At 36.6% G+C, this 144179-nt stretch overlaps 5 protein-coding genes across 5 annotated transcripts; 3 read left to right on the top strand and 2 right to left on the bottom strand.

Annotated features, from left to right (window-relative positions):
- Positions 1-46110: 46110 nt before the first annotated feature.
- Positions 46111-56815, top strand: rnf32 (ring finger protein 32). The gene is made up of 8 exons (XM_065288871.1): positions 46111-46146; positions 48058-48313; positions 48392-48534; positions 50480-50512; positions 50622-50746; positions 50845-50953; positions 52433-52600; positions 56261-56815. Exons 1-8 carry the CDS (start codon positions 46111-46113, stop codon positions 56459-56461), a joined length of 1071 nt encoding a protein of 356 aa, XP_065144943.1. The 3' UTR covers positions 56462-56815.
- Positions 56816-57596: 781 nt separating this feature from the next.
- lmbr1 (limb development membrane protein 1) lies at positions 57597-90287 on the bottom strand. The gene is made up of 17 exons (XM_065289386.2): positions 90048-90287; positions 87860-87932; positions 86212-86251; positions 85723-85862; positions 84845-84948; positions 78154-78280; positions 77976-78044; positions 76487-76551; positions 76333-76405; positions 72681-72767; positions 71798-71874; positions 71614-71691; positions 66377-66444; positions 66156-66246; positions 65986-66052; positions 61767-61928; positions 57597-61475 (listed from the first exon to the last, which is right to left on the bottom strand). The coding sequence occupies exons 1-17, from the start codon at positions 90108-90110 to the stop codon at positions 61390-61392; spliced, it is 1470 nt and encodes a 489-aa protein (XP_065145458.1). The 5' UTR covers positions 90111-90287; the 3' UTR covers positions 57597-61389.
- A 365-nt stretch (positions 90288-90652) lies between these two features.
- Positions 90653-97452, top strand: nom1 (nucleolar protein with MIF4G domain 1). Its single transcript, XM_065289385.2, has 12 exons — positions 90653-91819; positions 91945-92057; positions 92165-92302; positions 92464-92521; positions 93291-93617; positions 93974-94084; positions 95177-95347; positions 95457-95578; positions 95983-96115; positions 96426-96557; positions 96674-96783; positions 97101-97452. Exons 1-12 carry the CDS (start codon positions 90866-90868, stop codon positions 97276-97278), a joined length of 2547 nt encoding a protein of 848 aa, XP_065145457.1. The 5' UTR covers positions 90653-90865; the 3' UTR covers positions 97279-97452.
- A 3319-nt stretch (positions 97453-100771) lies between these two features.
- mnx1 (motor neuron and pancreas homeobox 1) lies at positions 100772-104415 on the bottom strand. The gene is made up of 3 exons (XM_065289591.2): positions 103323-104415; positions 102355-102515; positions 100772-102137 (listed from the first exon to the last, which is right to left on the bottom strand). Exons 1-3 carry the CDS (start codon positions 103798-103800, stop codon positions 101853-101855), a joined length of 924 nt encoding a protein of 307 aa, XP_065145663.1. The 5' UTR covers positions 103801-104415; the 3' UTR covers positions 100772-101852.
- A 3774-nt stretch (positions 104416-108189) lies between these two features.
- ube3c (ubiquitin protein ligase E3C) lies at positions 108190-139458 on the top strand. Its single transcript, XM_065289387.1, has 24 exons — positions 108190-108316; positions 109398-109529; positions 109819-109872; positions 110209-110283; positions 110402-110548; positions 110736-110851; positions 111005-111162; positions 111257-111410; positions 112535-112755; positions 112863-113014; positions 113097-113284; positions 120193-120279; positions 120392-120549; positions 120731-120957; positions 123013-123117; positions 123391-123478; positions 124923-125020; positions 125200-125332; positions 126994-127241; positions 131783-131995; positions 132626-132814; positions 133033-133099; positions 134512-134642; positions 137543-139458. The coding sequence occupies exons 2-24, from the start codon at positions 109464-109466 to the stop codon at positions 137711-137713; spliced, it is 3246 nt and encodes a 1081-aa protein (XP_065145459.1). The 5' UTR covers positions 108190-108316; positions 109398-109463; the 3' UTR covers positions 137714-139458.
- Positions 139459-144179: the final 4721 nt, after the last annotated feature.

Genomic DNA, 144179 nt, shown 5'->3' with positions numbered 1-144179 from the left:
AAACAGCTTCCATTCACATCATCAAATCAAACGGTTTGCACTTCTGTTCTCATTCATTTGTTATTGCCGGACTGTTTGAGGAGAGGCAAGCACATTTAAACATACGAAAAATTTTATCATTATACATAACACACAAAAGCACTCATGTCATGTTATGCTAAAACGTACATGTATATTCTCTTCATTACAACATTATGAATTAGAACAGCTTTAAATCTGTCAACTTCAAAGAAATGTATTCTATCGAGTTATACATGAATTTATCTGACATTTCATCACGGCTGGACTGTACTGCTATACTGCGTGATGTGGGCGTAACCATACGTTTCTGCACAATTAAAGAGCAATAAGATCGCAGGAGGAGCCAGGATTAAACGGTACGCTCCCACCACACCTCCTGAAACCCAGACTAAACAACATGCGCTGATTGACACGTCTTAAGTTTGCTAGGCCTTCCCTTTCTTAGCCTGCTGCCAATGAGACATCCCAGTTATTAGCAGACTAATTTCGATGTATGGCGGACTTTTAAATAAGCACAAAAGTGTTAAACCCATTCACAAAGATAAATGGTCTTTAGTAATACACAATGTAATGCATAGTGAACTTCTCCTTGCCAAGTGCCCCAGGTCATAGTTTTTTTGAACCATCTGAGTAATTATGCACTTTATTCTTGGGCCATAAAACTTAAAACTTTTGCGCAGGTTGACTTGTGCTGCGTTGATGAATGGGCTTTGAAATGAACAGTATGCTTAGCCGGGCTAGTTAAAGCATGCGCATCGCACATAAACAGGAAGCAAGTCCAGGGCCCCGGCTGCCACAGCTGTTGTGAAGGGTTGGCCTTGTGCTTTGTGATCGGATACATATACATATTTCATTTCTATTCAGCTCTAATCTCCCAACCCTGAGATGGATTTTGTTTGGAAAGCTAGAGCAAACAGTACAAAACAAAAACGAGCAGCGATAATGGTCGCGACTTCTGAAACTTTGCGAAACCAATGAGGTTGCTGTTTTTTTAAAGGCTTGTCTGAATCAAACCTTTTGGCTGCTTTTTGTGTGAGAAAGATAGTGAGAGCATAAAGGCCAACGAGGACGATGAGAGCAGTAGGTTAAAAAGTCAGACGCACCCTTGGCTGAGCGGGTTTGAGGGACTGACACCTGGGCAAACACTGCCAAAAAGACTCATCTGTCATCGACTCCGAGAGCGAGTTAGAAACTCAGCCGCTTTTGTCAAGCCACAACAAAGGAGAACATATGAATTAATTTAACACTTTGCATTCAGCGCTCTCGGAGGTTGAGCTCTCTTTACAGCCAATAGTATGGGTTCATTTGCATCGTAAATTGCTGTACATTACGATGAGTCAGACATCTGTGTGTGAGCGTCTACACTCAAAAAAAAAATATGGTGCTAAATAGTACTAAAAGCTCGTAATCATAGGGGCACTTATGGTTCACCAATGCACAAACTGGTTCTGTTTAGCACTAAAAATGGTTCCCATATGATTAGGAGTCACTTGCAATTTAGCAAAATGTTTAGCGTGTATATCCGGTCCGCAAGTGGAAATAAGCTGGATTGGATTCGCTTTATTGATGCCTTATTACTGCATGGCATACAAAGTGATTAAGTCAGATGAAACATTTCAGGGTATTTTGAATTTGAGATTAAGTAAGGCACAGTAGGAGATTACGAAAACGTCTGAATCTGTGACATGTTTGTGTTCTTTGTGCTTTACTCTTTTGTGACGCATACTTGGGGGCTGAGAAAAAACTCTTGTGTGGCTGGGAATGCTAAGCCACTAAGGCCCAGATTCCATAGTGAGCTCAGAGCCGTGCACGCTGCTGGTGTCACAATTAGAAAAATCAGAGTATTAGCGGACACACACTAACACCCCTTAGCCTTATTCAGTCTGAATACTTTACATTCAGCCTGCTGACAAAAGGGTTATTATATGGAGACATATATTTCATTAGATAACCCTTTTGACTGTCTAGGTACACCTGCAGATTTGAATAACATCACATGTAGCCAAACATTCCAAACATAAATCTAAATTATATTTGCAATCCCAATATCAATCACGGTCAAAGACCCATAAACCCAGTGGCTTGTAGCAAACGACACCAGCAACATCAGAATTTTGGGTTTGATTCTGAGGAAATGAGTGTAATGCTAAAACTGCACAGTATTTGTCGCGTTGAATAAAATCGTCTGCCAAATGCATAAACGTAAACCTTCGATAATCTACCGAGTGAGCTTCTGTGCGATATAAGCACCAATATGTTAGCTGCTGTTTGTGAACGTAAATCAGCTAAGCGCATCAGAGAATGAGCTTCATTTCCATGGCAACACGTGCATTGAAATCGCAGCGACTGATTGTTTGCTGTCAAAGGCCAGCTACATGGACAGAAAAACCTTGAGACACTACTAGTCGAGCACTGTGTGAAGGCTTTCATTTTTCAGCAGCTAAGATGAAGCACAGAACTCCGCTCGCTGTGCATGTAGAAAAGAAACTCTAAGCTGTTTAAGTCTGCCAGTAATCCAGCTATGAGTGCAATGTGACATGAGCACAGGGGACAATGAGGGCATGCTCATTCATTCATTATCCCGTCAGGCTCATATAATCTCAATGTTATCTAAATCTGCTCCCAGCAGAGCAATGCGCTTCTTAACATTGTTATTAATATGTTTGGACTAATCAGTGTCTTCATTACACCCTAAAGCTGCAGTAACAGGATTTGACTTATTTGTAAAATCCCTAAAAATCCTCTGAACGCCTGTCATGGATTAAGATGCTCCTCCGGAGCTATGTTTATAATTTCATAAACCTGAGCAACCAGACAACATGGCAAGCAAGAAAAAACCACACCCCGTATAGTCTCAAATTATTTTAATGAATAGCAATATTATTGTCAATTACCTATGTTGTTATAAATACAAAGAAGTTGATTAATTAATACATTTTGTGTTTAAATTGCTGTTTAAAACTAAGTACTGCACCTAATTTGAGATTGCCAGCCATCCAACTTCTATACCACTTATCTTATAGGACACATTTTATATTGAAACAGAGGTAGATCTTTACAATTACATGATGCTTCAGTAACCTTTTCATTTAAACTATCTGTATCTTTCAAAGGCAGCTTTGTTTGCTGAAGAAAAGTTCTTAAGGATTTTGTTCATCCTATCCTGTCAGTCATAAGGCAAGGCTACATAAACAGCTGCTTATTTTAATACTGTGACAGCAGCACGAGTCTGGTACATTAAAATAATGTAACGATTTACACATCCCCAATTGTGGTCAACCACTGAAAGCACTTGTTTAGTTAAGGAACGCTGAAAATGTTGAGTGGCACAAATGAAAAGCCTATCATTTTAGCCATGGTTACAGTAGGCTAGAGTTTAAAACAGATAAGGAAATATTTGCCTGAATTTCCAAATAACAAAAACGTGTCCACTCAAAAGTACAAAATATTTTAAGTGAAAATGATGACATGGTCCAACATGTAGCGAGAAAAAAAAGAATCACCAGCCCTTTAAAACGACAAAAGGTTATTATTATTGAATAAAACATTTATTCCAGTGCTGAGTCATTTTGGTGCAGCTTTGATTTGCAGTACAAGCACAAACAGGAGCAAGCTTTTAAAAAGTTAGCATGAGGATTAACACCCCTCCTATGGTACATCTCTGTACTGCATGCCTATAAATCACTCCACTTAATTTCATTACATTTCCCATTAATCCATAGCATTTCTGGCAGTAAAATTATTTCTCTCGTAATGGTTTCCATACAAATTAAAAGTTTTAAATCCTTAAGATAATTAGTGCATTTTATTCTGAATGTTTGATTAGAAGAATTGAACTCAAAACATTTCATAGAAGAACTATTTTTGGCTATATTGTTTCATAAAGAACCTTTAACATTCGAAAAACCGTTCTGTATAAAAAAAACTTTCTTTGTGATGAAAATGATCATATAGTCGGTTTCATCTGGGACACGCATGTTGCTGCAGTTACCAGACCTGCCAACCTTGGAAATGAGTTCAGTAGCATCGGCCGAAAGGACAGAACACGGGTTTTTAATATATAATTTAACACATGCACGCGCACATGCACGCACACACACCTCTTGGTAACTTTCAAGGTAACATGCTGCACATTGCACTTTTTTCCCCATCCTGCCATAATCTGCTTTAAAAATAATTATAAATGTGAATAAAATCATGTTTAACTAAATTTGCCTTACATGGTGATTAATAACATTATTAATGTTAAATACTGTATTCTCCAAAGTTTAGCATGTCTGCACAAACACTGTTAAAAGTGATATTACAGTTAAATAGTTGGGAGATGGTTAACCCACAAATGACATTCTGTTATCATTTACTCAACCTCATATTGTGTCTAACCTTCATGATTTCTTTCTTGAGTGAAACACACACACATTTTTTTTAGAAAAAAAAATTTAGTTTTTCCCTGACTAGCAAAAAATACAATGGAGTGGGGACCAGACACTGTGGTTATCAACACTCTTTAAAATAACTTGTGTATCACACAATAAAGAAACTCATAAAGGTTTGGATGGTCTGTTATGTAAACTATGACTGGATTACATGTTTTAAGTTAACTATCCCTTTAAGACAGTATTTTAGAGTTAACACTGCTTTAAATTCAACCATAACTGTGACAGTAGTGCTGTTAACTGTATGTCTGTCTGTAATTTATTGTAGCTTTGTTTACAGTGCAGTACAGTACGGCATAGGCACATATCACGTGGGCGCTCGAGACACGAGATATTCTCCATTTATAAAACTTTATTTGATGTGGTTTGTATATGACGTTTTATTTTATTGACAATTATCAAGAGCGCGTTATTTCAGAACGCATTTAATCCGCTTCACTCGGATGTCAGGTGGATTCCCTTCACTGAGAGTGAACTTTCCGTTTTTATTTGACTAAAACTGGATGCTCTCCCCATGGTAAAATCATTGTACTTTTTCATAAGTGCTCAATTATAAATGACGCTTATTTACAAATCAGAAGTACTGTTAGCGCATCTTGCGGTCACGTGCACTTTATGAAACGGAGCCCGCGCGACCGTCGACTTCAAAGGATTAAGCTAATGCATTATTTCATTATTTGCACATCCACCCTGACCAGTTTACCTTAGCGGGTCAGACGTCTCGACTCTCCTTTGAAAAAGATGGTCAGAAACTGTAGGTGGAGGAAGGAGATCACGCTGGATTTTGTGATTCCAACGATAGCAGACTCTTGTTACTGATTGGCCATACGACTTGTCAATCATCCCCACTTTCTATGTGGTGGATGAGCCCAGTGCTATGATTGGACATACTTTTCTTTTTTCTGTTGCTTCTTTTGAGTACTTCGCGCGGCAAAGGGCGTCATCAGGTTTTTGCGTAGTTTAGAGTGACAAATCGTACCACCGTACTTTGAGGTCAAAATGAGAACCTGCTACGCAAAATGCGTACAGGTTGGCAGGTCTGAGTTACACGTATGTCTTGAAGTTAACGTCCGGCTTATTTATCATTCTGGCTAGTGACTAAACTGACCTCTGGAAAATCTTGTGGAATTTTTTTTTTTCGGTTTCCAATATATGACAGGAGACAGTCAGTGAGCATGTATTTTACACCGTAACGTGAGCTCTGTGTAATGGTTAATATGCTTTTTAACTACAGTAATTTATAGGTTAGTTATTTTGCTTGTTATTAGAAATAATCTATTCTAGAAGGTTATTGACTCTATACCGGAAGTTTCATTTGGTCCACAATAGCCGTTTGCTCATGTTGCTGCCGTTGAAACCATCTATATGAATGTAAGAAAGAAATGGTTCTTAAAGAACCTTTGACTGAAAGGTAATTTGAAAAACCACACTGTAAAACATTTCTGTAGAAATTACAGTATTACAGGATATAACTGGCAACTAGCTGCCAGTAACTGACTGTAGATTTTACAATTATGTTATTTACTGGCAACAGTTTGTTCAAAGTTAAATGACCATGAAACATTTTCAGTCTTTATCTTCTACAGTAAGTTACTGGGAACCAGCTGCATAATTACAGCAAATTTTTACAGTGCAAAAAGGTTCTTGTACACTATGGCATCTTTCTAAAGAACCTTAAAAGCAATGGTTCTCAAACTGTGTCCCGTGAGATGGTGCCGGGGGACCCCAGTTTTATGACATTTCATAAAATGCATAAACTTATCATTCTGTGTAATTAAAACTAAGGCTTCTAACCAACAGCACTACATTGTATAATTTAATATGTTTGTTTAATTAAAACTGTAAGTTTTACAATGTTTTATGTCAAATATTTTCTTTGGCAGGGGGGCGCAAAGCAATGCAACTTATACAAGGGGGAAAAACACTGTTTTAAAGCACCTATGTGACTGAAGGTCTTTATGATCTCCTCAAATATACGGTTTCAGCAGCAATAGATCACTTAATGGCGAGTAATATGTTGATTGCCATTGCTGTCCACTCAGCTCCACCCACATTCCACCTATTTGGCCATTTTCAGTTATGCGGGAATGACACGCGGTGACACGTTTGCCAAGATGGCGATGGCCAGCTCCGCCCACTTTTGGCTTCAAAAACGCTCTTCAGAAACTTAGAAATGCTGATCATTTGTTGTTTGTGGGTGAGGTGACACAAGAAAGAGATCAAGAAAACAAGCAAGAGGGTAGACTTGAGGTACTTAGTTCCATTATTGCTCATGACAGGACAAAGCCAGGAGGTCACAGGATGATAACGACCCTGATAGGCTGTTCTAGAGGAGGTACACTCTTAACCCTGGAGAACCCAAGAACCCTTCTCTTAGCATCAATTAAAATTTATTTGACCTGTGGGTTCTCCAGGGTTAAAAAAAAGTGGTCAATGGCTGTATGGTATGGACCTTTCGGTTGTATAAAAGTATTTGTGCAAATAAGTTTCTAAAGACTGTAATAGGCAGAAATAAAAGTTACTTTTAAGAAACCTTGACTTAAAAGGTTCTTTGGTTAACCAAAAAATGGTTCTTCTATGTCAATGCTGTAAAAAAAAACCCTAAGGCTGGGTACACACCATAAGATTTTTTACATCTTATTAGATTTTAAAAATGTGATAGACCACAAACATGAGGATAAAAATCCTAGATTTAACTGTTTTGCTCCTCTAGTGTGTGGTATGCCATTATGTGTCAAAGACAGCACACCACACACAAACAGATTTTTAACCAGACTCTCGACTGTAAACACAGGAAATCCGACAAATTCTTGCGAGACTTCAGAATAAGCATGGCGGACGATATGCAGGAAGACATTTCAATGATAGTGCTTGGAATAATTTTTACAAGACACGTTCTATAAACATTCGTGCTGTTGCCACAAATCAACAAGCTCATCCTCCATCTCTGCTGTCCACATCAACTTCACTTTGGCCATTTCTCAATCCAAAGGCTGTAGCCTGCAGAGGTCGCATAAGCAGGCTGCATACGTCATGAAACCTGGTTTATTCAAGTTAACTGAGCATTACATTCGCAAGTCATAAGTGTATTACAACAATATACGATAAACTAGGAATAATAGTCAATTTTATAACTGTTAATATTCTGAAATAAGACAGTCTTGATGACATATATGCAGCCTGAATATGCGACGTACGGATTGAGAAGCGGCCTTTGTGCTACGCCATGACTGCTTCCGTCTTCCCTCATCTCGCTTTTTTGATTGGATATGGTTTCGTTTCACGTGATAATCTCAATAGCGTCCTCGTGTTTATCCTCGGGATTCCCGGGATTCCCCACACACATCAGAATATCTGATCATAAATATTTAACATGTTTAATATTTACCATTCGCGATCGGCGCGGCTTCGACGTTCTTCCAAGCAGGTTCGGACACTCTTAACACACCTCACACGAAGGGACAATCTGATACAATAATCTGTAGAACCATCGCGATACAGGGGACATAGCTAGGATTGTCGGAAGGGGGAAAATCTGCCCAAAATCAGCCCGATTATCTTTTGGTGTGTACCCAGCCTAACGCGATTTTCTTAAAGAGATTAAAATAAATATGTTTATGTGGTATTATCACTTTATATGCAGTATAAAAAGGTCTGAATTTGGCAATCACATAAGATCGATCGTGTTTCAGCCCTGTACTCTGTTCGATATTACTCTATTCCAAGGGTTCTGCACATTTCTTGACCTCTATGACTTAAATGATTTACATTGATAACCAATTAGATTTTAAATTCTGTTGTACCCTTTTAATAAACCCAATTAATAATACATTTGATGACTCAATAAAGATCAGAATAAATAAAGTATTACATTATATTTTACACATTGTTTGGTTTACTTTTCATTGTTCAGTGCCATTTCTTTCACAACCTCACAACCTCCTGCAGTTACATCATAAACCCGTATCATATCAGTATGGCATTTTGTGCAATAGAGGCAGATAAAATGTCACAAAAGGCCAACATGTGTTCAATAAAATCCTTTTCTTGGGCAGTAAAAGTAAAAAGGCGTGAAACGTGTTACAGGGCAATTCAATTACAATGTATTAAATTAACTCCTTGCTACAGCATTTATAATCTCATTAGGTATGTTTTTTTGGTTTACTTTTAAAACAGACTCTACTTTTAGTCAAGTTTAAGCAGACACATTGTGAGAAAATTATTCACACCCAATTCAGATGTCAATTTAATAATGAAATACTTTTTAATCTCAGGTCTGTGACTGCAATATAAACATTCAAAGCATAGAGTAGATACACCTTAGCATTAAGCATAAATATCCTTGTGTACTGCAATTTAAAGAAGACGGCAGGGATGAAAATCTTTTTTAATGGCTAGATGGGCATATCGTTGATTGGAGGTACTCCCGTCTCAAGCTGAAGAAAGCAGTCATAAAAGGATTGGCCTGCTCAAGATTTCATTCCCAAATAACAATTAACTCCCCTTTGGTCTCACAAACACAAGCAATAATTGACAATGTAGATATAAAGACTGAAAAGACATTTTACTATGTTCTTATGATGGATTAACATTTGAAACGCATCTAAACATGACATTATGTTAGCAATATTTTTTTTAAATGGAAGCTTCTAGGTGCCGTCATCCTATTGTTATATATACTATTAGCCTAAAATCACACAGTGCAGAACGTCCTTAAAGCACTGAAGGATTCGCTGTTATTTTAAAGTTATTAAAAAAATGTTTTGAGATCTATAGCCGTGTTCAAATCTTTCACATGGTTCAATTGATAATGTGACAAACATGATTAAGGGCATTTATGAGGGGCCACAATGATGCATTACAATGTTGAAACAATGATTCGCTATTCAGAGATGGGTACAGACCGGTCCTGCTCTCCTTCTGTGGTTTGTACATTTTATCATCTTCTCAGCAGATGTGTGTCACTGCAATGTTCTCAATCTGATCTGACAGACTGCTGGTGTTTTCAGTGATACAACATCTTAGCAAAGTGCTCCAAAGAAGGCGCCATGTTTTATTCATTTCCTCTTTATAAGCCATGAAAATAGACAGCGATGCAGCTTCGGCCCAGTCAAACATACTCCCTGGGTTTTGCAGAGATAAGTTTTCACACACACATATATATATATATATACATAGTTCTGCAGTGATACAGGTTAGTCATTAGGTCAGTATTATCAGGCATTCATCCGTGATACGCAGTTCTGCAACTCGAAAGTTCTCGGAAAATTATGGCTCACAAATAATCACAGTCTAACACGTATAATTAGGCGTCTCTTGAAGCGCAAATACACCGATCATAGTAATGATTCTTTACTGGTTCATCCCAAAGCTTTAATGGTCTCTAAATGTGAGTTATATCTGCTTCTAGCTGGATCTAAAAGCAGAGCTTTTGGTTTGAAATACATGAACTTAAAATCAAAGGTGTAATAGACAGACGTGCTACAGAATCAATTTTTTTTACTGTATTACTATGACAGATTTTTATTTGAATAGGGATATTTTTAGTGTAGCTCTAAGACAAAAAAAAATCCCATGTTGAACAGAATGCTCTGCACCAGTGGTTTACAATATTAGTGATGGTGTCCCGAAAGCGCTGTGATTACCTTGAATATTTTATAGCTGGTTCTCAAATAAAGTTGATGCTCTAGCAAATGCGCATTGAATTTCAATGAGGCCGATCACCACATACATTCATCCAGAGCAGAAATTTACACTATACAGTAGCTCTGGGCTACTGACCACAATCAATATTTTATCAGGCCCCAACCCTGACACATAATTATTTCATGTGACACTAAACATAAGCTGCTTTGGAGATGGAGGATTCTAGACATGTTAGAGAAACTGCATTCTTTTGTTCACATATAAAGAAATATTATAGTACAAACCTGTGGCAAGCTTGCAGAGAATTTATCACTTGTGCACACATATATTACCAATGTTACATACGTAATGTAGATTCATAAGAGATGAATGCTCACCTACAGTATGTATGACTCAATAATGTACAGGCACTTACATGAGGCCAAAACCTGTGGTAGAATCCATAAAATATGAATATTGCTACAAGGTTACAGTCATAACCTAATGAAAAAAGTGATTTAGTGAATGTGCACTGTCAGAAAGACTTCATATTAGTATGACAGAGGTACATATTGGTGCAAAGCGGGTGATTCTCACGAAATCCAGACTTAGAAGGTGTCCAGCATCACATTTTTAAAAAAGCCGTTGAAGCCTTACTTACTATAACCATTATTTTTGGAGGATTTAAAAAATATTTCCTATAGAATTATTTACATTTGATAGATTATCATTATAAAAAATTATCATTACCGCAACATGATATTACATTACATGTATGCATTTACAAACTCATGTTTCGATAATGAGAACTAAAACGTTGTCTAGGTACTATGACAAACTAAATTTCAACTTTTATCTGGAGAGAAAAAATAAGAACTGCTTACTTGGTAGCCATCTTAAGTGTCACAGTCAATTATGTCCCTTCCAACAATTGTTTTTGAAAATGTAAGTTCCTTGAGGGCTTAAACAATGATTGAAAATTGTTGCGGAAGATGAGAAAATTAGTCTTGGGACACATTTATATTGCTTATTATTGTCACTACATTTACCAATGAACACTACGGGCTCTATTTTAACGATCTGAAACGCAAGTGCGAAGCGCAGGTGACTTTGTGGGCGGATCTTGGGCGGTGTTGCTATTTTCCCGGCGGGAGAAATAACTCTTGCGCCAGGCGCAAATCAATAAGGGGTTGGTCTGAAGTAGGTTCATTATTCATTGGTGTGGTTTGGGCGTAACGTCAAATAAACCAATCAGAACGCTATCCAACATTCCCTTTAAACTCAAGTGCGCAAGTTCCATGGCGGGTTGCTATTATTATGACGGATTTACCAGGCGCACGCCAGGAGCGGTTCACAGCCGAGGAGACCGACGTTCTTGTAAGAGCAGTCAAAGACAGAGAAGTTGTTTTGTATGGGGATGGGAGAAACCCGCCCAAATCAGCGTCGGTTAAACAGGCGTGGGAGGAAATAGCCACAATTGTCTCATCAGCTGGCATCCCCCAAGCGCTACAATGATGTCAGGAGACGGGGAAATCCCAAGCTTGCCAGCATAAATCGGGCACGCCGTGTAACTGGAGGTGGATCTGCCTATACACAGACCCCAGCAGAGGACATCGCTGCGTCCAGCCTCACTGCTGAAAGCCAAGAAACGCAAGCAGTCCAACACCAAAGTACACTTAAGGTTTCTTATGAAAACATTTTAATTATTATTTACATAAAATAAACGTAATACAGCCACACAACAAACTTATGAAAATATTTTAATCGTTATTTGCATGCTAATTTTTAAGGCAGCCACACAAAATAAATAAAAACTATCACCACAATGATTTCCCTTATCTCATGTGTTAATTTTTTATTTTTTTTGCAAAAATAACTGATGCATCTGTGTAGATTAGATGCAAAGTGTATGCGCGTTGTGCACGCTATACATTATGGTCAATCATGCGCTCTTAAAATAGCATAATGAACAACGTGCCACTGACTTTAGACTATTTTTTTCTGGTCAGTGGCGCAATTGTTTTTTGAAACTGCAAAATAGCATCAGGTATGGTTTGCGCCGGAACACGCCTCCTTTTTTGCGCTGAACCGCCCAGGGAGCGCAAGTTCATTCCCTAGTTTGCCGACGTGCGTCTGTGGAGGGAAAAACCCGCTGTGCGCCGGTGCAAAATACGAATGTAAATTGTTTTGACTGTATGCTTCTTGTTTTGACAGCATTTACTTTTATTAACAAAATGTTTCATGACACCTCATAAGTCTAATTTCGCGAGAATCGCCCAAATGCATACATATGTACCATTTAGTACATATTAGGACTTTTTATACAGTACTGCCCCAGTGACAGCTTGAGTCCTTTTTTGACCATGTCTAAAAGTGTGGTTAAAGTTCTTGAAAAAATCTAGTTGACAATGCAGACATGACTGAAAGAGAAGCAATACCATACAGATGAGTAGTTAATGCGCATCACATTTGTTTTTGGAGGCTGCGGGGAATGTGGTGGAGTCTGGCCATGGCAGTTCCGCTAGAAACATTATTCATTAAAGCATCTCTTTGTAGAATCAAATGTAATTTTAAAGCTAACAAAGTGAGGACAGAAAACAGTGTTCACTGGACTGGGTGACCAATGCTGTGCCGATGAATATATCTCGTAACAATTACAGTCGGATAATAAGGAGGCGGATCAAGAACGATGGAGAGAAAAAAGAATGTTCTGTTTGCCCAACAGTGGTATTGGAATGGCAAGGATGAGAAAGGATTTGTGGAAAAAAGAGTTGGGGGGGGAGGCAAGGTGGACAAAAAAAGCACAAAAACTTTTCAATAACTCGACCGAGTGTTGAGGCCTCAGCCCTGGCCGTCTGTTGCCCCGGGTGCGTGTGAAATGCTTCCAGTGAACAAAGTAAGCCATGGGCGCATCCCAAAGGCCTTTGTGGCCAAAGCCTGGTGAAGAGGCTCTTCACAGCGCCAGCAAACACAGTCCACAGCCTCTCAGCACAATTCTGCAGATCCTCCCATTGTGTCCCGACACACATTACGCACTCGAGAGCGAAAGAGTAGAAACAAGGCAAAACTAATGAAAAGCTTTGAGTGGCTGCTCTTCTCTGTGCACGCCTGCTCTCTAAAGCCCAAGAACTGCCCCAGACACACACACTCACACATACCTTAATAATTAGTATTGAAACACTTATTTGCTGTTGTTTCCTGCACATCCTGCCGCATCAAATGGAAGGATTTTACCGCGATGTGACCTGTAGGCCAATTCTTTGTTACCATAGAGCACAGGCTGAAAACCTCTGTTTCCTACCCTGAAATAGTTCAACAGCAAGTTAAGTATTGTGTGTAAAAAATGTCAGAACAGGATCCTGTATATGAAAAACTTTACTGAGCAGATCAGTGCAGGATAAACCAGGCAAACAATGTGCATGCGATTATACATTTACTAAATTAAATGGAAGCACTGTTTCAGTAGTTTATAAGCCTATTACCTTTTTTGCATTCAAATGTTTTTCTCACCAGCTACATAACATTCTGCAAAAAAATGACACGGTTTTAGTTTTCTTTACTGATAATATCTGGATAATATTGGGGGCGGTTTACTGGACAGGTTTTAGATTAACCCAAGACTAATCATTAGTTATATTAGGACATTTAGTTTTTACAAAAATACCTTTCACAAAAACATTACTGGTGTGCATTTTGAGATAAAACAATGGCACTGAAATGTTCAGATGTGTTAGTACAAGATGCTTTTTAATTAAAGGTGCGATTTCCCGAAAAGAGCTTATCCTAGTCCCAGACTAAATTGCATATTTGAGCTGTCTTAAAGGATAGTTCACCCAAAAATCTGTCATCATTTTCTCATCCTCATGTTGTTCTAGACCTGTATGAATTTTTTTTTATGATGAACACAAAAGAAAGGTATTTTGATTAATGATGGTAAGTACACCCAGTACTTACAGTAATTGTAACCATCGACTTCCGTAGTAGAAAAACAAATATTATGGAAGTATTGTAATAAATTATAAAGAAGATATTTTGATAAATGATGGTAAGCACACAGTTGACGTACCCATTGAATTCCATCGTATTTGTTTTTCCTACAATGGAAGTCGATGGTCACAATCAGCTGTGTGCTTATTATCATTTCTTAAAATATATTATTTTGTGTTCATCAGAAAAAATACATTCATACATGAGGATGAAAAATTATGACAGAATTTTCATTTTTGGGAAAAATATCCCTTTATCCTCCTATCACATTTTTTTGTTGTTTGCACTATAATACTTAATTCTGTGTAACTGGAACCTGTTATACACAAACATGGAGAATAACACTGCTTATATATTATATTTATTGGTTCTTCCTAACCCCAAATAGCTGAAAGAAATCTAAAATGCAAGCCAAACCAAAGCTCGGGTCTTATGAGGTTAAGGCAGCTCAAACATGCATTTTAGTCATAAGCGCTGTCTGGGAAACCGCCTCATTGGGTCTTTAAGATGTCAACTGAATTAAAACTAATTCCAAAATGTAATTTGTTATAAATTATCATTAAGCTTCACAAAAGCTATATGCATTATTATTATTATTAATTTAATTGTTATTACATACTGTGCAATGTACTTACCAATAACAAACATGTAAGCTTTCTACAGGAAATGTTGGCCAAATACTTGAAAATGTACAAAGTACATGATGGTTGTTGGGGACCAGTGAATCTTTAACAGGTGTTTAACTTTAATTCTTAACATATAACATTAATAACACATTTGAAATAGTTTAACATGATAAATATTGATAAGCACAATTATTAAGTTAAAAGCAAAATGAAGCTATTAAAAGGAATCTTTAAATTCCTTTAAAACATTAAAAGATAATTTGCTCAAACCAAAAGAAGCACTTGGTAGAAAACCCTATATTTATTTTGGCCATTAATATTTCATGCATTATATAAAATGAAGGAAGGTCAGCAAGCCTGTCAGCAGTTAAGAACTTTAAAAATAAGCACAGTGCAGAAGGAGGCAGACATGCAGCCCTGAGTGCATTTTACTGTATTTCATAGAGAAAATATTCAATCTCTAAAAATAGGAGGGATGAAAACTGGATGGAGATGGGGAACTCTGAGGTAACACAGGGTTGCTGATTTGTACAGCTCAGCAGTATCACTGTAAAGACCATCGAGAGAGAGAGAGGGACATGGTAAGAGAGAGAAAAAAAATATGCTGCATAACTTACAGGCTATAGCAGATAGATGTTTTGTTATATGTTCCATGTCTTAACACCACTTTGAGTGTAAAAAGACAGAGAAGCTAAGATATCAGTTCAGAAGTGTTGCGCAGGCATACAAAAGACAATATGTTTTAGAACATTGAAATTAATGAGCATTTAAGAACTGTAAACAAGAAACATGAATCCTTGTTGGATTGAAAGAAGGATGTTTGACAGCTGTAATTATTTGTAGTTTCAATTCAGTTCATGCTCAATCCCTTAAGAATGAAACACAACATCTGACATAATTTCCACACATATTTTCTAAAACCACATAGCATTTTTACTCAGCTATCTGAAGCATGTCTCACCAACTCTCTATGTTTGGTCTTGTCACACGTAGGCTGGATATGCTTGTAAAAATATTCTCAAACTGCTAAAGAAAAACAACTTTGGTGAACTTCTTACTTCGGGATACTGCTCTGTAAATGTTGAGAACATTTCATTCTTTCTTTTGACAGACAACAAAAGAAGACATGGCGCCACTTTTTTCCTTTTAAACTTACTTTTTAACATAAACTTCACAACATATTTAAACTATAATACAATAAACTCTAAAAATGCTAGGTTGATTCAACACATAGTTTTGTCAAATATGGACAAACCCAACTTTAAGGTTATAATAAACCCTATGCTGGGTTGCTACCCAACTATAGGATGGTTTCACGGACAGGGATTAGCTTAAACCAGGACTAGGCCTCAGTTTAATTAGGAAATATAACTAGTTTTAACAAACATGCCTGATTAAAACATTACTTGTAGGGGTGTCACGATTCTCCAAATCCTCAATTCGAATACATTTTTCGCTTTTAAGGTCACGGTTCGATTCGATTCTTGATTTTTACATATTTTTTGAAAGACAAAAATCATATGCCATTATTTATTATTATTATTATATAGTTTAACATTAACATGCACATTGCACAACTTGCATGGGGGTTTGTGGGCTTCACTTAACACGAGAGCTTGTAGAGAGAGGATTCCTTCTTGCACGCACATGGACTTAATGTGCGCATCTTGGACTCCTGCGCGTCATAAGCAGCTGTGCTTCTCTCTGTCTCACGTGCATGCGCTCTCGCATCTTTCCGAAGTCTAAACATAAAGTAAAGTAGTAATCCTTACGTATTTGTTCAGTTTTATGCGTTTCATGCGAGCTGAGGCAAACTATCCCTTTTGTTTAAAATATAATCCGCTGCATCTTTGCGCCTCCCTCACTCTCGCGGATGTGCAGAGAGCTGCGCCCTGCCATAGTCAGATGATCAGATCACTAGGTAGTAGGGGTGGAACGGTACATGTATTCGTTTCGAACCGAATCGGTACGGGGGTCACTGTTCGGTGCATGAATTTAAACGAAGAATACACGGTATGAAAATAAAAAAAACTTGCGTGCAAAATAATTAATGTAATGTGGAACTACTGTTAGATACGCAGGTTCTTTAGGGACAGCTACTCTGTAGCCCCGCTTTAGCTCTGAAGCTCTGATTGGCGCCGATGCAGCAGAGCTCCGCCTATGTATGCGCTCTATCAGAGCCCATCTACATTCTCTGGCACTTTTGTCAGGTTGACGGTCTGAGAGAGAGAGTGACATAGCAGCGACAGCGAGTATGGCAAATGATGGTGAGGATCCGCCGGCCTCTTTAAGATCGCAAGTTTGGCAAAACTTCACTTTTCCAGTCAGTTACAGCAGTAAAGGCGAGAGAGAGGAGGAAAAGACGAGGACTGTGTGTCTGCGTTGTTCAGCAGTTGTTGGGTATGTGAGTGGAAATACATCTAATCAGGGCTCTCAAGTCTCACGCATTCACCATGAGACACACACACATGCCACACCTTGTATTTCTCACGCTGAGAAGTAGGAGATAAATTGTCCTGCTAATATACAATTACTGGACGAAGCGCAGGCATACGCAGGGCAGTTCTGTCGAGTTCAGCTGCTTTCAGTTTTTTAAGTGTGCTCAACTTTACGCAGTGCCATCGCTCTCGCGTTACTCTGACGTCATCCACTTGTCGTTTCTTGCAGTGCCTCATGAAGTCGTACACACCTATTAATGCATCTTACAAGCCTACATTTTTTTGTTCTTTAGTACATTTAATATGAAATAAATGTGCTAAAATGTGATTTAAAAATGTATTTAGGTAACTTGTAATACATTTGAAACCCATCTTTGTAGGAAAGATGAGTACAAGTTTATACATTTTTGTTATACGAGATGGTATGTTAAATGCATTTCAGTTCATATTCATGACATCTCAAAATAACACCGATAAGGACACCTATGTTTTTAAGATTATCTTAAGTACTAAAAAAAATTTGCATTCTGCATTTTTGTTTTGCTTTTCCCTCCATTGTACCGAAAGTGAACCGAACCGTGGCATCTGAACCGAGGTACGAACCGAACCGGGACTTCTGTGTACCGTTCCACCCCTACTAGGTAGTAATCCTGTTTATGATATGCATTTCAAGGAGTTGTAGCAATACATCCATCGTGTTTAAAATATGATCGCGTTCTGCTGGACCGATGTTTTTAAAGGCATCTCTAAGAGTTTTTTTCCCTCGCTTGGCAAGCCGACTGGATGTGACATGGGGCGTGGCAGCATCGACGATCCCATTTTTTAATTCTAAGTTCGAAGTTGTGACTTAATTTCGATCGATTTAGATTTAAAATCGAAATCGTGACACCCTTAATTACTTGTGTGCATTTTGAGGCAAAACAAAGGGTACTGATGTATTTTAAGATAATGTCAGTGCAATTTGTTTTTAGTTTGGACAGCTCTTACATTTATTTTAGTCTGGGAGTGATCTAATTTTTTAAAATCACGATTGTCAACAACACATTATTTGAGCATTTTTATGAAAAAACGTTTAGCTTTATTTTAATAAACATTATTTTGAGCATAATAAACATTAAACAAAACATGATTTATTATCTGGAAAACATGCTCTGTCAAGTTTTACAAGTAATAAAAAACTTTTAGCAAACATTGTAATACCTTGATGATCACACATTTATGTGTTGCAGTTTGTGGTGGAAAGGGGATTCCTGTATGGTAATGTTTAGCAAAGCTTCTGACAATCTTTGGAGCAATGTGGGAAACATGAGACAAAAGTTACTCAATGGCGCAGTATCCTAATACAACCACTTTTCTATAACAAAACGCAAAGTCACGGGGATTCATGCACAAACTGATCTCCGGAATATTATGGGAAATGTCCTTCTAATAAGCCTAGAAGATGATAATCTCGCAAATAAAATATGTCCGCCACTTGTTTATCATACTTAATATGCAGCAGCAGACCAGCTGTGTCCTTGTTCTGAAAGACACACATTGTTCCCCTCCTGAGAACAGATGCAAACAAGACAGCTTTGAAATGTGATTTATCTATCATCTGTGTCATCTTGGTTGCTTTTATACTTACATCAAGATGTTACTATTATGTTTAGGGACAAATTGCACTTAAACTTGACAGCACACGTACAATATTTAAATATAAAAGTATAAGTATAATACGAAAACATATCGGAATTAAATTGTTTCAACAGACAAAACGTACATCAAGATAACTTAAGGTCTCCCAGTAGTCAATACTTTTATCAATTAAAACTAATCTTTGAGCATCATAATAGCATATATAAAAGTTTTACCTGTCACAGTAATGTCTTTATGCTTTACAACCGCTTGAATATAACCCTACACCCTCATTTTGTATACGCAGATCTATGAATTTACAAATTAGTCCCCACCTCTACTCAATACCACAGCTCTGACCATAGATATGAATATGCAAATTAGTCCCCGCCTGCACTCTTTTGCCCCACCTTGGTCCATAGATATATATGTAAATAGATGCTATATTCTGCCGTTTCAGACACATAACTGCAAAGTTGGGTTTCGCGAACTGCGGGTTTGCAGGACTAAACCCGATGTTAACAGGTTAAAGCACTCACTCTGCACGTGTGAGCAGCATAGAAGCAGAGCTGAAGCAGCAGTTTGCAATCATTTCAGCAGGCACATGCAGAGGGGGCGGAGACTGCTTGAGCACCTGACCCTTTGCCCCTGGATGGCCACAGTGCCCTTTTGTCAAGGCCTGCCCAATCTAACTATTAGTAAAATGTATGAATAATTTAATTTAAATAAAATGAGTCACATTATGACCTATTGACCTTTCACCGGACAATCTCACCCGGGATGATCCCTCGCTCACCCAGCGCGGGCGCGCTTACACGCTCTTACTACTGCACAGTGCAGAGTACAGAGATGATACCCTTACGTCAGAACTGCGCCATTTTACAAGAACGATGTGAAGAGAGCATGCACAGCTTTTGTTTATATTGCTGTGTGTAAGGTAACTAGAACGTTATATGCAAGTAACGTTAGCTACAGCAGCTACATTAAACTTATACACACAGCATACAATAAACAATGATGCATGCATGTTCACTTGCTTCGTTCTTGCTGTCTGGGGGAGAAAATATTTACTGGCTTCAAGGGGTCTGGGATCTCATTTATAAAACTGTGCATATGATCCTTACTAAAAGTCTATGCACGCACAAAAGCCAAAAATGTTAAGACTTTAAAAACAAAGCAACGTTCTCTTTATAAACTACAGATCACCTGTAAGTGTGCATACATGAATCATCCTCAGATCCCACCCTACAAGCTCCCATCAAGTTTGTTTTGTTTAAAGATCACAATCTATGCGTGGGAACTGGCATACGCACGTTTCCAGCCCCGTTTTGTTCATACACATGCTTTATAAATGAGACCCCCTGGTCTTTATTTTATTTGACTAAACTTAAAACTATTTATACTTTAAATTACGATTATTGCAGGGTTTTTTTAAGTTGTAGAGTGCCAGAAAACTTTTTCACAACATCATATACAGACTCTAATCCTCTGAATTATCCTCATAATTGCTGTTTTTATTATTCAAATTAAATTGAGAACAGAATTAGAATAGAATAACAGTCACCTAAAGGATTATTAGCAACACCATACTAATACTGTGTTTGACCCCCTTTCGCATTCAGAACTGCCTTAATTCTACGTTCTGCCTTGATTCAACAAAGTGCTGAAAGCATTCTTTAGAAATGTTGGTCAATATTGATAGGATAGCATCTTGCAGTTGATGGAGATTTGTGGGATGTACATCCAGGGCACGAAGCTCCCGTTCCACCACATCCCAAAGATGCACTATTGGGATGATATCTGGTGACTGTGGGGGACATTTTACTTCAGTGAACTCACTGTCATGTTCAAGAAACCAATTTGAAATGATTCGAGCTTTATGGCATGGTGCATTATCCTGCTGGAAGTAGCATCAAAGGATGGGTACATGGTGGTCATAAAGGGATGGACATGGTCAGAAAAAATGCTGAGGTAGGCCATAGCATTTAAACGATGCCCAATTGGCACTAAGGGGCCTAAAGTGTGCCAAGAAAACATCCCCCGCACCATTAAACCACCACCACCAGCCTGCACAGTGGTAACAAGGCATGATGGATCCATGTTGTCATTCTGTTTAAACCAAATTTTGACTCTACCGTCTAAATGTCTCAACAGAAATTGAGACTCATCAGACCAGGCAACATTTTTCCAATCTTCAACTGTCCAATTTTGGTGAGCTTGTGCAAATTGTAGCCTCTTTTTCCTATGTGTAGTGGAGATGAGTGGTACCCAGTGGGGTCTTCTGCTGTTGTAGCCCATCCGCCTCAAGGTTGAGCATGTTGTGGCTTCACAAATGCTTTGCTGCATACCTTGGTTGTAATGAGTGGTTATTTCACTCAAAGTTGCTCTTCTATCAGCTTGAATCAGTCGGCCCATTCTCCTCTGACCTCAAGCATCAACAAGGCATTTTCGCCCACAGGAGTGCCGCATACTGGATGTTTTTCCCTTTTCACACCATTCTTTGTAAACCCTAAAAATGGTCGTGTGTAAAAATCCCATTAACTGAGCAGATGAAATACTCAGACTGGCCTGTCTGGCACCAACAACCATGCCACGCTCAAAATTGCTTGAATCACCTTTCTTTGCCATTTTGAAATTCAGTTTGGAGTTCAGGAGATTGTCTTGACCAGGACCACACCCCTAAATGCATTGAAGCAACTGCCATGTGATTGGTTGATTAGATAATTGCATTAATGAGAAATTGAACAGGTGTTCCTAATAATCCTTTAGGTGAGTGTATATTTTAAATATGACATAAAAATCCACAGTAGCCTGTAAACGTAATATCTTTTAGTCACAATTCAATATGATATCATTATCACTAAACTGCACACTGTACACACATACGTTAGAAACCACACACATCTATGCAGCATCTATGTGCATATATAATATCTATGACTCCAACTACTGATCCACGCATTCAGCTGATTGGTTACATGCTTGTGACGTTGGAAACCAAGGCGATTTTAAACCACATGAATGAGACATTGTTGGAGAATACTCAGCAATGGTGTTGAATGATGAATTTGCACATGGTTTGTCTTAAAGCATATTAGAAACACCACATGGACATAAACAACAATAAAAACTTGATTTTCATCACAGGGGGTATTTAAGACGCATTAAGAAGACCACAAGTAAGTATAGCAGTGTTTTCCAACCAATGTGCCGCGGCACACTAGTGCTTTGCAAAAATAACACGGCACAATGTTTGAAAAAGTGTTCGAAGGTAGTTGAGTTGGTCACAGCTGCATGTGTTACTCTCATCAATTCCAGCCAGGATAACATCTTTGTGTTCATCCAACAAGATCAAGTTTCACATTAAATGTGAGTACATTTATTACAGTATAATATTCCAGTTTAACAAGTCATTTAAGCATTGCAATACAGGTTTGTGCAGTTCTGTTAATGCTTATTGTGATAGTGGAGTGCCGTATGATTTGTTTTACTTATCAAAACTGTGCCGTGGCAGAAAAAAGTCGGGAAAACTGCAGTATAGGTCAGTATAATAATGTATTACTGTGATCTTTCAGATGATTATCAAATTACTTCAACACTATGGAAAATAATAGTCCTGGCATTTTGCAACATTTTACAGTTACATATAATAATTTAGCATAATGCTTTCATCCAATGCGGTGTACAGTAGAAATTAACATGTAACATCTCAGGTGAATTTCAAGTATTTGTTCAGCCCTAAATGAAAATGCTGTCATAATTTTCCCTCATGTCAATCAAAACCCATATAACTTTCTCTCCTCTGTAGAACAGGTAAAGTGATCAGTTTATAAATACTTTTAACCTGCTTTAATGTTAAATAAAATCCAAAAGTCCTATAAAAGTCCTAAAATAATATTTCAAATGTGCTTGATTAGAGCTGGAGCTAAACTCTGCAGGACATTGGCACTCCAGGACCGACGTTGCCTACCCCTGGCTTATACATTGCACTCGGTGTCACGAGGTGCTATGGCAGCCTATTCATTATATTATCACATTTTGTTAGTTTCTCTTGATAAAGTACTCTATATATTAAGCAACATTCTGTCTTCATATTAAAGCCTTCTTATTTGGAAAGAAGAAACACATGAATCTAAAATGTTTCTAGTGTCTGGTGACTGGTCCCAGGACAGTAATTCTCAATGACTACTGCATATAAAACAACCTCAGCATGAATAGCCATTACCTTTAAACAGTGATATGATCATGACTTTTATTGATATGATGCAACTCCTGCCATGCAGAGTAGGCTAAAAGTTTTCATTCATATATCCCTCTTCTAAATATTAAGCACCCGTCTCTTAAATGAAACGGCCCTCTACAGGTTTTAAAACACTGATACTGCATTTACAGCAAATTGCACCTTCACTTGTAAAAAAATTACAGTGTTCGGTGTGTATTTAAGTACAGTTGTGAACAGTTTGGAAAGCAATACGAGCAGACTCCATGACCACATAAAACACAGCTTAAAACTGACTTCAAAGGCGCAATGGAAGCGCAGCAGAAGCGAGCTCTGACGGTAAAAACAATAATTTAATCACATCATTATAAATATTACGCAAAATTCGGATTTCTCTCATCATCTTTAAAGTAGCTTTTTATTATGTTTACTTCATGTAATAAAGGGTTAGGATGATTAAGGTGTCTTGTGGGTGGAACCCACAGTTTCCCCCCAAATAACATCTAAACATATTGCGTCCATTTATCTCAATGATATCTGCAGACATAGATTGCTCACATTGCCTGCAGCAGGTGGATCTTATAGGTTAATCTCCAAGCTGATAATTAAATCTTTCATTTAATTAACTCCAATCTTTGAGATTGTGCCAATCACCTTGCATACAGACACACAGGTGTTCAAAACTTAAGCCACATCATAAATGGCATATATTTGGAAATATATTTGTGTCTAACAAGTCATAGGCAGCGTAATATGAGGATAGATAACATGAAACTTTACCGATAATAAGTTATGGATGTATGGATGACATCATTAGCAGTTAGTTGTTGTTTAGAAGACTTATATTTTGTTATAAGATCGGAGTCCGTTCAAAGGTTTTTTTTCTGTGTTGTTATGGCCACGCTCAATAAATAATGAATTGTCAGCTGATTATCTTGGATAGTGGAGGGTTGACAGAAAAGCGTTCGGTGGAGCGGAGCGGGATCGACAAAGGACTTTCAAAATCGGAATCGAACTCGGGTCGCCTTAAATGGCGGTATATGTTGGTGCACTAACCATGGGGCTATCGCTGCCGACAGTGTTTAGGCTTTAATGTTGTCTTCAAATATAACCTAAAATATCCTATAAGCAACCAATACCATTTATACCCGCAAAGCACAGAATTACATGTGCAAAATTGTTTGAGTAGACCCGTAATGTGCTCTTGGGAAATTTAAGGGAAGCTTAATCTATCCTGTGTAAACCAGGGAAATTCCTATTGTTGGCAGACAGGCCTCAGTCCTCAGGCATTTAATGTGCATGTCTTGGCTGCACACGACTGCCTGAAGAACACAGACAAAATACACAAGCGCAAAAAAGAAACAATCTGGTGGCTTGAAATTATAAACCATGATAGTGAGGCTGAACCGATGGAGATCCACCTGTGGTCATGTTTTTATGATCACGACAAAGGAAACTCATTACATATACGTAACGAAGAATAATAAACAGAGACAGACACTTGCATGCATTATAGTGTGTGAGCGAGGACTTTATAATGGCTAGCTCTGTTGTATGCTACAGACAGACCAGGCAAGTCTAGGCCTATGACTGTAAGCATTTAATAAATCTTGCTCAGAGGGAGGAAAGGCCTCCAAAGATTGATGAACTGCTGACAGCTTTATGGCAAAATTACTATTGTTGCACTGGGGGCACTCATCATTAGTAAAATCAATGATAAGGTATGATCATTTCTTTTCCGACCTCACTTCTCCCGCTACCATCAAGCCACAGTAATGTTTTTCCTGCCCTTAATTTTGTCACTAGTCTGTCAGCGTATCTCTTATAATGACATGCTGTATGTCAAATTGAACAGTTGCTGTAAGTTTGTCTCAGACATTTGTATACCGCTCATGCAATACTGCTTTGATCTTGAGTCGCAAATGCTATGGCGAACCGATTAAGAATAATCACTCGCTAACTATACTGCCTAATGCATGAGGACAGGCAAATTAATTTAAAATGATCTCATTCGATTTTAGTGCATGCACTGGGCGATTTGTCCAAAAACAAATGTGGCTTCTTTTAAATGTAACCGCAGTCTTTGGATGAAATTCAAAACAGCTGAATAATAGGTTAAGACAATAGATCATAGGTTTATTGACTCGAATCTACCTATTGGGATTATCTCAATTAAAATGTCAGACAGATTATTAAGCACTAGATGTGTTCAGTAGAGCTATTTGCATCTATCTACAGGTATATATGACTTGAGATGTACTTGATTGCTAATTGTGCAGAAACATCATAATATATTGAGATATGTCTAGTGAAACCTATGGTTCTGATGTGCCAGTGTTCACCCTTAGGGCATTACAATCATTTATCATCACATTCTGTACAACTGAAGTAGTCATAAAAGTAAACTGACACATTTAAAGAATTCAACAACTTGTAAATCTTTGATGTAACTTGTTCTGAATTGAATACTGTGATTTATATATTGAGCACAATTTTAATTCTTTTTGAAAAGTTTTAATTTATCCATAAATTAAAAACAGAGAGAGAGAGAGAGAGAGAGAGAGAGAGAGAGAGAGAGAGAGAGTGAGTTTTGGTTTTCAAAGTTTTATTATAAAATGGATTTTATTTAATTATTTATTCCACGAAATGCAATAAATCAAAAGCAAAAAAGTTTTTTTTTCAAAATGCTATGAATCTATTGAATCAATATATTAATGTGCATTCATCTTTGCCATGTTATATTCATTTAGTTGACTAGTGGTGTACACTGATTAAATAAAATAAACTTACTTTGTCATATTAAGAACACTGTCATTGCTGATGTTATACTTGGGACATCGTCTCTGAACTTTTTTGACAGTGATTAGCTTTAAAATGTTTTGGTCCTGCTCGATTTTCGTTGGCTTAAGCAAAATAATGTAAAGTTTTTCATAACATCCGCTGGGATCAATGTGTTAGCATGACAGAAGCTTGATGCTGTCATGTGAGAACAAGCAACAGCCGGCATTTTTCATTCTCCCGAGTGCCTCTCGCATAAATTATTCAATTTTGTATTCAAAAGTATTATTTTGTTTTGTTTGATCACGAAGTACAAAGTAAATGAGGAAAACTAGGATTCAACGGGCCCCCCATTGTTGTTTACAGTCCCTGGAATAGTGCGCTGTGATTTGCTGAGCAGATTTATTGCATTCTGCAGAAAAGGAGAAGTGTCGTTTATCGATTTTGTGGAAAAAGGGAGAAAAGATGACAGAATAATACGGCAGATATTGGATTTTGCGTAAAATAAGGAATTTACTTTTTAATATAATATCTAATATAAATGTTACACATCAGATATTTGTGTAACATATAACAGTTAACCAAACATTCACTTAAGACAGGCCCGGCTCCAGGATGAAATGACTGATGGGGCATGTGAAATTGTTGAGGGGGCTTAACTTTATACCATCAATGAATAATAGGCTACGCTACACACGGAGATCTCGCTTTGGAACTACAGATTTTTAAATGCAGCACTCTATAAAACAACTGCACAGGTAACCAGAAACATTAGCAAAATTTAAACAGCGTATGATAGATAATAAGATATTATTTGATAGACTAGTAAGTGTGGATAATGTTTAAAATCTCTAGCCTGGTGGTCAGGACATGAATGGATCAAATTAGCAGATTTGCAAAGGTTTATTTATCTATAAAATTAGCACTTTGTAGTGTATATCACATTATATATTTCCTATGTGATTTCCATATTATAGACGAGAGTATTCAACGGCAATAAACATCTCATATGGCAATAAATATCATAACAACATTATTATTTCTTAAAACTTTGACAAAAATTATTTCAATGGAACTGTATTCTTACAGTTATTCAAAGATGCACACATTATTTCGCATATGATTTGAATATTAGATGAGAGTATTCAACGGCAATCAACGTCTCATATGACAATAAATATCCACATAACTTAACATAATGAAATGAATAAACAGACAAGAAAGCAGGATTGACATGTAAATTGTATTATTATTACCGGAAAAATAGCAATATTACTGAACTCTGGAGTTAACGTTAAACGCGACAAACACGCTGTTAATTTAAATCTAAATAAGCAATAAAATCGGAAAAAACATTATATCTCTTATAACTTTGACAAAAATTATATTTAAAGGAAATGTATTCTTAAAAGATGCACAAATAATTCCATATATTATTTCCTGTTTAAGAGCACGTTCATCTCTTGCCTCACTCTGTTATGTAATAGCTGCTTGACAGGTGCGCATCCGTCTTTCAAACAGGTATCATTATAACCTTTCTAACAATAGAGTGAACTTTATAGTTACTTCCACTGCGTTTGTCTGATATGAATAACACACGTCGGCAAATCATTATTATTTGAAAATCATTTTTATTTCTTATTTGCAAATTAGGCTATTATCTTGTTTGAATAGATTTTGCTGCTTCCACAGACATCAGTGTGTATTTTACAAACTAAATGTAGGCTATTGTTTTACCAGTGCTTATGTGTATTAAATGTCTGAAATCTAAAATAAACATTAGGAGGTTGAAAACACTGCATTGATATATGACAGCGCTTGTCCGTCTGGCTCAGCGCCAACCAATGCGAAAGACGTTTGAATCTGGCAGTAATGTCACGTTACTGAACATTCTAAATACCATATGGGGATAAGTTTAAATTATTATTTAACTCAAAAGGTTATGTTGAATACAAAACTAAAACAAAGGGGGCACAAAGATCTGAGGGGGCAATGCCCACTTTTGCCCCCTCATGGCACCGGGCCTGACTTAAGACATAAAAGTTTTAAGTCTTGTTGCTCTTAATAATTATTTTAACATCAATAAGGTCCCGAACTTTATCTCTCTTATTAACTCTTTTAACATCAAGGAAGTCCTGAACTTTATTTTCTAAATCCTGCATGTTTTAAAACCAAAGCCAAAATGTCAGACACACATCCTTTGTATTAATTTCGGATAGTACACCTCTCAAAAAACGCACAAATAAAGATCATTTTAGATGTTTAAAGAGCTCCTAAGGTCCGATTGACGATTTTACATTTCCTTTGGTGTGTATGTATTAGTACATGTTAAAGATATGCAAAAGGTACCCCAAAGCAAACGATGACGTCTCTGACGTAAATCTCTTTTCTTGGACTACAACAAATACACGAACTGTAGGCAACAGTTTACTTCCTGGGATTGGTGATGTAGACAAGACCGACATTATCATAATTGCTCCTGCTTCAAACTCACAGCTAAGTTAACACATTGCATTGTGAGCAAATCTTTCAAACATGGTAAGGAGAGTCACATTTTCGGCTGACGTCAGAGGTATTCAGACCAATCACAACCTACAGATTAGCTGACCAATCAGGGACACAGAGCTTTTCAAATCGATGAGTTTTGTACAAAATCAGTGCGTTTCAGGAAGACAGTGATATCTGAAGCTACAAAAATGTACTGTATGTTGAAAATAATATTTTTTTTACCATATAAACCACACAAACACATTGTATTATACCAAATACACAAAATAACATTTTTCATCAATGTTTTTTATCAATGAAATAGGTGCTCTTTAATGACTATTTAGAGCATTGAGATATTTTTTATGAAAACCTCAATTTTGACCATAATCGGCATTTTTACTTTCTTTTGCTTGTAGCTCAAAATTAGACAATGGGCATTACGACTTATTTAGACAGCACGGGTCACATACATGACAAATATTTATGCAACAGTATGCAACAGTTTTTTAATGATATGTAATGTGAACCCTCCTCTTTGTTCAAAGCACACAATGTTCTAGAGATAAAGTCTTGTGGACTTGTGGACACACATCTGAACAGATGGGCTTAGAGTGGGCACAGATGCTCAAAGACGCTGGAATCCTTTGCAATTACAACGATGTGCTTTATGTCTTAAGCAAGAGCACAGAGGAAAAGACTTCATCGTTCCTTGATGCACACACTTACACACCATCCTCTAGTTTCATTCAGCTACAACAACAGTACATCCTTAATAGGAATTCTGCTGCTGATGAGAAGCTGGTCAAAGAAAGATCTCAGACCTACTGATAGACAGATAGACAACTAAAGAGACAATTCTGGACAGAAGGACACCACAAAGCATCCCCTCATTAGCGGTGTCCAAACACTTCAGGACAGGAACAGCTGTCCTTCAGAGAGCAAAGAGTGAGGGTCAAGAGAGGTCAATAAGACCAAAGTTCAGTAAGCGTCCTTTCACACATATAACAGAGTGAAAGTTTGTAAAAGAACTGAGAATGCAACATAAAATAACAATGGTGTATTTCCACTACATGCGGGATACACCATTACACAAAGTTTGTTTTTACCTTGAGGGAAATCTCAATGGTGTTTTCTTCTGTCAACAAAAGTTATTGCTGGATTTTAACCATTTCAAAGCAATGGAAAAAGCATCCTATGTTCATTTTACAACTCGTATAGAGTCCATAAGACCTTTTTCGCTTTCACAGTGAACGCTACAGACGTAATATACTGGTATTGTGCGCCAGTCGTAGAGACATTTTGCTCTTTGCCGTTGCAGGCTATAGTTCGAGATGAAACTCGAAGGCTAGAGGCAGGTCAATTTCTGTAGCACACAAGCTGATGGACAGAACCAATTTCAGCTCGCAAGACCTCCAGACTGATTATATAGCTGAAGAAGTGGCGTGAGGCTTTCCAGACAGAGGCAACCAATGAAATATCCGTGTTACAAAGTCGGTCTATGTGGGAAGTTCTATCCAATTATTTCTCAAAGTAGTAAGAAGTAAATGAGAAAAGTTTTCTTCCTCCCTCAGGGGTGAGACATTTCTATAAGCTCGCAAAATAACTATTTCACACTTCATAGCTCGGCAGAGTAAGTTGGATGTGACTAAAAACATTTTCTCATTAACACATGAAACTTCATTTCAATGATAAAACTTATGTCATCTGGGTATAATTAAATAATAATCACAGAGCCTCTAAGCAAAAAATATTCAAAAAGATCCAGGTTTATACTCTACTGTGAATTGTATTACTTTTTCAAGAATTATGAGATTTTGAAAATGCAAAATGAGCATAACATCAGACAAACACTTAAGTAAAAAAGCGTTGCTCATATACACTCAATAAAGTCACAGCCCTATCACTTGTCTATTTATTGCCAGTTATCCTGACTAATCGGCTTAAATTGATCAATAATAAAAAAAAATTGAACTGTCTCATCATGATGTCATCAAACAAGTTTACCTTAAAGTTGAGGAAAGCCAAGACTGTTAAACAATATTATTGCAGTTAGAGGAAGCGCTTGTTCCCCAAAAAGCTTTTGGTTCAAGATTAAGAACATTTTTCTGAACAACCTAAAAGGCTTTGCATTAAAACAACTTCACCTTAAATACTACCATACTATATATCTCATCTAAACCTGTATAAACATGCTGCTTATCACAGATTACCATGGCAGATGCGACGCTTGTTTGATCTTTGCATGTATGCGGTACATGTTTATGTGTGTGTGAATTCCTGTTTAGCATCCATGGTCCACGGATTCCTTTGCGAATGTAAGATTATCAAAGGAAAAATCTTTGAATGACCTCAGCTTTAGGTCACTCCAGTATGTTTTCAGCTCTAGCAGTTAGTAACTCCATCTTCTTTCTCAGAGAGGTGTGTCTATTTACTAAACGGCCCGAACGCAACCCTTACCCTGGCTGGCCTGCTACAAAGCTCCAGTGAAATGCTGAAAGATGAAAGCGAGACTGAGGCTGTCACTCACCCCATCTGAGCTACAAGCGTCGCCGCGTTCTCATCATCTGTCACTCAAACAGGTGTGCAAAAGAGAGACAAAGAGATACGGACTGAGAAAGGAATAAACAGGTCAGAGCGCAGACAAAGCTGGTCTGACGATTTAACGGTTTTATAAGTGTGTGTATGCATATGTGAGATGTTGGCTGTGTGCTTTGATATGTATCCTCATACTGAATGTACGTGTCAAGGTGATGAGCAGGAACTTGTTGGGCCCTTGATGGCTTGTTTATTAATCACGAGGCGTGTGGGATAAGTCTCTCATCACCCTAACAGGTATAATTAAGCATTAAAGGGCACGCAAAGCTTGATGTGTCTGAGTCTGGTTTTTTTTAGGTTTCATCCTTACCTCATCCCCACCTTTTGATGTAACAACAGCATGAGAGGGGTTTGCAACGGAGGACGTTTTGTAGGTGAGGGCTCTTTTATTAAGATCTTGTGATGTTTCTGCTTCTGCTCAACATACTGATATCAGCTGGTTGGGTTTATCAATGCATCTTCATACTGATCCTAAAATAGAAAGTGCATATGGTAAATGCTCTATGATGTTTACGGTATATTACGGTTTTGACTAACAAAATAATAATCACTGTCATATGGACAATTTAAAAAAAAATCTATATTTTCAATAAAAATCATGCAAAAAATAATGATCAGGTTTAAGTAATAGAAAAAATGCTCTCGCATTTGTAAGTTACCTTGGATGAAAGTGGATATTAAATAAAAATCTAAATATTTTGATGACCTTAATTCAATCACCATTAGTAAATAAATGTTTATTTCTCCCTTTGTTTTTTTTTAAATTATTATTTCAAAGCAACTACAAAGGCAATTGCTGCTTATAAAAGTCAGTGTATTCTAATATCACATTGTATTGCAGTAGAGATTAAGCATTCATTGATTTTCCTGCAAGGAAAAAATACAGACATGATAAAGCTCACAAAGTGTGTTCATCCTACAGAGGGGTTGTGTGAACTGAATCTTCACCTCCACATCTATCCATCCATCCTTTATTGATTCACGAAGCTGGATGAGAGACGTGGAGAGCGGGACATCAGAGAAAAATGTAAACACGCCACTTGCCTCTGCCCTTGATCTTCCATTTCCCTTGTCTGACACGTGGATAGGCCCGCTGATTCAACACTGTAATGTGAGACAAAACTATCAGCCAATCGAAACTGTCAGGGCCCAAGGCATTTTCTCCCCCCTCTGCCAATCTTGTTCATAATAATGCACCTTTTGACACTTGAACAGAACAGACAGACAGGTAAAGGTAAGTATGGGAAAATGCAGAATAAAAGAATGAGTAAACCAAAAACTATTTTAAAGCTGATATGCATGTTACCCTGAATGGCCATTTCTTTATTAAATTGGTTTGGCATTTTGTTATTTCATAGCACTACAAAACTGTTCCTCTTAAGTAGGGTGTCAAAAACTTGATCCCTTAGGGCCACGGTCCTGGAAGTGTTTAGCTCGCCTCTAACCCAAAAAAATCACACCTTAACCATCAAACTTGTGTGTTGAAGTTCTAAAACAACAGAAAATGACAGACTTTTTGCAGGATTTTGAAGAAAGGTGAACAGACCATTGTAGGGTTCATCCCTTAGAGCGCTAGGTGCCTGAGGTGAGAGGAATAGAGACATAGACATTGTGATTTAAGACATATGGAATATTTTTAATTTTCTGTTTTTCTCCCGTGCTAATGCTGTTGAACAGATACAGCTGAGGAGGTGTAAAGTGATGAGAGACGCACCTGTTTACCTCAGCACGTATGGCAGGGTCAGGCTGGCAGCCAACGGGCCGTCACCTCCTAAGCCCATCAACCAGTCATTACTATAAGTGGCATTTTGACATGCCACAGAGGGTGGAGGTGTGTGCACCATCTTTAGCAAAGAGCTTACTGAAATGTCTAGGTGCGTACCAAGTTCGTAACCTCTTGACTGCATCATAACATTTCAATGTGATTTGACAAGTCTTTTTTTCCCCAAGTAGAGATTTGCATATCATTAAAGACAATCTAAGGGGTGGATCACACTGAACGCATTTATGGCAGTGGCAGGCGCCTTTTTTGAATGGTTTTCTATGGGTAGTGAGCGTTATGCACGCTGTTTGTCGCCCTACCTTACCAAAAAAACAATACTGGTGTGCATCTTGAGACAAAACAATGGCACTGATATTTGTTAAAGTATGTCAGTGCAAGATGTTTTTAAAATGAAGGCAGCTCAAACATTTCAGTCTGCTACTAAGATAAGCCCTGTCCGGGAAATGGCCTCGTACGCATTACAAACTTTTGGGAGTGACAACTGCATTTAAATGCGGGAGTGAAACCCCATGTTCGTTACATGTCTTGTACGGAACAAGACTCAGTCATAAAAATGTGATGATTGACGCTGAGATAACCATAGCAACGTTCTGCCTTTTCGTGTGCTTGCTTATCACTCAAAGCTTTGACCAAAATAATTTAACAGCGTTTTGTTTTGCATTTAACCTCCGTCTTGGCGTTGTGCATTGTACGCATTGTTGAGGCTGCTTCACAACGGGCTGTCTGCAGTGTTGCCAGGTCCTCGTCTTTTTTTTTACATACATACCGTTTTGGCGCATAACCGTTAAGGCTTTTGGCTTATGAAGCGATCAAGTTTTTGGTGTTAATAAAATGTGAAGGTGCTGGTCCCAATATTTTGATCTTTGAGGTAAAACATTTGGATTTATTTTGGTTGATTATTGGATTTTTCTTGTTCGCAGTTTTTTACGTGCAAGATCTGGCAACACAAGTAAGCAAACCCTCGTGCCTCTGTCATTTTCTGCACCGCGCATGCAGAAGACTTTTTCCCCTTCTAGGCATTTATTTTTTCAGAAGAGAGACCTGTCGTGTCCATGATGCACGTTTTAACACTTTATTAACTACTAGTTGTTCAGTTCGCTTATGTACACACTATGCAGAGTTTCTGTAAACGCGGTTGTCACTACCTGCATTTTGCGGGAGTTAATTCGGTTGTAGAATGCAGTTGTCAGTCCCATAAATTACTGAATTGTGTGTGTACAGAACAGGATTAAGCACAGGTATGAAAACGGGTCAGGGGTGAAAAAGGTGAGAAGGGCCCTCGAGGGGCGATGTGGCCTCTGATGGGGCCGCGAGGTGGGGGGACCCCCCCCCAGAATAAATATTATGGCCACATTAGGGAACATGCTGTAACTTAACTTATTTATTCTTCAGGAATGTGATTGGCCAAGGACAAAAAAGAAGGAACTCAACATCTTTCCACGTGCGCAGAAACAAAATGCACACCATAACATCCGTAATAAATGTAAATATATTAGTTATTAGAATCTATGATTTAACATAAGCAAAAAATACAAATAAAACACTGCACAGTCCTCACTGTACGATTTTAAATGTGGAGCTGCAGAAGCTTGTACAGTTAAGATTAAGGAGTGATTTTAATTTTTGGTGTGTAATAAACATTTCTGACACAGAAAGCACCAGGTTACTGTCTGTCACTTTAGGACACAAGACAGCTTTAAAAAAGCTCTACTTTAATGTACTGATAAACATCCAGCTGTTTATGTTCACTTAGACAAGAAAGAAAACTTAAGTTTAGTGATCACGCGTGTGCTGACTGCTCTCTGTGTGCGCGCTTCATGAACCCTCGTGCCTGTAAATATACTTTCAAAGTGGTGCTGCGGCTGTGCGTGTGCAAGTAAGTATGCTGTACCTCTTTCGTCTGTTGTGTTCCGGGCTTTAATGAAACCCGCTTATAGTCTGATGAGGCGCTTGGCATTGTTTGTGATGCAAGACAAGAAACGGACGTATATACACCTTTCTTTAAGTCCAACATTACACATAAGGGAAATGTTTTCGCGCATTTCTGTCCTTTCATTTGCCGGTTAATGAATTATAATGGGTTTTAAAAATGACTGAATCCAAAATCTGCCAACTTCATGACATTCCGCGTTGTGCAGTTAATTCCATTTGTATGCATTTCGTGATTCTGTCTGTGTTTTCCGCATCGCGGAAATCATATGGCCGTACACTTTGTTGGGGAGTTGAACTGCTGCTCGCGCAATGGCGTTATCTGACGTTCAGTCAGCACCTCAGTGTTAATGCCCTCTATTGGTTCAAATGCATCAAACCTAAAATGCGCATGGAGCGAACTGTCAAAAACTGCGTACTAGATGATTGTTATATGTGATAGTTCTGAATCGAAATAATCGCAGCTTTTGCGATTCGAAAATCACACCCACCCAAATCGCGATTTCGGTTTTAAAACGATTAATCGTGCAGCCCTACATTCCCTTACTATTTTTACATCTGCAATAATTTTATTTTGCCATAATCTGACCATCAGTCGCAAGGCCATACAATTTTAAGTTGGCCTTGCAATAGGGTGGACCTGAAAACCTACACCTAATTTAAAATGAATTAATTTTACAATATAGTACTGGTTAAATCAATTACATTATGGTTTTTGAGTCATGGGTTGAATAATTTTCAAAAAAGTGATGTGGGAAAATAAAATAAGAACAAATCAAGACATTACAATAGAAAAGAACAAAGTTACAAATAAAGTAAGATCTAACAGTATTGATTAGGTAGAGAAACAATATCAAATTAATATAACACTGTTTTTATTCTATAAATTAAATATAATTGATCTTTTGAAAGCTATAAAAGTGATTTTCCTTTTGTCTTTTGTAGTTTGATTAACATAATGACTCAAACATAAGCATTTCTTATAAGACGAACTGTCCCTTTAACAACGGAGAAGCGATCTATACACTGACTGACACATGATCAACTTCTCAATTATAATAAACAACTGTTTTTATGAGAATACTTTCAGAGACTGTGGTATTACAATATAGTTTGTGCGTATATCTCCTGTCAAGCCCAAAAAATTATGTGTTTGCGTGATTTTTAAAACGCGCTTGGGCTTTTGAGTTAGTGTGTGTATGCGCACTGAAAACAGTCCACTTTAGCATCTTTGTCGCTCAAATAGTCTAAAATCGCTTAAATGTTACTGTAAACGGCAAACTTTCTTATTAACTGTATTAGTAACAGTATGTTCTTATTACAGCATTTCATGCAATATTTTGCAGTTTCACCATATTTACATTTAAGTACTTACAGCCGTAGATCAATGTGACTTACAAGCGAGGAGTACGTCCATAATTCATTCCAGTCCATTCCAACAAAAAATCTTTTAGGTCACTTTGAAATGTCAGTCTGTGTAGATATGTTGTTGTAATTGATTGATGCCTTAGTATTCTACAATGAAAGTTTTACAGCGTTTTGTGTTGACTTTACGTCCCGAAGGCAGTAGCTCTACGCATCTTCAACAAGCTTCTATGACGAAGAACACAGAAATGCGGATGACATCAAGGTAGCGCGAGAGCCGTTTGAAAGCAGACTTCCTTATGGCTTCTGATTCACTCTCGTGATACTTTGATGTCACCTGCCTGCGTGTCGGTTTTTGCAGCGCAGCACAAACTCAAACCAACCTAATGTCTGGGATACATGTTGGACGACGGCGAAAGACGCGTCTACAAACAACGCGCGCATACCCCCCCTCCATCCCAAAAATGTTTTCTCATCGAATCTAAACGATTCACGTGGGTCACCTTTTTTGGCTTCAAAACTGCGAATTTCGCTGAAAGGTGAGGGATTTTCATGCCTGTAAGCATTTAAAGATAAACTGACAACCGAATTAATATGCAGTGTGTAAGGGACCATTGTGACCAGTCTAAGAAAACCTAACTAAAGTCATTTTTGTGATTTAATGTTTTCTACAAAAATCATCCTAGATAATGTAACGAACATTCTGTAAAAACATATCTTTGAAATGACTTAAGTTCATGTCAAAGACTGAAATGAATTAGTGAAATTTAGCCCGAATATAACAGACAAGGTCACATACATTTGGAAACACAACTTATACCCCAAGATTTATGTTATCTTAATGTTAATTTTAAGAGTGCAGACATGTTTATATATCTAAAATCAAAACATCTTTTTTTACACTGATGTACAAATGTCACACAATATTACTTAAATAATAAAATTATGTATTATCAGACTAATAATCATTGTTGTGACGTACAGTAGTTATTTTTTACAGTTCAACAGATAGATTTTTACTTTGTATTACAACAGATGAAAACTATGCTATACAGATTCCAACATATTTCCTGCTAATATGACATTATATTTTGGCTGACATATTACTTTCATCTCTAGTGTGAATCTTCCCATCACTTCAGTATGAACGTACATCACTGCAATTCAAGGCAAGACATTTTGTTTTCTCAACATTAACGATCTGCAACAGAGCATATCAAACTTTCTGCTTTTCCTGTCACAGCCTTTGTCAAATAGATGCTTCATGTCTTGTGGTATGGCTGAAGGATGTTTCAACGCTCCATATTGAAAAGCTATTATCGAGTGTCGATCACATGTCATAACTTTTAAAGATACAGTAAGTCTCCAAGAAAAGCGTGATTTCCATTGGACCAGAGAAATACTTTTAAGCTTCCAATATTTGAAAACTCAGTACATTGACAGTTCATGTCAAATGTAATCGTTGAAAGATGTGTTACTGTAAACACATATCCTTTTTTTATTGTTTTATGATGTTCATGTATCTAGCTGATGTAAAGTATGTATGTTACATTTTTACATGTTTTAATCTTTAACAGCACATTTGTACATCAAAGTTTACACAAAAAAAGAAGGTAAAAAAGACAGAAGTACAGTAGAAGTATGTCAATAACAGCAATAAAGGGAAAATTGGCCTTAGACATTATATCCTTGCTAAGGTGAAAAACAAGTAAATATGCACTGCTAGTTTATCTGTCATCACTGTCTGAAATTACAACACAAGACTAAAGTAGTGCTCTCCTTTGGCACAACCTCAACAAGCTTTGAAGTATCAAAGCCGTGCTGAATGACTCGCCTGCTGAACAGTGAAGCAACATGTGTCGTTTAGACGTTTTCTTTTTTTAAGGGACTATTCTGTACTTTATCTATCCAATCATTTGGATTTGACATCTAAAAGCACACTGAACAAAACACAAATACAGGACCTGACGGTAATGTCAAAAGTCACCAAAGCACTTGAAATTAATTGAAATTGTGACAGCAGCATCCAGGGTGTGACATTATCCTTTTCACTCACCAGCCAATTTGGCTCCTAAAATTTTAACTTATCAGCCATTTAGAGCTTTACTAGCCAAAACAAAAATAACAGAAGAAAGAAACAGCATTTAAAAGAAACAGCACAGATTTAAATAACAGCATAGATTTAAATAGGGGCGAGCGGGGCACAAACTAATGCAGGGTTAATTGTAACACGGCTACTTTACATATTTATACAGGGCTGAGTAATCTGTACTTTTGGTCTTTTTCTCTTACTGTCAGATGATCATCTCCTGTGAATTTGTAAAAAGTTTTGATGTGTTTTCATTAAGATATTGAACAAGGGGTATTTTGGAGGTATGGAAGTAAATTTATTTCGATTTCTGAGTTGGGTGTGTAAGTCACCAAATCCAAACTTATATTATTTTAATCACTGTCTTGTTTCAAAATGGTGTAATGTTTTGGGTAACATGTCAGCAACTCCTAGTAACTGATAGCTGGGATTAAAAACATTTTTACACAGCGGGGTTAGTTGTAACACAGTGTCACAACTCAGCCTCCAGTATACAATGATAATGAAATGAAAACAATGTAAATACTGTTAATCAAAATGATAACTGTCAATACAATATCGGGAAAATAAATGACAATTATGATTTTTGTTTGTCTTAATTGTGCGGCCCTTTAAAAAAAAATGTAATGCATTGCTGCGTAATACAAGGATGGTTAGATGAAGGATCATGGATGGATGAATTTGTGGATATCTTCCTATTATAAGCAGATATATAAACAATATCCACCTTAAGTATATAGACAGAATTTTATTGAATTATTTTTGTTTAAACAAAATTTTCTAGCAGGTGTTACAACAAACCCTCTGGTTGTTCCAATGAACCCCACCTATGGGGTAAATTCATGTTTGCACTCCTGTCACTTTTGGTGTAATTGTACGGTAACGGTAGGTCCCACAAACAAACTATAAGTGTTTATTTGTAGCAGAGATGTGTGTGTTGATTGTGTAAAAAAATATGAATCTAACTTATATTTTTTGAATTATAGAGCCAAAGCCAAAAATTGTAACTTTGTGTCCTGCTCTCCCGTATCCCTATCTATATTATTTTGTTTTTGTTGTTTGCTTCCATTTTTCTTCCATTTAAGGAGTTAAAAAAACGTAACTTGAACATAAACACAATTCATGTTCTTATGTGTGCATCAAGATTATCTTTTTGATTTGCTTTATCATATGAGCCACTCTGTCCAAATCACCATTTGGCACCATTGAAACAGTAAAACATTTTTTTGTGTGTATATCAGAATTTTATATACAAATCATAACCTGCCAAGTTGACTATTGAGTTGGTTTTTACCAGCATTTGGTAGGGGTTTATTTTTTACACTCTGTTGATACAGGATGGTATTAAGACCTTGGACTCCTTATTAACTACTACTTGTTAAATCCTGGCTAAAGTCGCTTTATTGTAATTTTATAGGGATGCACCGATAATAATTTTTTTTTTGGGCCGATACCGATTTAAACAGACAACTTCTGGCCGATACCGATACCGATATTAAACACTTGTAAACAATACTATACAGTTGGTCTATTAGCTAGTTTATTTCTGCATTAAATTATTTTTACTGAACATGGATTGGATCTAATTAACATTCAACTGACCAACATAATAAGAGAGGCACAAATTAAGCTAAAACAAATATAATAAGACAGCATGACAACCTTCAAAGGTGGTTTTGGCTATTTAGCATTTATTTTATTAACAATATTAACTCTTTTTTTTTTACACATAAAGGATTTCTTTATGCTGTTAATTAATAAACAATCGGTGTCTGCCTTTCTCGTGCTATTGCCGATGGTTTCAAATTCATCAAAAAACGGCCGATAAATATCGGTGGCCGATACATCGGTGCATCACTATAATTTAATGTTCTCTGCAAAAATATAACCTTGATTTCTTTAACACTGAGTGAGCAAGGCCATGTCCAAGATTGAAATCAATTATAAAATCAAACTTTTAAGCTCGTCATTACATTATGAGACTTTAGCCTGGATTTCTCATTTATGAATATGGAATAAAACAACATCTAATATATTTTTAAGGTGCCAAAGAATGCATTGAAATAGTATAGTTAAATTGTTCTTAGATATTTACATAGAAGCAAAAATTATCCAGAAACGTTTTTGCATGTTCTTTTACAACCCTAGGAGTTGTCCTTTGAACCTCTATTTTTGCTCTATTTACATTACATTCACATTAGTAAACATTTTAACAACTTTGTAATTAATTTAATGTGTAATTTAATGTGGGGCGTACATCTCGACTGTGACATCACAGTCTGTGTGATGTTGAGATTGGCCTGTTTTCCAGCAGTCTTTTGCGTGCACGAGGTTTACATAAAAATTAGGAAGCGCATTTGAGGCTTACAATGTGTCATTACCATGTACAGAGTTCTTATTATTCATCTTTGCCTAGGTGAATACAGTTTTTATTCTATGGCACGGCACCTTTAATAATGGTATAGTCCATGTGAGGAAGTTTATCAAACCTCAAGCCTAGGTTGTGTAAAGCCCAGAATACACTGCAGGATTTTTTGCCCTCTTATAAGATCATTAACTTATCACACTGTGCGATAGGCTTGGGCGGTATCCAAATTTTGATACCATCAAACCGCCTCCCTATTTTACCCCGGTATACGGTATTACCGTGAATAATTATAAAATTATGACGTAATCAGACGGCGTCACTATAATGTTGGCTTGTGCCTAAACCCTTCAGAAACTGAATACCAAACACTAATACTGAAACAATAACAAAATAACATGCACAACAATATTAACAACTTTTATTAGCAACAACTAGCAGTTTAAAAAAAAGTTAAATACAAAGATCAAACAGAATTAACCAGTTGTCGGTTAAAAAAGTGATCTCTAAATTAGGCTATTATAGACAGTGGACTAAACGCGACTAGCCATCTCATTCCAATTTCCAGGATATTTTGTGTGAAGTGAACAAATCCCTCACACTCAATTTTCATAACTCGCCTGTTTGTACTTATAAACCAATAAAAACATTTGGCGCAAGGTCACGGCATTTGGGTTCTGGCGCAAGGTCACGGCATTATGGTTTCGTGCACATTGCATCAAGCTAAAATTTAATCAAAGCAACAGTCTCAGACTTGAGGAAAATTGCTGAACATTTAAACCTATTTTCTGCACATTCCACCATATTTTAATGAAATAAAGAAAGTCCTCTTTCTGTTAACTCATATTTCTGCATATTCCAGCATATAAAATAAAAATATTTTTTGTAAAATCCAGTAATAAAATAATTAAAACGAAAGTCTTTCCTGGTTGTATTATTAACATTCACGTCTTTTAACAGTAAAGTGCAGATTAAGTTTTGTTTTTGTAAATCATTAGACATTTTTACCACTTAATTAGGTTTTGCTTTCTTTTAAGTGAATTTCGTTTGTATAAATTGTGTCTTAATTTTAAGAAATGTTTCATCAACCAATTGCACGTATTTAATAAATTAAAAGCAAATATAGTAGACAATATAATAACCGTGACATGGAGGCGCCGGCACGGCGCGTTCGCTTGCATTGCATTGTTAACTAGAACGCACGGACCTCATCATAAATGAATGAAACTCATACATTAGCATTTAATATCTTTGCTGCATTTTTCTAAAACAGACAAGGGCTTTCTCGCGGCTCGCATCAGCAAAGCATTGCATCGTCCATGTTGCACTTAACAGAAGTTGAAACTTGTCTTTTTGAAAAATAAAAAAGTAATAATAATTATACAAAAGAGTTGTTCTAGTCATTACTAGAAGGCACAGAGTGAGTTAGACCTGCCTTGGCGGTGCGTCTTTAATGCATTCTGAAGGTGCCTGTTTTATCGTGTCTATTAGGTCTATTAGGTCTATTAGGCAACATTCCGCATAAGATGGGTTTAGATTTGGAATTACATTACATCTACATTTTAGTGCTTACTGATAAGGTGATGATGATCATCATCTTTCTTCATTATTTTTAGCACTACCTCAGACTTAAGCGCCGTCTCTTCGGAGCTGTCATTTTCTTAAATAAGCCGCGGCAATGTTTCAAATGAGCTTCTAATAAGACAAACGCCTTTATTTTTCACGCGATCACCTTACCAAAACCATTTTGAAACTAAGGAGTCATTTGTCCTCTGATTACATACAAGCAGCATACAAGCTCCTCGGCGACGCGTTTGCGGGAATCATGTTTCGCATGAGCCGGAGGCAGAGCCGCAGAGAGATGCGACAGAGTTGCGAAATTGCAGGCGAGGCTCGAAATGGCTGTTATTTCAAACAGCGTAACTTGTTTTAAACTAATCAGTTAATGGCTCGGTGGTCGGTGAAGAAAATGTTTAGTTTTCGCCATCCCTAATTTAATATTTAATCCTTGTCTGCTATATAAGTTCATTGTTTTTTTTTTAAATGCCGGTATGGCGGTATAGAAACTGATACCTTTGCTATTTTTAGATCCCGCGGTATACCATATTACCGTATTACCGCCCAAGCCTACTGTGCGACATGAATCGTTTAAACTCGGGTACAACAGGCATGTAGACTGTATGATGATGACACGGAAGCTTTGGCAGCAAATGTCACATGTTGCGCGACGTCACCAGCATGTGTTCGTGGTAAACAAATACCAGTACGCAGGTCGTAGCAGCAAACTGTGCGGTGATCATGCTGAATTTCTGACACTGTCAGAAAACTATCGTGGGCTATCTTTGGACGCAAGACCGGGAAAACGGCCGTCTTTGAACCTCTCTCACTGTACGACATAGGACCACCAATGAAGAGCCACGATAACAGAAATCGTAGCGATTGTTTCACAATGACAATCTTTCGTCTGGGACAGCCAATAATCGTGCAGTGTATCCCGGGCTTAAGGTGAACAGAGGACTGTTGCCTGCACTCAGATTCACTCTATGAAGATCACTATTTTGCCTATATGTTCGAAAGCCACAAAAAAAATTGGAGCAGAGCATACAAAGTTGAAAGGGTGTTACCCCATGGTAAATGCGGAAAGTCCCCCATTATGTGATCATTCTAGTGAGCGGTTTGGGACATATTTATATTCTTTGCCCAGAGAACTTTCGCATTTACGACATTTCACCACAAACATATTCCATCATCAACCCAAGGCAAACGTCAACCTCCATCATTTACTCAATCACAAGAAATAAGTCATGATTTATGCGTGACTTGTAAGGAAGTCCTTAGGGTTTAAACTCCACACCACTTTAAATGAGATGAGTTAATTACCCTCTCTCAGGCTGTTTTTGTGTATATGTGAGGGGGTTTCATGTTAACGATAATGATAATAAATCCACTCAGTGAAAACAATAATTATCTATGCAGATTGATTCTTAATGCTTTCATGCCAAAGTAAGAAATTAAACAACCTGAGGGGATCCAAATGGCTGTCAGATTTCATTTTCCATTCTAATGTATTTTCATCAGAATTAAAGCCCACCAGTACAGGTGAGATATCTCAGAGAACTTCAATATATTCCCACACATCCACCCACAAAGAGCACAGGGCCTCGCATACTTTGGGAGCTATAATTTTAATCGCTGCCCCTATGTATGAAATCAGCAGGTAATAGAGAGGAGAATGAGACAAGCTTGTCTCTGGAGGTACAGGAGACTCTCAGGCACAGCAGGGTTGAAACAGCTCGGTGTGTTAATCTCTCCTGGGCTACAATTTATGGCCATTATGGCAGTCTATTTTCAGCCCCTGTGATGGATTCTGCTCAATTATTGGCCATTATGGGGACGAGATGGCTTCGCAAGCGTGTTGCAGATTGCTGGGCACCACTGTGACATTCAAGTGAAATCCACTTGGCACACAGAACAAGTCCTTACAAACTATGAAAGTGAGCATGAAACATCTAGTCTCATTATTATAAATGGATTTGGTGTGTTAATGGGCTGGAAGTATAATATGTGACCAGACATACAACTAGTAAAATCACCACCTGTAACTCAGATGATGTTCATATTGATCCAAAGGCCGTGCTTAAATCTGTTATATTGCAAGTTTGTGCACAGATTTGGGAAAAATAGACTTTTGAACTTCCTCCAGCACATGGCACATTTTTGAAGAGGTCTCTTTACTTTATCCTCTGCAGTTTTAGCTCAGCCAGGCTAACTGACAATGATAATTTCCAACTAGCCATCCACACAGCCAGACAAGTTGACCTGTAGTACTGTGGAAGGACCCTTCAGACAGGTTAATCAAACCGCCTGATCGATTACTCTCAGCCGCCAGGAGATTTATAGGAAATCCTTTGTGAGGTCCAAAGCATGAGGTAATGTAGCACTTAGCAAATGAAATAAAAAGACGCAAAAGCACATAGTGATTTGTATTTGTATTTCAGTGGACAAACTATTTGGCCTTGTGTCTTTCCATAAAGGCTATTTTCCTTTTTCATGAGTAACTTAGTCAGCAATTATATAAAAATACTCTATACTAGCATAAAAGTGAACCTTTTGATTAACAACTGGTAATCTCTTATAGCACACCAAATAATTTAAACAATGGCTGTAATTTGGGACAAATTTATTGTTTAAATAATTAATACACTAGACAGTAAAAAAAGTCTAGTTAAGATACTTTCTTTATCATTGTGAATTACAGAATAATGTTATATCTCTCTTAGTACCAGTCTAACTGGAGCTGAGGTTAATCTTATCTTGGTCTAACATGTCTAATGTCACCATTTTTATAGTCTAATTGGGTTTAGTCTTGTTCTTTGGATTTTAAATGAAATTTGGAAAGAGCATTGCAATGCAAATGCACACATGACAGGACATTGCAACAAGGTTAACTATATATGTTACTTGTCTAAATGACATTTCCACAAATTAAATTACAGAGAGAAAATTAAGTGCCCTAAAAACTGACGAATCTTAAAGTCTAAACTGCTAAACGTAAAGTACAAAGTTATGGACTAGGAGAGAAGTGGAAAAAAGCTTTAGTAGACCACGTGGCAAATCACTGCGTTCAAAGAAGCGCAAAGGATCAGCAGAACGAGAGCACGCGATCTCATCGATAGATGAACAACCGAAAGCATTAAAAATAAAAAAACATACTTACATGTTTACACGTTTGAGAACAGCAATCGTTTTGTCATTTGAACAATACAGGTCAAATAATATCCAGTGTTTCCTAACTTCCAAAATCAATGTCCGTCGTGATTGACAACGATTTGTGTGTGTGGGCGGGGTTACCCTGAACAAGCAATCAAAAATGTAGCTGATGTTGTTGGATAGAAAAAAAATCTGAAAAATTAAAAGTTTTCAAGTGGATTTCTAAATATAAAGTAACATCTAAAGTAATTTAAGAGTAATGAGTATTTAAATGTTGTTGATGCTGCTGGGTAGGAATATTTCAGAAATAAATTGTTAAAAAAATAATGTTTAAAGTGGATTTTTTTAAATATTATGTAACTTAAATAAATTAACAAATATAAAAAATAACCTATATTCTTTTTTATTCTATCATTAAATATAAATAGTTTAATTAAATAAATTTCATTTTCACGCACATTTTATGCTGGTGATTGTTACAGCATACATACAGCATTAATACATCACAAATGTTTGTTTTATGTAGTTTTTATATGGCAGGTGGTTGAAAATGGGGTTGAAAATGAGGTTAAATCAGGGCAATTGGCTTACTTGATGTTTGGTCTTGCATATTATGTTTCTAGAAAACTATTGATCAAAAAGGCATAAAATCCGGAATATGTAGGGCCAGGAACATGCAGTAATAGTAAACATCAGCCCTATTGTATTGAATATGATAACATCAATGGATTTGATTAGACAAAACACATTCTATAGGTTAAACATTTTACTCAACTACTATTTTTAGCAAAGCGACAAGCATATTAAAAAAAGCATTATGTTCTCTCGCCTTGATGCTCTTTTTCAATTTTACCCTGAACATGTTGCAGTTCAGATTACATGCCTGCCCCTTCCTGAGATAAATCACTGGATTACCTCTACCTTTCTAAGCTGTCTGAGCTTTTCAAAGTATGCAAAGAAGTTCAGCAAAGGTTTCCAATTCAAAACAATACACCAACAACCAACAACCCGGCCAAATCCTCCCCCCATTTCCCGACATGGTGAGTCCACTCTTTTCAAAATACCTCGAACAGGTAAAAACGTTCACAAGGAAGACGGTTAAATAGAAAGCTCTTTTAACTGGTATTTACGGAGAGTGAGAAGACAAACAGAGTCCCTGTTAAAATTGAAAGCACATAGTGAAATCCATTTTGATGACAGTTGGAAGAAAGCAGCTTTTATTGAGAGGCTTGACTGTACTTCTTTTTGAAAACTGATTATTTACTTAAAACACAAACAATGGGCTTCAACTCATTCGGCTTGGGAAAGACAGGTTTTGATTGAACACTCAAATGAATAAATTCCTTGCAAATAAATTGCTCCACATCTTTGTCTGTGGCATTAAAGGCCATAAGCTGTGTTTTTCTTGCACTAAGCTCAAGTGCATGAGTCTATAAACAAAGCATGATGGTTTTCCAGTGCTCTTTAAAATATTTTTTTATATTAAGACTTTTATTAATTTAATAATTTTGTTAAGACTTTTATTAAACATTCATTTGTGTCTCCAACAGAATATACATTATTGGGTGATACAATGAGAAATGAGTACTGTAACTTTCATGTTTTTGTTATGATCATGATGAGCATTGGTGTTTTTGAAGATGTTTCATGTTGATAATCTCAGAATGACCTCTTTTTGAAACATTATTTTATACTGATTTTAAGTAATTCCAAATAAATTTTCTTTACATTTAAATAATAAAGGGTTAGTCAGAAAAGACAAATAAATCACCTTAATCATCTAGTGTCACACTAGTAAAAATGGGCTGCCTGCCTCAAATTAATATTAAACCAATGACATATCTCCCCGTTACAAAATTAACAGCATTGTCTTATTAGATTTATTTTTGTAAAATGTTTTCAACATTTATTGACAAACAGAAATATGTGACGAGCTCGTGGGAACGTTAAACTGTGTTGAATGGAGCTTCGTTGCTAAGCGACAAAGTAAACAGTGTTTCTGTGGACAGCGATGCGGAGGGTGAGGTGCTTTTCATCTTCACTCATTTTCAGGATAATTTTAATTCTACAGCATTGTGATAAAAACCTGAGGTGGCGACTTTTTTAAGTTATCAGCAGTCATTTATTTAGTAATCATGGTTTAAGAGAATGTTTACTTTTTTCGCTAAATTCGACATACGCTTGCAGCCTGTTGTGGTTAGCATTAGCCAAGTATAGCTTGCCATGGTAAATATTTATTTGCCTTAAAAGTGACAAATGACATTATACACAGGCAAATGTAATCTGTTTTTCATCTTTTCGTCCTATGGGGAAAAAAAGGTATAAAGTAACTAGAAGATAACTACAGTTAACTAGCCAGAAAACTATATAATACTGAGAGAAAAATAGTACATTTCCCATTATTACACTTTTTGGAAGGTAATGACTAAAAACATTTATTAAATTTTTTATTTCTGCATTTTACATTTTTTTTTTGCATTCAACGATGCAGAAGCTGCTGGCTGTCTTTAGAGAGAAGCCTCATAAGTTAATTGATGCTTAGGCTAAAGTGTATTAATAATGATAATAATATAAGTAATTATAAGCATTTATATTGTACTCATAAACCTCTCATATATTTAACAACATTAGCATTAAGCACTGTCAGTAAGACAAAATTAACATTTAAAAGTCTTTATTTTACCGACTGCATATAACACCGTTGTAAGCCAGGCTTTGTTTGAACATTAAAACTGCCTCATAAACGTAATGCAATGTAATGTGATACAAGTATCATTGCTTTCATTGGGAAGTGCTAAATGTTTGGCTGAGACTTTAAATGGATCAGTTGCACCTGAGATACATACCTCCAAATGTATGCTGTAAGACCCCTTGACCATGTCTATAGTTAACCCAAGTATGACAGCATTAAAACAAGCTAAACCTCAAGTGTTTAAATAGATTTATAATGTATTAACTGAGTTTGACAGCTCTGTTCTCCATAGGGATTGACTAGTAAAGCAGACAGCGGGAGGCTGACTCTAGCAGCTGTAGCACTACAGGACCATATCACACGAAGTGTTCCTGTACGAAACATTCCCCACAACCTTCCTACATCGGGCAGCTCATGTGTGGCTCCACACGGTTTTAAGAGGCACAAAAAACAAAGCACAAGGCAGAAAGTAAGAGTTGCTGAGGGAACACATGGGCAGGAAGAAGAAGAGTATGTGCTGGATCAAGCTCCCGTACATCTGACTCTCGGTAGGCTTGCTCAGTTTCATGCTTAGATTTTCCTGAAAGCTCACAGAAGCTAATGTTTAGCTGTTAATGTTGATCAAGCTCAGAAGATGGGTCTGGTGCCGGCTCCCTCAAGAAGACTTACAACAGAGGAGTGGACAGAGGTTAAAGCCAGGTCTATCCAGGAGGGAGACTCAGTTCAACCATGCGTGATATGTAGGGAAGAGTTTCGTCTACAACCACAGGTAACTGCACTTACCCACCACATCACTGTTAGAGATAATTTGTATTTCAGTTTCTTTATTTTTACATTCTTACTTTAATCAATTGCAATATTTCTAGTTCCATCTTTTGTGCTTTTGCAACTGTTTGCTATGTCTTGACCAAATACATGGATTTGTTTTAGAAGTAGAAGTTTTTGCCAAAGAGCTTGCATGCACTTTGAGGGTTTGTAGCAGAAGACAATTAAATTTGTTAAATACCAATCAGATGACTAAAGTGACATTTGTGACATAAGGCATTTGAATTACTGACTAATAACCTTTTCATTGCTATTAAAGTAATGTCTTTACCTAAACATAAGAGCCTGATAAAAAATGCTCATAAGCGAGCAAACATGTCAGAAGCACTTAGAGGTTTTTACATCTGAACTTCTCAGATGTTTATTAAATGAATTAAAGAGCACCAATGGTCCAATTCACGATTTTACATTTCCTTTAGTGTGTTTTTATGTTAACGATATGCAAAAGGTACAAACCCCAAAGTAAATGATGACGCGAGTTATCGTCTCCAACATAAATCTGTTTTCTTGGACTACAACAAACACACGGATTGCGTGCAACAGTTTACTTCCTGGGATTGGTGATGTAGACAAGAGCGACATTATCATAATTCCTCTCGCTTCGGACTCACAGTCTGTAAGTTAACTCCTGTTGGCGTTGCATTGTGACCGAATTTTTCAAACATGGTAAGGAGCGTCACATTTCTGGCTGACTTCAGAGGTATTCACAACGTACAGATTAGGTGGCCAATCAGGGACACAGAGCTTTTCAAATCCGTGCGTTTTAGGAAGAGAGTGAAATTTGGAGCTACAAAAATGTACGGTATGTGGAAAATAATGTTTTTTTTTTTACCATAAACAAACACATTAAACCGCAAACACATTGTATTATACCAAATATACAAAATAACATTGTTTTTAGCAATGAAATAGGTGCTCTTTAGAGGCACTCTAAGGGAATCTGTGTGATGTCCCTTCTTGATGACGTTCAAATAAACTCCTCCCCTCCCCCTCCCTTCCGTGTTTTCTGTGAACGAATCATGAATGCGCCCAACCCCCGCTCCCAAATCCTTTTTGTTGTTTATTGGCCTGAACACTTTGTTATGTTTGGTGGTGGTAGGTTTGACCACTTTGTTTTTGTTGCAGTTTGCGAAGCCTGGTCTGTCTACAGAGACCGCGTTTTTTTACAGTGTGTTCAGAGGTCAGGCAGCTAGCAGATAGTGAGGAGATGTTTACTGTATAAAACAAAAAAAAATGTTTATGTCCTAAAACGCGTGAACTCGCTTAGTGCACCTTTAAGCTTCTGCTCACTTGTACCCTGTTCTTCATTGACATAGCAACCATCTAGCTGTAAATGTTCAGGTATGTTGCATAGGGTTCTTGCAGGGCCTTCCATGTTCTGTCAGTCAACAGATACTCTTTCCTATGCACACAACACAGTACACATGACATGATCACAGACACAAATTGACCTATAATGCCTTGGAATTCAATTGTATCATGAATGATGTAGCAATCAGTTAGGTTGGTGTGAAAGGACAGCCAGCCATTTAAAAGTTCCTAATAACCTTTTTAAGATGTCAGTCTTCTCAAGAATGTTGTGAATAAAGACCAGCTGTACAGAGACAACACAGTTGCCGTAGGCACATGTAAATATTTGTTTGAGTGTGTGTCAATGTGTGTTAATTACACCTCAAAATACAATACAGGGTAGTTAAAAGCGTCATTAAATCACCAAAATGTGACTTTAGAGAGGTGTGATTAAAGGAAAAAAGTTTTTAATCGGTTTCAAACAGTAATAATTCATGTTGCTTTCACTTTTGATTGTTGCATCAAGTGCATGGTTGCTTATTAAAACACCAATGTTAATAACTGAAATAGTAAAAAAATTCTTTGTGATTTTTGGACAGGTTCTGCTTTCCTGTTCACATGTTTTTCACAAAGTAAGTCACCACAAATCCACCACATCATGAATTGCCGCAAAGGTTTTGGTGCGACCTTCTGAAACTAATCTCAAGTTTTTGATTTAGTCCCTTTGTGCTTTAATTTCAGGTGTGTCTGAAGTCTTTTGAAAAGTTTTCAGGCAGGAAGAGCTGCCCTATGTGCAGGAAGGAGCAGTATGAGACAAGAGTGATTTATGATGGTGCTCAGCTTTATCGAGAAAAGTGTGCTCGCAGGTAAAGACATACAAATCCAGAGAGACAAACAATATGAATCCAGTTAGAAATTGCTCCCAGTTCTCTTAAATATGATTGATTCTTGTCTTTTATCTCAGGATACAAGCTTTATGGCGAGGCTATGTCGCTCGCAAATGGTACAGAAACATAAGAAAACACGTGCCTCCAAAAAACCCACTGTTAAGACAGAGATTCTTTGAGAAAAAGGTATTCATTGAAAAAAATTAAAGGTGATGGGACTTTTAGGGGCGGTTTCCCAGACAGGGATTAGCTTAAACCAGGACTAGGCCTTAGTTTAATTAGGAAATACAACAAACAACATGCCTTACGAAAAACATTACTTGTGTGCATTTTGAGGCAAACCAAAGGACATTGATGTATTTTAAGATATATCAATGCAAGTTGTTTTCAGGTTGGACAGTTCTTACATTTATTTTAGTCTAGGACTAGTCTAATCCCTGTCTGTGAAACCGCCCCTTAGTCTGTTAACAAACATAAGTCACTTCAATAGAATTGTGACCTACAATAGTTAAGTAATTAACTAATTGTATTGTTGATATTCTTACTCATAATATTTAAAGGTTTTTGCCGTCTTTAGTATTTTACTTTTTAAATAGGCAATAAAAAGTGGGTCTGAGATAAAAACTAAAAACATTTTAAATCACTCTGGATTAAGAATTTGCAAGAGAAGGTTTTTTCTTTCATGTTTTATTAACCCTTTGACCCTTCAGGAGTGCCAACCAAAAGCCAACCACTTTTACCTGCTATTAGTATGCGACTGATAGCAGGTGAAAGTGGTTGGCATTTGGTCAGGGACCTCGATGACACATGCAGACCCCTCATTAGCCCACACAGAAGTCCCCATGCATTAGCCCAGGGAAAGCAAAGGTTGCCATCTAGTGAAGCAGCAACTGTCAGGTCTTAGTTACATTTCTTGAAATGACGGCAGGGTGCCAGACACTTTAAACAGGAGAATGCTTTTATTCACATACATACGTAAACTGCAATATACATCATTTCATTTATAGCATTACAGTGCATATACTGGGAAAACAAACCCGTAATGCTCTACCAGTAGAGCAACATTAACTCAAAATGCAGCACTTTTCACTGAAGTCACAAGAAATTGGGAAATTCATAATTAATATTAAACGTCATAATAAATGATTATTTTCTAAACAGATATGGCAAGAAACAATATCTTGACAAGCTTGCTTGTCTATTATGAGACCATCACTTATCACATTGTTCTTCAATTAAGTATTCCCATGTTAGTTAAAGTCAACATATTAGAAAGTTGGCGATTAGTGACATTAAGATTGATTGTACCTGCGCTATCTTTTCTCAGAATGCCGAGAGGCAGAGTTCACACTGCTCAAGTTCACAAGTGTTATTTGTACTTCTTTAGGTAAGGTTATGTTTGAACTGTCTGGAATGCTTAACGTCTGTTTAATTACTGATCAAATAGCTATTAAGAAACCTCTGTCGTGTTTGTGTGTGTGCGTACTCAGTCTTTCAGCTCCATTTCTGGGATTGTCCGAAATGTTTTCGTATTACACCCATTCATTCATTCGTTGCTATTGATCTGCCTGTTAACAGCATTACATTGTAGGTTTAAAATTCAGAATTGATTTGTGGTATGATGGAACATATGAACATTTTCATGTCATTTACTTCTGTAATCAGTTTCAGGAGATGAACGACAGCCTGGTGCAGTCGTGCAGCACAGACATCGAAGAATTTCTGAATGAGATCGATCGCTCCGTGGCCGTGAGCCACGATATCCTGCGCCGCTTCAACAGCAACTACGCGTGTGAAATGGAGGACAAGGACTGGCTGGAAGCTCAAGCGAAGGTTTGTTTCGATAATGGCACTGCTCCTTCACCTACACATGCAGATGCAGACTGAAATACCGATGTGTTTTTATCAAAGAACAGCTCATCAATGCCTCTAATCCCTCTCTGTAGTTGCTCCTCAGTCCTGCCCTTCGTCCAACGTGCCGCCGCCTGTCTCGAAACGCTCAAGCCGTCCTGGCGGCACAGATGTTCCAATTCAACAGTATCAAACCCTCCATGAGATGATTGTTTACCTTGCTAATGAATGAGTGGAAATAATCCACCGTGTTTACTAAAAAACACAAGCTGTGCAGATAGTGCACGCCTAGCCTTTCATTACGTGCAAGCTGTAAAAGATGTGGCATTTCTGTGGGCTTCGACATTATTGTGTCGAGGCAGCCAACAGCACCGATCCATTTAAAAAGAAAACACTTTATTTTTATCTTCTAGATGAGAGGTCAGCCAGATACCTTGAGATTCATAAATCTAGAGTTGGACTCGGGCAAACAGAACGAACACTGTTCCGTTGCAATTGGCTTTCTCTAAAAAAAGAAGCTAAAATTCAGTTAATGATTATGGCCGCACACCTACTTTCTGTTAGACTCAATCGAATTTTAACTATGATGAGCTGCACATATAGCAGTTTTCCCCTTGATGTAGCAGGATGTGCTTATGTTTTTTCATTTCACAGGGAATTGTGTTGATGATCAGGATTGGAGTTGCCTAGACAACAAGAGGCCCATTAATTAAATGGCCCATTAAGAAAATTATACACATCTTGCATTGAAGCACATTGGGATTACATAGAAGAATTTTGTCTGATGATTAATTACAAAACTACAGAAATTTACTGTAGAATATTCCACTTTCATAAAAAAATTCTGATAATTTACTCAACTCCATGTCATCCAAGATGTTTGTCTTTTTTTGTTCAGTAGAGAAGAATTATTTTTTTTTTTTTTTAGCAAAACACAGTGGTTAGTGGACCTCAACAGTTTACAGTTTCAATGCAGTTTAAAATTGCTTCAAAGGGCTCTAAACGATCGCAACCCAGGCAAAAAATAAGTACTTTTTAACCACAACTTCTCATTTTGCGCTACTCTTGTGACCTTATTGTTTAGAGGGTATGCATTGACATCACTTTTCCACATGACCACGCCGGAGCACGCCCTGTTGAGTGGCAAACATTCAACAAAATGGCTGGTTTTCATTAGCCTGGTCCAACCAGACTCTCGTAAATTCATTTCATTTGTACAGAGAGGCCGTTTCTCAATATGCGTTCTTGTCTGTACTTGTGTTCTTGTGGACTTGTGAAACGTCATCAGTCGCGGACAAAGTACTGTTCCAAATCAAAGTTCGCGTCAAGCCCAAGTTCACATAAAATCCCTTATGTGTTCTTGATCCGCCCATTTTATCGAGGATGCATCAGAGGAGACTTGTGTGGACTTATGACAGCGAAGTTTCCCAGAATGCATTTCGCGTCAGGAGTTTGTTCTTCCGAGTCTGAACTTGCAAGTTCGAACTACGAAGGACACAAGTCCGAGTTTGGTGTACTTGGTATTGAGAAACGGCTATAGTCTGGCCACGCTCCATTGCAAAGCGTTACTTCCGTTAAGGAGGGTCCTCTGTTGAAGTTTAAAACTATTGGATCTGCCCAGTCTCACTCAGGATCTGCCATAGGCGATCGCTAACGTGCAGTCGTGACGTATTTCATGCGCCGAAACCGGCCGGAAACAACAAGTCAGAATAATCAGAACATCAAAACTTAGCAAACCTGGTTCTTGCTCCGGCTTTAACTTCTGTATATTCGTCAGTTTTGCATCAACGGACCGAATAGCTTTTCTCACGTCTTTCTCCGCTGCCATTACTGAACTACAACTCAAACTGACGCACGACCTCAACGTCATCGTTCTTAGCCACCCCCCTTCTGTTTGCTGATTGGACCTGCAGATTTTTGCAGGAGAAAACGAAACTCTACACAGCAGTCCCAGACGTAGTAATGAAGCGAAATGAAAATTAAGCGAAAGCACGTAGGAGGGCGGAGCCAGGCTAGGTTTTCATAGCAGCTGCTGCGAAAATGCCAGTAAAACTGACTATATCAGCTTAAATAGAATTTAGTTGGACTTGATAGCAGAGGTGGACAATACTTAGTTACATTAGTTACATTTTCCAAGCATTGTGCTTTATTAGGGTGTTTTTATTGGAATTTTTTTTACTTCACTACATTCTAAAGCATAGAATCATTCTTTAATATTGCATATTAAAATTTATTTAATACCTAATTACATTAAAATTGTGTACTTTTACTTGAGTAAAAGTATGCTAATGTACTTAAATATTAAATGTAAAACAAAAACTTGTATTTATGAAATGTAATAGAATCAAAATTATATTAATATGCTTTGCGATGTATGTTTCTAAAGAAAAACACGGATAAAATACAAATACTTATAAATACTCTTAAGTAGAAAGTAAAAGCTCTGCTTGATAGTGACCCTAGCAACTTGTCAACCCACCTGTGGTCGGTCAGTGGACGTTGGCATGAACGATTTATTTACTTCTCCTTTCGTTGTTTCTTGGCAGTCTGTAATACGATAGCTCCGAATTCTTGTTAAATCTGTTAGCACAGTCTATCGCACAACAGCTGTTTCCCTATTTAGACGCGTTTTCGCTGATTTCACACTGTACTCAAATTCTGCTGCTCTGTCTTTTGCCACTCAGTGGGAGTAACTGCAGTCACTTTGCCGAAGGTGACGTCACGTGCATACCCTCTATTACATAATCACGTCGAAAGGTCACAAACGACGTATGTGAAAATACCGCCCCGGTGTTTACAAGTGTGGAGAAATAGGACCGTTCCAACGTTGTTGTATATGGAATGATACTAATTAATGTCTTTGTCCGCAAGTGTGTGTTTCACATATGGTATGTGTTACCTTTCGATGTGATTATGGAATACCAACTGTTGAGGTATACTAAAGTCCACTATATGAAGAAAAATCCTGAAATGTTTTCCTCAAAAAAATTAAGATTTAACATCAAAAACATTGCAATAGCAGAACATTTTAAACAAACCTACATCGATATTTTTAGATTTTCTATCAGCAGTACTAAAATATGTCAGAGGTGAAAGGTGACTAAAGAGGTCACACGCAAATGCTGTCTGATCAACAGGCAAAGCAGCAACTTTGTGTTTTGATCTGTATGAAATATAAATAGAAACTCTTGCAGTAGGAGGCATCTGCTAGTTACAAATGATCAGTATGATCAGCATAAATCATTGTGCACTTTGAATGGTTATGGTCTCTTAAATGTCAAATTTTTATCTGACTAGACATTTTTATGGGTTGTGCACATCCTTTATTTCTAAATGGACAGCTTGCATTAATATCAGATCCTAACAGGCCACAAGCAAAATTAGCAGATTAATTCTGTGTGGAATTTATGATGTTGTTGGCATTTTGATAGCAGCTATAGTCAGCCTCACTAAAGAACTTCAAATACTTCATTTTTAGTTTCCAGTCAGAGGCTGAATATTGTTTCAGTTTACTGGACTCATTACTCCATCTACATGTTTACTACTAGAAAACGATTTCTTGGTATTGCGATGTTTTTATACGATGATCAATTTAAGTGTAATCAGAATAATAATAATAATGTTTTTCTTTACCTTCACCAGGCTATTCAGCGAGGTGTTCAGGATTGCCCCATTTGCCTAAACCATCTGAACTCCAAGGAAGGCAGGAAGGTCTTACTATTGTCTTGCTCTCATGTTTTCCATGAACCCTGCCTGCAAGCTTTTGAGTGTTTCTGCCAGGAAGCGAAACCCACATGTCCACTCTGCCGGTCCCGCTATGCCAAAATGCTTGTTTCGAATTAAAGCTAATATTTTGATATAGACACACTGTTCTGGTGATTTGAGGTGTATTCCAGAAAGCGGTGTTAACTTACCATCAGCAAAACCCTGAACTTTCGGTTGATTAACCTAAAACCTGTTACACTGATCATGTCGGTTCTAGGGGCACATGATAAGAGTTAGTTCAATCAACATCCTACTGGTAAAGCCCGAGATACGCTGCACGATTTTTCCGTAGCACCTTACTGCAGACATCCAGTGGGCGGAGTTGGATTCAGATCCAGGGGCGTAGCATTTCGGGCACTACGAGTAATCTTACCACATGCAGTTTAATACCTATGAATGTATACAGTATAAATATGCATAATTATTAACATATATATGGCAAGTTATTTAGAAATAAATTAATTATAATGTTTATCTTGTAGAAACTTTGAACTTGTTTTAATGCCTCTTTGCTTACAGCCATTAGGAAACAGGTTTCCTAAACATGGTTTACGGTTTTTTGTTTTAAATGTGCTAATAAAAGATATCAAATAAATTTGTGTTTTATGTGTAATAAGTGTATTATGTGTAATTGTGTTTAATCTACATCCAACCCCGCCCCCTGGATGCCATGTTCTGCAGTGAGGACCATCTCCGATTTTTTCGATCCGTCCCAGACGAAAGATTGCCATCGTGAAACAATCGTCTCGATTTCTGTGATTGTGGCTCTCCATCAGCTTTACAAACTGGGAATACATAAAGACATTTTCAATATCAAACATCGCATAACCAGCTTTCTGGAATAACCCCTTTGTCTTTGAATGTGATGGAATAAAACTCACAGTGAATGTTATGGTCCAAAAATATCACAGTATACTCTAGTCTAGAGCAGGGGTCTTCAACCCTGCTCATCATGAGCTACCGTCCTACAGATTTTAGCTCTGACCCCAAACAAACACAGGTGAAGCAGCTAATCAAGGTGTTCAGGGTTGATTGATAATTACAGACAGGTGTGTTGAAGCTGAAGTCTGCAGGACGATAGCTCACCAGGAGCAGGGATGGAGACATCTACAGAAACAATAACCACTGTCAGTAACATACAGACTAATGTAGTTTTACTCTACATTTACCAAATATTACGGAAAATGCTGAAATAAAGACAGAAAATAACGTTTCATCAAAAATCACAAACTTTATTTGTAATAAAATTTGTAAACTGAAGTTAATACAAAATAAACTAAGGCGAATCTCAACATTTTGCTTTATAAACACCACAAACATATGAAATTAATAAAACTTTAAATAAGCACAAGAACATTCATACATGTAACAGAAGCAACAAACAAGTACAGAGAACTCAAATGAGACCTGTAAGGACATTAAGCCTATGATGATCAAACAAGTTTTGGTGTGAATATTTCTGAAACACCACAGCATGCCATATTATGCAGTATGTGTCTCTTCAGGACAATGTGTCCACCAGAAGAAAGGAAACTAAATAATGAATGAACAGGTTTCTTTAACAGTTAATTGTAGTACATAATAGCAATTGCCTCTGTTTTAAGAAACCTAACACACAAATTGATAAAATAGCTTTTGTTTTGCATAAAGGCAGGACCCTGGCACAGCAACATCCTTCAAAAACTCTATTTACTTCAAACAAGCACAATTTTGTACACACAGACGGTACTAAAAGGTAATTTATGACATGGGATGTGCTGGAAATGCAGACTTAAGTGATACTAAAGTTTGAATATGCAATATAAAAATGAAACATACCTTACTTGGATGACAGAACACTTTTTGCAGGAACATTTTCTTACAAAATTTTATTGTGCAAATCAACAGGAAGATAAGACATTCTACAACCTTTATCTATTCATTACAATAAAAACACCAAAAACAATGCATCATTTTGAACCCAAGAACCCACTGAGGTGTAGATTTTTTTTAAACAACCTTTTCACAGGCTTTGAATTTAGTGTCCCTCATGTGAATATAAATCAAATACATTTCCTAAAGACACTCCTGCCCACGCAAAAATATTCCACTTCAGAGCCCTGATTTTTTTTTTTATACATTTCCTTTGGCCAGTTCAAGTTCAAGACATGCCCTGTTTTTATTTATTATTTTGGTATGCCGTGTTATTGACAATCACATGAGGGATTCACAGTGAATTAGTCAATAAAAAGGTACACATTTGAAAAGCATGTCTCCTCAACTAAAGAGAAAAAGGAGACACAAACGAAATAGCAGAGAAAGCCCGTTTAAGGCATCAGAGGTGATTTTTCTTAACAATAAACAAATGCTAAGTGACTAATTGTCTGGCCTTTTCACAAATAGCATAGTATGAATAAGGCTTGAGAGCCTGTTACATATCTACATTCTACAAAAATAAAAAGAGGAAATATACTATATATACACATATATAAATACATCATTTACATTAACATGAGCTAGTTAAACGGATGAAGAAAGTAGACTGAACACTAAAGGATGACTATGCGGTTTTACATCAAAGCTTTGCTCTGAGTCACAGACTGACAGAGAAATGGCATGAATGGCCAAAACAGTTCATGTTCTTCAGACCGTCGGTTTTGTAACTTAAATGGGAATGTCTAGAAACTACACATAACAAAATATCACCTGTGCTCAGTAACGTAATTAAAATAAAGCTAGTATACAAACGAATAGTTTGTATTTAACAGGAGATAAACTGACCCGACGTGAATTTTACATTCATTTCACATCACCGGAAAATACACTTGAATGGTTGTTGAATTGACTGATCTGGCTCTGCAGTCTTGTTTTCACAGCCATTTTAACAAAATAAATCATTAGCTCCTGATCTACATTTATTGGTATTTTTACACAGGCTGAGCTAATATACAGCATGAGAGCAAGTGGAAAAAAACTGTACATAAATCATCACCGTTCATGGATGTAACGATCTGCCATTTGCAAAAAGAAAAGCAGCCTCATATGTATTCAACAGATGTTTAAAGGCTGTTTTCCTTACACATTAATAGAGATGTTTCCTTAGAATAAGGCAAATATATATATATACACGCACATCATTATAAAGCACTGCAGCAATTACTAAGATTAAAATAATGCCTGTTTTTTGTTATATGCAGGAAAAAACTCAAGTTTGCTTAGCATCTGTAATATATTTGTATAGTATCAAAGGTTATAGAGGAGGTAGCAGCAGATTTAAGAACAGGAAAAGGAAGTAAAACCCAAGATTGTGCCCCACATTCTGCCAACAATTATTTGGTGCATTTTACTACTGATGTGACACAAATATTCCCTTTCTACTTCCTGTGATGGCTCACAACAATACATTAAATGTGATTAAGGTGATTTTACCCAGAGTGACTGGCAGATTGCATCATTTCTAGATCGTAAGCACAACCAATTTAAATAAACACACAACAACATGCTCCGGTTTACCGCTGGTTGTTGCTAATGCTTTAAAACCATCTTAGCATGAAAATAGGATTAAAACAGTAGCAGTGCATGAAGACATGTTGGCAGGTGAGCTCCCTACCCAGAATATATTACTAACCAGAATATTTATTTAAAGTAAGGCACATGTTTGGGAGTTTCCTTGTAAATTCCCATTACTTAATTCTGTCACATCCAACAAACCCAAAATTGTCACAGTAAAGCATGAGGAACTCATAACGCTTCCTCGTTGTAACTAACCAACATCTGATCGTATTAACAAAGTGAATGTAAACACATCGAATGGCAGACAAACTTTTAGATTACAGAAACTTTTACATCTGATGGGACTTTTAGAATATTTGTCACTGTGAATAGCCATTGCAAAAACATACCAGGATTATCACATTTTGCTAGTAAAAGAGAGTTTTACGAACTGTGTATATATTGTAATGTACCTCATTTGCATAAGAATCCATCAAATTGGGAATAAAATATGATATCAATCCAATATACACTGAAGAAATAAAGGCTGAATTTACTTAAAAATATAGTGTATCATTTTTGCATCCATTTTTTTTTTAAAGTAAGTATTACATTGAATTTTAAGCAATTTATGCAATTGCATAAAATTTCAAGTAAAACTTACTTAAAAAAGTGGATGCAAAAATGATGCACTATATTTTTAAGTAAATCCAGCGTATTATTTTTTTTTTTACAGTGTTTGTTCAGTCTTGTTTTGCTAACATGTAATGAATTATCGGTCATGTAAAATAAAGGGTTGTTTTTCACACACTGTAAAAAAAGTTGTTTGAACTTAAAGTAAAGTACCTGGTTGCCCTAAAATGTTAAGTTAATTCAACTTTCTTTTTTATTTTAAATCAACTAATATTTTTAAGTTAAATGAACTTCATATTTTAAGATAACTAGGTAACTTACTTTTTTTAAGTTAAACCAACAAATCTTTTTTACAGTGCATATTTTCCAACATTGTAAACTTGCTTTTATGTCCTAAACCAATTTAAATGTAACATTTTCGGAGCAAAATTTTAAACAATAATCAAGAGGGAAAACAGGATCTGATGCGTGCCTCATTGCAAGTGAAAGACTAATGTGAAAATAAAAATCTGTGAAATTATCAACTTGGCAAAAAATTCCCCTAATTGTATCTAACAAAACAAAAATATATAAAAAACAATCCCAAAATAAAGAGTGCAGTCAAGAGGCTTTTAAGGTGTGCAATAACATTTTCTACCTTGAAATTAAAGCAACAAAAATATTACTAACCACATGACATCAAATTATTTTCACTTGCAATCAATAGTGAAAAGAGAGACTGGTTGACCAGCATGACTGGAGTAGAAGCTGGAGGTGAAAGTTTCAATGACTCACTGATCTGATGAGATGATGGACATGAATATTCTTCACTTCTTCTTTTTCAATGACCTCTCATTGAATATTACTGTACTCTAAAAATTAGAGGTATCTGCACACGCAGGTGGATGTGCGAGCAGGGATTCTCACAGGGTTTTTTGATGCCCGTTGGCAGCATGTTTCCCTGATTCTGCATCTGTTGTACTGTTTGACAAATTCAACTTATCCAGACCTGAAACCAAGAAGGACGTTTTTAGGACATTAAGTTTTTTTACCCTCTCTCACGCTTACACGCACACACACAAATTAGCATTTACAAACACAAATCTATGTACTGCCGTTTACACATCATTGATTTGAGTGGTCTTCTCTAAATGCATAAATCTGTATGTAAACACTGCATTTCAGAAACACAAAAGGAAGGAGTAGAGCAGACATACACAAATAAGACATCAAGACAATGATTGTCAAAAAGGTTAAAAAGTAGGAAGCCCTTTGGGGTATATCAAGCTGAATACATTACCAAGGGCTTTGAGAAGTTCCTCTCGCACGGCAGACGTGAACTTTCGCACCAGACACCACGTTGTTACCACAGCAAACAAAAGGTTGTATGAAACTACAATGTAGAAATTTCCAAGCCAATTAAATCGCCCGAAATCTCCCAAGAGATCAAATCTTGTTATTCCTGCAAGAGGGTGAGACACAGGACATCTATTATGTGACATACCAAAATGCCAAATTCTTTTTTTAAATGAAGCATATTATAGTTAATACAGCACTTATTCACGACATCCTTTCTACATCAACAAAAGCACAAACGTTTTTTTTCTTTACAGCAGAGACTAACCATAAATACATTATCTCTTAACCCGAAACGGAATCACTTGGTTAACCTTATTTACCTTTAAATTTGTCAAATATAATTACATAACCTATTATATTTACTACGGCAATTTCAAATACATCCCAACTCTTGTGTCAGAACATTTATTTTATTCAGTAGTAAAAAGTGATGTCCGACTTAAGAAGACTGATGTCTTCATCCTTTATTCACACACATCATTACCAAAGATTTTGTTAAATATTTATTTGTATGCATTCGTATCTTTCCATCTTTCAAGTGTAAACTGAAGCTCAGCTTTTTGATAAGAATTTAAGGAGGTAAAAATGACCTGCAGAATATATGGACAATGTTTACTAAGCCAATGTTCAGTTCAAAAACAAGGGAAGATCTATTAATATTATTAACTAATTACATTGTGGTAAATAAATGTTTTTTTTTTTCTTGTGCACTTTTTTTTGTTGACTTTATTGAATATTAAAATAAAACTCATATTCCATGAACTAGTTTGCCTTCATTTTCCCCCTAAAAAGCAAACATTTTGCAAATATCCCTTCTAGACTTTGGACAAACCTGTATTTATAAAATATCTTAAAACTTCTTCACATGTACAATATTACCAATGAGATATGTGTCAGTCTTAAAAAAGGCATACAGAGAATGAAAGCAGTACAGCTCCATCTTAATCGGATTGCCCAAGCTGATAAAGACTATCTTTTCCACACATCTGACAAAAGTATGTCTGCAGTTTGCCATCATATCAGGTTTTCTTTAAGTTTGTTTGTTGTCCTTCACACAAAACTGACTGAGAATAAAAAGTGCAAAGTAAAATGGACATGTTGCATTGAACTAAATGATGTGAGGCAACAGGATGCATGTGCAAATCCATTCTAATATCCTTTCTTTGTGGTGGGTAAAATGTTGAATTTACTTGATTAATGTGAAATGAATGTGTTACAACATATTAATGATCACAATGACTACAGGTTATCACTGTGTGATCATAATCAATAAAGCTTAACATAGATCATCACTACAGATCCTTAAACAAACAGTAGGGGTGAGCAGGGCACAAACTAACGTGGGGTAACACGGCTACTTTACATATTTCTACAGGGCTGAGCAATCTGTGCTTCTGGTCTTTTTCTCTTACTGTCAGAAGATGATGATCTGTGAATTAGTAAAAAGTTTTGATGTGTTTTCGTTAAGATATTGAACAAAGAGTGTTTTGAGGCATGGCAATAAATAAATAAACAAACACAGCAACTCTTAGTAACTGATAGCTGGAATTGAAAAAAAAAATTCACAGCGGGGTTAGTTGTAAGCCTCGGGTATACAATGATAATGAAATGAAAACAATGTAAATACTATTAATCAAAATGATAACTTTTAATACAATATCAGGGGAAATAACTGACAATTATCATTTTTGTCTTAATTGTGCAGCCCAGCCCTTTAAAAATCTATTATTATGCATTTATGCATAATACAAGGATGATTAGATAAAGGATCATGGATGGATGAATTTGTGGATATCTATCTATTATAGGCAGATATATAAACAATATCCACTTTTAGAATATAGACAGATTTTGATTGAATTATTTGTGTTTAAACTAAATTTTCTAGCAGGTGTTACAACAAACCCTCTGTTCGTTACAATTAACCCCACCTATGGGTTAAGTTGTAATGTTTGCACGTTTGTCACCTTCGGTGTAATTGTACGATAACGGTAGGACCCACAAACAAACTTTAAGTGTTCATTTGTAGCAGAGATATATGTGGCTGTATCAATATTTTTTTAAAGTTAGATAAATCATTTATTTACATTTATTTTCCCGCTCTCCCCTATATTGGAAAATTGGAACAATGAATAGTGTCAAGAAAACCCCAAAGTATAGTAAAATCATCTTCTGAACTATCATTATGATTATAAAGAGAACTCTGCTATGCCCACACACTTAGCTATTCAAAATCTGCAGCTTCAGAAAAAAATATAAAAATGATAACAAAAGGGTCAAATCTAAAGCCCCAGCTAAATACATACATCCTTAAAGGAATAGTCTACTCATTTTCAATATTAAACTATGTTATTACCTTAACTAAGAGAGTTGATACATCCCTCTATCATCTGTGTGCGTGCACGTAAGCGCTGGAGCGCGCTCCGTCACTTCGATAGCATTTAGCTTAGCCCCATTCATTCAATGGTAACAAACAGAGATAAAGTGACCAAACACATCAACGTTTTTCCTATTTAAGACGAGTAGTTATACGAGCAAGTTTGGTGGTACAAAATAAAGCGGATTTAAAAGAGGAACTATATTGTATGGCGGAACAGCACTTTTGGGAGTACTTCGACTCCGCGCAGTAACACCCTCCCTCTCCCATTATGAGAGGGAGAAGGGGAGCGGACTTTTCAGGCGAGTTGAAGTACTCCCAAAAGTGCTATTACGCCATACAATATAGTTCCTCTTTTAAATCCGCTTAGAAAAGCGCTACGTTTTATTTTGTACCACCAAACTTGCTCGTATAACTACTCGTCTTAAATAGGAAAAACGTTGATGTGTTTGGTCACTTTATCTCTGATTGGTACCATTGAATGAATGGGGCTAAGCTAAATGCTATCGAAGTGTCGCAGCGCGCTCCACTGTTACGTGCACGCACACAGATGATAGAGGGATGTATCAACAATTCTTAGTTAAGGTAATAACATAGTTTAATATTGAAAATGAGTAGACTATTCCTTTAACTGAACATGCTTACTACTTTAAAGGGATAGTTTACCCAAAAATGAAAATTCTGTCATCATTTACTCGCTTTCATGTTGTCTCAAACCTGTATAAATTTCTTTGTTTTGATACAAACGAAAATATTTTGATGAATGTTTGCAACCAAACCGTTTGTGAGCCCCATTCACTTCTATAGTATAAAAAAAGAATACTATTGAAGTGAATGGGGCTCACGAATGGTTTGGTTACAAACATTCCTCAAAATATCTTCCGTCATGTTCATCAGAACAAAGAAATTTATAGTATAGTAAATGATGAGAGAATTTTTTATTTTTGGTTGAACTATCCCTTTAAGTCTTTACATTTTGAAAGACAATGTGAATTGTATTCTGTCCCACATCGTCTATATAGAAAATATCCCACAGACAACCTTCTTTTAGACACCTTAGTTACACACGTCAAAAACACAAGCTATGTCTATATTTAAAAAGCTTAGATTTCTGTAACTTTAAAATGTCAATAAATTAAGTGAAGACTAAAAGAGTGTTTGTGGTGAGGGTCTTTGTAAAAGTCAATGTTGTCATAAAAGTCAGTTTGCTTTTCCCACATTTTCAACAGGCTCCTGCAGTTTGTTTATGCACGCGCACACACACACACACACACACACACGCACGCACGCACGCACGCACACAAACTTTGAGTATTACCGATAGTCTGTGTCTTAATGTGTGTGTGCAAGACACTCAGGCACGTTGAAGTTTTCTGTCGAAAAAATGCTACTTCATGCAACCATTCCTTTCATCTATTCAAAACAGCACAGCAGAACTGTTGATATTTTTCTGAGATTCCCAATGAGTCACTACACACACACACGCACACACGCACGCACACACAGCTATTTGAACAGCCGTGTCTGTCGCTTGCCATGTTGTTTATTGCAGCTATTGTGACGGCTGCTTGTCCTTTCTCCCTTTCCATTCTTGTGTAAAATCTCTATGGCAAATCCTACTGGAATGTAACTTGTTAAATCTCAGCAAAGGAAATGAGTTTGTCAGCATGTGTGTATATGTTCTAGTGAAAAATGTATAAAAAGCTCCTGTTGCTGGCAACACCAAGATATACACAGGTGGATGTGACAGAGAGTGAATGCAAGGGTCACAAGAGGACCTTACCCAGCGTTCGAGACATGACCGGCAAGGCTGAGCTCAGCACGAGAATGGATACACAGCAACCAATGATCTATAAGAAAAATCAAATAGAAAAATGCCTGAAATTAATTTTTAAAAGGAAACAATGCATATCTATAAGCTGAATATGTGTTTTGTGAGATTGCTCATCCTACCGTTGTCATGGTAGTGTCGTCCTTTCTGGGAGTGAGCTCTTGAAAGATCCAAAGACTATAGAAGCCAACCACAGATGAGACCATAAGATAACTGTTTGCTGAGTTAAGGCAGATCCACCAAATGCTTCTTTTGTCTTGTATAACAGAATTAAATCCTTCTCTAACATTTCTTATTATGAACAAAATACTTAAGACCGGATATCACAAACAGCAAAGGATACAACATGAGAATGATTTCAATAACTGCCTGGGCAACTCCAAATGTGGAGGCATTGCCAATATCTCTCTCCTGTTGGAAAACAAAAATCATTGTCTTAGTTATTTTGTTAAACACAAATTTTCCATAACGTGATTCAACCACACGATGCTTTTTTGTGTACACAAACAAATAACTTCATTAATGTCCCAGGTTAGGGTTCCGGACTGAGGAAATCCACTTACAAGAAGTGACTGTATTAGGTGGACGTGTTTTAGCGACATGCCCAATGCAAAGGCTCCTGTTACAACTGAAGCTGTGTAATCTACATAAGACTACAGTGTTGACACCTCAATGCTTCAGGCAGTGAGGGAAGAAAAAAACGGCACAAATATTTGGAGCTGTCCTGAGTGAACGCTATTATGAAGAAATAAAACATATAAAGCTCAGATTAGCGAAGTTTCCCCTCTCACCAATGAGGACAGACAGAGTGAAATTGGCGAAGTAATGAATGGAAACAGATGAAAGAAATCTTTTAAAATTCACCGACGCTCACACACACATAATATGTGAGCAGGTGTTCAAACAAAAAAAGGAAAAAAGAGAGAAAAAAAAGAGAGGCAGCGGTGCTCTTACAGTAAGAGGCTGCGGAGAATGAATGCCTGCCAAAAATTTAGGGAAAAACGTGAAGAAAAAGAAAGAAATCAAAACAAAATCTCTTGCAAACAAACTTTCTAAGTCTCAGCCGTTAATATATTTTGATGCCACTGATATGATCAAAAGGTTTGGGGTGGAATTATTACAATAAAAGCCAACATTTATCTTATACATACTTTAGCAATGTAATACAAGCTTAGCTTAAGCTTAAAAAGTAAAAAAAATCAATCATCAATCATTGTAATGACGTGCATTTGACAGCTGACCAATTCACAACCAACAGAGCATATAAAAATATTTATGATGATCTTTCTAACTGGATTAGATCAAATCTGTGTCCAAATCTGCAGCAGATTTTATAATGTCAGTCTTGTTTGTTGTTATTGATGACAGACCAGAAGAACGTTTACATTGGTGATTGAAAATCCAAAGCGGATCTAAACACCTGCTCATATTGAACCCCCCAAACCATCTGGCTGCAGATGATGCAGAGACTGCCGGGTGAATGCTGTGTGATCAAACAAACAGACGAATGAATAATACAGTCAGTGATGTGAATAAGTACGACTCACAAACTAACTGTTGTCCAAGATACAATATTTGGCTAAGATGCAACAATTTGAATCTGAGAGTGCAAAAAGATCTAAATATTGAGATCATCACATTGTAAAACATGATACTAATGAAAAGGTTTGTTTTAGTGCTTTCTACTTGCTTACCGCTGTAATGACTGGATGGGGAAAGTTGTAAGCTTAGGAGAAATGAAGAGTATGGTTCCAAAACACGATAAACGCCACAAAAAAAATTAGTTCCTGCCAAAATCAGTTTTGTATCAGGTCAGTATTTAAAAGTTAATTCTTAATTTCACGCAACATCCAATATCCGCTGTGTTATTCTTTTATTTTTTCTCCCTTTTATCCCCAAATGCAATAAATGCCACTCCCCCTTTTCTGCAGAATGCAATATATCCGCTTAACAAATCACAGCGCACCAATCCACGCATTATAAAAAATAATGGCAGGGCGGAATACACACAGAATCCTAGTTTTCCTCATGTTGTACTTCAAGATCAACAGACAAAAACAAAATAATACTTTGATGGCATTGATAAACCTGTGGTGGTTTTCTGTGGCGGGGAAGAAACGCACGCCATCAACATCTAATAATTTACGCAAGAGGCACTCGGGAGACGTAAAATGTCGGCTGTTGCTTGTTCTCCTGACAGCATCAAGCTTCTGTCATGCTAACACATTGACCCCAGGGGATCTTATAAAAACTTTTCATTATTTTACTCGAAGCCAACGAAAAAAAAGTTAGCATTTTGACTAATGCCATTAATGTTTATTTTTTTAATCAGTGTATACCACTAGTCAACTAAATGAATATAACATGGTAAAGATGAATGCACATTTATATATTGATTCAATAGATTTATAGCATTTTGCGGGAAAAATAATCAGTTTTTTATAATAAATCCTTGAAAATCAAATTATAGATCTGAATTTTTAATGATATTATAACGTAATGATGCTATGTGAAAGTTTGTAACAGAAAATAGTGGTTTCATCTTGTCACTTTCTTGGTATAGAAAACACATTTTTACCGGAATTAGTCAAAATAGATTTATTGCGTTTTGGAAATTTACTTTCATATGTTGTTTGAACAAAATTGTGTGTACACAACCATCTGCTTACGCCTCTTTTTTTAATACTCATAAACCTCAACAGTCTCATGGCATTTTCTGAGGAAACCGACATCACTTTGTCCCTACCATAACCGTCCAATGATCACAGTTAGTTCCTAATTTCTATTTAAAATCTTCTTTACATAATTCATTAATACAAGTTTATTACAAACAATGAAGTAAAGTGATTGTTTTATTGAAAATCGCAAAGAAAACAGTAAACGGTGAGGGAGAAAAGCAGGAGCAAAAACAGCACTTTTTCCTGTACACCCAAAAATGGTCCTTTTCAATATAGAATAATAAATGATCCATAGGGTGTTTGGACCTGAAACCTCACAGACACATTTTGGAGACACATGAGACTAATATTACATCTTGAAAAATTACCATATTAAGGGACCTTTAAATAAATAATGTAATGTGTATCAAACATAAAACTAAAAACAGGAATGCAAAAGCTACTGTTTATCAAACAATTGTCCTTTAAGTTACACTCATCAGGAGAAATAATAAATACTAAAGGCTAACGGTAAAAGTATTGAGCCAAGTTCAGCTTCTCTTGTACTGTATATAACCATTATGACATCAAAGTGGCTTTCTAATAATCATCCTGATTGATCAATAACAACAACAAAAAACTATTGATATTACTGAACGTAACTCAAATCTCATATTGCTTGAAGCCGTGTGTTTGTTAGCTCTGCTTAAACTCAGTCAATCACAGGTGTTATGAATATGTGTTTGTATGTGTGTGTGTGTGTGTGTGTACCTTTTTCAGGTGTGTCTAAACTGCGCTACATGTTTTGATGTGCCTTAGCTAATAATGGAAAAAACAAAGAACTCAATGGATTAGACGGGCCTTTTTTCAATCCTTCTTTCCGAATAAGCTGTTTACTGACAAGTTGGAGGCTAAATATCATCTGTCGACTCCTGTTGAAGGTTCAGAGGTCAAAGAGAGAAATACGATATCCCGCCCTTTGCCTGTCATCTCTTTTCTCATTCCATCACTCCTTCTGCTTCGTATGACACGTGAGATATGAGTTCGCATGAGAAACGGACATTAATGAGGCTGTTTTTAGCATCGACTGTAATTCTGAATCCGTGGGGACTGACAGCAATAAGACTTTTATTGCGGTCATTAGCAACAGTGCATCAGCTTAATGTTAGCAGCGCCACTGCATTAGAACTCCTTACCTCCTTACAAATTTTACGACAGCCTTCCTTTATCTGGCCATCCCTGCACGTTAACCTAGTAACTTGCATCAATCTCTCCTAAGGAATTTTGCCCCGCCCCGCAGCACATGCCATACAAACGTAAACCCATCAAACCGGTGCATACAGACACCATTGCTGGGTTGTCGTGGTTACTTGAGATCTTAGGCATGGCACCGGTCCAGCTCATCAAACGCATAAACCATTAACCAGCCTGTCAGACGGGCCCTTCGTCTCTGAACACTGTGACAAGCGTAATTTGGGGGATTTTCAGTCAAGCGTCATGCCAAGGCAAATATCTGCACTAATAAAATAATTAAAAGGTTCAACAATCACGCTGCAGACTACCAAACCAGGGGCAGAAAAAGGATGTGCTGCACATCATCTTTTGTGGGAAGTAAAAAATAACTGCAATAAATATGACGCACAGACACAGGAAGGAAAGGTGAGATAAGACCATTACTGTATTTAAGGGAAGAAAGACTGACGAAGAACACAACAGTGCATGGCAGGAAATGATGTAGATGTTTAAGTTCCTGTGCACCGGTAAAGTTTAGCTGTGCAAGCACAAATGAGCAGTAAATTGTAATTACTTTTTGTAAATACTGAGGAGAAAGAATGCACATGCACAAGTAAATTATGCAGGTACCCACATCTTAGTTAACTTCAAATTCAAGGACCTTTCAAGGACTCTCCAGGTCCAATACCCTCAAATACAAGGACTAAATGTTGGGACACATTTTAAGTGAGAGCAAGGTTACATCGTGTTAACTTTTAAGATACATTGTTACAGTTTCCTTTCGAGGGCACTTGCACTGCAGTGACAATTTGGGGACGCCTCCAGGGGTAAGAGCGTCTGAATGTGTATATCAAATTCAACCAATGGTGAGGCTTAACGACAAAGACAGGGTGACACGGGAGATAGGAAATATCTCACTATCTGAAATATTGCCGAAGATGGCTTTACAGGGATGCAGGAAGTATGGCAAGGGAGACGCAGCGTCTCGTTCCCTTCTCAGAGAACAACAGTTACATACGTAACCCTAGACGTTTTCATGTGTTAAATAAAACTATGGAAAAAGCATTTTGGTAGGAATCAACATTCGCATACAGAAGATATAAACATTTAAAGCAAACAGTTTAGCACGTGTGCTTAAAAAGTCTAGAATTGTTATGATATTATCCTACACTACACAGGGAATAATATGGATTTTTTCCCAAAAACTTCTTGCATAAAATAGATTTAAGCACTTTCAATGACCTGTATCTATGTATGTATATTTTCAAAACTTCCCAGGGCCTTGAATTTTTCCCCCAAGGATTTCAAGGACCTGTGGGAACCCTGATTATGGTTTGTTAATGATGATGGTTTTTAATATTTACTGGTTTGACTAAACAAACCTTATACAAGTATGTGCAACTCATCAGCCAGGTAAATGTGCACCCAGAGTTTCACACACGTATAGTGCGTGAGTGCCTTTGAATTGACCTCAAGCAGATCTGACGGGTGCAGCTCTGATAAAGAGCATCAAACAGCAGCCACATGATAGACATCTCGCCCAGCCTTTCTTTTCCACACACACCTGAGCGTATCTGGAATTCAATATGAGCTGATGCAAAGCTTGCGGACACAGTTTTTTCAGGACACGGCGTGAGAGACACACAGAGGTGACGATTGTGAAAGTGAGAGATACTTGCACTTTTCTTACCTTTGAACCCTTTGGTAAAGCGGTCTCATCAACAAGCAGGTACACGATGTTCAGGGCAACCAGGAGAACAGAAATGGTCTGCGGGCAGCACAGATAAACCAAACATTATAACATTGAAATAACATGGAAACATCAAATGAACTAAATGAAGTTATTATAATGCGAAATGAAATGTGTGCAGTACCGTTCCAGCAAGCAGGATCAGCATCACGATGGGGTAAAGCAGGTTCTTCTCCCAGGCGGAGGCCTTTTTTCTCCTTTCTAAAAGAGAGAGAGAGAGAGAGAAAGGATTGTAGCGCACAAATCTCTAATGTGAAGAAACTTTCAGCAGCTGTAAATTATACCCAATCCCTTTAATTAGTCAACTTCTCTCAGCGGTCTGACAGCAAAACAATTAAACCATAAGATAAGAGTTACTACTGCGGGTGAAAATCTGTGCTTCAACTTTCAAACCATTATCTTTCAATCAAAAAAAGGCTATTAAATATAACAGAAGATGTTATATAGAAGTCATACACTGTAGGACTAATAACAGGTTATTTGCTAATATATTGCTACTAGGCTTTTTCTTATCGTTCATTTATAGAATACAACCAGTTGTTTCTGTGTCAAATTAAGATCAAGTAATATAGCAGCTCTAACAGTGATCCTACAATCTCCTAAACTGGGTCCTAAACATCCATCTACTTTCTATCCCTTTCTATGTCTGAGCCTTGTCCTCTATTCTCTCCTTCTCTCGCTTTGGCTTGGACTTTGGCAGGGTTCCCTGCATATGCACCACGCTGCCTCTAAATTAATGACCTCACCCGGAGAGACAGGCACAATAAAGTTTGCATCACACTCCAATATCCTAAGTGCCTTTGTGGCCTCCGCTTCCAACCGCTCGTCTCTCCGGAATCATTTATACCCCAAAACACGAGCTGACATCAAAAATGATACAGCCATACCCTATCCGCCTTAAATGACCCTGCGAAAATGATTCACATCTAAATATGCACACACTTTGCAATTTAACAATATTACAAGGAGTGCACCCGTTTTAACCGCTTCGTCAAAACATCACTCACCGAGTTTGTATCTCTGATTGCGGATGCTATCCAGGTCTTTGTAGAGATGCTGAGAGTTTCCATGGAAATAACAGTTGGATGTTGTACCTGAGTGACAGAAAGAGAGGCAGAGAAATACTTTAATACTGTTTAACTTGGCAAATTACGGGTTATAAAGTCCAAAGCTATGAAACATCACTGAACATAAATCAGTGACATTAAATTTGGCATCTTTTCGCTCACTCAAGTGGCTACTTAACATATCACACTGTTTGTCAAAGTCTGGAAAGAAAACAGATCCATGCCATTTAGTCACTTGAAAAATGAAACACTAAAACCAGATGCAAGTAAAACATCCTGCCAGCATGTTGGATTGAAGGTAAGCTTTAGGCTTTAATTATGCTAAATATTTTTGTTTTAATAATTTTATACATCTGAATAAACAAATATATTTTTATTTTCATCATGTTTATTATAGACCGTTTCAGCAGTAACAACATAAACAAGCGGCTGTCGCGGTCCTCACGTAACTTCCGGTAAACTCCGCTAAGAATAAATAACAACAAAGTTCTTTAAACATAGTTTATTTATATAACAAGCAAAAAAACAACACATAGATTACCTAGGAAACCAAAACATTTCTTATTTTCGACGAGGCATTCATTCAAGAGATCAGTTTAGTAACTAGTCAGACCATTAAAAAAACGAAACCGGAAGTAAGGTTCGGATCCAGACGTGTATCACGTGCGTCCGATGACACCGTCTATACGTTTATCATTTCCTGTACAGTGCAATAATTATAACAATTTCCAACAATTAAGATATTGTTCTGAGAAACAAACAACATTAAATATTCGAGTCTAGGCCAGAGGTGTGCATGCTGAAACTGGTTCAGAAGGAAGAGGGGACTGAGGTTTCTTCTTGAGGTTTCTTAAGGTGTCGGAGGGCAAAACCAAAGAGGGGTTCTCCAGGAAAACCACAGACTTTTGTCTCATTCAGCTCTTATTTATCTTTTTTTTTTTTTGCCCGTTTCAGTGGTTCGTTTGCTCCTCAAAGCAAAGGATTGGTTTGCACAGCCTCGGGGGACACACACTGGCAGATCAGCAGCAATTAGTTCAGTGTTACACCATTACTGGCGTGCAATAAAAACACAATCTTTCATCTTTTCACCGACATGTGGCTGAGGAGTCAATCACTTTGATCAAAATGCCATTACTATTATGATGACTGTACCACGCCCTGTCTGGTAGAGGTTCAAATTCATAAAGAAATGCAATAAAGAAAAAAAACAAGCAGGTGTGTTCCTGATTGTGTACTTGTCCATACGGGTGATGTTAAGGAAAAATCTGTACCTTCCAACCAAATTGTAGGAACATGTGATAGGAAATGTCATTATAATATGATAAGGACACGACTATTCTGCCAGATATGACTTACATTTGCACCGGAGGAGAACTGATACGAGGCAAGTGCTAAAAAACAATTATTTAAATCAATGCATTTGCATTGCTTTAGACTTTCGCATAATCGGTAATACTTTTTTTAACAGTGACAGTACATCAGTACTTAAAATGCACCAAAACCAAACAGATTACAAAAAGTGTCTATTAAAAAAAAAAAACACGTAGCCTTTAAGTTAAAATGATAAAGTTGATGCTCAGAAGCCATTCAGTAGAGGTGATGCTGGCAGACCGAAACTAGATGATGTCATTGTTTTCTAAAGAAACTTCAGTCTGTTCTACATTACGTCAGCAAGAATTATGCAAAGCAAAGATCCATATGGTTGTGAGGAGATTTTTTGCAAGGTCACCCTGCTACTGCGCATCTGGGTGATAGAGAAAAGCATAGCGAGAGCCAAGACAGAGGTCAAGCGAGCAAATATGCTTGCATACACACAGGCAATGCACCTCAAGACTCTAATGCGGTGCCCAAACATAAACAGATACACACATAGCAATGCACAAACAAATACAGGAATGCCCTCAGAAAGTGAAACAGCAAAGACCAAAAGATAAAATTAGATAATCATAGTGCTTATCATTCATTAATACACTCATCACTAATAATCCCATATCAAAGGTCTGCAGGAGAGCATGTACAAGCATGCACCATCTAAATTAAGTTACAGTCATAAGATAAGAGCATCATCTTTAAACTCTCTTTCCCCCTGTTTAAGTTAGTTTAAGCTTCGCGTTTACGAAAGAAAAGACTGAAAATTCCTAAAATTTCTGATAAGGTACATTCTCTCTCTTCTTAACGCCTGAGCGAGATCTTCCTATAAAGCAGAGTTCTCCAGCTTGCAAAAATTGCATTCCGAATCACAAGCGGCCTTTTGTCACCCAATCACGGTGACGGCTCACATCAAACAACAATCACAAAAACAGAAAATCGTTAAGACAGATTACAATTATTTTATCAGGTGTTCAAAGCAAATCAGCCTTTGGGGCTAAAGCTACAGAACCAAACAACCAAATGAGAGGCTATTGAAAGTCATCCATGGGATTTGGGCAACTGGGTACTATCAGTCGAGATGATCTAGTTTACCTCCGTGAATTCAATAGAAAAGCACATGCTCTATGTTGACTGGCATCTGTACACTTTGTTACGTGCTTGAGTTGAAGCTAAAGTCTGGTTTGCCTTTAAACCTAAACACTTCCTGCATGGTGCAGAGTTTTGGGTAGGGGAATGACAGTCAACGACATGAAAGGACAAATCTGGGTAGCATGAACTGCTATTATTTGCATTGAATTTTTCGTATGTAATGACATTCACTTTTATTTTAATGCACAGTGTAGGTGTCAAGGACTGAATAAGGCAACTCAGCTCGCTTGCTGATCTGCAGATTATTATGTCTGACTGTAAATGACCCATTACAGTGTGCTTTTTGAAAGCAATGTTAGAAGTGCTAATTTGTAAAGTTAGTGGAACAAATCAGTCACTTAGGGATAAATACTGAAAGGAGGCTAGGGGTTTGTGCCCCCATGCTGCAAAACCCAAATCCGGTAGGAAACACTGGAGTCCATGAATATGATTTCTTACTTCTTACTTCTGGTAAGAGAGGGAGTTGCCTGTATAAGTGTTAAAGGAGGGAGGGTTACACAGAGAGATAACTGCCCCCTGTGTTATATATTCTTCCTGTGACTAAACTTGTAGATTTATGGGGTCAATTCTCAGCATAAATGTAAAAAAAAAACAAATGTAAATGGTATATTCAGATTAAATGTTGGTTTAAGCCCTGCAAGGTGTGAACGAACGATGAAGCATCACCATTCATCCACATGTTTGAAGCTATTCACTTATGCCCAGGTTGCTCCAGGGGAATTGTCCCTGTAATTACGGTTACCATTTACAACATGTAAGTATACTGCAAGTGTTTATTTATTGATTAGTAGCAATTGTCTGTACACCACCATGTATTACTTTTGTTTTTGCGGCCCTCCCACTGACGAGTTAGCACGTGGCCATTAAAGTAATATAAATTACTCAAAGTGACACAGTTTTTCCTCAGGCTTACGATATCCATTATGTCATTTATCTGCCAGTACACTCTTTCTCTCGAATACAGTGCAATAAGTGCTAAAAACCACAGGTGCAAATATTGTGCTGTCATTCAGGTGATGCAGAAAAGCACTTTTATAATACATCTGTCTATCATACGGAAAAGCAAACATACCATTGAGTCTGCGCTCCAGAGCCTCTTCCTGCAGCTGAATACAGTAAATCTGCTCATCCAGATCCTCTAAAATCTACACACAGGGAGGAAAAGAGTGAGGTACGATATAATAGGTTCTTAACAAACATATCCACAGTGCACATGTTATACTTACTGTGGGTTTGACTAGTAACTGGCCCATCACTGTGAACATGCGTGACAGTCCCACAGGAGTACACACTGATGAGATAAGACAAGGAGCTGCTTTAAACCACACACACACACACACATACGCACTTATGCTTTTCAATGGCAAGAGTTTGAATGCTACCTTTAAACCGTGAGAACGTTTAAGTTTATGTAACTACTGTAGTAACATGGACAACATGGACAATGACTCTTAGGCCACCATCCCACCATTAAATTAGTTATTTTTAGATTAGATTACTTGTTCAATAGTATAGTGACCATATATGTCTATTTATTAGAATACAAGCAGAAAATACAGGAAATGTTTACGCATTATTAAAAAAACATAGACAAGTGTGACCTCCTCTTAAAGCTCCTTGTAATAGCAGGAACATGTTGCATTTTTAAACATAAATAAAATGAAACCCTTATTGCTAATTCTAATCTAATGACTTCAGGACTTCAACTTTCCCAAAAGAGTTCAAGGGCCCTATTATACACCTGGTGGAATGCAGCGCAATGGGCGACACAAATGTTTTTGCTAGTTTAAGCCCAGCGCAGTTATCATTTTAAGCGTCACGTTGTTTAAACAGCAAAAGCATTTGTTCACATTTTTGCATCTAAATAGAGAATCGGCATGGCGCGAGCGCAACTGGCTTTTAAAGTGGATGGGAGATGAGACTCTCATTGGTTAATTGCATGTTACGCCCAAAACAGGAACAAGGAACAACCCTTTTAGACTGTGTGCTAGGCGCACAAACAACTTTTCCCGTCGTTAAATTAGCAAAAGTGGATTCGGACACATCGATTCAGACTGTACATTGAGCGCTTTAGACAATGCACTTAGAACGTTAAAATAGGGCCCCAAAATGTGCTTAGTGCCAAGTGAGTTCACCCTAAATGCTGACTTTTGGCAGATGAACATATTTTGTTCTAAGAATTGTTTTTTTTATTCGGTGTACATTTTTTCCTGTATATTCTGTTTGTATCTTATAAGTACAGCATGTTTTTTTATTTAGCGGCATCTAGCAGGGCTCCAGACTAACCTTTTTCACTAGGAGCACAGGTGCCACCAACTGAAAATTTTAGGGGCGCAACCAGAAAATTTAGGGGCACAAACCGTAAATCAACATGCTAACCAAATATTCACATTTCTATTAAGTAATACACTGTATTACTAATAAATAATTTGATGATAGATGCAGAAAGTACAATGTGCCGTTTTAAATATAGTCACACATCACAAAAAAATGGTGATTGGTCAAATTTACTGGTCGCACATGTGTGATCGGATGTAATATTCAGTGGCACACTCTCAAATTTTGGTGGCAAAATGCAAAATAACTTTAAAACCACAAAGCTGGTGGTGGCCTAAGACTTTTGCACAAATAAAAATAATTTAAATGTAATAAAAAAATGAAAAAAGTTAAATAAATGTAAAACATTTGCTTAACATTCAAATGCTATATACTCACTAAGGAGCAACAGGCCACCCATCAGAGAGATGCAGGAGTAGAGGTAGGGCAGATAAAACTCCCATAAATCTAGAAAGACAAAACAAGACAAGCAGAGTAAAATACAAATCTATCCAGAACCAAACACACACCACACACATGCATGTAAAACAACAGGAAAACATTGAAAATGCCATACCATAGAGTGATTCCATGCTGGCGGCATCATTATCGATGAGAGCGGACGCCACCCACACGATGCCGAGGATGAGGAGACCCAACAGAAACAGCATGACAAATGTCTCCAGTATACGAGCTCTGATGCCCTAAAATCAACAAACATTCCTTAGCATTCTCACGTTTACTCATGCCAATACCCAAGCACGCACACACACCCAAATCAGCAGGTGTAAATGAGGCTCTAATTGGAAATTTATTACCGTGAGCCCCAGGACTCCCCTATAACACTCAGTACACTACCTCCATCTAACAACAATAGGTCAACGAGACACACAAAGATACGAATGACTTGACCTCTCTCTCTTTCTTATTCAGTCACACACACTTATATGAACAGTTATTAACATGTCCGGTCAGAGTTTGTGGCTGAAATGAAAAAGGTGGCTGCTACTGTCTGAGATCAAGTCCAGAGGCTCATCTGGAAACTATTAGGAGTTTCATTAAGAGTTTTTCCGGGTCAGTAAGTACCTTGTGTGTGGTGCTTAACTACCTTTTACTTGTGCCCTGACAGCGCAGACATCCATGTTGGTGAATGCAAGTGCTTATAATCTTTCCACCAATGCATTCTCTTTATTAAACCACCTGCAAGCATGTAGAAGATTTGCATCAATCAGAAACTAAATATCTGTTTGATGCCATCAAGATTATTTAACTTCATCCACTTACAAAGACACACTCTGAGTCTAACTGTCCCATTCAATCAACCCATGAATGATTTTCTAATGTCTACATTACCCAACTCTCATTTTACATGTCTGTCTCAGTCTCCCTCTATTTCACAGCACTCTTGATATTAAGAGAATCTAGAGCACCTCCAAGTGACTTCATGATGAACAACATCTGCCTCTCTCAATGCATCTTTAAACCTTTGACATCTGAACTTTGAATGAATGTGTGCAACTACATTGGTGGTCATAAATAACATAGGACAAAACAGAAAAGAAACAAAACTGTCCAAACGTGATTATTAAAAGCGTGAAATAGTCTACATATTCTCCTGGAAGCACTGTGCCACCCCCGAGCTAGATGAATCAAGAACACACAGATACAGGAAGACCATTAAGACAAGTTAACTGATGTGGTTCAGGACTTTAAAATGTAGAGAGAGATGTGGCCGTGAAGACAGGGATGGGGTGAGCTGTTCTACTCATGCCCAGCTAAATGTGTGCACTGCTTAATATAGTATCCCTAAATTATTTAGCATCTAGTCCTTTTACACACACACACACACACACACACACAATCTCTCCTTCTGTCTCCCTTTTACACACAGATCGGATCAGACTGCTACTAATAGCAGGTTAACTTTCGAAAAATGTTATGCATCCCAGAGAGGGTGATAAACTCTAAGACAGAGATACTTATTATTGAACCGAATCCCTCAAAACAAAATATGTCAGATTACAAGTTGCCCATAGATAGCTGCACTGTTCCACGGTTAAGAACTTAGGTGTGGTGTTCGACAGCAATTTATCCTTCAATAGTCATATCTTCAACGTCTGCCGCACAGCATTCTTCCATCTTAGAAATATCTCAAAAATACGACATATGCTGTCTGCATCAGATGCAGAGAAGCTTATCCACGCTTTTATGACCTCCAGAATGGACTATTGTAACTCGTTACTTGGGGGGATGCCATGCAAATCAGGCAAACAGGCCTCAGCTAGTTCAAAACGCCGCAGCAAGAGTGCTTTCTCGTTCTAAGAAGTATGACAACATAAGCCCAATTTTGGTATCTTTACACTGGCTACCAGTTGAATATCGCATAAAATTTAAAATACTATTAATCACCTACAAAGCCTTAAATGGCCTAGAACCTTCGTATCTTAGAGAACTAATATTAGAATACAATCCACCACGTACATTGCGGTCGCAAAATTCTGGTCTCTTAATTATCCCTAGAATATCAAAAGTATTCTATCCCTAGAATATCAAAAATTCTAATCATCCCTAGAATATCAAAAGCTCTGGAATGATTTGTCCTGTGAATCAAACACAGTCAATCACTTTAAATCTAAACTTAAGACTTTATTCTTTAACAAAGCATTCACATAATTTGTCTAGTAAATGTGCTTATCTCGCAATAGCTTGTACGGAACAAAGCATTCACAACTCTTCTGGGTAATTTACTAACACCGCAATAGCTAGCCTGTCTGGAACCGAGCATATATTAAAACACAACACTGTGTGACACTTGCATTACCTGCGAACGGCCCCTATGCTAATAGGATTTTGTTTCTCTCTCCCTGTCTCACCTCGACCCAAGGACATTGAGACAAACAGACCCTCCCAAGGACTTTTTCCTCCTAGGACTTTTTGTTCCTCCATGAGGTTTTTCTCCTAGGGGGTTTTTCAACCCTGGAGAGTCAGCCGAAATTGGCTTAACTTAGAACCCTCTTGTATACGAGACATTATTAATACACTCGCTTGTAAAGTTTATTCATAGCTGCTGTTTTTTGCTACTTATATTGTCTGTCGATTTTTCTGTGTTTCCCCTGCTTCTTTTAATGTAAAGCTGCTTTGAAACAATTACTAATTGTGAAAAGCGATATATAAATACAATTGAATTGAATTGAATAAAAATCAGGTGCTCAGATGCAAATGTTGCTAAACGCCACCTCTGTTAAAAAATGAGATAATGATATTAACCGAATGCTCTCGGTATGTAATAAAGATTAATCAAATACCTTCAAATTTGCTTAAAGGGATACTACAGCCAAATATCAAAATAACCCCATGATTCACTTCCTCTCAAGCAATCCGATATACATATGTTCATCACTTTTCAGACTAACAAATTTGGAGTTATTTTAGTAAATGCCCTTTCTCTTCCTTGCTTTATAATGGTAGGAAACAGTGATAAGGGAAAATGTCTGATTTTTAATCAACCCCCAAAAATTCATCCTTCACAGTAGGGATGCACCGATACCGATACTGGTATCGGCCTCGATACCACATTTTCTGAAGTACTCGTACTCGTTTAAAGTCCCCCGATACCAGGGATCGATACCACGGTCTGAGAAATGTCTATGTTTGAGCGGCGTGTAAGGGGTTAATGCCTCATGTTGTCCAAAGAGGCAGAGTTTACAACAAACTGGAAAACTAGTCCCTTGTTTTTTTGTTAAATTATATGACTAAAGCTGTTACCTGTATATTTAAATCATGTTTTTTATTAAGTACTCGGTATCGGCAAGTACTGAAATGCAAGTACTCGTATTCCAAAAAAGTGGTATCGGTGCATCCCTACTTCACAGAGGTTATCTACACGTCTCCAAGGGGTTAATATAGATCTTCTAAGGGCGATTTTTCAAGAAAAATATTTTAAACTTTCTAAACATTAATAACAAGCTTCTGGTAACAACAGCATCTTGGCCTCAAGCGATTCAAGAGAGAGTTTTAGCATAGTTGAATGCCATAGGTACGTTGTGCGGTGACTCTCGTGAATCGTATGGGTCCAAAATAACGTTTTTACCAGAAGCTAGTAATAGTTTATAAAGTTTAATATATTTTTCTTTCAAAATTGCATCAATTACCCACGTAAGACCTTTATTAACCCCATGAGCCATGTGTATTACTTATGTGAAGGTTCGATGCACTTTTTTGGGCTTTAAAGCCAGATGTTGTTCCCTGGACCCTGTTTTATAATGTTATAAGCTTGGAAAAGCAAGTACACTTAATTCCAAATGTGTTCATCTAAAGATGATGGACATATGTATTTTGGATTGCTTGAGGGTGAGTAAATCAGGGGGTAATTTTGATATTTGGCTGGAGTATCGCTTTAAACCTGGCCTCAGGCAATTCAAAACGTTTGTTGAAAGAATCTGCTAATACATTTCAATTGTATCAGAAATTATGTCTATTTAAATTATGTCTATAAAATAAACAAAAAAACAGTAAACAAATATGCAAAACAATTTTCTGCAAGAAAATGAGAAACGGGACGAAAGGACTTTAAAATTACTGGCATAAAAGTAGCAACAGAAAAGCAAATTTCTAAAACACATCTCTGATCTTTCAAACCAGACAGAACTGAAACACTCACACACTCTCAAACACATTGTAGACTAAGTGTATTTCCCCTGCCCACTAAGAATTCACCTCCACTAACTATTACTGCCATCAATAAAGGCTCACCATGAACAGTAGTTGTTACCTTACCTTGAAGCCTACTACACAGAGAGCAGTGTCAGAGACACAAAACAGAGCGCAGACCACGCAGGGGACATGAATCACAGCATATCAACACACACACGCAAGCCATTGATGTGTCATTCTGACTAATACGTTAGAAGCCCGTCAAAACGAAGAAAAAAAAAACAGGATATATGACTTGAGGAAAGGACTTCAGTACTTTTGAAGTTTCTGCGTGTGTTTCATTTTCTTTTTATCCCTCTTCCTACAGTGTCACCAGCTTTTTCTTGTTAGCATGAGGTGTGTAACAAATAGGACATTTGAGAAAGGCTTCTGAACTACTCTGGCGTTTGTCAAGAACACAAACAGCAATCTCTCGTGGGAGGTTTTAAAGCATAACAGTGTTAAAGAAGTATTATAAGAAATTAAATATTAACCCAAAATAAATATTGAGGGGAAACAGGCAGTCATTTTTTGGTGTGTACTAGTTAAGTGCTTAAAAAAATACATGCAATGACACAATACACTTTTGGTACGATAACTAAGACGTCTACATCTACACAAAACAGTTGGGTATGTTCACACATCACGTTTACTTGAATGCAAGCACACTGTGCAAGAAACATCTCTGAACATACATTCACGCTTTGCTATGGCTTGACTATGGAGGCTATTATCCAATCCGGTGTTGCGATTCTTTTGCTGTCAAAATAGAGAAACTCATATGTTGTCATAGTAACGGGCATAGAATGGGGTGCAGGCAGAGTAAATACGCAGTGTCACGGCCTCAACAAGCAAAGCCTGGGAGCGAAATCACATCTCAAAAATAAATATCAGTCCTATTGTGGACAGGCTACAAAGGAAGAGAATGACAGATACTCTCACACACACAGAGGGACATCAATAAGACACTAAATTTAGCATCTTCAAGGTTCGTTTGATTCCTAATGAGCCAGTTGCATGTGATGATAACATCATGCATATGATGATAAGATCTAACATATAAGACATGTGCATGTTGGAGGGTTAAAAGGCTTTAAGTACCACCTCAGCTCAGAGGTTTAGATGTGTGCATCATGTTCACACTTGTGTTACTAAAATCAAAACTCTGCCATCTGTTGGACAAAATCAAAATTGCAGGCTTCCATCCAATACAACATTTCCCAGGCTTTCTGCCAAAATGGCATACACAGAAGGCAACTGTGCAATGAAAAAAAAAATGATTCACACACTTTTCTTCCTCACAGTGTGCTATGCGACATATTATAGTGGGTTTTGTTTATTACACTGATGAAGTAGTAACACAAACATTGGCCCGTAAAAAGCACCAGTTATGGCTTACAAAAGCTTTTAACAAACTACCCAGTTTCATTTCCTCCAGTTACTGACTGTAATGTGCCATATATACCTCCCCATTTAACCATCTAATGTGGAGACTGGCACAAGCAGGTCATTTGACTTTTATACTTAAAAAGAAAACATGAAATCTTGGTTTTATGAGGTTCTGTGGTTGACGACTTAACCCGTCCTTGCACCAGCAGGGGGCTTTCATACGAGCGGCGGTTTCTGATCATTTCCTCCTTTTGCTACACACACACACACACACACACACACACACACACACACACACACACACACACACACACACACACGTACACCGGCCATTCTGAGACGTGTAGGCCAACATAAAGCAGTGCTTCCCTCTCTTCCGTGTTTCTGGTTGATCAATGGCCAAAAACAAGTCGCCGTGCAAACGAGAAAATGAAGTAGTACGCCTCACCGCCGTACAAATGAGCGTAGCCCTCATAAACTACAGTAGCAACTAATCTTTATGTAGCTTTTCCAAGAGGGACATAAACCAGGAGCGACCTCAAACTGTGATGAAGCAAGACCTGATGAATTCCCTCCCACCCTTTCATTTTTATCTGCGGACTCTATTGTGACCGCTTGCGCTTGTCAGTTTATGGTCTTTATGGGCAGCGGTAACAGGCATTTTTTGGAAGGCAAAAGGCATTAGGTTGAATGAGCTGTAGAAGTAAGATCATTCTGCTTTTTAAGTTTTATCTCTTTCTAGGGTGGGAGAGTGACCCAAATCCTAAAGGGTCACACATAAAACTGTGTATGTATGCATGTGTGCTAAGGGACAAAAGAGTAAGTGCACAAATCTTAGCAGCATTAGGTTGTAAAATGTGTGAAAATCAATGCATAAATCTTGACTGCCGGAAAATACAAACACATACTACAAAAAGGACATGATTTGATTGACTGACTTTGATTGACAGCTTCACTTGAACTACACTGAATTTATCATAATTGTCATGATGCATTCAGTGTCTACATTGACATAATATAGAGACAAACTCATTTAAACACAATTTGACTGAAGGCTTGAGTTTGCAAAACATACAGAGAAGCACATGGCTCAGTGAACAGTGTTTGCTGGATAACAATTAAAAACAAAAACTTTGGAACAAACATTTGGAAAAGGGTGTGTAAAAAACTTTGGAGAGTATTTGTACCTTTTTTGAACCTGCAAAGCCCTCAGACTCCAGGAAGAAATATGCAAAAGGCATCAGTACAAAAAGACAGAGATTTGAGAAGAGGGACACCAGATTCCACAGGCCTGAGGGGACAGAAATACATTTTTACTAGATCATAACTAGAACATATTTTATCTAATTACACTTCAAAAACACGATAAGTTAACATAAATTATTAATTAATAATTAATTATATAATTAATTAATAGCACTGGAAGCACTCTACATATTTTAAAATTGCACATTTAAGAGTAAAAGTTTTATTATTTTCTCTTTTTTTAAATGTCAACAATTACTACAAATGAAAACCCAGCTTACAGGTAGCTGTAACAGAAATTGCCTGAGGAAAAAAATAGACACTGACACCACCTTGTGGCCATGACTAAATCTAAAAAAATAAATAATCAGCAGTATTCTTGCTAAAAAAAAACATTACAGAGCAAACTATCTTTATATATTATTTTATTATACTTTATTAATTTATATTATTAATATTTCTGATAATTAATTTGTACTATTAATAAATCAATTTTAAAGTCATCAACAAAGCTATCTCCATGGCAAATACTAAATAATAAAGAAAATTCTAAATTAATTAAAGACATTTTATACAAGATAAGTATTCTACAAAACATTCCAGAGATACTTTAACATACACTTTATATTTCTGAATAAAAACACAATGTGCATTCAAAATACAGAACACGTTATACCAATGAACAAGTAAAGCATGAAAGCATACAAAAAAATAACAAAGACTTTCTGACTATATCTTTCTGAAAGTTGATCATATTTTAACACTTCATACTCTACAAAACTACACTTGTGAAATGTTAGAGTAAAGAGCTAATACTGACCATGGATGAGTGATCCATTAAGCCACTGTATGTAGTAGTTTTTGGGAAGGGAGAGCAGGATCTCATTACTGATTATAGAGAATGGCAAAAGGAGGACGGCCCCTCCTGATACTGCCAATGTAAATGTACATAGGTACATTCTGGGTTTAAAAAGATAAAAAGATGGGGGGAATAGGAAAGAAATGCAAAAATAAAAAATAAAGGAATAGGAAAGGGGAGAAACAAAGTGTAAACAGTTAGTAAAATGAGTGCTAATGTTGTTGTACAATTACCATATAAAAGGACTTTTTGAATAATCTTTTAGACTTTATTAATATGGTGTTACATAAAGAAAATACAATTGATTATTAGTATAACATCTAAGCACATCTAAGAGAAAATTTTCATCCCATCATTCTCTCTCAAATAATATAAAACTGGGTCTTTTTGTGGCCCCATTAATAAACTACAGCCTTAAATAATATGCCACATATGGATAAAGGTTCTTACGATATTCTGTTGACAATGGCATCCTCATCTTCCTGGTCATCTATTGATATAAAAGAACATCATTAAACCAACAAATAAACCAGAGAGATTGCTGTCAGTCACTTCATTTTACATGAATAAACTGGAGCTTTTAAATTTGATGAACATTTTTTATTTCTCCAGTGTTTTTACACGAAACTTGTTTAAAGTTGTTAACGTGTAACTCCTTGTTACAAGCTCATTAGCGTCACTTGTTTGAGAATCGTGCTACACTAGACAACACTATGCACTGCAGCCTGTATGTTTACCTTCAAATGTAACAAGCATACAGCAAACATTATAAAAGAAAGCAAACATCAGAGCAAACATGGCAAAAGAAGTGTTGGCATTCATTTCAAACTTGAAAAAAAGGAAGTAATTTTATTGTGGCGCTGTAGATTGTCTTTAGATAAGGATGATGACCTGACATCATCTTTATCTGGAAAGCACCAGAGCTGTTTTTTAATCTACTGCACAGTTTTTTACTGTGATCCTTTAACACAAATAGCTCTTCCTATGAAGCTGTCTTGTAAATAAGCAGATTAAATGCGACAGATGGTTTAATAAGAATAAAGCACCATCTCTCTGTTCATTTACCTGAAAGCAACATGAAAACAATACAGGATAATCATAAATCACAAGACTAAACCTTCATAATGAAGCAGCCAGATGGTAGAAGGCAAGTTGGTCGGCACAAGGGTATGAAGGGTAAAATAAAACAAAGAAAGGGATACGGGAAAGAAAGTATGGAAGAGCGCTCCTAAATGAATTACAAAGACTGCAGTAACAGGAATTTTTCAGAGCCATGAAAGTACCTTTATGTAAAACCTAAGGTCATACAGTTTAGCAGCTGTGCTTCACACAGGTCATCTGTTCTTTAACTGAGACAGGTGGCATGTAAAACAACCTCTGTGGCAACCAATGCTCTCTACAGGGTTTAGCTGATGTTAGTCAAGCTACATTAACAAAATAAATAAAAAAAATTCTGTATTTTACCATAAGGAAAGACTATCTAGTTAGACCTGGCTTATCTTGCTTTTGTTGTGCACTAGGAAAATTGTTCACTTCGTTGCAGTGAGGGCCAAAAAGGTGTTCCTGTCAGCACAAAGACATCTGGTGATGATGATCGTTGCACAAAGTAATGTATTTTTGAGGGGACTTTGGTGATTTGTTTATAGCCCAAATGTTCCCAATATGGTAAAGTTTCATTCAGTTATCTTGTATTCTTTATCCTGCCCTGTTTTGATTTGCAGTTGATGAAGTCAATTCCAATTACTCCAAAAGTGGAAATCGGAGTTGACTCAAAAAAATTTAAAAAAATAAATAAAACGGTTTATGTGACCCAGGCTGAAAGTGGTGTGGTATAGCATTTTGTGCTGCAGCTGATTGTTTATTATATAAGGGGGACAGATATAGGGTGAAGTTATAGATATATAAAAATGGTACTTGTATTAGCAAAAAGTATTAATATGGTAAACTAACACCAATAAGAAAATCAAGGTTTTGCAAACAAATAGTTTAACTGCTACAATACACAGTGGTAATTATTCTAAAACATTATTTTATTTAAATTTTATTTAAATTATTTAAACAGTTTGATCAAAAGCTAATTTGAATGAATCATTCTTACCGCTTTTCCTCTTGTAGCGTGTGATGACGCAATAAGACACAATATATAGTACTGCAAACAGGAGGAAGCAGACCTAGAAATAGACATAACAGCATGAGGTGCGATTTCAAACACTGCCATCCTGCAAACAAGCTTTTCAGAGAAACCTGTAAAACAACAAGATATTGTAAAAGACAAAAGCCCAAATTCCTGTGCTGTGCTTCTCCCTTTTAATGAAACTTAAGTTTTCAAGCTTCAAAAAGGATGCAAAAGCACTATAAACACCATTAAAGTGTTGCACACTTTAATGGATTACACATGCATTACTATTTATATTACAAATATTCTGAAGCTGATGTGTTATAACTCTCTCAGAAAAACATAAATTTAAACAATAATTTAACTTAATATCTTCATAACTGAACATAACCACATATACTGTAACAGAAAATAAATTTTAATTCTTTAAAAAGTTATGTATAGTCAAAGTTTTAGGTAATGATCATTTCTTTTCCAGAAATCAAGTAAAAGGGTGCTTGTTATATAATCTGCAGTTTTGCATAATATTATATTAATATAACTTAAACTTAAATCATTTAAGATTTTACTACCTTAAACTATTACCGTACTGCAGGTTGCCTGCACAGTCTGTGAGGTGCAAGCTAAAGCACCTTCTATTAATAGCTTCAATTGTATTATTTATTTATAGCCTTTTTTATATATTAGCTTGGCTTTTTATGTATGTTTACATTTTAAACAATCATAAAAAATATCAACAAGCAAAATAAAATAAAATCAACAAGTAAAACCAAAAAACGTTTTGAGTAGATAAATATTAAAAAGCTGCCCTTAAGATTCTTTTATCCATTGTGGTAGCCCTTGCTCACAAAACGGTTGGAGACCCCTGGTCTATAGCATTTCCCCTCAATATCATGCAGCCCTACCTATGCCCGATTCACAACGGAAAGCTAATAATAATGTTTTGTAATTTCATTGGCCAGGCTTGTTTCATGGAAAACAAGTTTTCTACCTTTTGTTTCTGTGTCATTCATTTCGTCACAGGTACTACACAGGTCCCGGCTACTATATTGAATGTGTATGGTGCTGTGGATGGTGAAGTTTAACTTGTCATCTAGATGGCAGGATTTAATGTGTAAAGTTTGTTAAGTGGGGAAATCTGTGGAATCGTCCGTTATTAAAACAATGAAAGCTCAAACTGCGCAAAGACTGCTGATTGTACGTCCAATAATCCACTGTTTTTGGCTAGGGAAGTCTTGTATGCATCTAAACAACAGCCAAATGGGATGGTTGTGCAACCTCATTAAAAAATTCTACGCCATGTGTAGCCATGTATATATGGTATGAATCAGCAATGTCCAGAGTATTTTGAGAGGACAGACTGATGGATGTGTAAACATGCTGGTCATGCTTGAACTTTTACTTATATTACACCTTACAACACCTAGAACAAATTATGATTAAGTAAATAAAGCTATAAGAGCCAAAACTGTAACTCTATACGCTAAAATGTGACGAGACTTCAGAAGTGGCACAAATTAGATGTACTTGTTAGCTGATGTAAACAAAACATTCTGCAATGAGACTGAGGGGACTCGTAACATCATTCTAGGACAGGACAGCCAGTCCAGATGGATTCATTGGTGATACTCAATCACTTGCAAATCATGCAATCCATTCAACTGTGACACAAGAGAACAAGTTTGCCTAAGCAAGAAGGAGAGACGCGTGTCCCAACACCCAAAATAAAAACTGCAGTGCTCATATGTACAACAAAAACAGCTGTCAGTTAGGAGACGTTACGATTATTTAACCAGCCTGCATGTAACAATTTCAAACAAGGATCTGGCTGACCTAATATCCTTACAATAGTTTTAGTATTATATTAACTTATATTATAATATTGTGTTAAATGTAAAAATCAGTGTAGGCCCGACGTGCAGTAACACATAAAAATGCCTAATGTAAAGGCACAGGAGAATTTATGATTTATGAATATCTCTAGCTAACCATAAGCTAACGGGCTAACTGGCCTAACTAATCGAACACAGACACAACACGGTTTCTAAAAGAACTTGTCAAATCATGTAACCCATTACAGTAAACTCACTGGTTGTTTTAGTCAACATGTGTATTATAAATACGATCTGATACACAGTACGCGCATAGGGTCATTGTGTTGCGTACTCACGATGTACTCGCGCACTTGGCTGTGGAAATTCTGCTCTCTGATGGTCACATCGTCTTCTTCCATACTTCATATTGCAGAAACACATTTATTAGCAACGCATATTTGTGGCGAATCCATTCACTGTAGGAAAAAGTGTCTCAATAAAATAAACAGCCCGCCTACTGCAAGCCCTCTATTGACAGACAACAATCGATGTCTCAGCGCCAAATAAACGTCCAAAACACACTCAAAATACAATGCGTCATCATTCCGCGACAGTCATACAAGATGCGTAGGGTGCTTTAAAAAAACAAGTACTAGAACGTTTCTTGCTTTACAGAACTGTCTATTAAATTACATACAGTTATCTTACATACATACTATTATATATGTGCATTTTAGATGTTTGAAAGTTAATGCAGCGTACTTACTCAAGATGACTTAAAATAGGACAAAACCTGCATCAAAACAAACAAAACGACTATATTTTTTAGTGTTTGGTTATTTTCATAGCAAACATAAATGTTTATATTTTATTGGGAAGAAATTGGGCCTTCAAATGTTGTTGTGGACAGCAGAGAGACTGAAGTATTGTAACAACCACTGGTAACATCCCAAAAGAAAAGCATTTTATACTCCAGTTCAGTAGATGGCGGTAAAGCAGCTACATTTTGTTGTATTTTTGAAGTAGAAAACGCAGAATGAAACGACATCAATGGCTGCCTTCAGCATGAGCATGTGTTACAATTCAGAGAGGAAAATAAATAAATAAATAACTATTGTATGCACCGTCAGACAAAGTTCACTACATTTCAGTGTTCAGGAGAGACTAATACAAAATGAAGGCACAGTCGCAACGCAGGAGCAAAGGAAAAGGTGGACGAAAAAAGCAAAAGGATAAACTTCAGAAATTCAAGGATTCCGTTGATAACTTTTTGAAGAGCAAAGGAGATTTCGATGAAAATGAGCACGACCAAAGGGCAACATTCGTGAGAAAGAAAAGCAGGAGAGTGTTGCGCAGAGAGGGGCGCAAGTTAAAGAAAGCCAAGATGAAATATCACTACTCGGGTCAGTCACTCGCTGAGGGAACGGGTAATAAGAAGACCGTGAAAGAAAAAAAGACGGTAAACCCAGTCGTAAAGCCAACAGGAAATCTTAAAATTGCAGCTCAAAGACCACAGAAGACAAAAGAGGACAACGTTGATACTGAAGGTGGTCTGGTAGATAAGACCAAAAGAAAAGTCCACTTCGCCGAAGATGTGCCAAAGCAGAAAAAGAAGTCCAAACTGGACGAGAGCAGAAAGCTGTCTCTGCTGCAGGCTAATGTTGAAGAGGATAAAGAAATAAAAAAATTAGAAAAACGCCTTGGACTGAATAGAAGAAAAAACAAAAAGAGTCTTCCTCAGTCGTTTACCAACGACGGGCTTGATTATATTTTAGGCATTCTTGAGCCTGGGGCATCTGGAACAGCGCTGTATGAAAGTGATGAAGAAATGGACATTGATAAAGCGAAGGATAATTTTGATGTGTTGGAAGATGACAGTGAGGGGGAAATGACAGATGATGAGAAAAAAGATGACAGTGAGGGTGAAATTGACACTGAGGAAGATGATGCTGAAGAGGATGACACACAAATGGAAGACGATGTGGAGGATGTAGAGGACAGCAAACAAATAGAGGATGAGGAGGCAGAGAAAGACGAAGACAGGGAAGATGAAACTGATGCATCTGAGGCTGATGATGATGGAGAGGAAGATGAAGCCGAACAAAGTCCACTTGAGAGCAAAGAGCCAGTATGTAATTTACACCTAACTAATGTTATAATTCTTAGGCCTAAATTTAGCCTTACTCTCTTTTTAAGTCACTTTTCTTGTTTTATGTTTCATGACTTCATGATCCATGCTGTTTTTTCTTCTAGAGTCATGCTACAGTTGGCAAATATGTTCCACCTCACTTAAGAGAAGCTGTAGATAGCAAACGCAAAGCTGAACTGGAGAAACTTAAGCGCAATGTGAAAGGTCTGATAAACAGGTAATACCTCAGCCACAATCCACTTGAAAAAAAATCGACATCATCGACAAACCAGAATATTCAGGCAACATGTTGCCAGGTTTATAACATCTCCCTCTGGTTGGCAGGTTGAGTCAGCCCAATATGGCATCCATCAGCAGTCAGCTAGAAGAACTGTACATGAGCACCAGCAGGAAAGACATGAATGATACACTCACTGATATTCTGCTGGCTGCTTGTGTCACTCCTGCTCTCATGCCTGAAAGGTTATTCTAATGGATCTATATAATTGTCCAATATTTTTAGTCATAAATTAAATTTTAGCATTTTTATTGCTTGAATACAGCAAAACTGTACAGTCTGCACCTATAAAACTGCATAATAAAGACTTGTTAATGATGATGTAAATTTTCACTCTATCATCTAGGCTTCTGATGGAACACGTCTTACTCGTCAGCGTACTCCATCATACTGTCGGCTTGGAGGTATCTCATTTTCTGAGTTTAATGCTGCCTTCACGTGCTATGGGAAAGATGATATTTTCCATTTGTGAACTGGTATTTACCAGCGTGTTGTGTTCAAGTGCATTTTCCATTTGTGAACTAGAATTTACCAGTTTGCTGCGTTCAAGTGTATTTTCCATTTGTGAACTGGTATTTTGACTGCTAGCTAGCATTTGCTCTGGGTAGGTAAAACCAAACCATAACGGTATTTTTAAAACTGACACTGAGTGTTAACCTATTATATTACAATTGTCAATGACACAACATTGTATAGGCTACAAAAAACTATCCGCTAACAGTAGCAAAAAGCGTTTAAAAGTGTACAATGCTTATCATTCACGACATTGCTGCTGGTCTCCGCCATTTTGAAAAGGTCAAAGGTAATCTCATCTCGGCAACTCGGGCATCAAAATATTTTACGAGTTGCCCAGTGGAAAATACCACATGAGGGGTGTTCATGTGCATTTTCCAAGTGGGATTTTGGTATTTACCATAATTACGATAGCACATGAAGGCAGCATAACTCAAACACAGTAATACAGTGTAGTCCTTACTTGTTAATTATTAGTCTCAGTAATATGATGTTATAAGAATGTATATCGTAGTGGGGCTGCAAGATATACGGAAACAACGCAAATGTGCATAATACAATATGCATATTGTGATGTTTTGCAATAATTGAATGATGTTAATATTTAACAAAGTTACCTATAGTCAGAGTTTTAATTCTCACTTTATTGTTTTCTCTAAGGTTGGAGCTAACTTTCTGGAGACTGTGGTCCGACAGTTTGATAAAATGTACAGTCAGGAAAATGTTACAGACAAAGAGTGTGACAACTTGGTGTGCATGATTGCCCACCTCTACAACTTCCAGGTGGTCCACGCTGTTTTGGTCTTTGACATTTTGAAGAAGCTGGTAACACGTTTCAGCTCCAAGGATATAGAACTAGTTCTACTGGTCTTGAAGAATGTTGGTTTTGTTCTGAGAAAGGATGATCCGCTAGCCCTTAAAGAGCTCATCTCTGAAGCTCAGCGAAAAGCCAGTGCTGAAGGAGAACGTTTTCAGGACCAAACAAGAGTAAGACTGAAAACCATTTTCACTGATTATACTAACAGGCCATGCATTACATTTATGTCCCTTTTACCAATGATATCTACAAGAATGTGATGTTATCTGTACCACTGATGGTACCTTACTCATAATACTGTTACAACACCTAGATACAGGTCATATTGATTTGGCCATAAGTTATCTATTTGGAAAGCAGATTATTTATTGTTTTCTTACTTTTTCTTTGAAAATATTAAGTTGAAACACAGTGGAAAAGCAACTTAATATACCAGTTCTGTCAGCACTGCCACTATATTTCAGATAGTTTTACTAGTTTTTCTTAAGGTATATAACTTTATTTGTTATGCTGACTTGCCTTTTAGATTCGCTTTATGTTGGAGACTATGCTGGCCCTTAAGAACAACGATATGAGAAAGATTCCTGGTTATGACCCTGAACCTGTGGAAAAATTAAAGAAACTGCAGAGGACTTTGGTGAGAAAAAATGAAGTTGTTTTAATGCATCAGTTATGTTAGTTTGCTGTTTTTATAAGGTGCATGACGAATACAGAAACACACTGTTTACTAGTTATATTTACTTTATATAAGTGCTCCTGAAGTTGATAGCACAAAGTCTAAACTCCACCTTTTTGGCAGTAAATCATAGAGCACTTTAGCACTATAGCATTGGTATTAATAGTGTTTAAACAGTAATTTTGTTTGGCTGTTTGTTTATACCTTACAAACCTGACTATTTCAACATGATGTAGACGGTTTCAGCAGTAACAACATAAACACGCGGCTTTCGTGGTCATCACGTAACTTCCGGTAAACTCTGCGAAGAATAAATAACAACAAACTCCTTTTAAAGTAGTTTATTTATATAACAAGCAAAATTAACAACACGTAGATTACATAGAAACCCAAAACATTTGTTATTTTCGACAAAGTATTTGTTTAAGAGTTCAGTTTCAGCAACTAGTCAGACCATTAAACAAACAGAAACTGGAAGTAAAGTTCGGACCAGATAAAACGGTTTATACGGGTTTTAGGTGTAATTGTAACCCTGAAATTACACAAAAGAGTTTAAAATGTGGAAAATACCTGGGATGATACACGTTAAAAGGCATTATTGGGATTTGTTTCATCTATTAAGATTGGATGTACATATCTATATATTTTTAATTAAAGTGCACAGTGAACTTTGTTGCCATGAAACTTCTGCTGGCACCATTCATTTCATATTCACTCCCAGCTGTTCTTGCCTGCCAGTATGGGGGCCAAACAGAAAGGGTCACATGATGTCCAGGCCTCTATTGGTCAGAATGATCAGAAAAGTATTTTTGGTGGAGTCCTTTCATAGAGAAAAAAGATTATTCAAACCTAAAAATAAATGTTTATTATCTTATTGTATCAATAAACAAACACTGTCCACTAGAGGTCAGACTAACTCCATAGTTTGGGATGTGCACATTCATTTAGTTTTGCCATTTAACAGGAACAATAAATGGTTGTTGTCTTTTTTCATGATTGCATCTCTTTCAGTGTAATTTTGCTCATTAGCGATGCTGTCTTTACTCTTGATAGATTCACAGTAGTGCAGGTAGCAGTGACATGAAGTTGAGAGTGTCACTAGACAATCTTCTAGAAGCTGAGCGTGTTGGCCGCTGGTGGATTGTGGGATCTTCCTGGAGTGGAGCACCTATGATTGATGACCACGGAAACAAGACAACCACTCAACCCACCGAAGGGAAACAAGTAGGAAACTTTTGAAGGCGTATTATGAGTATCATTGCTTATTTAGAAACATCAGTACCTTAAAGTGCAGTTTGGCATGTGTAACTTATTTTTCGTCATAAATTTGCAGTATAGCGCAAAGATTTTGGAGCTTGCACGCAAACAAAGAATGAACACAGACATCAGGAGGAACATTTTTTGTGTGCTTATGTCAAGTGAAGACTATTTGGATGCCTTTGAGAAACTTCTAAGGTTTGTTAAGAGTTGGTGTGGGATTATATTTTTTCCTTTAGGTTTTTATTAAATGTGTTGCATGATGCAAAAGTCTTACTTTTTCTTCAACATGTAGCTCTGACGATAGTTTGTAAATACCTAGTGGCTGTCTAGAACCTCTAGACTAGAAGACATGACATTTATTTGTTGTGTAAGTTTAATCAATCTTAACGTTTCCGAGAATTTTTTTCCGAAAAAATAAGACGGGCATTCTGTGCATTGCTTGGAAAAAAAAATACAGTAAACCCAATTATTTTATCTTAGGTTGTCATGCATGGTTTCTTTTAATTTGCTTGGTGTGAGACCCATAGTGCATTGCAAATTGTTGTACAAAATGCATACATAATGAATTGCTCATCTCAGACATAACATTTTTCTCTTAGGTTAGGTTTGAAAGACCAGCAGGAGCGGGAAATTGTTCATGTTTTGATGGACTGCTGCCTTCAGGAGAAAACCTTTAACAGATTTTATGCAGTTCTGGCAGAAAAATTTTGCTCACATGACCGTCGGTTTCAGGTAGAGTGGAAAAGCTTGATGCTTTTTATATTTAACTTTTCTATGTCTAAATTGTGCTTAACCAAGACCATTCATAACATTTTAATAAATAGCTGATTTCTAGAATTTATTTTATTACTTGGGTAATTTTGCTTTAAATGATATTAAAATAATTATTAAATTATAATAAATAAGAACTGCTAATATAAATAAACCTGTTAACATCCAGTTATGTAATGTAAAACCTAGTAGCTGTTTACTGTTTTTGAATCACAAATTAAATCTATTTAATCCAAACCTTACAATAATTCATTTTCCTTTGTTTCTTTAGATGACATTTCAGTTCAGTTTATGGGATAAGTTCAAAGACCTGGCAAACCTTTCCAGCTCGTCGTTTAGTAATCTGGTCCAGTTGGTCACACATATTTTACACAGAAAATGTCTCTCTCTTTCTATTCTTAAGGTAAAAAGTCACAATTTTAAAATTCTAGTAAGAATCTCTAAGTAATGCTGTATTATCATCCTGTATTTAAATTAAAGTGTGGTATACCCATGTTTCTTTATTTTTGCTTTTATAAGGCTATCGAATTTGGGGAGCTAGATAAGCCAAAAGTCAAATTCCTCAAGCAGATCCTTTTAAAACTCCTTAAAGATACAGAGCCGGAGGACCTTGTGAACATATTTGGCAGGTGAGTCTTTAAATTACACAGATGAGTATGATGTCCTATAATGTTCAGCATTTTATTAGCTTCTAATTTTATAAAGTCAAATCAGCAAGACTGCATTCTATAGTTGGTAAAAAAAATTAAATATTTTATAGTTTTTGTTTAGGAGTTTCTCTTTACATACCTCAGTAGCTTACATCATTAGATACAACATTTTTACAATAATATAAAACATATAAAATGTAAACACATTTTTTTATATATATTGAAAAGAATGATCTAAATTATGTGTGTGGCCAAGTGTATCAATATCTTCCTGTGTGTCTACCATTGTGTGCCAGGATCTCTGGAATTCCAAATCTAGGAATGCTTCGGGAAGGCTTGAAGCTTTTCATCAGTCACTTTTTGCTCCGGAACGCTCATACACAAGAACCAGCTGAGCAAGCCAAGGTACTAATAGACAGAGCCGAGGTCGCCACCAGGGCCATGGAGGCCCGGGAAGCCAAGCTTAAGCTGTAGAGCTTGCATACAATAATAACATATATGTGTGCTGTGTTTCTGAAATGTGCACAGATGTGTGTGTGTGTGATGCATTGGACCCAAATGCAATGAATGAACCTGTTTTCAGACCATGAGAAACATGCCAATCGTTGACATGGTAATAAATTTTATCTTTAGAGATGGAGAATGAAATATCCACTGATTTTGGCGTTTTTGTCAATTTTAAGGATTGCCTCTTATCTGAACTATTGTTTTCATGTATTATTAGTTTCTTACTTATTGATCTCTACCCATTTAACACAGTATTTCTATAAGTATTTTGGAAATTAATAAAAAACTGGAATATTAAAAAGCTAATTCAGTGTACAAATATGGACTAGATTATCACATTTGTATTAAGTGGTATATCTCTTGAATAATATTCATGACTACATGGTGACGGGAATAGATCTGACAGTGTCTTTTTTATTTACAGATCAGGGGTCTCATTAATAAAACTGTGTGTAGAATCCTTACTAAAAGTCTACGTACGCACAAAAGGCAAAAATTGGCATACGCCAAAAAATATTAAGACTTATAAAACTTTTAAATCACAGATCACCTGCAAGTGTGCATACATGAATCATTCTCAGATCCCACCTTGCAAACCCATTCCCCCATTATTTTTTTTATATATCACAACCTTTGGGTGGGAACTGGCGTATATCTACTAAAAAAAAAAAAACGTATACACTCTAAAAACAAACGGTGCTATATAGCACCAAAAGTGGTTCTTTGCCCGTAATCATAGAAGAACCGTTTAGTGCCATATAGCAACGGTGAAGCACCTGTGTAGAACCAAATAGGGGCCATATAGCACCACATATGGTGGTTCTACATAGCACTATTTGGTTCTACACAGGTGCTTCACCGGTGCTATATGGCACTAAAAATGGTTCTATGATTACGAGCAAAGAACCATTTTTGGTGCTATATAGCACCGTTTGTTTTTAGAGTGTAGCATCTTATCAATTTTTTTTAAATAACAAGTTGACACTTCTGTGTTGTTTGCTAAAAAATTTTTTTTAAACTTTTATTTTAGTTCTTTCATTCAGAAACAAAATCTAATAAAAATTAATTAAAAAAATAAAAGCTGTTTTTTTAACATTTCACTGGAGTACAAATAAGAAAACATTGAATGGAAATTCAGCTAAAGAATGTAATCTATTAATTTAGTTCAGTAAAGAGCACAACTTCTTTTCACTCCAGTGAAGCACATTGCTATTGTTAGAAACATTTAGCAAGGCTCCGGATGTGACCGACTTTCATAGCATAGCAGAGGGTTACCGCTACATTTGATGTCCATTGTTAATTCATTAGCAACATCTCCATTACTTGACATCAGTCCCACAGTGTGGATCTAGGGTCAGGCAGTGGAAACCTGATGCTTTTTTAGCTCTGTGAGGATCAAGAACAAGCCCCATATAGCAATTTGAATGCTCTTCTGTTCAGTTGCTTGAATCAAATAGTACCTGACTTGTTGTTGAAAGACCTATCTGTTCGATTCTAGGCCTGATTAATTAAACCTTATCACATACCACAGTGTCAGATCAAACAGACTGTCACATTAGGACCCCTAATAATGACACATCAGCCTGGTAGTTTTTCTCACAGTTTCAGAGCTGAAAAGGGAGGGTAACCTACAGAAGGTCCGCTTTTCCACCCTTTGACAAAGACAACATTGTCACCATATGTGAGGTAAAGCGTATAATGGAGGACCAGCCCACTAAGATACACACAGGTGATTGTAAATAGTATGCGTGTTTTAGTGGCTATTGTCTGCCTTTGTGAGATCATAGGAAGGTTGATACTGACCCTAGTTTGAACTGGCAATAGGAAGCAAAATTGCCTTTGAACTGATAACAACACGATTAGAAGTCCTACAGAAGACCCTGGGATATATATCAGACATTATTTGGCTTATAATTTAACATTCTTTTCAATTCATAAATCTCAGAGAACCATTGTACATAGTTTTAACGTATCCATAGGTGTTTGATTTTTACCAATTTCCTCTTTATTTCCTGTTTTGTCATCACTTTGTCTTATGCAGACACTTATGCAAGCGAGTCTCTCACCCAGTTACCACGAGTAATGTGAGTGGGCCACTTTCCCGATCATTAGGTAGTGGTACTGATAAGGTTTAGTTCTTTACACACAAACAGCTGGGTAAACATACAGGTAGGTTAAATTAGGCTTAACTTAACAGTAAATTGACTGCTAACTACTGAGGATGACCAGATTAATTCTGTATTGTAAGCTTTTTATTCATGTCATGTGATTGTGTTATATTCTTCAAGTATATTTTTTATTAAGTCATTATTACCCAACTTGCATAATATACAATATGCCCATTTCTTACCACTCTATAAATTTAAATGCGACTGTCAGTAAAGCAATAGTACTGTAAAATGACTACTATATCAAAACATATACTGGACTGCAAAAAAATCTGTAGAAATTACAGTGTTACTTGCAGCTGGTTGCCAGTAACTTAGATTTAAATTTATGTTATTTACTGGCAACAGTTTGTTCAACGTTAAATGAACATTAAACCTTAACAAGTCTTTATCTTTACAGAATAAAACTAAAATAATAGCATCATGCAAAGCATTGTGGGAAACAAAATCTGAAGGAAAAACTGAAAATGGTTGAGAATTTCTGATTCCCAATGCGTTGCATGATGAGGCTGTTATTTTATAGTTTTATTCTATAAAGACTTTTTCATGTTTAATTTTCATTTAACTTTGAACAAACTGTTGAGCATAACATTTAAATCTACAGTAAGTTACTGAGAACCAGCTGACGGCAACATTTAAATTTCTATATAATTTTTTTACAGACACAAAAATCCTTAATATACCAAAAATAGCAAATGAAGGGGTTTTATGGTTAACTTAATTTTTAGATACTCACAATGTGGCTTGGAATGATGTTCTAAAAAAGCTATTTGGAAAATTGTATTTACTGATACTGTTTTTACTTAACTTTGCTTGAATATGTTTTGCGATTATTATAGAAACTTTACTACTACAAACTGCATTAACCTGTGGGACCTATAACATAAAGATGTTTACTATATCTTATAATTTGGAGGATTTTGTCCTGAAACTTTTGATAACCACAGAACTCCTATAAAACTTTTAATTATACTTTAATGCATTAGGCATGTCAGTGTTGGTTTTCAACAATGAAAGAGATGCTGGTTGTTATGGATTCGTTCAGAAAAACAGTTAAATGTGGACTACAGAGAAATTATTTTCGATATAAATGCCGAAAATGCCTCACTATTTGAATTCCGAATCTTTTCAGCTTACAATCAGTGTCTGAATATGGCCCTGGACTTACAGGATTAGATGGTGATTATATTTAAATGTCCTCTAATTGATTCAAAGAAGCTTCTTGGCAAAGACCAGATGGATCTCCGGGTTTATTACCCAGTAAAGCATGTCGTTATTAATAAAGGAGGAAATGCACTTATGCGAAATAGACCTCAATTAGATTGCCGAAAAGAACATTAAAAAAGGCTTGATGTATACTAATCCAACACTCCCCTTTCTTTATCGTTTTCATTACATGTCCTTCCTAAGTCCGAGTTCTTTGCCTCTGGTTTACCCGAAGATGTACATTAATTTTCTTCCTGATAAGTTACATCATTCACAAATTAAACTTCGGGCTATAGCCTATAAGACTATATCATGAAGTGCCTTAAAATTACCACCGAGGTCAATTTAATTCTATTCAATTAATTAGGGTTGAACCGCAATATGAAAGACTTGGGCGATTTGGCATATAAAACCGACCTCTGATGATAGATGGGCTTTGTTTCAAAGGTTCATAATTGGGTGCCCATTCGTGCTGGGGTGAGAAATGTTTCGCCATATTCGAGTATGCTTACTCGCAAATTTGCACGGATATGAGAGCTCTATAAACAGCGATTCCCATGACCCGAGCACGGCACTGTCAACAGAGATCCCTTCAAATCAAACTCGTTTCTTGTTACGGTATTTTCCTTCTGGACTTCAGGCGCGCAATCGTGTTTAAATCTGCAATATTTAAGTTATCGACCGCATAGTTACAAATTAAAAAGACATTGAAAATTAGAAACAAAAATAATTTTATTCACAGCGCTTAAATGATACACCTAAATAATAATTTACATGCATTTTTAAAGCAATTTTGTTATAAATACATTGTACAAAAATAATACGGTTCTGGTCGTAAATGACTGGCGAAACAACATCAGGTTTTCATTCCACTTGGGTTAAGAGGAACAAACTGTAACACGCAGTGGTTATCGAAGAGAAACATCTTACTGATGTTATTTATTACTCATAGTGATTCTTATCTATTTTGCCTGATGTAATGCATTTAATCACATGCTCTGAAACAACATCAGACTATATCTTCAGAAGAGGAATCCAGTCAATGTTTGGATGGTCGCCCACCTCTGCACGCCTAGACCCATTTTCCTAATGACCGCAGGATGATAAAACATGCAAATCACAAACTTCGCATATAGGCCTACAAGTCTTTTATGTAAACGACACGTCTCACGGTTGTGGACTCAAATCACTGGTATTGGCTCGTTCATCGTCGGAGGAACAGTCGGATGAATGCAACATGTAATCATCTCCTTCGTCGTCGTCACTGTCTCTAAAGTCCCGTATTCTGTTGCTTTTGCCCGTGTCTGCCTTCTGATAATCCTTCTGCTCCAGTCCATCCATTTTGTCCTGATTTCCTTTACCTTTCTGTTTCTCGGCCTCCTGAGCGGCTTGTTCTTTTGCCTTTTTACTACGCTTCCATTTCATACGCCTGTTCTGAAACCAGATTTTTACCTGAAAATAAAAACATTTATAATCAAAACATTTTTAAATAATTCAGAACAATCGACCTTACTGTGCTTAATTAGCTCTAATATAACAGAAATGTTTTCTTTTCTGCTTTTTAAATTTACGGATATTTATACAATTTGTTTAACAAAATAAATTCATTTGTAATAGGCCTATGCTTGTGTACTGGGACAAAACGATGGAAACATGTGAGTTGGTTTACCTGTGTTTCTGTTAACATTAATGATGTGGCCACTTCAAAGCGTTTGGGTCTGGATAGATATTTATTCAATTTAAACTGATGCTCAAGTTCAAGGAGCTGTTGGCTTGTGAACGCCGTTCTTGGTCTTCTGCACTTTCCCAGTAAATTTGACTGTGCCTGACCTGCAGAATATAAAATATATACATTTAATAAAAAATAAATTCCTATTTAAAAAATATTATATGTTATACAACACTGGAAAAAAATAGCGTCTGTTTATTACTCTGCCATAAACTTTGGGCCGTCATTTGGTAGATTTAGCTTTTTGATGAATGTCCACCAGTTGAATTACACTTTATATTACCGCATGCAGCAGTCACAAAGAATTTTAAATAATGTGTATTATATAAGAAAAATAAATGCTTATTTTTCCTTTCAAAAATGTTGAAAGCTCTCATTTTTAAACACCGATTCCGAATCACACATAGGTTCTATGTGCCATTGCATTGTTAGTACATCTGGTAACATTTCCACCCTATCTGATTTGTTTGGAAGAGGTTTGAGAAAATCTGCAGACGAGCAGCGAAACAGAGAGGCAGTGTCTGCAGTGTACACAGTTGGCAGGCTGGGGTTTTCACACTCGTGCGCCACTTTCCCTCTGTCCATTATCTGTTCATTTTACTGTAGTTCCTCTTTGAAAGAGAGAGAGTTCGTTCTGTCTTAGTGTGAAACAACTACTTCACTGACATTGCAAACGCATGTTTTAAATGTGATGCATTACACTTAACAGATGCACGAAATTAAATCTTGAAAGTATAATGATTCAGACTATGTAGTGAAAATAAATAAACAACAACTAATAAATATATAAAATAATCATGAAAAGAAAATTTAGGCCTATAAAAATTGATAAACAAACCGCATAAATAATGTTATAAATTTGGTGCCAAATTTACGTTCATATTATTGTACTTTTAAGAATAACTTACCACCAAAATCTCCCATTTTTGGAAGCATCATTCCCGCAGTTGACACTCTTAGCCAGTGATCGAGCTGAAAGGAGCTGGCGGTGAGTTTAAGCGGGTCATTCGGGTGATGGTGATGTGACCCGTGCGGATAGGAATAAGACAGGGCAGGGTGCTGACCCAGTGCTGCGGCTGAATAAGTGTACATTGGATGGCCATATAAAGTCTGAGGAGGAATCCCGGTGCTGCTCTGAGGGTGTAGTCCGACCATGCCTGAGTGTGGAGTGTTCAAGAAACCCGGTTTAGGGATCAAGCCGCATGATATCCTGGGGGGTGACGGAGTCTCGGTCCGCAGGGCTTCGGAGTTTGCGTTCAACTCCGATGCCTGGACACTTTCGGAAGAGGTGGGCAGGGAAGTGACCAGCGCCAGCGGTGAGGTCTGCACTTTTGGTCGATCAACAGCAAGAAGCGCGTCGATGCAAAAGTTTTTAGATTTCTCCATCTGGCCCACCTCACAAACAGATTAACGCGTTGTTCGAAACTTAAAAAGCTCTCACGAGTGTCACCGCTCCTCTGTTTAAAGTTATGATCTTGGGAAGGTGTGCAAGCCAGAAGTCCACTTGTCAACTGCTGCCTGAGAGGGTGTGGATTGGGCGTTTACGTCATCCTTGTGAACATCCTATTGGACAGGGATTCGGCGCTTGGAATAAGAATTAAAATTCTGTTGAAGTTGAAATTGTACCAAAAACAAATAGCTCAAACATAACTAATTTTCTTAAAATGTTTTACAGATCATACCAGTAATTTAAGTAGCTAAATTGAATGGTAGAAAACTGCAGTGTAGATATCCTGAAGGAATGTGTTCTCATTAATGAATTTCAACAATTAACGCATATGATCCCAACAAACTGGTTTATAGTTATTACTTTTTATTTGTTGTCAACATGCGAAGCATCTGTATAAACAAAGATGACTGAGTTATATTGTTTTTATTATATTTTTATGACATTTTAACAATGATAGTTTTAAAGATATACTTGCACAATAATTATGCGCGATAGCGACCGACTGCCAAACTTCAATTATTTTTTCAATGATCTGATATTTTTTTTAGAATCCGAGCAAAAAATATAACGCATGGCTCTTTGAATATTAATTTTATTATCATATAAATTAAGCACCATATAATCCATTTTAAATGTGTAAATTAAAAATTTTCCTCAGACAACAAGGTTATGATTGATGATTTTAAAATTACAGCTTAACATGCAGGAATTATTTTAAATAGCTAATTACGAAATTTTAAACTAGGCTAGGATATATATTCATATATTTCACCGGATTTGCATGGATAGCATTGTTGAACGAGTTAAAATTAAATGCATGGGCAAAATTATTATTTTGTGATTACCTTGACGAAAATATTCGATGGGAAAATAGGGCTACATTATATCAAACGATAGACCTGTGCTACATTAAATGTTTTTCGATGTAATCTTCAACGAACGTATGATTCTTCACTCAGCTATAGGCACATGGAAGGATGTAGATATGGAATGTCTGTGTCCCGTTTTGTGGCCTTTCCTCTTATAAGCCTCTTTAAGCTAATGGAGAAAGGGGTCAGAGAGAGAATTATTGACACTCTGTTGCCCTTAACCATACCAATAAAGCGGATTAGTTTTCCTCAATTCATCAGCTAACCAGTCTCTAGAGACCGGTCGCACGCGTTTATTTGCTCTGGGGAAATCAACAAGTCTCGAGCTTGCTTCGCCTATGATATAGTGACCGATTTCAAAATAATAGCTAGTAATAGAGTAGAAAAACTCAGCTTTACGTGCAATTCCTAACAGCTGTAGACAGGAGAGCTTTTTGTTACTATTATTGGACTAATTTTGTAGTTAAATTTGCTTTTAAAATATTTTTATAATAGCCAATAACATATCTTACCCAATGCCTTTGCATCTAGCCACTTAAAAAAAAGGATTTACATTTTACAGAACTGTATTTTTAAGTTTAGCCTGTTTCAATCTCCCATTTATAAATAAATGCGCATTTGACGCACTCGGATCCCCTACATGTCTTGTATTAAAACATTCCCCTTTAAACTTCAAATGTTCTCGTCTAAACAAGACTGCTTTGTCTACCTCCCAGTTTTAATTTCATTAAGGGATCGCATGAATATTTCTATTACAGCAGCAGTGAATTATGAAGCTGTGGACCTGCAGCGATCAGCAAGATTTATGGCTCTTTTTCATCACATCAGGAGAGAGTAAAATTATTATTGCACCCTGATATAGCAGGGCCTTAAACCAGGGACTCTTCTCAAAGCTGTTCATTCGCTCGGTAATTACTTTCACAATTAAGTGGAATACACATCACAATGACAAATCGAAATAGTTTATATATTAATTATCCTTGGTAAATGTGTTCATTATGAAAAGGCAATTTTACGGGACCTGTAGTGTCTCTTTTATTGCAATATTTTCGATCAGAATGGGAACTGTATTGAAATGTATATATAGCACTGCTTTTAAACACATTTGTAACTTATAATGCTTTTATCAATTTGCGGAGGATGGTTTCTTAAAATAAACGATAGACTGTTTTAAATGCATTTCGGTGTTGGTTGATAATGATATTTGCATTATATAAATAAATATTTTTTGTTTAAGGACTGAACATGAAGATAATTTCTTTTAAACGCTTTTCATGCTACCAAATCCCATTTGGCAATCGAATGGAGATTTTTATCTGTTTGCTTCAATAAGTCTGCATGCATGGCATTATCTTTTAGATGAATCACTGGACCAAACAAACTTGTTGACGGGTTGAAAGCCAGGTGTCCACAAGCGAAAACACATCGGTAGAGTACACTAATGTGATGAACGTATACACACAATTCTGTTATTGGTGTAATTTAAAATGTGCTTTAAACGAGATGACCCGCGAGTCCCCTCTCTCCTTGACACGAGCCCGTGATTGACGACGTCACCAGATGTCAGGCTAATTCAGATGAACTCATTTTGTACCTGTCATAACCAGAGCAAAGGCGTCGCTGTTTATTTAAACGAGTTATACATATTTTATAAAGCAATGTCTCTTAACATTTAATACAGTCTGGTTTGACATTCTAAAAAAAACATTCTTAAAAATAGCCATATTAAAAACATGCCAGGACCAGTTCAATGTAAACATGCTGAGAAAAAAAGTATTTTTTAAATAAGCCCTATAAGCTATAGTGGTTTGAACTTGCACATTTAGCATTGCACATTTGCCAGTGATGATTTAAAAAAATTATACACCTTTATAAATAAATATTAAAATATAATAATAATAACAGGCTAATAATAAAAATAATAATAATGGCTGTAATGTTGACTATTCTCCTACTGCTGCTGTATTCCTTAAAGTCTTAAAATCACTTAAAAATGTTTTTACATAAATAGCAACTTGATTTTATTATATAATCTGGGATGCCACGGCTGGTACCTTAATATTATTCCTTTACTCTCTTTAAATGAGTTTTCTGCATTGTTTTACATTGCGGAACAACACATTTGCCACAAACACAGATGTCAAGGTCAATTGATAGTATTTTTTTATGTAAAACTCTTTATCCTCTGTAACCCCTATCTCTATTTTTATTACATTCCTGTAAATGTTTCTCATGCTCAGCTGTAACGTTACTCACTGACTAAATATATCTTTAAAAAAAATGTTGTGTTGGGATTTTAGGTTGTGCTGTTCGAGGGTTAAGTTTGTGTTTTATCTTTGAAATGTTTTATGGAATTTAGTAAGATGCTATTTGCACTGATTAATGCTAAGATTTGGGTACACCTCCTTTAGTACAAATTAAATATAATAAACCATTTTAGAATAATTTTCATGTTTGGCATGCTTATGACAAATGTATAGGATGCATGATCACTACCTCTTTGTAGAAATTAATAAATTGTTCATTAACAAATGTATAAAGTACTGTTGACACATAATTAAAATTCAAGCCATTGTTGTAAAGTCGAAAATACCATTGTACCTAAATACAATGCCTTTGAGATTTTTTGAACAATTTAGTAATTAAACACTCTCAACAAAGAGTTATGGAGACATATAACTCATGGGAGTGACATAAATGTGTGACCCTTTTTGACATCATTCAAAATTAGAGACCTTTTGAGATGATGAGACCCCCATTTTGTATTCTGAAGCAGCTCCAGGAGACTTGCTGTAGTGGCTCGTTATCCCCTTTTCAGGTCTAAAAGGCAGAATATGATCAATCAATAACTCATAAATCCTTCTATAACATATACGAGATACTGAGTGGTTTTCAGTCTTGCTAATGCTGCCTAACATGTATCAGATGCCAAGCAATGTGTGGAAGATTACAATACTTTAATTTAGGAACATAAAAACTATTTGTAACAAAAATCAGTTAAAACTTAATGTTTTGTACTTATTTTTCTTTTTGTTCAGATGATTGTTTTTAGTTTTATGGTTAAAAATGCATTCTAAAATAAATGAAATAAAATGAGACTTTTATTCCTTAATATAATTCCAAATATGTTTTGCATTATGCACATATTAGGTATTTATACATATAAATCTTAAAATGTGCTAAGTTTATTTTCTAGAGTCGCAAAAACATCAGTTGGTATATTATTTATAAATGCTTTATATCTAAAACAAATCCACGAGTAATTGGTTTTATAAAATGCATAAGGGAGATGAAATCCAATTCAGTTTCCAGGAGCAAGGATCCTAGCGCTTCCACTGATTTCCTTTCAATTCTGGGATTCATCCAGGAAGTAATTGTGACTTTGTGCGAATTATTGACGCCACTTTTAACGAATCATTTGGTAGCAAGGGTTGTGTTATCCAATCAGAGATGACCCTGTAACCGAGTGGGCGGGCTGTTCTGTGTGTTGTGCTGTAGAGCAAGAAGCAACGATTTTGGTTTTGTTTTCGTTGTTATCCAGCCGCTGAACTCTAACGTTCGGCTGATCATTCAGTAAAAACAGGTAAACAATTTGTATTTCATGTATTCGTAAGACATATAGGTAGTAAAAGCGGTAAAACTTGAATGAAATCACTAGAAGACTCTAGAAGCGACATATGACTGAAGTTTGTTTCCCTCTGAACTAACATGTCAGAGAAGAGCGCACAATTGACAATGTTTTCATAATACCTTCTTATTTCTCGCTAAGTGGTCTCATACCCCTAATAACGCACATTTATATGTGTAAATTAAAGGTATGTTTTGAATAGTTAGAGCTAAAGACAGTTGAACTGCTGCTGAGTCATTAGCTAGCTAGTCAAAGAACCTTTAGCCAAGAGGCTAACAGAGAAGTTCATATGATTTGACTGAAAAGAAAGCACCTATACGTATAAATGGTCTTTCCCACCTAAGGTTAAAAGCACACAATTCAGAAATTGTGATGGAATATGTGCTATTAGTTACTTCGGATTTAGCAAGCTAACTAGCCTGGCTCGATGTAACAATCAATGTAGCTGTCTCTTATGAAACACATTTTTTTCTAGAACCATGTTCGACAGACTAACAGGCCCCTTTCCAATACTGAGATGTGGTGCTTGGCAGGGCAAATGTTTTACATAAATTCGTTTTGTATTCAAAAAACACATTTTGACTCGTAGTTATGACCAAATCTTAAGTTAGGTTAATAGTTTGATATTGGTGCAATAATATTTGATTTGAATTATTTAGTTTTGTTTGTTTTTGAAGTACATAGTGTGTAGTGATCTAGAAACAATATAATTAGAGATGTTTTATAATGCTGATCACCCCTGGGAAGAAGAGCCACGTTAGTTATTATTAGTAATGGCGTTGTTCCATTCACTTCCACTGAAATGTTTAGCACATATAGGTCTATCACTAGGTTTAGGCTGTATAAATTTTTTCCACCATGTCTTAACGTTAATGTTAATATTCTTTAATACCACATCCCATTGTTATTCAGACTAGTACTTGTACAGTCTGATAATACACACTCTATCACACTACGCACATCATAGTATGTGTTGTGCTTTGGTATAATTGGCAGTATTCCAGTTTCATCTCCTTTTGTTTTCTCTTTCTTGCAGTCGCAAAACTTTGTTGCAGTACACAGGTAATAGGATTGACTGCTGCTCGATGGAAATAGCATAACCATGTTCAGTTTTGAGGGAGATTTCAGGAGAACACCCAAGGTGTCCCTTGGGGGTGCAAGCAGAAAAGTAAGTTTTTGATATGCAATGCTGTCTAAATTAAACAATTTAACGACTTAATAGATTTTTCTTTAATTATGTGATACCACTTTTTCTGCTATACTGCATCATTCTTTTGAAAGTTTGAGAATTATTTTTTACTTGGAATTTGGCCTACTTGGAAATTGACATTTTTTACTATTTGTAAACTATTTGTTTGACAATTTTTTAGTATGCACAACATACCTTTGAAAAAAGTTGTTGTACTACCTTGTTGATTACTTATTTGTTAATGTCTCACATGTACTTTTTTGTACAGGAGGAAAAAGCATCACTTCTTCATCGAACACAAGAAGAAAGAAGAAAAAGGGAGGTGAGTGTCAGATATGGTGATGTAAGTGGAAGGGAAAGCCAAACTCAATATTTGCATGTCTTTCAAAGTCATGTAAATTTATGTCTTTAGTATTGCCACAGTTTTTTTTGTTACTTGTGATGGTAAAATCCCTTATGTTGAGAATTATGTGGTGACAGTTTGATAGCAACTGCAATGACAATATATATTGCATAAGGCTTGCCCTTATTATTATATTTAGTCAAATTATGCTGGCTTTGAATGATCAGCTGAAACCACAAATGTAAATGTAAAAATTGTAAACAAATAGCGTCTGGTGGTCATATAGGGCTTTACTTATCTTTGCATTTCTTTCAGGATGAAAGGAAAAGACTTAAAAATGCAATCATCATTCAGTCCTACATAAGGGGATACCAAGACCGGAAACAGCAAGTATATAGAACCACTCACTCTACAAGTGTTGTTTTAAAGACTGCATACTGTATAACTGTAAGCCTTGTAGTCAGCTGATCGACAACCGTATTATTAACGTATGATTTATTTTTTTTAGTATGCCATTCAGAGGGGCCACTTTGACCACTGTGTGTGTCAGTGCCAGTCAGGCTCTGGCCCTCAACTTGCAGATAGTGGAACTCTCAGCCAACTAGTTCGCCAGCTTCTCTTTTTTTACAGAATGAGTGAAGACACACAGAGAATGGTAAAGACGGATCACAATACTTTCTTCTTTTCCTCTTGGTTAAATAATCACAAGGGCACACATTGCCAGTGTAGAAACTTCCCTGTAATTGCACCCTTTTAAAAGAGTCAACAATATATATTTTTTCGTTCTTTCCTTTTAAAGATGCTTTATAAATGAAATTGCATAAATGCCTTAACTGTTTTAGATCTGGATGTGTCAGAGTTTGATAAAGCACCATGCACAGTTTGTCAAGTTGCTGGTGGGGCCAGAAAGACAGAGTTGTCTGTTTCAGATCAAAAGGATACTGGGACACTGTTGCAGGTACAAACTAGATTTTCTCTTCAAATATTACTTTGTGTAGTCCGTCATAGCAACTTGTAAATCTGTAAATTTTCTCAAGATGATAAAGTGATATTTTTGTTATTAGAGCAAGCTGCATATATCAGTTGCTAATGATTTTCTCTTTTTTTCTAGGCTGCTACAAGCATGTAAAGAAGACAGTCTGAATGTGGCAGTCCCGATGCGGATGCTAGAGGTCTTCTCCGCTGACACAACATACTTACCCGTTCTAGAAGATGCGAACTGTGCCACTGCTCTTATTGAGCAAATTTTGCACTATATGATTCAGAAAGGTACAGACTGTGATAAATTTGTCATGGTCTTACTAAGAGAGCAATGCATTTATTTTAAATTTTAATCCTATTTCAATACCTTTCTGTCTTGTAGGATACTACCGTTTTCTGTACATTTTAGTGAATCACAAGTTGCCATCAAGTCTGGAGTACAGTGACGCCCCCTCAATTCCACTGGCACATACACTGCTAGAACATATCCTCAAGCCTTTGCACTTTACATATGGCTCCTGCTCCCCAGATGCCAGGTACAAACTCACATGGGTGCACAGTAAGAAAAATCTAATCTGTTCACATTATTCATAGCCTTACTGTGTACACAATATGGTGTGACTTAATTTAAGCTCTGACTGAGAGGAATGTCTTTGTTATGGTCTGTATGGTGTATGCCCCCTAGTAAAAGTTTGCCCACTAACCTCTTATTGGAGACCCTTCACTTCTCCTTCCAAGGGACAGTAATTACCTCACTGCTTTGTCTACAGTGAGTCGTAAAATACAAGCAGGCCCATTGACTCAACATGTAATGTTTGCTCACCATTTACCCTTCATTCTAACACTCTGAGTGACGAACACTGCTGTTTTCTTTTCTTTTCTCCCCGAAGAACGACATGAGCGCGAGAGAAGTTGCTTGTGCATACAGTTCATGTTTGCTCTTTGTGTTTATGTCTCTCTCTTTTTTTACACTCTCAAACATACATGTAGACAGACAAACCAGCCAAAAATTGTTTCCAATTGTACATCCCCTGGAACCTTTAGGTTGAAATTAACAAACTGTATCTGTGCTTTCCTCTCTATTTTATTTTTGAACACAGTTCCTGTGTTCCTTATTGTGCTTTTCTCATCTATTAAAGTTTTGTCACCTTTGTGTCTTGGCACATAATGCAGAGATATCTTTTTTATCCTGCACTAGCTTGCACACATGCACATTATATGGCTCTGTTAGTGCTTAAGTTTATATATGGTTGTATGGTATATATGGTTGAAATGACAATAAAGCTACTTGACTTGACTAGATCCAATGGGCAGTGGAGGTCTTGTAGATGTAGACCTTAACAAGCTGCATGAGAGAGATGAACAACGAAACCTAGATTGCAATATCATGTAATGCTATATCATACATTTTAATATCAATGTTTAACATAGTGTATGTATGTAACTATTGCACTGTTGCTTAGTTTTGTTTTACTTTAAAGACAGATAATAGATCTACATCAACATGAAAGTGCATATATGGTGTCATATTTGGAAAAATAATGTACAAGGTTATTTAGTTCTAACGGAAACATAAGGCATATAACCAATGAAAAAAATCATGTTAGTTAAAATACAATTGAAGTTGCAGGTTAAACTTTTTTAATGCTCTCATTAACAGGCAATTTGTGTTTTCGGCCTTCACTGAAGAGTTCATCTCGGCGCCTTTTACTGAACAAATCTATAATTTCTTCGTGCCAGCTCTGGCAGACTCAAGACTAGCTTTCCCTTTCCAGAACTTCCTTTGGTCACTCCAGGCCACCTTAGCCTCTTCCTCCCAGGCCCAAACTCATGCTCCCTGGCTCTTTTACTTTGTACTATCGGTTGGCGAAACAGGATTGAGTAAGTATAGTGTGTAAGAAACTACACTTTAAGTTGATGTGCAAGTGTTTTTACATAATGTTTTTTGAATGATTTGTTCTAAGGCATGTATTGGGTTTTTATTACAGGTTCACTTTCAGAGGAAGGGTTGCTGTTGTACTTGAAGGCTCTACAGACTTTGTTGCCCTTGTTGCCAGTGACTGAATGCAACAGTAGAGCCGATATCAACAGTGACTCAGAAGATGAAGAAGAAATGAGCATACAGCCTCCTGCTGCACAAGTAAGCAATTTCTCTTTTACAACTGCACAAAAATATTCAGAAAATAACAAAATACACAATTATGATCTGTTTTTTCCCAAAGGATGGTAGTTGGATATCTGTGCATTACATAACAGAGGAATGTGTGCAGAAGTTGGACACCAAGCAGCAGACTAACACGTTGCTAACATTAGTGTGGAGAGACTCAGCGAGTGAAGATGTCTTCACCATGATGGCCTCCATCTGTCACACACTGATGGTGCAACACCGTATGATGGTGCCCAGAGTCAGGTAAGATTAAACACGATCCATCTTGAATACTAATAACCAAGACATTTTCTGCACTGCAACAGTATTCGGCCCAGATTCGCTGCACAGTGCCCACACAAACTCTCTTACTCCCTTATTTGAATGTAAGATGTACTTAGGGGTGGGACGGTTGTCATGACCACCGCACCACCGCGGTGGTGCAATGCCACCGCAGTGGTGAAGTGCCACCGGTGGTTGTGTGACGTCACATATCAGGTGAATGATTAAACAAAATAATAAGTAAAAATTGCAGTTTTTTTTACACGTAAAATAATAATAACAAAAGTTGTACAGTAATTTAAAGCCTAAGATACAAATTTATAACATTGTTTTATGTTAATACACAAATCTCCACTACATTACCATGTATGGCGTTTCCACTAAACTGGTGGATTTTAGCATAACTCAGCACGTTGGAGTTTAGCCATGTCACTGTGTTGTGCGTCTGCTTTAGTTTCTTTTGGTCTCCAGTGACAGTGATACATACACATCACGTTTGTCTTTTGTTGTGAAATAAAAATTTGACCAGGTTAAAGTCGCGCGCATCAGGAAGCGCATTTAGTGAAACTTTATTTTCTTTCACCATTTAAACCACCCTAACCCCCCCCATGGACCCCACCACCGCAACACCGGCGGTTGTTGTTGATGGTTCCACCGCGGTGGTAAAAATATGCCACCGTCACAGCCCTAGATGTACTGTATACCTCTAATCAATATAAAGACAGACATTAAAGGGATGGTTCACTCAAGAATAAAAATTCTGTCATCATTTACTTCCCCTCATGTTGTTATAAACCTGTATGACTGTCTTTCTTAAGATATCTTGATAAATGCTGGTAACTATACAGTTGACGGCATTAATGGAAAACAAACACTCAATGGGTACAGAAACTGTGCACTTACCAGAAAGGTCTATAGATGGCATTGAATGAAAATTGGATGCTCTTTTATTCGAGTATAAAGCAGATCTCAAATAATCATCAAACTGTCCTCCAGTCTGGAGGCAGTTTGTGTTTTTGTTGAAGAGCTGAAAGCAGTAAAATTGCATATGAAGGAGTCAGACAGTTAGCTCTTCCTGTGTTTCTTATTGATGGGTTTAGAATTGTGCGGTTTCAGTTGCTGTCAATCATTAATTAGTGTAATGAGCTCTCTTCTCAATCACCTTTGCTTGTTCGCCATGCGGACAGAATGAGAACAGGATTTCGGCAGAACGAATTAGAGAGAGGTAAAGTGATGGAAAGAGGAGACATAAAAAACAAGCATTGAAAGTGTAGAACAAGTACAGGTTTGATGAGAAGTGAGAGATGTCTGACTTGTAAAACCACAGCGTGTGCAACACTGTGTAAGTGTCAGTGCCACTCAGCAGACACAGGTAGTTAGATGTTTACACCCATGCAGTCAGTGTGTTTGATTGTATTGTGTTGGCAAAACTATACAGATGTACATGTGCTTGGACATCAGTTGAGTTTTAATGGCAAGTTGCATTGTTGTTCGGCAACCCTAAACAGTTGACCACATGTCTACATCTGATGCAGAAAAATAAGTGCCCCCTGTTAAAGGGACACTCCACTTTAAAAAAAAAAAAAATTACCATCACGCAAAAAATAACCAAAGAGTTTTGATATTTTTCCTATTTAAAACTTGACTCTTCTGTTGTTACATTATGTGCTAAGAACAACGAAAAATTTAAAGTTGTGGTTTTCTAGGCCAGTATGACTAGGAACTATACTTTCATTCTGGTGTTATAATTAAAGCTGCCGTTGGCAACTCTGGAGGATTGAGCCGTTTCCAAATGTTTACAATTTCATGTCCCTCCCCCACTACCATCGAGCAACCTCCCTTCTCGAGCTCGTCTTCGTCAACGCGGGTGCACCATTATTATTGTGAACGCATACTTAGCAAGAATACTTAATTACTTACATAACACTCCGAAATACAATAAATGGTTGATAAAGCACAATTACTAACACTCTAAAAACAAACGGTGCTATATAGCACCAAAACTGGTTCTTTGCTCGTAATCATAGAAGAACCGTTTTTAGTGCCATATAGCACCGGTGAAGCACCTGTGTTGCACCTGTGTAGAACCAAATAGGGGCCATATAGCACCACATATGGTTCTACATAGCACTATATGGTTCTACACAGGTGCTTCACTGGTGCTTCACTGGTGCTATATGGCACTAAAAACGGTTCTTCTTTTAATGTTACGAGCAAAGAACCACTTTTGGTGCTATATAGCACCATTTGTTTTCAGAGTGGAAGAAATGTGGCAAGCTCTGCATCCAGCTTGAACCCTTTAAAATCTTGTAAATTCCTCCACCTTTCAAATGCTGGTCCGATATTGATCCTAGTTTTATTACGGTCACGGTCGCTTTTTATCTTTGTTTCCTTCTTTTCATTTGTTGTTTTCCTAGCTCTGGTTGTTAACCGAGGAATCGGAAGTTTATTAGTGAAAGTTCTCTTCGCCATTACGCTGCGTTTAATCCAACACGCTTGTGAACTTCAGACGGATGCACGTGATATTGTAACGCGCGTAAAAGGGAGGGGGATCTGTGGCGCTTGCAGGTACTGTGATTGACAGGCAGATTTTACACAGCCCTGCGCTGATTGGACCAAATGAACCGGCCTGCGCTGATTGCACCAAATGAACCGGGAGCGGTGAATTTTTGCAAAACAAATAACAGTATCTAGGTGGAGCTAGAAGCGCAGGGTTTTTTCTTAAACAGTCTAATTTATGTTGTTCTATTGGAGCATAGTGTTGGTTTCAGTGAATATGGTTAAAGAAATATGATTCAAAATAGTTGCCGACCGCAGCTTTAAGGTCTTTGCTGCTGTAACATGGCTCCAGGAGGCGTAGTGATATTTTAATGGCAGGGAATTATTTTCGGGTAGTGCGTAATGTAGGAGCTGAAAAATGAGCATATTTTCAAAAAAAGTGGAATGTCCCTTTTTAGATGAACTGGAAGATCCCATCTGAGGGGCAGTTTGCAACAGATTTCAGTTTGTTGTTTGTTTTTTGTTTTTAATTTCGTCACTGAATACATGGTATATAAATCATCTATCACAATCTTTACCACTTGATAAATCCTGACCAGAATCGATGCGATATGATTCCAGCAATTTGTCTGTCCATACTGAATGCAAAAGTCAAGTTTTTGTTCTCTGTTTTCTCTCGCACTTCAGCTGAGGACACGCACACAGACACATAAAGACTTTTCCCTCTGCTTTTGTGGCTTTCATTGTGCAACCTGAAGGATTTATTATATTTTTTCTGATTTTAAATGTCTTATCAGTCTCTCCTTGTCTATGTTTGATAATAATATTCATAATGCACAGAACTTTCACACATTGCAGAAATAGAAACCGTTTCTGTCACTTGACGCAACATTGCATTACATCGCAGCCTGTTAGGATAAAAACTCAGATTAACATTGAAGAATACTTTTTATCGGCTTGTATTAGGAGGTGTTGGTGTCATTTTACCCAACCCTTACTGCAACTTCTGCAACTGTGATCAGAATTTTTGATTATTAGCGCCATTGTGATTACAGCCATTTATTGTTCTTAATTTGAAAGGTTACTACTATAGATGGTTTCAGCAGTAACAACATAAACAAGCGGCTTTCGTGGAACACACGTAACTTCCGGTAAACTGTACGAATAAATAACAACAAGAAGTCATTTTAAAGTAGTTTATTTGTATAACAAGCAAAATAAACAACACATAGATTACCTAGGAAACCAAAACATTTGTTATTTTCGACGAGGTATTTGTTCAGGAGTTCAGTTTAGCAACTAGTCAGACCATTAAACAAAGTACCGACCAGGCATGTAAGCACGTCACCGCACATGCGTCTGATGAAATCGTCTGTAGGTGATGACTGTCATTGTAAGGTGACAGTATAGTATTGTCATATAATATAGTATTGTTATAACTGTTTGTATGTACACCGCTATTGGGGCAGTACTCACAAGTGCGTTAAATCTAGGGATGAAGTGGTTATTAATTTGAATTACTTATTGTTTTCCTATGCATCCATTTCATCACCATTTTTTTTTCTCAGTTTCAAAAACTTGGTGGCATTTTTACAATTTACAGCTCTGTCCAGCGGAGAAGGCTTTTATCATAAATCCTGCCTTCACTACTTTATCATTATTGGATATCTGTACAAAATAATTAGCTGGCTTCGAAAGATTAATTATTGCAGGAGTGGATGGGATAGCTTTACAAGAGGCATAACAGCTGCCCTGATTTATAACCTTTAAAGAAGAGCCAGTGAGCATGCAAACTTAGTCTGCTTTTAAACGTTATCATATTTTACAGTGAAGAGTATGGCTGTATTTCACTCCAAACAAGGTCATTATAGTATCAAACTTGTGTTAGTGTAAATTGTGTGCCTGTTTCTTGTATGTGGAATCATCTTATTAAAGTAGGGCTGTTCCGAATACCATTTTTTGAGCTTCAAAGCTCTAGTAGAAATCAAATCGAATATTCGAAGCTTCGGAAGGAGGGGCTGAACATATTTTTCTCTTCAATAAAGGCAGGAATCTCTCTGTGTGTGTATGCGTGTGTGTCTGTCTATCTACAGTTTTATTATGTGGCGGATGTGTTGCTGCGGTGCGGACCCAAGGGAGTGTAGTGCCTTTTTTTTGTGCAATATGGACATGTGACATATAAAATTAATAAACTTTAAAAATACTACAGAACACCGCAAGCCGGAAGCGGCGTGCCTGTCAGGCGTCCTGCGAGAACAGCATTAGTGAAACAAAACACAAAAGCAATACTTTTAATAAGGTAGCCAAATATCAGGAATTAGCAGCACAGTAATTACTGACAACGTAAAGGGTAGGCCATTTAAATAAAACAACAAAAATAAATGAACGAAGTTCAACAAACTGTAATAAAACGGTAGCATACTTTCAAAATCAAGTTTATTTATTACACTTACACCATCCAATATGTTTTTTTTTCATTAGTAGAACAATGAAGAAGATAATTTGCAGAAACCCCAGTGCTCCGTCATGCAAGTCAACCGATCCGCACACTTTAACAGCTAAAGAATATATATCAAATACAAAAGTAATCCCCCATAACTGAATGGTTGAGAGAATTGTTACTACCAGCGTCATCGCTATAATTTAAAAGATTAGCTTTATCTTCATGCTAGCTTGCACTGTCTTGAGTAAACCTGTTGTCATCTGTGCTTTGCTTTTTTGTAAGTTCCCAAACTCCCTTATAGCAATGAAATACATCCACAGGTTGTGAATCAGGAACACTATAACAGTTTTTTCGTGAGGCGCACTTACGCATATATGCTTAAATGCAACTTGAATGAGGCTCAGCGGAGCGCGTCAACGGACGGCACGGGTGTTTGTACAGAAACTGTCATATGAGACCGAAGTAGTGATAAACGCAATGTGCAAATATCTATTTGTGGTTGTCAAATTTAATATTTGGGCGGTGCATGAACACATTCTTAAGAAATAAATGATTATATGGGAATGTACAACAACGCTCTCACATGATGTCACAGCAGTAGGCAGTGCAAATATAATGTCACGCCTATAATCCCTCTTACTCCAAAGTGTTACTAAACTCGATGGAAAAGCTATATGATAGGGGCTTGATGGGAGCGAATATGGGGACGCACGCCTTCGTTTACATAACTCCGTTTAGGTCCGTCTACACTGCTAAAACACGGTCTGCAGCGTTTACAAAAGTCTCTGTTTACAAGGGTCAAAAACGCTGGAATAGTCTTGATGATAAGCATAACCATAACAAAAGTAATACATTTTAAAATGAAACACATTAATGTAAACATAGTCTTAAGTTACCTTAAAGAGATTTGTTCTTATTTCACTCAAGCTCGTGTCCTCTCTGAAGTCTTTTAAGCATTAAACCCCCAGTTTCATTTATTGTCCTCACCTCATTTCCTTTGAGTTTCCTCATTTCCTTTATAGTTACTTTCCTGTCAGCTTAGAGCAACAACAAATTCGCTTTATTTTTGTAGTCATTTTTTTTTTACAATCTTAGACCTAATATATCTCTAAGCTTTATGTGTTTTCATTTCTTGGTCTTCTTATTTCCTACTATTATTTATTTTCCTATTATTGTACATTTTGGACCAGTCATTTAAATTTAACAGATATTAGGCTATGTATATTACTTTTGTATTGTCCAGTGTTTCAAGTTTTGAAATTGTTGCCAGACATTTACACAGGCATATAGCAGAGAAAGAGCTATAAACATGTACACAAAGCTGTTTTATTGTGTGATTTAAGGTGGATGAACACATTCTTAACTTAAACCCAACCTTGATCTAATTCTCTGCTTTAATTACTTCCAATGATGCTTTATTTCTTCTTTCACTCCCTCACACATAACAAGCATGCAGTGGCCACCAGAGCGATTTCTCACACGCTGGTGTGATGGCTGTTACGCTTAATGATTTGGGTGACCTAAACACAGCATGTAATTTGTGATAACAACACTGCTTCTACGGTCAAGCAATTGTGGCTGTGCTATATTGTCTCTCTGCCTGTCATTAACTTAAATGGTGCCCCCACAGGAATCACTGGTCTGTTTACGACCCTGAAGCAGACTGCTAGTTTACTAATGGAAGGTGGCTCACCTAAATAAAGTCTAATGGCTCATTTAATCTTTCCTGTGGTCGCATAAAAAACGAGCTGAGAGGTGGGCTTGAAATTCCAGCTCTCTGGTTTTCTGTTTTATGAGTCCTGTTGGAAATTTGGGAAGTTTAAGGTTTATGGGCAGGAGATGTGGCTATTTGAACATTTAGAGATGAGTGTTATTCCTCAGGAATCTCTGCGTGTTTGTGAATTGTGTTTAGTAAGTCTAGTAAGATTTAACTTTTTTTGTCTTTCAGGCTTTTGTACAGCTTGGCTTTTAATGCTCGCTTTCTGAGACACCTCTGGCATTTAATCACATCTATGAAAACTAAAATGATCACAGGGTGAGTTTTCCATGTTCTTTTTGTTTGAAATTTAACCTAAATGTGATGGGTATTATATTCAAGGCACATGACCCAAGCATCCACTTTGTTTTTCTCCCTCTTTTTGGTGTAGGTCTATGGTTCCTCTGTTGCAAGTGATGTCTCGAGGTTCTCCAATGTCTCTAGAGGATTCCAACAGGATCATTCCTCTATTCTATCTCTTCAGTTCACTCTTCAGTCATTCACTCATCTCTGTCCATGACAGCGAGTTTTTTGGCAGCACAGTGGATGGTATTATCATTTATTCTATACACTTATTCTGCTTAAAAATGGGCATCTGAGATTCACCCTCAATTTTTTTTTTAAACTTAATGTTGTCTTGAATATATAAAATTATCATTTTTTGTTCATTTATAATCAGTTTGAAAATGTTTTTTATTAATTACATGGTTTTTATTGTTTGTTTGAGCAGGTCAGAGCCAGCCATCGATGATGCCCTTCTCTTTGGCAGAGTTGGTGACTTTGTCTCGTTGTTTGCGGGATGCGTGTCTGGGCATCATCAAGCTTGCATATCCTGAGACTAAGACAGATCACAAGGAGGAGTATGTAGCAGCATTTCGAAGTGTTGGGGTGAAAACTAACAGCCAGGTGCAGCTGCGCATTCAGGCTCAACAGAAACGATGGGTCCAGCTTTTTAAGGTGATAAAATCTGCATTTACAGGCTCTGCTTTCCTAGCTGAAATTAATGCATTCACACTTGTAGTTGAAAGCGACTAAACATTACAGGTACTGAGAAGATTCTAACTAGTGTTTTTTTTCATATTGATCAGTGAGAAGATTCTAACTAGTGTTTTTTTTTCATATTGATCAGTGAGAAGATTCTAACTAGTGTTTTTTTCCATATTCATCAGTGCTAATAATATCTTTAGTGAACGATGGGCATTACTTTTAGCCCAGGCACTGTATTAGCAATGCTAACAACGTCTTTGATGGCCTAATTAGATTAGTTGACAATTAATGAGGCGAATAGTCTCAGCATCTGTTAGGGCCATCAGTGCCGATCAGCCAGGCAGGAGGAGCGCTCACTCGGGAAATTAATAGGTTGTTTGCCAAGACTAAGTGAGGTGAATAACGGCATCAGGATATTAGTCAGCTATCTTCACTATCTCTCTTTCTTCATCATACTCTTTCTCACTTCTCTGACCTACTCTTGTCCTTCCTCCTAATGTCTTTTTAGGCAGCTCTGCAGAGCTTTTTAACATTGTCTTAAAATTTTTTAGTAATGCACCCATTATAAGATTTTACCGACATGCAAAACATCTGTGATTCTCTGTGAATGTAATGTTTTTCTTTAACTTATTTAAAAAAACATTTTGAAACTAATTTTTAATGCTCTTAAAAGAATTAGCATAGGCATCAATGCAGACTTTTGTAAATTTTTATGTTTAAAACATTTTGCATTTACATTCCGTAAAACACCACAAAGTATATAATATAAAAAATGTGTTTACACGTCCACTATTGATTACATAACATATTAACGCTGTATACATAAAGGTTTACAGACTTTTGCCTAATGCAAATCTCTGTATCCTGTTTCACTCAAACACTTTGTTATGTGACAGTTCAAGGTTTGGTTTCTCTTATTCGAGAATTGCACAAAAGATGGCGGCAAACGCCTCCTGTCAGCTAAAATGACCCATTAAAGAAGTAAGAGCCCGAGAAACGCATTTCCCAAATTGAATGTGCAATTTACAGTCAGCTCTAACGCTGTTGACCCCTCACACACTAATGTTTGCCTCCAGCCATGGGCCGTCCCTCCGGATGTTTTATCACTCCTATTGTCGAGCTATCTATTTAATTGAAAGAAGTTAATTGAATGAAAATGATCAACTAAGCTTGTATTAATATTGCTAATGGAACTTTCTTCTTGGCCGTGTTTGGAAAGGGATGTCACTGCAGGAGTTTTGGAGAGACCCATTAAGGCCTGCACTTAACCTAGTGGGCTAATTAACCAATGCTTATTCATTCCACTTAGACAGGATGAGCCTTCAGATGCTCTGCCCCGCAAACCTACCCAGAACAGAGTTTTGCACTTGCCGTTATTACAATGTTTCTGGTTTTAGCATGCGGTGGTGACAGATTGATGGGTATTCTTTAGAAATTGGTTTAGAATAACAGATTCCTACATGAGTATTAAACAGAAGTGTAGATAAGTGAATTGAGATGAAGCAGACTGGCTGTGGAGATTAATTACATATTTAATAGAATAAAATAAATTGTAGTTTTCTGTTCATTTGATCTATTTTCATATCTTTTTTTGATATGTTATTCATCATTGTTCGGTATTTGTTATGAGTGAAAAAGAGTTGAAGCTTTTTTAATATGTAATATTGTCATGTTAGCGCAGGTTTAACCATTAGTATCTTACCACATTCTCGTATATTCTATTCTTTCTTTGCCCCATTTAGTCCAAATTTGACTCATGTCAGCTGCAGATTTTTGAGATGTTTATTCACTTAGCAGTACTGACTGGAGAGTGACAATTTATGTTCATCTGTGTTTAACTTTGCACCATAAATAAATTAAGCTTATAAATAACCTATTCAAAAAAAGGGAAAAAATATCCTAAATAAATTCATCCAACTGCAGATTTGTTAATGAGCAATTTTTGTGTTATGTGTTTGATATATGGATAGTGGTACTAGCTCTTTAACAACATTTTGTTTTGGATGTGTTTTTTTTTTTTTAAAGGTGATTACCAACCTTGTGAAAATGTTGAAAGCAAGAGATATTCGAAGACCATTCTGTCCTTCGGGTCATTGGCTGTCGAATGAGGTCAACATCAGGGCAGATAAGGTAAAAGTCATTTGAGAATTAAAAGAATCTGATTAAAACATGCAACAGAGGTGCTAGTTTAGGAACAGAAGGGCAAAACAGTATGATTGATTAAGGATTTAATGAACAGCAATGTGTTTGTTGGATTTATGGATATTATGCCGTAAAAATCTAGTGAAACAGATTTTAAATGTAAAAAATGTATGCACTTCATTATAAAATATAACTTTCTAAAATATTTTAACATGCACATATCTTAATACATTGAAACTTAACATTGCTAATGTGTTTTAGGTGACTCAGCTCTATGTACCTTCTGCAAGACATGTGTGGAGAACCAGGAGAATGGGGCGCATCGGACCTCTTCAGTCCACATTAGATGGTAAGACATGATACAAAAAAGAGCCACGTTTGAATTTAAATGCATGCTTCATGTTAGTTAATGGTGCAATAGTTAATGTTAACAGTTACAAAGCTTGATTTTATAAATGTTATAAATGTATTTATATGTAAATGCCAAAATTAACATGAACAAACATTAATAAATGCTATAAGGTATTGTTTGTTTATTGCAAGCTCATGTTAGCTAATGCATTAAGTAACTGATAACAAATACAACCTCATTGTCTTGCCTAGTCTAGGAGTCTGTAGTGTGAAATTAGAAAATACAAAAATACAATAGCTCCGCTTGCATAAGGCCATTTCATTACAAAACACGACAAAGACCATTTCAGAGGCTGTTAAAACTAACTAGTACCTGTGCATTTGATCATTTCCATGCCACCCTCAAGCATATGTGCTTAAAATTTCAATTTGCCAAAGGCAGGACACATCTGGCCCCTTGTTTGTCTGGACCTTTTTCATTTCCCTAAATGGACTTGTGTGGTAGTGACGAATGGCTTCTGTATTGACCATGCTACGCCATATTTCTCCACCAAGATGGCCTCTTGATGGCGAGTTTGTTGGAGAGAGAGAAAGGACTGACTAATTGAGCAGAATCATTCCACCGTGCTAGCAACGTATTAGATGAATGACACTTCTCTGCTGCTATGGCAGTTTTTTTCTGTGGTCGAAACGTTTGTAGGACGGAGTTTTAATACTAAACAAACGTCCCTGTAATGGAGGAAGTGGACAGGTGGATGGGCAATTGCTGCTGACTTAATTAAAAGTGTGTGGCAGGGAGGACATAGACTTGGATTGAGTGATCTTTAATGGGATGGTCTGTAAATACCGCATTCAGCGGCATGAAGTGGACCTCGCTCAAGGTTGTATATGTGTTTAGAATAGATGCAAATAAAGAAGGTCATCCAGACCACAGTCAATATTTCAATTAGTTGTATCATTGAGTATTAATTTAGCAAAATATTAAACCCTAACTTAGTTCACATCGAACTATTTGTAGTCTATTTAGTTGTATAGGTGTTGTGTGGGGTGTGCTGATGTAATACTGTAATGTTAAGATTTTGAAGGTTGTGTTTGTCTGGATGATGAATAGAGCCTGTTAGAGATTGACTGTCAGCACGATGGATGAAGATGAAGGCTTTATTAGCCAGATGAATTCTTTGCTTACAGAGTGAATTGCTTCTCAGTGTTGAATCCATTGTTGAATCTGTCTATATGAATAGACACGTGAATAAATTAATGAATAAATGGGGAAACAAGTGAATATTTAAATTGTTGTAGACATTTGTGCTACATTATTTTATTTTAAATGTATAATATTAATTATATATGTATGATATTTATTAATATTTAGTGTAGTAGTTTATTAATTATACCTAGATTTTGTATTTTGCAAAAAATAAAGGCCTTGTTTTTCACCACAGTTGGTCTAGAGCCTCCACCACTGTCAGTATCAGAGGAAAGACACTTGGCTATCCTCACTGAACTACCATTTGTGGTTCCCTTTGAGGAAAGAGTGAAGGTAAGACAGCTGCCACTTATGTTGACTCTATACATTTTAGCTCTACTATAGGTTGAATTTTATATTTGTACATAAATACAGTATATTTAAAAAAATGTACAGTGTCTTGTTGTCAAAAAATAGTACATATTGCATAGAATACTTTATTCAAACAAACTGTTAACATATTCTGTCTTCAGATTTTCCAGAAGTTAATCTATGCTGATAAACGAGAGGTGCAGGGAGAGGGCACTTTTTTGGATGGCGTGAATATAACCATTCGACGGAACTACATCTATGAAGATGCATATGATAAATTATCTCCGGAGAATGGTAAAGTAATGCAAATATTCCCTTTTACATGTAGAAAAGCTTCTTCAAAGTCAAATGTTTAGTAAGGGATTCTGTATAGGCAGCGATTGTTATTGCAGAAATAAGCACCGACGGTGTGATCAGGACCCGATGCAAACAGAGGGTTTTGTATCACACCGAAGGTGCTTATTTCGTGATGACAACCGGTTGCCTCTACATTATCCTGCTTATTACACGGCTGTTTACCTCATAAGTAAGGTAAGGAACATTTAAAGGCGGGGTGCACGATTTTTGATAAACGCATTGGAAAAGGGAGTCGGGCGAGTACCAAAACACACTTGTAGCCAATCAGCAGTAAGGTCGTTGCCTTGGTTGCTTATGTGTGGGGCGGGTCTATCAAAAGAAGGTCCAGATTCTATTGGGTTAGGGGCGTGTTTGTTTAGGTGATTTCAAATGTCAACACTGGCTTTCAGAGATTGTGCACCCCGCCTTTAAATGTTGATTGTCATATATGTTATTTAAAACACATTTATATACATTTTTTTGTAATATTAAACTGTACCTGTAAAAATGATTGGCAGCATTCGGGTTACAAGTTTTGAGCGGTTGTTATCTGGGAATAACAAACCTGCAAATGACGAGACTGGCCAATCAGAATCAAGCATTTTTTTAACTAGCCTTGTTAAAGCTAAATAAACGGGTATTTCAAAAGGTGCTGTAAACTGGACCCAACTTTAAATCGTTCTTTTAAATTGTAGTTTTTCCGTTTTCTGCCAGTCAAATCTAAAACAGTACTACTGTAATGTGTCATGGTGGAAATATTATTTTGTTAAAAGCACTAAAGTACACCCTATAAGTCAGTGGACAACTGCTGTTGTTTTTATTGTGTTTTATAAATACATTTTGATTGATTGATTGATAAGAATAACATCTTTTTGTGTTCATAGATGCCTGGAAAAGGCATTAAACCTAGCTTAAGAAATCACTTAAAATAAGCTGATTTAATGATTTAGGGTAAAGTGTTTTGTGTCACTCTTGCCAGAATCTATAAATGTATACATTTACTCCATAAATTAAGTGTTTGTAGTAGAAGACTTCTTAGTGTAAATTTATAATTTTTAGAATTATAGGTCATACTTCAGTGTTACTAAAGTAGTTAATAACTGGATGCACACAAAATATGCTTTCATTGCTAAAATATGGGAGTTCTTCCAAATTGGTCATTTTGTGTTTATACTGACTATTAAAATGTTCCTGTCTTCAAACAATAATGCAAAGACATCCATCTTGGTATATAACATTGCTAACACTACCTAGTTATAATGCTAAATGTGTGTGTCTTCAAAACTGTTGCTGAGATTTATGATCTGTGATTAAATTTGCTGTAAGATGACCTTTTTGATTGAAATGTAGCTCAGGTCAGTGTGAGCTTTCAAGGTTATTTATTTAGTGGTATATATTTATCAAATGCCACTTTTTGTTTCACCTCTATTTGAATAACTCTTTGTTGACTTGCATTATGTCACTGTGAAAAAAAGTATTTTCCAATAATAGTAAAACATACATTCACGTTTCCTGCTGATAAAAATAAATAAAATAATCATTTAATTGAAATAAATTGTCAGGACAGAAATGGACAGCATGTTTCTTATGGCTCTTATTTATGTCTGTCTGTATTTCAGAGCCTGATCTAAAGAAGAGAATCCGAGTTCATCTACTCAATGCTCATGGGTTGGATGAAGCTGGAATCGATGGTGGAGGAATATTTAGAGAGTTCTTAAATGAGTTGCTGAAATCAGGCTTTAACCCTAACCAAGGCTTCTTCAAGACAACTAATGAAGGGCTACTTTACCCGAGCCCCACTGCAGAGATGCTTGTGGGAGAATCCTTTACTCGTCACTACTATTTCCTTGGCAGGATACTGGGAAAGGTGAGCCACATCATGTATTGCATATCCACCCTTAATCAGTATGGCTGCTCATCATAATTTGTTCAATGGAATATTCAGTGAATAAGAATAATTGGCATAACAAAACATTTCTGCGGGTTCTTTTCAGTATGTATTTCACTATAGGATAACAATTTCTTGTTCTAGCCTTTCTAGTAGTCTTCACATGTCTTTCACTCACACTCTCAAACACAAATGGGGTCAACTGGATCAATGCTGCAGTTCAGAGGTCAGGTTCAATCTGTGATCCCAGGCTGAGTGGCTTAGTAACCATTATAAATCTTATGCATTTTATTTACGAGGTCACTTGAGTTTAAAGTCAAGTTTATTTGTGGCCTTTTGATCCAAGTAATTTTCTATTGTCTAGCCTTGTACGTAAGATCATTTTGTAAATGACCTTCCAGAAACCTCCATCAAAATATTAAACATTTATGGTTGAATGTAAATCATTTGGTTGCTCACAATTACATTAGTTTGTTCAAATATGCCAGGCCTTAAATAGTTTAGAAACTATAATTTAGCCCCAAAAGTGATAATTTTTAGCTTTTAGGCTTTGGATTGATGACATACAATATGGTAACAGTGTAATGATAATAGAACAACTTTACATTAAAGGCATTAATCATATATATATTAAGATTTAAAGTTTGTTATGCAAAAAATAAGCATATTAATTTCTCAGCTGTTTAAAATTGCTCATAATAAGAAGTAAATATGACCGCAAGCCTCTCAATTACTCTCAGTGTTTTTCTATTATTGTTAACCTGTGCATCACGCACTATATTGTTTTGGCTCTCTCTTTTGTGTCTGCTAGCTGGTATTTATTAGCCGCTAATGTTTTTAAAGTTTCATTAATGCATAGGCCCAGGATTGTTTATTGCAAGGCACATTGACTGGGGGTAGGGTGGATGAATTACCTCATGCCAAGAAGCTCGCTGCTCAATTAGGCTACTCCATTAGCCCACCATTCTCTCTGTTTGTGTAGCCATCGCATTTGGCCACGGACGCTAAATCAGCTAGCACCATAAATAACCGGCGCAATGCCGCCGGTAATAGAGTTTTGATCTGTTTTACAGTCACAGGCATCAACACCACTCGCAAAGAGGCAATTCAGGCCACTTATTAGAGAGCTATAATGAACAGACACTTTAAGAAGAAATGGACATAACTGAACTCCTATCATGAGAAATGGCTAGCCCCGCCCCCATACTTTCCTGATCTTATTCCTTTCAATTGCCCCCACTGCTTAGTAATGGGCAAAGCAATTAAGGTGACGAGATTAATTTGAATTTGACTTTCAATTAACCCTCCTTCTCTCTCCATAAATATGTGTGAGAGTGGCAGACTGAGTGGGATATTGATATTTGTTTAGTGCTGTTATGAAGATGACCTGCGTAGATTAGAATTGCATCACTGTTACTGTGACGTAGTCCACCACAGACACGTGCACATAAATACTATTTACCTCCAGGTATTAGACAGACAAATCTGAAAGCACTTTCTTTGTTGCTGGTCTGTGAATACAGTTATTTGAGCTGTTCTTATTTAGTAGTTCAGATTCAATGTCACTGACAGGTTAGCAAGTATACATCTTTCTGCAATTTTGAAATGCTAGTTATTTACACATTTCTACACACACCCCACTCATTATCTCCAAAGGTTTTACTATGTTCAGCTGGCTGCCTGTTTTAATGTTTAATGTTTTTAAATTGGTAATGTATGCTTGCATGCAGCAACAGTAGATCATTAATATGTGGTGTAAGAATTAGGCATGGGCCGGTTACCGGTTTCAAGGTATACCGAGGTTTTAAAGAGTCAAGGTTTCAAAACCACAAAAATTTTGTGATACCGTTTTCAAGGTATGAAATGTGTTTACACAAAATGAATTAAATCATGTAATTGAATTCATGTTTACATTTCAATTACATATTTTTGAAAGAATATTATCATTTAAAAGCGTTATTTTTACCTGGCATAAACATTGTATGTTACCTAAAAATAAAATGTATTGTGTCCAGTTGAAAAGTTGAGGTTTTTATATGCAGACATTTGAAAATAACACATTTTGTGTGACAATGGCAATACCGCAACACCGTGGTATTTTTGCCTACAGTTATCATACTGCCAGAATCTCATACCAGCCCATGCCTAGTAAGAATGTAGATCTACAGCCGAATCACAGCAATGCTTTATATCTGACCATAATGCACTTAGATGGATGTGTTAGTAATTATAAAAAATTTTAACTGAAACAATACCGCACAAGCCTAAGTCATTATTTAAATAAGAAATAGAAACATTTTATTTATGTAAAAAGAAGATGATAACAGTATTTATACAGTTAATGGGTCTCATTCATTAAGCATGCGTACGCGCAAATTTGTGCGGTACAGATTTTTTAACGAACAAATTGTGATTAATCAAAAACATTTGTATCAAAATTTCTTCTAAATGTATGCAAAAATTCAAGAAAACCTAAAACCGCCCATCGTACACAATAATCACGTACACTATAATAAATACTAGGCTATAATTATAATGTGTATGATAATGTAGACATGTAAAATTTACAGTATTATATTTTATAGTAGAATATTGTCTATATATTATTAAACATAATCTTTATTATTATTATTATTATTATAATATACATTATATTATACATTATTATAGCCTGCTTATTTTTTTCTAAAATATATAGAAGATGTGTGTAATGACAAATTTTTACGCTTTCCTTCCTCACTTTTTAAATCTCCATATGAAAGCTTCTGCTTAATGCCTAATGTAGCCTAAACATCATGTTAATGTAATGAGAAGAACAAGTATAAGAACAAACTCGTGTGCGTGTGCACGTGTTGTGAATTAGGCGGAAAGTTTTCTTGAGAAGTTCAAGTGTGCATATAAATACGAAAAATGTACACAATTATTAGTGAATGAGCCTCAATGGCCGTGTACAGTCTACTATTAAATGTGTGTTCAGTTTGTCACACCTCAGAAAAAAATTACCACTACAAGTAAAAAAGTAAACAATTTTTTTTATCAAAATCTTGGAAAAACAGACAGCATTCTCTACTCTCAAATGCTGGGTGCTTGTCCGCTGTTGGCGTTAAAACAATGCCCACTTTTAAGAAAGCTGCCATCTCTCTCAACATTTAAATACTGCTACAACCTGAATGGATGCTTGCGATTGTGTTAAGGCAGGGGTCAATGAGCCACTGTTGTAGCCCCCCCCCAAATAATCCAGAACACAAATATGTGGAAAAACTGTTTAACAGTGTAATTCCACAATTCAATCCTACACATTTACAGTCTTTGTAGCGTGTTTCAGTAATACATTTAGAAACAATTCTTTGAAGTAATACTTTTTGAGATGTTTAAAAAATGTTAGGGCTTGTTACATTGTAGGTCATAGGAATAATGATATTAAAATCTTAAACTACTTGGACTTCTTATATTTAGATATACTGAAGAGACAAACAAAATGTAATTTAAGCCTCACTCTTGCATTAAAGAATTCTGGTAGATGATTTTTTTATATAAATACTCCCATAATCTGTATTACATGTGACCTTAAATGCATATTGACCTTTTGGGTCACATCAAAAAAGTAACAGTTCTGTCATTCAGTAAGCAGCGCTTAACTGTTCCTTTCCAAAGGGCAACAGAGGACAGAGAAGGTCAGAACTTCTGATTGATGGCGAGTGTGTTAAATTTTTTTTATTGATTCTTAATGCTGTAAATTAACAAATTTATTTGGCAGAAACAGAAGGCAGCTGTTAAGTTGTTGGCGTTTACTCTCCTGATGGTGCCACAATTTGCATTAATTGCGTTGCCACTGCACTCACTTATATTAAAAGGCCTGGCCATTCATTAATCCTTTTTATCCCAAGTCATTTTGGCACAATTTCTGGCAATAAACATCCATAAATAACCTGAAGGCTTGAAAAATAGTCCACGTTGCGCCTCCATATCCTTATTGCGACGACTTCTTAGGAGCAACATTATTGATAGGTTTCAAGAGGGCACAGCACATATGTTCCCAGAACAGGGCTCATGGGAAGAATGATGCTAAGTGGATTATTTTGCATGAAAAATGTCCCATGTTTGAAGTTGCGCGATTAACCTGTGTTTTGAAACTGCTCTGATTTACGGCCTGTGTGTGTTTTGGATGCATGCATTATGGAGATTTGGGAAATTTATAATCCATTTCGCTTATGTGGTCAGGGGATTTTAGTGCAATCATTTATTCAAGGCCTGTATATTTTAATGCCTTCAGATATGGTCTTTTTAGGACTGTTGCAGTACTTTAGCTTTATGACTCACCATCCTTCTGCCTCTTAATGGAACAACAGGTTAATGTTGCAATTGATGTTTTAGAAGTGCGAGTTCCTGAAATATAGTGGCAGTATTTCTAAATAAAGTGGCAGTATTTAAGACAAATTATTGTCAATGGTTTTCCAATCATTAATACTATAAAGATCATATCATCTTTGGTTGAATATCTTTATCCTTCTGTCCTGCAGGCACTGTATGAAAACATGCTAGTGGAGTTGCCATTTGCCAGTTTCTTCTTGTCGAAGATCCTAGGCACAAGTGCTGAAGTGGACATCCATCATTTGGCTTCTTTGGACCCGGAGATGTACCGAAACCTGCTTTTCCTCAAGAGCTATGAGGGTGATGTGGAAGACCTCGGACTTAACTTTACTGTGGTCAACAATGATCTCGGGGAGGCACAGGTGAGACCTGAACAACACGTCTGTGCTCTTTTGCTTGTCTTTTGTCATTGTTAATAATTAATCTGGCTGTTGTTAGTCTTTGCAGATGGAGATAAAGCACGTCTTCATCCAGATCTTTTTAAAGGAACTTCTATGTTAAACTGCATAAGCATACCTGCTAATGTATCAGTTTAACGTAGTATTAAATCTAATATTGTCTTTCTTTACTGTAAATGTATGATAACCACCTGAGTGTATGTACAGCATAACTGTAATGCACACAGCATTTCTTTTAATTGTTACTTTTTAATGAAATCAACAGTAAATGATAAAATACATTTGTTTTAAATACATAACAATCAGTTGGTTACTCTTCATAGCTCTTATTGAAACATTATCCAGATTTTTTAACTTTCAGATTTAACACTTGTTTAGTAAGTTTAAATATTTTTTTATTTCTGACGTGTTCACTTTCCCCTTCATTAGCGAGGTTATACCTTGAAAGGGTTTCTATCAGTTACTTTCAGTTTACTTCTCTTGCACCTCTTAGGAGAAATTAATTCATCACTCAACCCAGAAAACTGCTCTATGAGAAAAGCGGTGCTTCGGCTTAGACGCTGCCTTTCACACTTTCATCTATTTGTTTTCCAGGTGGTTGAGCTCAAACCAGGGGGAAAGGACATCCCGGTAACTACGGCCAACAGGATTGCCTACATCCATTTAGTGGCCGATTACCGTCTAAACAAACAGATCAGAGCACACTGCCTGGCCTTTCGGCAGGGTCTAGCCAACGTGGTCAACCTGGAATGGCTGCGAATGTTTGATCAGCAGGAAATTCAGGTATCATCTTCTCTGAACACATATACACAACCACACACACACATACATACACAAAGACTAGACCGTTAGAAATGGGTAATGAACAGACAGATATAAATTAATTTGTTGTGTCTCTGAAAAGATTAATAAAAATCTGCATGTATTATTTCCGTATAGAATAAGCCATACTGTTTTTAAATTTAATGTAACACGTCAAATGTTCACTTATATGTTTTCAGGTACTGGTTTCTGGTGCACTTGTGCCTATCTGTCTGGAGGACCTGAAGAAATTCACTAACTACTCAGGTATTACAAGTTAAATCTTCTGCATTTTTGGCCTCACAAACTTTTTTCAATTAAATTTTATTTATATGGCCCTTTTCACAATTGGTAATTATTTCAAAGCAGTTTTACATTAATAGAAGCATTTATAATATGTTATAACCAAGAACCTGCGGTTATTTTTAACTCTTTCCCCGCCAACATTTCCCCTGCCAATGATGTTTTATGGCAATATGTTTTTTTTGCTGTTATCCACTTAGTGACGGTCTTACCCAACTTATAAAACACTTAAGCATCCACTGATTTAAAAACACTAAAACTCTGTTTATATTTTGATCATAATTTTTAATCTGATCACTAACTAAAGTCCTTTACAAAAATGCAATTATTTTAGCTTTTTGTTTATAAATTTGGTATTTTTGAAAAAACCTACCCATTTTTGAGAGGTGATAAAAAATAACAAATAAAGATGGGATGAAAGTTTTTTCTTTTTTGTTTGATTGTTTGTTTGAAATCAGAGGACCTGTTCTTTATTTTGATATATTTTTTGGTAGGCATTAAACTTTTGTGAAAATCATAAAAATTGCTGGTGCTGGCTGGCAGCTTAAAAAACAAACACTGGTGCCGAAAGAGTTAAGTAGCATATATTTGTATTACCGTATTATCCAGACTATAAGCCACATTTTTTTTCTTCATAATTTGGCTGGGGCTGCATCTTATAGTCAGGTGCGCCTTGTTAGTCAGTATGAATAAATTTGGACATTTATGAGGCAAGAGACAACATGACCATCTACAGCTGCGGGCGTCCGCCATATGCTGCTCCTGTATTTATGTAATTCAATAAATTCAGTGATGTGGAATGAAAAGCCTGCGAACTTTATGTTTGGCTTGTTTGGTTATGTAATTTAGCCTATTTAACATTCCAGGAATGTTCTGTATGCTATGGTTTAGCATTTAAATAACAGATAATATTACTTTTACGTACAGACACCTATTCAGCCTGCTGTTCTGTGTGCTATTGTTTAGTTGAAAGATTTGCCTTTCCAGATTAAATTTTCGTTCTTCGGCTTGGATTTTAATGATGCGTTTTTGAATGATGCGAGTTATACTCTGTAGCGACTTATAGTCTGGAAAATACGGTACTATAAAGGTGAGAAGTGAAATCTGTTTGTAAGTGAGGCCACAGACATTGATTCACATCCCTAAAAACTTCCAGTGTGGGGAGGTTAAATGCAAAATGCTAATCTGTTCATGGACTAATCTGCATACACTTCTAATTGATTTAAACATAATGTATCCAATAAGTTTCTAGAGATACAGTGTTATTTGAGCATTTAGATTGATTTACTTCACAGCTAATTCACACAAATGCATATGTTGAAATGATTGTTTTGGTTTTCCTAATTGTTGAACTTAACTTTTGCCGCACTACTCAGGTGGTTATTCAGAAACTCATCCCGTGATTAAAATCTTCTGGGACGTGGTGGACAGTTTCAGCGACGAGGAGAAACGCAAGCTGCTCAAGTTTGTTACAAGCTGCTCACGACCTCCACTCTTAGGCTTCAAGGTCAGTGAAACTGCATAAGAACATTAAAACATTGAGTTTCTGTTTTGTTGTGTCTGGAGTTAAAGCTCCCGTGATTGTGTTTACAGTGCACAATATAATATGTTCATGTTTCACGTGTAAAAAAAAACGGGTATTTTTCACACAATTTACTTATCTGTATAGAGCTGTTTTCACAGTTCTCAAAACGGGCTGATGTCTTCCTTGTTCTATGAAGTCCCTCCTTCAGAAATACGTATTGAGTTCTGATTGTGTAGTTTGTTTAGTGTGTTCGACAGCAGCTTAGCTTGCCGTTAGCTTAGCTGGTGACTGACGTATTCCTGTGGGCGGAGTCAAAAAACTGTTCTACTGACGTCATAAAAGCAGGAAGTAGAAGGCTGCAGTCCTAACCGGCTGTTCTCACTGTAGGCCTTGAAACGCGAATTCTGTTGAAGAAAATATATCGCCTGCCAGTGAACTTTGAGCTTTATCATTTTACAGATATTATTTATACTATTATAGTAACATTACACACTAACTAGGGTGTCAAAAATGGGATCAGAAAGAGCGTGACCTTTTGAAGCTGAGTAAATATTTTATCCAAGGCCTTAGATTGCTCTTAAAAAGTGTAATGCACAGACACAACCGAACCCCATATTCAAGCTGAATCAGTATGACTCCCACCTCTGTTATCACGTATGGAGTTCAGGAGAAGTTCATACTATTCACACCTGGTGATGATTTTGTCCCATTTTCTTATTTTTATCAAATAAAGTTATCAAGATCATCACCACGGAGAAGTCTACTCCTGCAAGGTGTATATAATGAAATGAACAGAATAAGTTTTGTCGCAGCCTAGCGTCATTCATTTACACAAGGGTGTACTCGCAAATAACACTCATTGTAACAAATCATTTTCACATTATAAGAGCTATCAGGAAGGGCCTTATCCTAGCCTCTGTTTGTGCTAGAGAGGTTGTGACCTGTCATTGTAATGCTATTTGAGGCTTTGCCAAGTGCCACTGGCTATCTGAAATCCATAAGACTGATAAAAACCTATAAATGCACTGTTGAACTTCAAATGGCTCTCGCCTGATGTTGACTGTCTCTGGTGTATAATTAACAGTTGCTATAACTGACCGCAATAGATGAAGATGAAAGAACTGTAATTATAATAATTTTTTTATCTAATGTATCTAACAGGTTGTTATCATCATCAACCCTCAGAAATGTAACCTTAAGTCTATTTTATATGCAAGTTATTTTGTACGTGGCATTATTTGTCACTTTAACTGTTTATTACGCTTAACAAAATGAGTAGAACAGTAATATCCTAAAATATGTTTTTATGCCTATGTTTCAAACTAAGAACAGTAACCGTGATATTATTGACTTTATTATAACTGTCATCAGTTTAAAGTAGATTACTTTAGCCTACGTGAATTCGGGTGGAGGAGAAATCAAGGCTTCTAAGCTATTCCACAGATATGTGTTACTGCCAAAATTAAAATGGGGCGTTTAATGAATTTGACTTTGGTGCAGACGGACTAAGGGATGGAAAGGAAGAGTAAGAGAGGAATAAGATGAAGAAAGACAGATCAAGGGGAGATGGCCTTCCACCTCGTCTGCCTCTTCAGCCAGCTCAGCCTTAATTAGGTGCCGTTAAACACCCCAGAATTCATTAGGGGAGAAATAGCCCTGTCAAAGTAAGCTATTTAAAAAAGATGATGGATACCCTTTTCTCAAAATGATGGCTCCCACCGTGACACTTTCTCAATAAGCAACGATAGTTTAATACCTTAATTGTCAGAAAAATTGGCCTGTTAAAGCAGGTTTAATCAGGTTCATTTTGGGGTGAGTCTTGCAGTCACTTGGTTATGGGCCCCGAGAACTCTTTCATTAGGCCCATCCTGTTATTTTTCTCGGCAACCTTTCACATATCGGAAAGTTGTACTGTATGTCAAACCGTTTCATCAGTGTGATATTAGGCTGTTGTTTGCCGATTGCACTTTTTCTAAAATAGGGTACATTTCACAAGATGTTTTTAAGATGTAAAATAAACCTTTGGTGTCCCCAGAATACATGTGTGAAGTTCTGGCTTAAAATACCCAACAGATAATTTATTATAGCATGTTAAAATAGAAGTTTAAGATTAAAATACCCAACAGATAATTCTGACATCATAAGGGGAGCCAAATTTCAATGACCTATTTTTGTGTTGTTCTTTTTCATCTTTTTTAGGTTGATAGAAGCACTGGGGACCCAATTATAGCACTAAAACATGAAAAAAGTCAGATTTTCATGATATATCCTCTTTAAAGGGGCCATGTCACATGACTTTTTTAAATGTCAAATAAGTCTTTGGTGTCCCCAGAGCACATATGTGAAGTTTAAGCTTAAAATACCCAACAGATAATTTATTATAGCATGTTAAGATTGCCACTTTGTAGGTGTGTGCAAAAATGTGCCGTTTTCGGTGTGTCCTTTTAAATGCAAATGAGCGAATGAAGTTCAAACACTGATCACAATGATGGTGGTTTGTTGAGATTGAAACTTAATTGTGCTGTGAATTATTTTCTCTCTCTCTTTCTCTCTGCACTAAATGGCAGTGCTGTGGTTGGATAGTGCAGATTATAGGGGTGGTATTATTATAATAAGAGCTCCTTCTGACATCATAAGGAGAGCCAAAATTCAAACGACCTATTTTTTCATGTGCTTGTAGAGAATGGTTTACCAAAACTAAGTTACTGGGTTGATCTTTTTCACATTTTCTAGGTTGATAGTAGCACTGTGGACCCAATCATAGCACTTAAACATGGAAAAAGTCAGATTTTCATGCCATGGACCCTTTAAGTAATATTGTAAATTGTTAACCTAAAACTAGGGGGCATGCTTTGTTGACTATGTCTTTTCTTTGTCTTTAGGAGCTCTATCCAGCCTTTTGCATCCATAACGGTGGTAGTGATCTGGACCGTCTCCCTACGGCTAGCACTTGCATGAACCTTCTAAAGCTGCCTGAGTTCTGTGACCCTCAGCAAATGAGGAACAAGCTACTCTACGCTATTGAATCCTCTGCTGGCTTTGAGCTTAGCTGAGAAATGAGTTGTCTCCTGATGGAACCCAGACAAGAAGCTGTGGCCTTTGTCACGGTGATCAAACAGGAAGTCATCACAATGGACAGACCGTATGTCTGCTGTGAATCTGCAGAAGGTGTTGGGATATAAAAACAAGAAATGCAAACAGACAGATTGAAGTTGTGGCATGGACAATTACATGCTGATTTTTATTTCAAAGTGACTGTACGTATAAATAATGGAATGACATTATAAATTCAAATCAGCATTTAAAACCTTTAGTGGTCAAAAGCACCGACATTCAAATGTCATCCTCAGTGTTGGAGATGAGGGGGAAGCGAAATAAAAAAATGGCAGCACAAAAATTTTACCAGATTTTTACTTTGTTTTGCATTAGTAACGGCAAAGGCTGTTGTTTTAAGACCTTTTTTACACTTCAATTGCTCCCTGTCACCAGTACAGCACATGTTGTGCGGCTGCTAATAAAGATGCATGCGTTCATCTCACAGACCCGAAAATCAGTTAAAACTTAATTTTCTTTAGTATAACAGCATGCCTGAAACAGCTTTATTACATGAGGTACAGTATACTAAAGAGCCTTGGTTCAAGGACATGCCAAAGTACCAGTCAAAATGTGCATGCCTTGAAACGGGGCATGCTAACAGCATTGCATCTGCTGAATATTAATTTTTCAGCTTAAAAATGATTTTATGGCTAATGTGCCACCAACAGTGGAGTTTAATGGATTTGAGTCATGGAAGTCAAAATGTGTAAGGTTAACAGGCGGTAAAACAGTAGCACGTGTCAGAAAATGGTGGTGTGTAGTCATCTTGTTTTAATCATGTGGTAATAAGAGAAATTGAACTTTCTGATTCTGGTAGACTTTTATCAAGAATGGAATGAAATAAAACTTGGAACAAAAAGGTATTTTTCTCAGCACTGTAAAAGAGGACATTCACTTTGAAAATAAAAACGGCTACAATTAACAGGCCCGTATAATAAGATTCCAGGCTTAAGGGTATGTGTCCATTGTGTTTCCATAAAGTAATTGTATAATTATATATTCCACACATTGGCCATTGTCATTATGCATTTTGTTTAATGCATAATGATACTGACATTTGTGCAATAAAGTAAAAACAGAGTCATTGAGGACTGGTAAGTTGTTATTTTTAGTGGTTCAGGGTTTTTTGTAAAATTGTTAAATGAACTGCTAAATGAAGGAAAACTCCTAAACCAACACATGCCTTTTGAACACTAATGTCTGCTGTAGCACATAATTCAGTAACCTGAAGAAAATTCAAGTATTTTCTGTATTCCCAAATCGCTTTTTGCTGCTCCTGCTGGTTTCAGCAGAGGTGTAAGGAGATTTTAGCAGGTTGGTAGAGAGGTAATGATGATGATGATGAATATGTGAATATGTATGTCTACACCTTTTAAAGCATTTCTACAAACCTTTTCTTTTTTCTTGTTATTAGTAATTGATCAAGCAACATGTCTTTTAACATCCATGTAAAAGAAAAAATAGGATGTTAACATCATACAGGTGCTAAACATCCAGTTGTTTATGAACGTTTGTTGATGATTCTTGATGTTGAAAAGCAGAGACATGCAAAGTTGTGTGTAAAAACTTTTCCATTTCTAATTTTATCGGTGTACGTGTCATTTTTTTTTTTTTAAATTGCGAACCCTCTATACAAAGAAAAGTGTTCAATTTATGTATCAGTGTATGGCAATGATTAAACATATTTGAGTTTTTATTTGCATATGGGGTTACCGAAATCTTTTGTATTAAAAAAGTGAGATCGAGAATTTTATTCAAGTTTTATGGCCTTTGACATATAATTAAAGAAACATCCAGTGATGGAACAAGAAAAGGGGCTACTCGAGATCACAGATGCATTATCGCTACAACATAAATTAAGGGTGTGTGCGTTTGACATAAATCTAATAGGGTCTATTAGTGAGAGCAAGAGATGGTCGGAGAGCAGGGAGAACTTTTTATTCCTCCTTGGATCATCTCCAATTCCTGCCCCCACCCTCAGTCTTACCCTTCTCACACACCCACTCGCTGGAATGACTTAAGACTCCTCCCGTTCTGACCAAATCTCCAGCATTTTAGCAGCAAGCTCAGACAGGGGTAATTGGGTCTTAAAAAACCAACTTGTCCAATTGCTGTGAGAGATTGATTCTAATTATGGGAAGATTTATTTGGGCCTATTACCTTATAATGGATTATAGCTCACAAACTTAATGCAGCGCACTATCAATCATAGCAATGTGCAGTAATATACCAAAGGTATTTTATATAGCTTTTAGAAATGTTATTATTCCACTTAGGGTCAAGTCATTTCACACCAGAATATGAACGTTGAAAGATTTAATCTTAGAGAATTCATTAAGGACAATTACAGGGTTTTATAAAACCCCTCACATTTAAGAGGTCTAATAGCTTTTTTAACATGAAGTGAGAAGAATCTATGTTCTAACATAGTCTGTCATCATTCTTTAAAGTAAATGTGAAATATTTATGTGGCCTTAGATTTATAAAGTAATCTAAACAAAAATCAGAACCTATTTGGTAGATATGTGATGGGCCACTGACCAAAGATTTGTAGTCTTTGCCTTGCATTTAAACTATCTGTTAGTATGTCAAAACAAAATGTGATTTAAAATCCATGTGAAATTAATAAACACTTTAATTCAGTACTGCATTTTACTTGACCTGTTTTCAGATAGTGGGACAGTGATTTTATGTTTAAATCATTATTATTTTGGTTGCAATTTAAAGCAAAAATGGCTTTACAGCATCTGTCTTTTAGTTAAAGGGACACAAGCTTTGGTCCCTGCCAGAAAAACCATATAATATCAGGTTAATGTGATATTTGGAACATTAAAGTTTGTTAGACTACTACACTCTTAGAAAAAATAAGGTACAAAAGCGGTCACTGGGGCAGTACCTCAATCTTAGTCCAACGGATCTATTAACTAGACCAGTTAACGACTAACCCGCAAACAATGTTATAGCACAGCTACAATTTAATTCATATAAGAAAACTTAAAAAAATACTACAGTAAATAGTTAGAAAAAATTGTAGTTAAAGACAATAACGTTATTAAAATGTTAAGAAGCACTGTCAGTTTACTTGATTTACGTTCTTCAGTACTTTGTTCAGTTAACTTTTACCTTTTCAGAAAAAAAACTTCTGTGATATCTCTGTCCACTATATACACATATGTAATAAACAACAATTCTGAGGCAAAAACTTATCTGATTGTGTGATTGTTTACTAGTTCCCCATTAAGGGGTGGTTTCCCGGACAGGGATTAGTTTAAGAAAGGACTAGACCTTAGTTTAATTAGGAAATGTAGCTATTTTAGTTAATAAACATGCCTTACTAAAATATTACTTGTGCAAAAGGGCCCTGGTGTATTTTAAAATATGTCAGTGCAAGTTGTTTTTACAGTTTGGACAGCTATTACATTTATTTAGGACTAGTCTAATCCCTGAAACCGCCCCTAAAAGATCAACTGTGCCTCCCTGTGGAGGTTTTTTAGACATGCTGGAAGAAGTTGTGTATAATGGCCAGGGCACATGTGCTTAAGAAAAATATCCATTCGCGGCCACCCAAAGAAAATTTTTCACATAAAACATTTTGGGGTTGGTTTCCTGCAGGGTTAAAAATTAATCCACGATTTGGCCAGTTATATATAAGGACATTTAAGTTTTTTTAATAAACAAACCGTACAAATAACAATACTGATGTGCATCTAAGATTAAATAATGACACTGCTATATGTTAAGATATGTAAGTACAAGGTGTTTTTAAATTAAGGCAAAAAATTAAAATGTAAAATTTAATTAAACAAAAAATATTAAATTATATAAATATAATTTTTTTCTGAGGTTTTATGATAAAATAATGTTTTTATACAATGTCATAAAACTTACTGAGGCCACCCTTGCCCCATCTCGCGCCCCCGAACCCCTGCATTAGGGTAATAATATTGGCCTAATCAAAATAAAGGGTTTTTTCACCCTCTGCTGGCCAATATTTAGAAATACAGCACATTATTCTTGACAGACAATACTAAACATTAAGCAATCCCACACATTATACAACGAGACTTACTAAACACAATAACTATTACTCGCTAATTCAATAATTTATCTGATCTTTTTATTGCTTTTAATATGCAGTTTGTTATAACACTACATAAACCTATTATTATAATATTTACATGAAATGCAATTTCGAGATTACATTTACATTACAGCAATTGATTTACATTTTATCAGTGTGTTCCTTATTAATTTAACCCATAACCTTTTGTGCTGTTAATGCAATGCTTCAATCTGAGATACGGGAAAACATGTTCATAAAAACTGTAAAGGGCAGTTTCCCGGAGATGGATTGGACTAGTCCTAGACTAATATAAATTTAAGAGCTGTCCAAACTGAAAACAACTTGCAGTGACATATCTTAAAATACATCAGTGCCATTTGTTTTGCCTCAAAATGCACACCAGTAATGTTTTTAGTAAGGCAAATTTGTAAAAACTAGTTATATTTCCTAATTAAACTAAGGCCTAGTCCTGGCTTAAGCTAATCCCTGTCCGTGAAACCACCCCTAAGTGTTTCTACAATTTTAGTGTTATTAGATAAATGAACATAAAACAGTTGGTGCCACAAACATAGATGTAGTATTAAGAATAAAAATGTTCTTATATAATCATATTTGTATTAAATAAGACAATTCTCAAACAAAGACAGTAAAATATTCTGTGGTAATTGATGAAATGCAGTTCTTCCACAATGTCAATCTGTTTATAGAAAACTACAATCTCTGGAACAATACAAACAGTGTCTTACACTTTCATACATTGGAAAACCTATAAGGCTCTGGCTAAAGGAGCAAATTTCTCATTGTCAGCAAGTAAACTGGAAAGACAAGAACCGCCACTAATCTTTAGAATGAAGAAAATCAACATGTCAGCTTTTATAACTTCTTGTTAGAACAGCATTCAAATGCATTCATGGTGCCTAGACATGTCTTACTCAAAAGCTTTCGGAAGAAACATGAGCTACTGAATCACACGAAGAGATGTTACTTTGTAAAAGGTACTTCCAGTACAGAATCTACCCTGTTTACCTCAGCTATAAACGTCTGGCTTGAACTCTCCCTTCTTTCAGCTGTTAGTGAGAAAGAACAGCCAGTTACAGCTTTTTTCTTGATCCACGCTTCACTACCCCTGTGAATGTTGAAGCTTTGCTCTCGACCATGATCATTTGACAACATGACATCAATGTTGTTTTCTGGTTTCCAGGTGCTCTGTTGTTAAATAAAAAGATGATAGTATAGCCTAATGAGTGATGTTAAATAAAGAGATGATAGTAGCCTAATGACTCTGAGTGATGTTGAGCGAAGAAGGCAATGGTGTTGATGTACTAAAATGTATTAAAGATTGGGTTGTTACCTTAGAAGTCAACTGAAAAGTTGAGTGCCTATATAGCATAAATGGTTGAGGTTTAGGTTCGACCATGATCGGGGCGTCAGTTTGTGTTGAAAAGTGATGGGGACAAAAGTTTAGATGAAAAAACATTACAGCAGGACTGGAAAAATATTGCATAGTGTAGGCCGGTCAACAACACACAAAAACTCAGCATAAAAACCTCAACAATGTCGACTGCACATGTAACAGTCCCTGCCAAAGCACCATACTGTAGAAAACAGCAGCACGTTAAGTCAACGATTACAATGAAATTCATGACATATGTAAAAGAAAACACACCATAAGCATACAACACAACATATGTGACCCTGTACCACAAAACCAGTCGTACACTGCAAAAAAATTATTTTCAAGAAAAAAAATTATTTGTATTTTAGTCTTGTTTTCAGTAAAATATCTAAATATTCTTAAATTAAGATGCTTTTTCTTGATGAGCAAAATGACCTAAGAAAATAAGTCTAGTTTTTAGACCGAAAATACCAAATGTAAGTGATTTTGTGCATAAAACAAGCAAAAAATCTGCCAATGGGGTAAGCAAAAAAATCTTGAACATTTTTCTTAAACACTAAATTCAAGAGAAAATCTAGAAAAAATTGCTTACCCCATTGGCAGATTTTTTTTTTTTGCTTGTTTTATGCACAAAATCACTTAATTTTTTTGTCTAAAAACTAGATTTATTTTCTTAGGTCATTTTGCTCATCAAGAAAATCATCTTGATTTAAGAATTTTTAGATATTTCTACTGAAAACAAGACAAAAATACTAAGTAAGAAAGACATTTTTGCAGTGTAAGTCGCTTATAAGTCGCAGTGTAAGGTATTGTTTGATTTTTCAGAACATTTTAACCAAATGCTTTCAAAAAGTGGTGGGGACAAAATCAGCCATTTCAAAAAGAGGTGGGGACATGTCCCCAGCGTCCCCCAGTGTAAATGACACCTATGACCATGATCATTTCCCCATCTCCAAAAACACCA

The sequence above is a fragment of the Paramisgurnus dabryanus genome, chromosome 2 (assembly GCF_030506205.2).
Source record: "Paramisgurnus dabryanus chromosome 2, PD_genome_1.1, whole genome shotgun sequence".
Taxonomy (NCBI): Eukaryota; Metazoa; Chordata; class Actinopteri; order Cypriniformes; family Cobitidae; genus Paramisgurnus; species Paramisgurnus dabryanus.
This window is presented reverse-complemented; position numbering and strand designations above follow the sequence as displayed.

Excerpts from the sequence above, each read along its gene's own strand:
- nom1 (XM_065289385.2), top strand. The coding sequence starts at position 90,866 with ATGAAGGCACAGTCGCAACGCAGGAGCAAAGGAAAAGGTGGACGAAAA. Across the intron at positions 92,058-92,164 it reads GTGAAAGGTCTGATAAACAG|GTTGAGTCAGCCCAATATGG; the intron begins GTAATACCTCAG and ends TCTGGTTGGCAG. Across the intron at positions 94,085-95,176 it reads AGAAACTGCAGAGGACTTTG|ATTCACAGTAGTGCAGGTAG; the intron begins GTGAGAAAAAAT and ends TACTCTTGATAG.
- lmbr1 (XM_065289386.2), bottom strand. The coding sequence starts at position 90,110 with ATGGAAGAAGACGATGTGACCATCAGAGAGCAGAATTTCCACAGCCAA. Across the intron at positions 87,933-90,047 it reads GCCAAGTGCGCGAGTACATC|GTCTGCTTCCTCCTGTTTGC; the intron begins GTGAGTACGCAA and ends GTCTATTTCTAG. Across the intron at positions 66,053-66,155 it reads ACGACACTACCATGACAACG|ATCATTGGTTGCTGTGTATC; the intron begins GTAGGATGAGCA and ends TTTTTCTTATAG.
- rnf32 (XM_065288871.1), top strand. The coding sequence starts at position 46,111 with ATGGTGAGTCCACTCTTTTCAAAATACCTCGAACAG. Across the intron at positions 50,747-50,844 it reads CGAGAAAAGTGTGCTCGCAG|GATACAAGCTTTATGGCGAG; the intron begins GTAAAGACATAC and ends CTTTTATCTCAG. Across the intron at positions 50,954-52,432 it reads AGAGATTCTTTGAGAAAAAG|TTTCAGGAGATGAACGACAG; the intron begins GTATTCATTGAA and ends TTCTGTAATCAG.
- ube3c (XM_065289387.1), top strand. The coding sequence starts at position 109,464 with ATGTTCAGTTTTGAGGGAGATTTCAGGAGAACACCCAAGGTGTCCCTT. Across the intron at positions 111,163-111,256 it reads GCACTATATGATTCAGAAAG|GATACTACCGTTTTCTGTAC; the intron begins GTACAGACTGTG and ends TCTGTCTTGTAG. Across the intron at positions 111,411-112,534 it reads TCCTGCTCCCCAGATGCCAG|GCAATTTGTGTTTTCGGCCT; the intron begins GTACAAACTCAC and ends TCTCATTAACAG.
- mnx1 (XM_065289591.2), bottom strand. The coding sequence starts at position 103,800 with ATGGAGAAATCTAAAAACTTTTGCATCGACGCGCTTCTTGCTGTTGAT. Across the intron at positions 102,516-103,322 it reads AAAAATGGGAGATTTTGGTG|GTCAGGCACAGTCAAATTTA; the intron begins GTAAGTTATTCT and ends TATATTCTGCAG. Across the intron at positions 102,138-102,354 it reads TAATGTTAACAGAAACACAG|GTAAAAATCTGGTTTCAGAA; the intron begins GTAAACCAACTC and ends TTTTATTTTCAG.